We start from the raw sequence: 144,179 nt of genomic DNA, 5'->3' as shown, positions 1-144,179 counted from the left end.
TTTGTGTCAGGAGGAATTTCTTTTCTGGTCCAGTCTATTTGGAGTTCTGTAGGCTTCTTGTATGTTCATGGGCATCTCTTTCTTTAAGTTAGGGAAGTTTTCTTCTATAATTTTGTTGAAGATATTTACTGGCACTTTAAGTTGAAAGTCTTCATTCTCATCTATACCTCTTATCCTTAGGTTTGGTCTTCTCATTGTGCCCTGGATTTCCTGGATGTTTTGAGTTAGGATCTTTTTGCATTTTGCATTTTCTTTGATTGTTGTGTCCGTGTTTTCTATGGAACTTTCTGCACCTGATATTCTCTCTTCCATCTCTTGTATGCTGTTGGTGAGGCTTGAATCTTGGCTCCTTATTTCTTTCCTAGGACTTCTATCTCTAGACTTGTCTCCTTTTGGGTTTTCTTTATTGTTTCTACTTCCATTTTTAGATTTTGGATGATCTTGGTTTCTGTTAGTAAGATACTTTTGTTGGCCTTCTGCTATCTGGTAATCTCTGGTGTTAGATGTTCTAGCTGTCTCTGGCTGGAGCTTGTTCTTCCTGTGATTCTGTTAGCCTCTGTCAGCACTCCTGGTAGCCCAACTCTCTCCTGATTCCTAGTGGTCAGAGAACTCTCTGCAGGCAAGCTTTCCTCTGACAGGGAAGGTGCACAGAGGTCTGGCAGGTAAGGTGGACAGAGGTTTGGAGCTCAGCTCTGCCATCTGGCTGAAGATGAAGGCCTGAAGGGACCCTGTCCAAGAAGCTCTGTTGCTTCTGTGACCCATGCCTTCTCTTGTGCAGACTGATCTCTGAGAGATCTGGGATATAAGATGGGGATCTCACCTGAGTCCTGGTGTCAGGCAAGAATTTTAAAAGCAGTACTTCACTTTATTGTTATTAAGTGTTCTTTTTTTTTTTCAGAATCTATTAAGTTGTCCCTATAGTACTTTAATTTTAAATTTAGTATTATTGAAATGGAAAACATATATGATTCTTGTCTCTGTGTTTTCTGTGCTAGTAATACAAGATCCTAGACTGGGTATATTTGAAAGTAGAGAGGATTATTTTAGCTCACCTTCAGATGGTCCAAGGTCGAGGGGCTCTCTGTAGTGATGGCTGTTTGCTGCAGAGTCTTAAGGCAGAACAGAGTATCACAAGACAGAGATCAGGTGCTTGTGTATTTGTGTGTATCTTTTTGTCTTTCTCACTCTTCTTATAAAGCCACTTGTTTTCAGTCCTGACAGCTCCATCCCAATGACCTTACATCATTCTGCTTTGCAGAGAGCACACCTTGCAACCCCATAGTCACAATAAATTTCCATTCACTCAACAATACTTTTTGCCTGTTTCACTATTCTGTATTTTGCTTTAAGTTTCTATGTAATTTAGGGTTGTTGTATTAGTGGACAATACAAGATAGACAGTCAAATTTGAGTCTCACAGTTTTCAGTATGTCTCACAAGCATTAGTCCTGCAAGAATTGTATATAAAACTCAGTGGGAAATGAGCACTGCTCACAGTATTACTGACTGTTACCTCAGCCCCTAAGACAGCAAAGAAGACATTGTGAGTTAAGACAAGCCTGGCCTATATAATGAGATCCTGTCTCAGGGAAAACAATACAAACGTGCACACACAAAGAGTAATTAAAAAGAAAGTTCACTCAAATAATAGTTGATTTTACTTATTGATATTCTGGCCTTTTTCTTATTAAAACTTATTCTTAACTATACCATCTTATCCCACTCCCATTCATAAGAAACACAAATATGATTTCACTACCAAATAAATTAATTCCACCCCATTACTAATGTGCCAAGCAAGTCCCACACTGTGAAAAACATTTACAGGGTAGACAACCAGGAGTGGAATGCTAATTTGTAGGCATTCTGGGAGGGCCTTTTCAAAACAACTAAATTGTTCTCCAGAGCAGAAGCAAGTGAATGTCCTGTGGTCTGCAGAAAGTTTTACTCTTGTCAAAACTTCTTCCCCCTCCGCCCCCCCCCCCAAAAATAACAACAACAACAAACAAATAACTAAAGCTTTGCCTGGCATAAACACATAATTCCAGAATCTCTTGACTGCTGGAGGCCGTCTCACTTCAGCACACATGCTCGTCACTGGTCGCCAGTAATGCTTAGAATAATTTTTGTACTTGTTGATCATAGGTCATTCCCAGTAAACTGCTAGTTCAGTCCTTGATTTTCTTCTGGGCTGCCTGCCTACTAGTATACTGTGTTTATGATAATCAGGTGTCACCTGATCTGAGGAATCTTTCCATTTGGTTTCTATGGAGATTTCTTAAAGCACAAGTAATTATGGTCAAATATTTGAAAAACAATATTTACCTTTTACAACTTGCTTAAATAAATGTATGAGTCTAGTTTGCTTTTCTTTGTAATGACAACCAAAAGCAACTTGGGAGGAAAGGATATATATACATTTTTTAATTGACTAGTGCATTTATTAAACTTTTTATCGATTATTTGTGAATTTCCCATGCTATACTTCAATCCTACTCACCTCCCTGTCCCTTCATATCTGCCTTCATACCTGCTCTCTGCTTTTGCAACCTCCCCCAAAGAAAACATCGTCATCATCATCATCATCACCACCATCATCATCACCACCACCACCACCACCAACAACAATCTTGTTGTGGAAGCTGCAGTTTGTCATAGTGTGTCATATAGTATACCCTCCTTTTTTTTAAAAAGCTAGATATTTTCTTTATTTACATTTCAGATGCTATCCTAAAACTTCCCTATACTCTCCTCCCACCCTGCTCCCCTACCCACCCTCTCCCACTTTTTGGCCCTGGCATTCCCTTGTACTGGGGCATATAAAGTTTGCAAGACCTAGGGGCCTCTCTTCCCAATGATGGGACATAGTACTACCGGAAGGTCCAGCAATACCTCTCCTGGGCATATACCCAGAAGATGTTCCAACTGGTAATAAGGACACATGATCCACTATGTTCATAGCAGCCTTATTTATAATAGCCAGAAGCTGGAAAGAACCCAGATGTCTCTCAACAGAGGAATGGATATAGAAAATGTGGTACATTTACTCAATGGAGTACTACTCAGCTATTAAAAACAATGAATTTATGAAATTCTTGAGCAAATGGATGTATCTGGAGGATATCATCCTGAGTGAGGTAATTCACTCACAGAAGAACACACTTGGTATGCACTCACTGATAAGTGGATATTAGTCCAGAAATGATATCTTTCATCTTATGCCTTACAGTCTGTCACAGTGGGAACTCGGGGCAGTAACTACAGCAGGGACCCTGGAAGACCACTGCTTACAAGCTGTTCTCCATGGCTTGTTCAGTTTGTTTTCCTATATAAACCATGATCACCTGCTCAGGGGTGGTACCACCTGTACCACCCACAATGGCTAGCCTTCCACATCAACCATTAATCAGGAAAATACACACACAGCCTGCATAGTCTGGTAACAAGGCATATTTCTGTGTGCTTACTTCTACATCAGTGATTTTGGTCTGGTTTAATTACTGCTAACCTATATGGCAAATGCCTGAATGACTATGAGGACCTAAAAGGCTCCGAATGCTTGATGAGAGAGTCAACGGCAATGTGAAACTGCCAACAAAGTGGCCAGTCTCTGTGGTAAGCTCTTAGATTTGGGTTGTGGGGCAGTACCTGGAACCAGAGTCCTCCATGTCCTTAAAGTCCTCAGGCCTTCAAGAAAAGACCTAAGGCTAGCCAAGGAAAATTGATCCAGGTAAAGCCTTAAAAGCATCATTTTTCTATTTTACCGAGTATTTGAGTAAGTAAGACTCTTGAGTTACTTAGCCTATAATCTCACAAGAGATTTACAGTTTGAATTATATTAATATTTTTAACTCTCATGAATATCTGTCTTCCCAGAATGTATCATGCTTGAAAATGAAAGGTTTATTTTTGATATGGACTGAACCCAGGGTCTTGTGAATGCTAAGCCAGCGCTCTGTGCTCACTCACAGCTTAACATAGTGCATTTTAGTTGTTAACATTTTATAGACTTTCATATTTTCTGGTTATAATTTTCTTGATAGTATCATTTTCTAATAGCATTGTCTGAATCTGTAGATCAGGAAGTATCCAGGGAATTCAGTACTTTAGAGATTTTAATGATGAAGTTTTAATTTTGAATTTTAATTATGAATGAAGTTTGCATGGAAACTGTCAGATTTTGTTACTCTGCTAGGGAAAAATATTTTTACTTGGTCTCTTTGGATTTTTAACCTCGGAGTGAATTTCTTTTGTAAAGATCTTAACTGGCACGTTTACAATCTCAAGACTGAAATCACGTGTGTTTGCTTGTGTGAGAGGGGTGGGGTGCGATGCAGGTACCACATGAGGACAAAGGGCAGTTTTCAGGAGTCTATGCTCTTCTGTCACGTGGGTACTAGGAATAAAATTCAGCTTTCCATGCTCCGCAGACAGGACCTCTACCCTCTGGCTCAAAATCTCAAGTGTTTAGCAGAGAAACATAGATGGCAGATGTTCTGCGCATGTCAGGCAGAGAAACTGTGAAACACATGAAAGGCTAAGCCTGCTGCAGACTGGAAGGCTAAGCCTGCTGCAGACTGGAAGGCTAAGCCTGCTGCAGAGGTGAGGCCTTCCAATCGGGGAATGTGACCCCAGACCCTGGAAAGGCGAGAAGCCCTCTCCCTTCTCAAAAGAAAAGAGGGGTTTCCAGAGAGGAGCCGCAGGAGCCTTCTTGTGCCTCTTCAGGACTTTTGACACCACAGCTAATCAGCCTACTGCAGCCAGAAAGCAAGTCCCAGGGCACCCTCAGAGAAAATCATTTATTTATGTTGAATCATTGTGGGACGACTTAAAAATCATGGTAATTGTTATACAGTGTAGTCAAATTTGAAAACTTTATGCTGCTCACCTTTAATGTATTTAATTTTTATCAGATAATGAAATATTTTAAAACAAGAAGAAAATAAATGTAATTTGGACTAGTCCAAGTTAGACTCATTCGTTTCAGAGAGCTTTCCGACAGACAAGCTTCTGATTATGTCTGCCATGTCTATGCTTTTTTTAGTTTTTGGTATTTTTTTCCAGACAGTATGTATTTGGGATCATACATGCCAGGGCACATGTGTGGAAGTCAGATGGCAGACCGTGGAAGTTGGTTTTATATTTCTAACCTGTGAGTCCTAGGGATTGAACTCAGGTCATCAGGCTTGGCAGCAAGCACCTTCACCTGTTTAGCCCTCTCGCTGGCCTTGCCTTTTTATTCTTTGGTTTTACTTTTTCTATTCTAATAACTTCTCTTATATTTATTGGTTTCCTTCTCTGAGGTTATTTGGAAGGGTTATTTCTCCTATTTTTTTTTCCAGTGTTTATTTTGCCTGCCTTGTAAATTGTACTTATCACCTATCTTTAATATTTTTATTATATTTTCTCCTTTTTATTAGTGTATACTACTTCAAAATAATGGGCTTTGTTGTAACATTTTGACATGTGTATAAAGTACTTGAGGAGCTTTCATCTTCTCTCCTCATTTGCATTCTTCCCTCATTTGCATCCCCTTCATTAGCATTCCTGGTTCTTATTTGCATTCTCCCCACTCATGCTAGCTGGTCCTTTTATCTTCCAAAAGCTGCCATTTCTACTTTCTTTAAAACCCAGGACTTGCTGAAATAGCTGTCTCCTGAGAGGCTCTGCCAGTGCCTGACAAATACAGAAGTGCATGCTCATAGCCATCCATTGGACTGAGCACAGGGTCCCCAATGGAGGAGCTAGAGAAGGACCCAAGGAGCTGAAGAGGTTTGCAGTCCCATAGGAGGAACAACAATATAAGCTAACCAGTACTCCCAGAGTTCCCAGGGACTAAACCACCAACCAAAGAGTACACAAGGAGGGACTCAAGGCTCCAGCCGCATGTGTAGCAGAGGATGGCCTTGTGAGACATCAATGGGAGGAGAGGCCCTTGGTCCTGTGAAGGTTCAATGTCCCAGTGTAAGGGAATTCCAGGACAGGGAAGTGGGAGTTGACGGGTTAGTGAGCAGGGAGAGGGGGAATGGGATGGGGGCAAATGAGGAAAGGGGTTAAAATTTGAAATGCAAATAAAGAAAATATCTAATTAAAACAAAACAAAACAACTCAGGGCATGGAGAGAAGGCTAAGCAGCTAAGAATTGCTGTTACATACATAGGACCTGGGTTTTCGGTCTAGCACCTTGTCTTAGTTAGGGTTTTACTGCCATGAAGAGACACCACGACCAAGGCAACCCAAAAAAAGGACACATTTAATTGGGGCTGGCTTACAGGTTCAGAGGTTCAGTTCATTATCATCAAAATGAAACTTGGCAGTGTCCAGACAGACAAGGGGCTGGAGGAGCTAGAATTCCACATCTTATTCTAAAGGCAGCTAGAAGACTGCAATCTAGGCAGCTAGGATGAGGCTCTTAAAGCCCATGCCCACAGTGAGACACTTCCTCCAACAAGGCCACATCTCCAAATAGTGCCACTCCCTGAGCCAAGCATATTCCAACCACCACACATCTACATGATTGCTCATAACCATCTCTAACACCAGTCCCAAGAAATCTGAAGCCTTCTTTTAGCCTCTGTAGGCACTGTATAAACACACATAGTACATGTAACTAGGCACAGCCAGAAACCACTAAACAAAGCCACTCAATGAGAGAAAGGCAGTTTATTAAAAGCAAAACAAACAAACAAACCTCTGCCTAGTATTGGACAGTGACAGCCGTGTCCTTGGCTAGTGTAGAACAGTGATCCCTGCAGAGCTTGCTAGGTGTTGTATGGATGTATGGGATGGGGTTGGGAGAGCTTGAAAGCGGAAATAGCCAGGTGGTTAGTAAGGGGCTCTTAGATGGGCGGGGTGGGGTACTGCCCTTTATGCTTAGGACTGCTCAGCCAGCCTTTATCAGCTTTTGAGAAACACCTTCACTTTCTTCTTTCTAGCAAACCACAGCCCAGGTACGACCCTCTTTGTAACCTAATACATGCAGGCAAAATACTGTCCACAGCAAAATAACAGTAAATGTAGCATTTGTCCTTCAGGTTATGGTGTCTCTGGTCTAAAGTGATGATCTACAATTCCAGCCATTTTCCTGCGAATGCTTTAGTTTCACTTTTCTCTGTAGCACACTTGCTGTGATTTCTTCTCTCCACCCATCTGTCAATGGGTAGCTAGAGCAGATGTCTGTTACATGTTCACATGGACTCTGTCTGATATATGCCCAGGAGAGATAGAGCTGCTGGCCCACATTCTACTCCTATTTTTAGTGTTTTGTTGTTGTTTTATGGGTTGGATTTTGCTTTGAAACTCCCACACTGAGTTTCATGGTGACTGGACAATTTTACATTCCCAACTACGGTGTACAAGAGTAATTTTTCCATGTGTCCTAACAGCATGTGTTGTTTGTTCTCTTGAGGATATGCATTATAGTAAGGATATGATATAATCTCCATTGACTGATATGTAAGTAAGATGGCAAGCACTTCGTTTCTTGCATTTATGGGCCATTTGAACATTTTCCCCCATTAATTTATTTGTCTATTCACTTTACATCCTGGCACGGCATCCCCCTCCTCCCAGTGCCCCCCCACATGGCTCCTCCCTCCACCCCCTTCCCTTCACCTCTGAGAATGGGAGGTTCCCCCTGAGTACCAACCCACCGAGCACCTCAAGTTACTGTTGGACTAGGCACATCCTCTCCTACTGAGACCAGACAGGTGGCATTTGCATTTCTTTTCAGAAATATCTGTTTAATCCATTGGTTGGTTCAATTATTTGTTCATTGATGTTCAGTGTTTTTGTTTAGAATCTGAAACAAATAGATTTGACTAGCACACTCTCATATACCTGCATCAGTGCACACCGCTTGCACTATATCTGCATCAGTGCACACCGCTTGCACTCAGTCTTGCACTGCTCTTTGTCCCTTCCTGTCCCCATGGTACCATTCCTCCACAGAAAAAGACCATGTATCTCTGTGTCAGCTATCTGCACATATATTGGAATATTAGTTATGTAGCTGAGAAAATAGGTGATATTTGCCTTCTTTGTACATTCTTCTTCCTCCATCCCTCGTCCTGTAGAGCCTGTTAAACTTTCATTTCTATTGCTGTGATAAAGTACTCTAACAAAAAAGTGACTTAGGCTTGGCTATAATGTACCTGTATGATGTTTCCCTTAATGTATATAACAGGCCTACTGAACAGAGATTGTAGGTTTAACATTGCATCTTGCACAATTTTCAAGGATTCCAAGAGTTTATTTGATTGGCTGACTGAAGTATTCACAATCAAAGGATGACCAACTAAGAGTGACCTGGAAATGCCTGGTAACCCTTGGCTTGTCTTTAATGAAGGGATTCCAAGGCTGAGGGAAATTGGAATGTTCCAGTGGGTTTACTGTTTAAAATGTAATCCTCCATGTTGAGAGGACCCAGAACACATTCCCCTATAAGACACACATTTTTGAAGAGCTTTGTAATGGCCTCCTCTTCCTCATGCCAGACCTTCTAGTGAGAGAAGCAGTTGTTAACTGCATGGATTAAATGTGTTGCACCTAATTAGATCCAGGAGTAGCAGGGACCAAGGGTCACTAATATACTTAAATTACGGCACGGGTAAAGCAATGTCTGTAATGACCTGAATCTTGCAAAGCTTTAGCTCTGCCTTCCTGAGCATGGTGTTCCCAGGGGTGCCATAAATGCTAAGTTACTAGGTTCTTGCTTGATGCTATAATAATATGTTTTTTAAACTACTGATCAATTAAAAGAAAGGATACCTCAAACCACAGTAACAGACAATTACAGCTTATCAGTCAGATTCTAGATTTACAGGTCTAGAGCCCTTGAATGAAGAAAGCCATGCCTCTTGAAGATGAACCTGGTTGCAATATGAAAAAATTTTAGTATTAATCCTTCTTCCATCCTTCCCCCCAAAAGGGTGTGTATAGCCTCTTCCTAGCACAACTATATATAGGGGGAAATGAAATAGATCTGCTGTGACCTACTAGATACCGGCTCTAAATTGGTAAAGATAAAGCATTGTTGTCCTCTAATTAAATTATAGGCTGGTAATGGACAGCATTTTAGCCAAAGTTCAATTCATGATGGGTAGAGTGGACCTCCAAACTCATGTTCTCCTTATTTCTCTAGTTTCAGAAAGCAAAAGTTGGCCACATTCTCATACTGGTCCTCTGACCTGTGGAGTGAGACCTAAACTGGTTGGAGAGGCAAAATCAAAATCCATTAGAGTTGTGTCCACCAAAAAAAAAAATAGGGAATCAAAACCAATATTATACTCCTTTTGTATTCTGTAATTGGATTACAGATTTTTGTGCCACTAATAAGGACTTCAAAATTACAAGGGTGCAGTTCCCATAATATCTCATTTCATCTCTTCTATTTGGCCTGTGCAGGAAACAGATGAATCACAGATAATGGAAGCTGATTACTTAATGAAATAATTACTCTAACTGCTGCTTCTGTACCAGATGTGCTGTCTCATTTGAGCAGAGTAAGGGTTCTCCTACAATGTGATACACAGCTATTGATTGTGCAAGGCTTTTAGCTTCATACCCGTCCATGAGGACCACCAAAAGAGGTTGGCTTTCAGCTGGCAAAGCCAACAGTATACATTTACTGTTATGCTTCAAAGGTCTGTTAGTGCTCCAGCCCTATACAATTACATGCTGCTTCAGGGGCTGGGACCAGTGATTTGGCTAGTTTATCAGGAACTGGGAAGGAGATGGTGGAGTAACAGGTGAAAAAAGCATTGAGGGAGAGATAGTTTGATATCTGGGCCCCACATGGAGAACATGATCATTGACTCCCCCACAAGTTTGTACCCTGACCTCCACATGCTCATAGCAGCATGCATGCACATGCATACACACACACACACACACTACAAAATGTTTAAGTGTGTTAGTGTAATCTTCATGTATCTGTGTAGTTTCTGTAGTTTCAATTGTTACTGATTTCTAATTTTTCCCACTATGATTTAAGATACAAGAAGTCATTTTTATATTTTTATTTGCTAAGAAATGATTTATTACTTTAAGTATGATCTATTTTGGAAAAAGTTCAGTGGATTGCTGAGAAGAACATGCCTTGAATTTTTGACATATGCCTATTTGACATACAGTTCTCTTTATTCATCTTTGTGGTTTAAAATGTTGGGTTCTTTCCTGTGCCCCACTGGTTTCCTTTCCCATGAGATTTACTCTTTCCCAAGTTCTCACATCTCTGCAGATACTTCTTTCTTTTCTCTGCATTGAACTCCTTCAAGTATTTTTACAACGATTGCCTGGTGCTCATTAATTGTTTTAGTTTCTGATTGCCATGCCTGTTGACTTTCTTCAACCTGTGCAGATCTTGTCTACTGGATCTGGGATCTGAGGACCTGAACGTATTGGGTGGTCTACAGTCTGAGGCTGCAGTGTGTTTTTATACACAAATGTAACAAAGAGAGCAATAATCCAAGGAAGGTTGTCTGAGTTCAGAAAAACATGGTGTGGAAAATATGTAAATAAATGCCTCTAAGTTCATACTAAATATTAACAGAGCAGCACTTTTCCACTGTCTCATGACAGACCAATTTAAATACAATTGCCCTGCAAATACTATAGATCATATCTGGGAAAGCATAAAAGCAAAGCAGAAGTTCATATCCAGATTCAAGGTACACTGACCAGATTAGATGCTATATCCATGATATGACATTCAGCGAGAATCGGCATACCTTAGCAACTGAGTCTAAATTCTTGTCACAGGAGGCACAAAATCACATCCAAGAACAATCGAGGGAACACAATACACCTGAGGGAAAAGACGCTCTGCATTTTTTCCTGGAACTTCTCACACAGTTCCCCAGGGCATTGTTTTTACCATGTAGTGACACATGCATAGTCTTTTATTTCTCTTTTTATTTTAAAGGATAAAATAGTGGATGCAGGAATGAAAATTACTTTATTTCATAACTTTAAATATATTATCTCAGTCAGGCATGGTGGCACACACCTTTGATCTCAGCAGCAGGGAGACAGGCAGGCAGATCTCTGAGTTAGAGGCCAAGCCTGGTCTGCACAGCAAGGACCTCCAGGCCTACACAAATAAACCGTCTCAAATAAATTGAATGAATGAATGAATGAATGAATGAATGAATAAGTTTACATTTTCCTGAAGTTGGTGATTTTGCTAAGATAGCTCCTGTAACAGTTATGGGTTTCATTATGGCATTTTCATAAATATGCACCATCCTATCTTTGTTATTCATCTTTGTCTTCCCCCCTTCTCCATTATTTCCACTGGGCTCCTCTTGCTGATCCCCTCACATCTCTCAGATATCCCCTTCTCTCTTGTTTTCTCCCTCTCCACTCTATAAGATCCCTTCCTCTATTCTCAGAATTTCTTCTCCACATTTGAAAACCACACACACACACAGACACACATACATGTACACATGCATGCACACACATATTAGAGTATGCACATAAGAGAAAATATGTTATCCATCTGAGTGTGTTTCATTTCAGTCAATGTTGCATTCTTCTAATGCCATGATTTCGTTCTTTTTCACCACTTGGTGAAGTCTCATTGCACTACATGTACCATTTCTTTCTTCATTACTCAGTTGCTGATTATGTAAGGCTAGTTCTACTTCCTAGCTCTTGTGAACAGCAGCACTGTGTGGCACTAAGCATGAGTGTGCAAGGGTTCCTCCAGTGTGCTGACTGAGTTAAGTAACATTGTCACATGGTAGCTGCATTTTCAGGTTTCTGAGGAACTTCCACAGTAGTTATATTACATTTCTCTTCCCCGAGCTGTAAGTCAGGGAATCTCTTCCTCCAGGTCCTCACCAGTATCTGTTGTCATTTGTTTCCTTGACAACGGTCACTCTGACCTGAGTAAGGAGGAGTAAGAAGCCTCTTTAATCTGAATCCACATGCTGTTAACGATACTGGTTGTTTTCAGAGATATGTATAGATCATTTCTGGCTTTCTTCCATACTGCTTATTCTGCTCAGTAGCTTCTTTATGGATTGCATGCTGGTGGCAGTGTTTAAAATTCTCCTTTCTTCATATAAATCAAATACCAATCCCCTGTCTACAACATAGTTGGTGTGATGATTTGTATATTCTTGGACCAGGGAGTGGCACCATCTGGAGGTGTGGCCTTGATGGAATAGGTGTGACCTAGTTGGAATAGGTGTGTCACTGTGGGTGTGGGCTTAAAACTCTCACCCCAGTTGCCTGGAAGTCAGTCTTCCACTAGCAGCCTTTATATGAAGACGTAGAACTCTCAGCTCTGCCTGAGCCATGACAGCCTGGATGCTGCCATGCTCCCACCTTGATGATAATGGACTGAACCTCTGAACCTGTAAGCTAGCCCCAATTAAATGTTGTTTTTTATAAGACTTGCCTTGGTCATGGTGTCTGTTCACAGCAGTAAAACCTTGACTAATACAGTTGGTAAAGCTTGTTTCCCTCCCCATGGGCTGTTACAGTGTCTTTTGTTGTGCAGCCTTTTAATAAATACAAGCCCAACTGTCAAGTCCTGGAATTACTTCTTGTGCTATCGTTGGGGTGTTTTTGTTTTCAGAAAGTTCTTGCCTAGATATACTGTGTTGGTTTGAAGATGCTTAGCCCCTGGAAAGTAGGGGTGTGGTCTTTGTGAAATAGATGTGTCCTTGTTGGAGGGAGTGTGTCACTGTGTAGGTGGGACTTGAGAACTCCTAGTGCTCATGCTCTACCCAGTGTGGAAGGGAGAGTCTCCTGACTGCCTGTGGAAGACTTCCTCTAGATGCAGAACTCTCAGCTCCTTCTCTGGCACCATGTCTACCTGGATTCTACCATGTTTCCCACCATTATGATAATGGACTGAACCTCTAAAACTGTAAGCCAGTCCCAATTAAATGTTTTCCTTTATAAGACTTGCCTTGGCCATGGTGTCTCTTCACAGCAAGACTTCTGAATTCTTTGCTATTTCAAACATTTTAAACATTTGGGTTCCAATTATTGAAAACCTGAGAACATTTAGATAAGTTGTATTGCTTTGCTTCTCATATTTCTTTTGTTTCTAAGTTTCAATTTGGGCAACTGTTGAGATGAATAGCATTTCCAGTTTTACTCTCAGTGTCTTATTGTTGAGCAACCTTCTCTTAAAGATTCAATCCCAAGGGCCACTCAGAAAGGAGAAAACAAATTACCACATTATGGCTAAAGCAAGCCAGACATAGAAACACAATTACAGCCAAGTACTACCAACAGCTGTAGAAAAGAAAATTGCAAAGTAATAATGTAGAAAAAAGCACCTACTGGTTAACATTTAATGTAGGAACAATAATAGATGAATAAATAAAAAAGTAGGGGAGGGAAAGGAGGAGAAAGGATCAGCAATAAATGAAAGAAAATAAAAAGGATGGAAGAAGTGATGGAGAGGAAGAGAACGAGCAATAACCAGGAGATGATGATGGCTTCTGTGCCTTCTGCAGAGGGTCTGAGACAGGAGCCTGGGCTGTGTCCTGCCTGCCCTCAGAAGCTTTCTTTCTGTTGTTTTTAAAGCTGAGCTGCCCCTCGCATAGTCCCTCAGGCCATCCTTATCTTCACAGCAGAGTTGCCCCATCTTTTCTACCCAGGGCTCATGCAGGTCTCTGTGCTCATAGACCTACACTATGTGAGACTGGAATAGTAAATACTCAGGGCTGTTCCTTCAAGGGAAAGAATGCAATGCCTGTTATCTCCCCAGAAGGCTAGCAAACAGTGGATGAGGTCTGCTGCCAAAGATAACAGAGAAGTCACCATGTCATTAACCATATCTACTGCCAGCCTTTTGAGCAGGGGAACTGGTATTCTATTTTCTCCCCTGAGGACTTGCCTCTGTGTGTTTAACAGTCCTTGTTCCTAGTGTGCTGTGGGTGTGAGGACAGTTATGCCCTAAACACTTTGCTTCTCAGAGAGATTTATGCATGCTTTCCTGTGCATGAGGTATGGAGTCAGTCATCATGAGAGCAGTGTTCACCAATTGTGCTGTGCTCAAATATGCCTGGAAGAAACCATTCAGCATCAAGTTTGAACCATCACAGGCTACCTAGTCTTACTGAGCCCAACTGCTTCCTCTAACCCATCCCCACCCCCACAGATCGTTTCTCTGCTGTCTCCAAAGGTCCAAGAGATGCCCTGAACTTCAGCTTTCTAATATTTGTTTTTAAGGCTCTATTTTTTTTTGAATCCCATTTAGCCCTTATTTTGACTTATGTTTGGTTGAAAGGATTCCTTTCATAATAAGCAAATCAGTTATTTTTATAATGCAATGAGCTTCAGAATTATTGCAATATAGGCCCAGCTGCAATTATTCTTCAAGCAAATTCCTTCCACATGTTCTTACTTTAAGCTCATGTAAATAGGCAGATATCTAGATATCTGTATTCTGACGTCGTAGCCAGCTTGTATCTAGACATTACCAGAGTGTTGGAGATGTGGACAGTGACGATGGCTTGGTTTTTCTCCCCCACCCCCTCAAATGAAGCTTTACAAATATGGCAAATTGGCAAGAAGTCTTAGCATGGAAGACACACTGTATATGTATTTCTATACTTACTCCAGTTTTTTACATGTCTCTAGCCCTGTTCTGTGGCTCAGAACATGACATCTTTTGTATTTGGCCATTATTTAAGGCAGAGTGACAGAGGATAAATGTTGTCTGTTTCTGCTATAACATAAAGGGTATCACCCACAAATGGCTTTATCCAGTTGTCTAGGGAGCACTATTGGTAAGTTCTGAGTTGTTTACTAACTTATGTAATGTATCCACCCAATTTTTTGGTTTGTTTAATAACTAACTCTAAGCAACAAGTATTCCACCCTCCTTCTATTCTTATTCTGATTCTTTTATTTTTATTCTAGTTCGCTTATTCCCCTCCTCCTCCTCCTCCTCCTCCTCCTCCTCCTCCTCCTCCTCCTCCTCCTCCTCCTCCTCCTCCTCCTCCTCCTTCTTCTTCTTCTTCTTCTTCTTCTTCTTCTTCTTCTTCTTCTTCTTCTTCTTCTTCTTCTTCTTCGACAGAGTCTCCCTGTGTAGCCCAGGAAGGCCTCAAACTATGATCCAAGTACTATGATCAAAACATATGATGTATGTCCAACAACAATTGTTTCTTTTTAGCATATTAGTCTTTCACAGACTGAGATCACACTGTTTAATTTTGACTTTAAACTGATATCGGTTTTTAATATTTAATCTATTGATGTAATGATGATATTTCTCACTGTCATTAGTTTTGATCCAGACATCCGATTCACCTTCTCAGTCCCTTATTATTTAGTGTGTAGTGATGTTATAGCAGGCTGAAAAAAGAGAGTCATTGGTCTCATTAGCCTAATGGTTCTTGCTCTTTGAATTTTTCTGAAGCTGTGTTATTAAGCTATGGTTGCTACAGCCTGCTAGGCTTAAAGGAAGATGTATTTTCCAGAAACTGTGAGACCCATTGCTGGCATTTTTACAATGCACTGGAAGATCCTGTAGACCTATGAACACAGGAGGTGAGGGTATAGATCAGCCAAAAGGTTAAAATTTTAAATTGGGAGCAAAAAATAGAGAATGGATGTTTGAGCAGAGGCTGAACCTGCCTGAGCAGATCTCATATCTTAAATACCACAGTTCTTGATAATACCCACCAGAACTGAGGCATGCTCTTAGCTCTCTTGTTAGTTTTTCTGCACTTATTGATGCTGTTTACTGGATGTCATGCATATTTAGCATACCATCCTTATTACGAATACTGCTGTTCAACTATGTGAAGATGTTTCAGCATCTCATTGCTTGCCTCTGCTTAGTTTGTAGTGCCAATTAGTTAGACATAGGTGCTAGCTTGGAAAACTGAACCCAGGAAAATTGCTAAGTATTAGTGGTGGCTGCAGTGCATTCATTGGGGAACAGCTGCAATGTGTCTAGAGCTTTCTATTGTCCATTTTTCCCCACATCCTGATAAATTCCCTTGACATGTCACAGTTGATTATTTTCTACACCCACTTATCCTTTCTATGAAAATTTCACTGGTTCACATAATTTCTTTTAAAATCTATGTTTTTGTTTTATATGTATAGATGTTTTGTCTGAGTACCACATGCATGCTGTGCTCATGGTGGCCAGAAGAGGGTATCAGGTCCCCTGAGATTGGATTTATAAGTGGTTGTTAGCTACCATGTAGGTACTGCAAATTGAACCCCAGTCCTCTGAAAGAGAAGCTAGTTCTCTTAACCACTGACCCACCTCTCCAGCCCTATCCACAGAATTTGTCATGACTGTTTGCCTATGATGAATTGTTCCTATATGGTCTTCCTCTCTTATAGCACAGTTATAAACTTGAAACAAATTTTGTTAAGGATTCCATCAATTCTTTCAGTAAATAATCAGTGTAGGTTTTTCTCACTGGTAGAAATAATTTATACTTAAACATTATTGGATATTTTCTGGATACTTTATCAGGCCACATAGAAATTAGCTAGACACTGCTTGTGTAGGACCCCAAATCTAGGGACCCCCACTCTAGTCCAGGGACAGGAAGCACCCACGAACACAAGAATCCTCTCTTGTTGCAAGACGCACGAGGCTTTATTGGCAGAGCTCTGGGTCGACACGTACCTCACACAGGAGGCAGGGGAGTCGACGCTGAGGCTTGGGAGCTAGGGGTTTTAAAGAAGCAAAGGGTTAGGAATACAAAGAATTTTGACAAAGGCATGGGATTGATTCATTAACAGAAAGATTACATGTCAGCAAAAGGGGTATCAGAGCTTTGTTCCGGTGGGCTTGGGGCTTATCTTTGTACCCGGTGCCAAGGGGTAATAGACAGAAGGGAGGTTCCGGCCAGATGGTGTGGACTTAGATAAGATGACCCTGCCTGTCTTCGGATTGAGGGGAGATTCCGGCCAGATGGTGTTAGCTTAGATAATGTAGCCCCATTTGTCCTTGAATACCTTTTCATCTTTATGGCCAAGATGTTCTTAGGAATGCCTTAACAACAGCCCTGCCCTGGCATGCCTGGGGGCTGTTCTGCTTTGTTCTCAGTCCCAGATCAGGGCTGTGGGCTCCTAAACAAGTTACAATATTTCATCTTCCTTCACTTGGAAGTCTTATGGATAGACACCAGTTGTCATTATCATTTGATTCAACAAGAAGATTATTCTCGTTAAACAAAAAGTATGATCTCATCTATAATGTGACATGCATTTCCGTAAGTCAGCTTTTGCTTTATATACTTCCCAAGTGTCCTTCTGGTGCTATCTATCTATTTTGTAACTATCTATATCTATATCTACATCTATATAGATAGTTAGATAGTAGATAGATATTATGCAAAAGTTTGTGTGTGTGTGTGTATATATGCGTGTGTGTGCATTTATGCAAAGAGCTGCAGTTTGTTCTTAATGTTGCAGTAGAGTTTCTTTTAAAATAATGTTATTCTTTTCATCAGGGTGATAGTGCACACGACTTTAATCCCAGCACTGGGGAGACAGAGGCAGGCAGGTCTACACTGGTCAAGACCAGCCTGGTCTTGAAAGAAAGATGAAATTTCAAAACCTGTAAGACATATAAAGTACTCAGAAATTGCTGGTTGTTTGTGAGCCTAGAGGTTGCCTGGGGCTGAGAAAAAGGAAAAACAAACCTGGATATGCCCCGTAGTTAAAACATTCCTGGGAACAGCTTGACCATAAGATAAAGAGGAATGTGAAGACATAACGGGGCTATCTAAACTGAGTCAACAACTCACAGAACTCTGACGCCCTGCACGTACATGTAATTTTTCTGCTGATGTTTGAATAAGCCAGTAGTGTGTCGCTATGCTGAATTCCACACCCCTAAGCCCCTTACCTTATAAAAACCCCAAGCTTTTGAGCCTTGTGGTCGACATCCATTATCTCCTGTGTGGGATGCATGTTGGTCCAGAGCTCTGTAATTAAATAACCTCATGTAATTACAAGATGGTCCTTCGTGATTTTTTGGGTGCACGCTGAATCCGGAATTGAGTGGGGGTTTCCGCATTAGGTTCTAACAGTCTGCAGAGCTAGTTCCAGGACAGCTAAGGTTAAACAGAGAAACTGTCTAGGGAATAAAAGGACATAAAGACAGAAAATATTATTCTCATGTTCTACTGGGTTATCACACCTGCTCATCAGATTTTTTTGGTTTCCCGATAATCACTGCTGTGTTTTGTTTCTTCCTGCCTGTGTTGAATTGGGGAACTTTAATTCTTCTTCCATTTTATTCTGTTATAAATCTTTAAACTTAGATTTTTTTAAAAATAGGGGTTGTAGTGGTCTGAATGGGAAATGTGTCCCACAGTCTTGAGCATCTGAACATGTGATCTGCAGTTGAGGATGCTGTGTGGGGAAGTGTAGGAAGTCCAGCCCTGCTAGGGGAACTATGTCACTGGGGGGTGAAAAAGCCTCTCTTCTTCTAGTCTCTTCTCTGTTTTTTCATGCTTACAGTTAAGATGTGAGCATTCAGCTTCCTGTTCTGGCTGCCTCCTTGCCTGCTGAAAAGCCTCAATGCCATGAAGGATCCTTACTCATCTGGAACCTCAAGCCAAAACAAACTTCTCCTTCTTTAAGTTGCTTTGTGCATGGTGCTTTCTCACCATAATAGGAAAGAAACTAATATGGTGGTTAGACTCACATTCATTCTAATTTGGCGAATAGTATCTCACTGTGTAGCCCTGGCTTACCTGATACTATGGACTTCGTTTTTGGGTTGGCCTTAAACTCTTGGCAATCCTCCTGCTTCAATTTCCGGAAAGCTGGAATTACAGGTGTGAGCCACCACCCCTGGCTTTCTGATATATTCACATTATTAACAGATGCATTTAATGTATACCCTTCTAGCAGCATCGGACATAACGTATGCCCTTTAAATCATTCTTTAATATGAGATAAGCCAAGCAGGATGTGAATCCCCTCATCCTTAGCACCTGGGAACTATACAGAGATAGTGAGATAATTATTGTCTGTTGTTCATACTATATGCCAGTCATTAACTTCAACCACAGATTTTGCTAGTATTTAAAAAGCATTAGTGAAAAAAATCTTACATTCATCCTGTTTTATATGGTCATTTTTAACTTGCTTAATTTGTCTCAATTCTTTCAGAAAAGAATGTGTAGACAAACCCTTCGAAATACTCTTTCTTGCTTCCTTTATCTACTTAATCTTTAGTTGTAGTTACTCTTAACCAGACATGATCCAAATTAGAATTCCTCTGCCTATGCTTGGGGCTAAATCTGATGCCCATCAGTGTGGCTGCCCTGAGAAATTTCAACAGAAACCATTCGCTGACCACTGGCCATCACCACTGTGCTTCTGAGCATCTCCGGCAGCAGGAGTTGGTTTCACTGGTTCCTCCTCCTGCTCTGAGCAGCAGGGGCTGCCAGCTATAGAGAACATGGCATCCACTGGTCATGTCTCCATCAGATAAGCTCAGCAGTGTCATGGGTAGCTACATAGTAGATGCAGGCACTGCAGTGATGTAGCAAGACAGAATGAGGCCTTTCAAAGATGTCCTAAGCACTTGAGAATGTGTGAAGAAACGGGGGCTTATGTGAAGCACTCTAGTGAGTTCAAGTGGCATGGTCTGAACCCAGAGCATCACTATTGATGGAGAAAGGCGCCATTTGTACTCTACTAGTTCCTTCTTTGCTGGGGCAGCTTATGGTCATTTCAGTGTCATAAGACAACACAAGGGGATTAATGTACAATCTGAAAATCAGAACTCTGAAATGGAGCCAATGGCTCCCCACCCCACCGCCCACCCCCAGATCTGGGTCTCTTTTCGACACTGTAGAGGAGAATTGGTTTCTTTGCTTTTTCTAGTTTCTAGAAGCTTCCTACATCCTTTGACATATGACATTGTTTTGTTCCCTGGAATACTATGATATATCATCCATGCTCCCAACACATTTTAGATTAGTATATTATAGAGGGAGGAGTTCCCCCAATGCTCTTTAATTCTTCTATCTCTCTTTTTCTTTTCAAAAAGTGAACGGAAAGTGTGTTTGATCTAGCTAGGATTTTACTCAGATGTTCACAGAAGCCTAAGATAGCCCCTTAAGCAAGTCCCTTAACTTGTGGAATAGTTTGAATGTAATTGGCTCCCATAGACCAATAGGGAATGATGCTATTAGGAGATGTGGTCTTGTTGGAGGGAGTATGCCATTGTGGAAGGGAGCCTTGAGGTCTCATACATGCTCAAGTTAGACCCAGTGGCATAGTCTCCTTTTGTTGCCTGTGGATCAAGATGCTACTCTCTGTTGCTCCAACACCATGTTTGCCTAGATACTGCCATGCTTCCCACCATAATGATAATAGACTAAACCTCTGAAACAATAAGCCAGCCACAATTAAATGTTTTCCTTTCTGAGAGTTTCCTTGGTCATGGTGTCTCTTCACAGCAATAAAACCCTAACTAAGACAGAAGGTCAACATTTTGTTGTTGTTATTACACAAAAAGGAATCTAGAAGTGAAATCTCAGGATATAAAAATATCTGCTCAGCTAGTGAACACATTCCAGAAAGCAGAAGGGAGCTAAGGCTGACAAGGCCAAAACCTCCTTGAGGTTTTAAAACACTTATATCTCACTAGCTATATACAGCTGAAATATTACTAAAATATTACTGTCTTACCCAGCAGAGTCCCCAGGTTCCTGATATTAAGCAATGAAGATGATTGGATAGATGGTTGTAAGACATTTGGTTTTCTGCATTTTTCATACTATTATTAAAAATATGAATATAATATCCCATAAAATCTTTTAAGTGGTGAACAATTCAAAGATCTAGAAAACTTGGCCCCTCCCATTACAGACACATATACTGTAATATAAGAGTTCATGGGAGGGGCCTGGGATAACTCAGTTGGTAAAGTACTTACTGTGTTCTAGCCCAGACCCCACAAATGACCACACCATACCAACCAGCCAGCCTACAGCCTAGCCTATGTGAGGAGCTCCAGGACACCCCGGCAAAAAAAAAAAAAAAAAAAAAAAGAAAAGAAAAGAAAAGAAAAGAAAAGAAAAGAAAAGAAAAGAAAAGAAGACAACGCCTGAGGACTGATACCTAAGGTTGTTCTCTGGCCTTCACATGCATGCACACACATGTGTACATGTATCCATGACTACCATGAACACACATGTACACAAACATGCAAGAATGAATAGAGAGCCACAGAGCAAAGATTCAGTCATGGCAGGGTATAGGTGGCAGATTTTCATCTGTTTAGTTGATTACCATGTGCTTAAAATGGAATTAGATCACTTTCCCTCCCTTTCCTCCCTCCAAGCTCACCCAGGGATCCTCCTTCCAATTCCCAGGCCTCTTCCAAAATTGATTCTCTCTCTCTTTCTCTCTCTCTCTCTCTCTCTCTCTCTCTCTCTCTCTCTCTCTCTCTGTATGTGTGTATGTGTGTGTATGCAGAAATAAATAAATACTACTTGCTGAGTCTGGTTTTGTTGCTTGTGTACGTATGCTGACCACTTTGTACTGGACAACCATTAAGAGGGCAGAGGATAAATTCCTCTCTCCCAGCTACCAAACATCCTCAAAGAAGCTTCTCTTTATGGCAAATGGAAACAATCACAGAACATCATGTGTTTAAGGCATGTGAATTGGCTCACATGAAATTAATAAATGGGGAAATGATACAATGTGATAATATCAACACAGTTTGAGTCCTATGCATGGGATGTCCCCAGTGCATCTCCCCCAAGTAATCAGTGACAACCTTTCTCCACAATTACAGAAAAGGTTTCACCAATACACGAGCTCATAAGAAAACCTTAAAGTGGTGCCTTCCTTTAGTGTTCGTGTATTCAAGAGTTGCTATGAGTCTCTTGATGGTTTTATGATTACTAAGGTGTGCTGACAGATAAGGTAGCTGCCAGGAAACAAGGAAAGGTCAGAGAGAAGGAGGGGTGGGGGGAAGAAGAGTCCCTCTTGATTTCAAAAAAAGGTGATAGTCCATTACTCAAGCTTTTAATTTTTATAAAGCTGGTCTGTTAAAATACACACCACACACACACACACACACACACACACACACACACACACACCTTAAAAATGTGGAGACAAGCCCCTGCCTTCAAAGCCATCTCAGAGTAAGACTGGGCAGGGGACATGCTCTTTTTTTTAATTTATTTAAGACATGCTTTTAAAATAGCTGCCTTGCTTTTGCTTGCTGCTTCTATTTGAGAACACGCTAAGCACTGTGTTCTGTCTTTCAGCCTGTGTATGCCATCTGCCATGTTGTTTATAGCATGTATTTTTGTAGAAAGCATTTTGTCAGACCCATGAGGTTTTATAAAGAAATTACAGTGAGAAAGCAAGAATAATCTCAAGGAAAACTAGACCTGGTGTAACATTCCCCTTTCACATCTTAACACCAGTTTCAGCCAAGGTTGGCTTTCTAGCCTGCTTCACTCCCTGCCTCCTTCCATGGCTTCATTTTATTTAATGTCTAGACTCAAATCTTTATAGAGGCAAAGCCTTAAGCATGTCTCTTTATAGTCTCTTTCTCAAGAAGCTGCTAGACAATGCATTGCCTACATGAGAGGGAAGGAAAGGCTTGGGACTCTCCAACTCAACACAGAGGGCCATGGGGGAAAACTCAGGATGATGCAGAACAAAGTCAAAGGCAGATGGCCATATGGCCTCCTATAGTGCACCTTGTCCATCTGCTCCAGGCACAGAGATAGCTGCCAGGAGGTGGATGGAGGTTAGAGCTAAGAACTGAGGGATCACAGCAGTTCCCCCTCATGTATAGGATACATTTCAGGACACTGTAATGCTTTAAAATTTAGGGCAGCACTAACCTCTTTATATACTATGCGTTTTCTATCCAAACAGGCCTATAACATAAATTATTTTATAAACTAGACATAGTGAGGGTAAGTAAGATGCTAATAATAGCATAGAGCAATCACCATTGACTGGAGGAGCAGTTAGGGAACAGCTGCTTCCCTATCCTGAACTATCTTTAGACTACTTGCCATCTCCCTGTGAAGCTGGGAGATGAGACAGTGTTGGCAAGCCCATCTTGAGTGCCAATGATGGAGGTTAGTAAGGAGCCAGGTAATTAAAGGTGATATGTGCAGCTGAGGGAAGATGTGACATAATTTATGCAGGGCTAGATCATATGCCCTTGCTCCTAAGGACATTTTATACATAATCACTGCAAAATGGCTTCTTTCCAGAATGAGTTATATAACCCATTAACATATAATGGGTTATATATAAAGAACTATATACCACTTGCATTTATTGCTTACTTATGGTTCCACAGACATTTAGTAGCAGCCATATCTAAACCTTTATCTTCCCCTTACAGTCTTTATTCCCTTCATTCCACATACCCCAGGCACCTTATTAGAACTGCCTACAGGAACAGTTCTTGAGCCCATCATCCACAGCAACACTATAGAGAAGAACAACATTTGACCAGTAATCAGGCTCTGCATCCTAAAGTATTATGGTTCACTTTAGGCTAGAGGAGATGCTGTGGTTGCCTTCTGGTCAGCCTGGGCAATAGGATCAGCAAACAAGAGACCTGTCACCATATCAGTACTGTAAAGGTACAAGCACAATCGTCAGACACAGGAAGGCACCTGACGTAGTCAACTTGTTAAGTATTAGGGGGTGCTTCTTGCCCATCTTCCAACTCGGCTTATTGCAGTCACTACTGTTTGGGGATTGCCTGGAAAACATAAAACATTGCTGAATGGTATTCCACATCGCTTCCTTCAGAAGACTCATTTTCCATTGAGCATTTATCTCTGCCATGGCCTTGCTCCCTGCATATCCTAGTTGCCAGTACAGCCATACAGCAGCCTCTTCTGCTCCTGGCCATTGTATCTACAGAATGCTGGCTAACCCACTGGCCTTACCATTCCCTCATACTCCTATGCTGAGTAAAGGTTTATGGCCGGTCACATGAAACACTGTCACAGACTCCTGTTTGTTTTCCTAGATGTCAAAAGACTTCGCACCTGGGGTGGCCCCACAATGAACATCCATCCTTTTTGTCTGAGGTATTTGCTTAGCCTCACCATCTACCATGGTTTGGTAGCTTGGGACTCTGGATTCTGAAAACAGCCCAAGGCAATCACATTGTGTTGTTATAATGAGGATACTGTGTTAACTTCTGATTCTCTGGCAGATGTGCAATCAGCAGCTGTGAGCCTGAGAGCTTCCCATGAATCACCTTCCCAAGGTGAAGACAAATTTTTCTCGACTCTCCAAGACCACGCCAATGGAGAGAAGAGCCTTTTCCAGGTCTGCCACATGGTGGTATCTAACCAAGGACAAGTCAGTTGATCTATCGAGTCCATGATGGTGGCACTACGGTACACATGAGTGAAGTTGCCTCTGTCAGTTCCTTTTAGCCCACAATCATTCTCCAGTTCCATTGACTTGTATAGTGGCCACTCCTGCAGTGTAAGGGGCCGTGCTGTCTGTGTTATTTTATCAGCTCCTTCTAATCGTTAAATAGTCTGAGCAATCTCTTCATGCTCCCTAGGTCGCTGATATCTGGGAGGCTGGCATTGTCCGTGGGTAGTGCTGTGGATGACCTCTGTCACTGGCTCTCAGCCTTTACTTACATTGTAAACTCACTGGCTGTCACTTGGAAGGTTGCCAGCACTCAGAAGATAGCCCCTCCCAGCATGTATTTAGCCACTAGAGACACATATTTTGTGTATGGCCAGGAAGTCTTGGTGATTTTGATTGTGGGGCCACCATAGTCATCTAAGTGTACAGTCAGCCTAGGAAAGAGAGCAAGGCTCCCATGAACTAAAATACAGTCATCTCCAGTCTTAATAAAGGCCAAACACTCTTCATACCTCGGTGGACAACTGAACACAAGGCCTTTGGTCTTCCAGAGTTCCCATAGTGTAGTACCTCAGTCATACCCTTAGCTCAAAGGACAAGGTAACCCAACTTAAGTAGTGGCAGAAAACCCTGGAGAAATAGCTTTCATATTTCTACTGGCCCAGACTTCATTTCCATGTCCTTAAGGAACCTCTAGAACCACAGGGGCGGGAAGAGCAGGGGCTTCAGCTGGTTCCACAACGCTAACAGCTCCTCCGTTAGCTGGTGATTTATCCCCCTTTTCTATCCCAGCTAGAATGAGTTCTACTCATATCTGTGCCCCTGACTTCTGCCTGGAGGCTGACTTAACCTGTGCTCTTCCCCCGTGGAGGCCATCTGAATAGCTCATAGTGCTCTGTCCCCATTTCTGGCCTTCTATATTGCCCAGGGCAACATAGTGTATACAGGTCATCATTGTATACACTGACCTACATAGTATTGCAGCCAAAGACACAAATGTGCTTCCAGAGTAGTAGCAAAACTCAAACCCCTCATTCTGATGGTAAAAATGCCTTGTATCAGGTCCCTGGGACTTCACGTCAAGCATAGCCCCTGCCATCCGTATAAAGACAGTTTACAAAGTCCGTTTATACATAGTCCCTGGCAACTTGTCCACATCAGATCATACCAGAGCAGTTCCAGCTGTTACCAAGCTTATTATCAAGTGTCCTCCCAGATTCTGTGCTCTCAAGACAAGCAAGCATTTCCTTAAAGATCTATGGGTGGAGATGGCGGTCAATTTCTCCAGCCCTCTGTGGTTCACTGCCTGCACCTGCCTTGCAGAGAGGCAGCAATCAGGCAGGGACTGGCTCCTCTGGACTCTGTCCTGCTGTCTAAGCTGCTGCAGTTCTGTGAGATTATAGGGAATGTAGATCATGTGTTTGTGACTGTCATGTGCCTTGGGCCTGACCACACTGACCCAGGGGCTACTCTGTCTTTGGCTTATTTGCCAGTGGAGCTTACAGTAGTAGGTGGGGGTATTTCTTCATACTCCGCCTTACCTTAGATGGTGGTTCCCTATGTAGCTAGAGTTCTAAATCACATTCTCAGGATCCCAGCTTCTCCCCAGAATCCCAGCTTCTCCCCAGCTCTTAGCACATTCACTGGCTTCCCACTGCAGGGCATTTTTATGACCAGGCAGCATATCTTTTCTGCTGCTATCTGATTTTCTTCTTCTTGTTGTTGTTGTTTTGTTGTTCTGTTTCTTGCCAGAGCATCTACCAGAATCCCCCAGAGCCTTTTCCCAGGAAGTGGAAGTCTGTGCACCTCATCCCAGCTTTCTGCTGGGAGTTCAGTAGGCAAGAAAAGCTACCTTAAGATATCAAATGCTGTCTTTGGGAACATCTCCTTCATGCCTCCTTCAACCACTGTTGAAGATGGTTCATTTATTTCTGGGGTCCTACACTACAATTCTATCTATACCAAATGCTGAGGCAGAGGTCAGGGGGTCAAGGAGTTGAGGATCATGAGGATCTGGGAGCTTAAAAAGACGTGTGAATGATGCTGCCAGCAGAGCCACTGGCAGGTGTGAGCATGCGCCATTTAGTAGCATTTGATAGAGACATTTTTAGAGAACCACACAAAAGTGGCATCTTGCCAGAGCTGGTTCCATAATAAGTTACATAATAACTTCGTTTCCTGATTCCTGTGGTTCCCTGGATATGCAGTAGCTGCCACGTGGATCCTCACACCAATCCCCTGCTGTCCCGGCTGGGATGAAATGAGAGGTGAAGTAAATGCTGCAGACATAGTGATTGTGCCTAGTCACTACTGTGGAAAGGTGACTGGCGCATGTGCTTTGCCGTATCTCATAGTCAGCCTGGTAGCCAACATGGCAAAAAGGACTAGTAGTTACGTGGCATGTGCAGTGTGGACACACTGGACCCAGGGCAAGTCATGTGTTGGATATGGCAGAATAGGATGAAGCAGACAGTATGAGATTTCATCTCGTACCCAAAAAAACAATCCAAAATTAGTGACTTACTTATGTCTAGAAATTTCTGTGAACATTTTTACTATTACTATCAGTAATAGTAAAATTGAAGGAACTGCACACCACAATAAAGGTGGGCACAATATATCTGGATAGTTTTGAATATAAGAAAAGTGACACCAACTTTTAGGTAGACACTGAGATAAATAATATGCAAGGACATGAACAGCTAGTTTTAATTTTACTTGCAAAACAAGAACAAAAGCAAAAACAAAACAAAAAACAGCTGAGGGCACTTGTATATCCTCACTATGTAGAATGGATTATGGGTCCCAGGATTGCTCTTGGGATTTAAATAATAAGAAAAATGTTCTGTGTATGTATGTGCAGAGTACATGTGTACATGTGTACATGCGCCCATCTGCACACACATGTATGTACAGACCAGAAGATAATCTTGGGTGTTATTCTTTCTCAGGAACCAACCACCTCATGATTTTGTTGTTGTTGTCTGTTTGTTTGTTTGCTTATGAGATGGGGTTTCTCATTGGTTGACCTAGAGTTTTCTAGTTAGGCTAGGCTAGCTGATAGGCGAATATCAGGCATTCTCCTGTTTCAACCTCACTAGTTCTGGGGTCCAAACTCATCTCTTTATGCTTTGCAAGCATTTTGACTCCAGTTCCCAGGCTTATAGTTAGAATAGGTTTATTTCTGCTAAACACAGAATACAATGTCAGTTTTATGTCAGTGACCTAGATGATCAATCTACCTTCCCAAAACATAGCTGGGACCCCATCTTTGTATTCTTTCCTAGAAGCACAGTGACAGCTCTGTTTGGGGTTCATCCACATTGCTCTTACTGGGAATGCTTATGGAGTCTCTGGCTTTAAATGCTGGTCGAACTCTTCAATCTCCCAGTACCTGGAATCCCATACAGCTCTTACTCCCAAGATATACTTGTTGATTCTTTAGGACTCTTACATAGATGTTCTGTGCATTGGACCAATTATGTGCACTGAGATGTAAGGCTTCTTCACATGGCCAGCTATCAGGAAGAGTTCAAAACCCTTTATGAGGAATAAGCTCCTTATATAAGAGCCGGAAGCACGGGGCCCTCTGGCTTCCATTTGTAGGCTTTGGTGGTCTTGAGTTACCTTTTCCTATAATCTGCCATCTTTATTGGCAACAAGGAAACCCAACTTAAGTTAAAGGCATAACAGTTAGATGTTGTCACTGCAAATGTTGCAAGGGAGGTGGCCATCTTCTTCTGGGACAACTACAGCATGTGACTGAACTTGAACAGGCAAAGAGAAGCGTCTCAATTTACCTTTTTTCCAAACACCATGACCACAGAAACCTTAAGGTCTGAAATGTTAGGAGTGAAAAAATAGTACAGACTTTGGGGCAGGGGAAGAAATATGGTTATTACAGACAGAAACCTTTTCAATTCCTCAGGCATTGCTCCAGGATCAAAGACAACAAAAAGCAGAGCCAATTCAGCTCTCGGGCGGTTCCCAGTCAGACGAATGGATGATTAATACTCAAGAGACAGTAGAGAAGAAAAGACCACTTCTGATAAAATGGAAAACTGTGTAAAGGCTAGAGCAAGAGCTAAAGGCTAAGATCCAATGCCTGGATAGGTGTAGTAGCTCAGTTTCCCACACGTAGGAAAATAAAAGAACTATGTGATTTTCTATAGGAATATGATTGGAAATCTTGTACTCCACTGGATGTGTAAATAAATGTGTGGCTGAGTCTGAGCATCTGGAACATCTGCTCTGAATAACTTGGAAATGAGCCTTTGGCACCTTTCCTAGGGGCATGTACAGTCACAGCTTTAGAGCAGAATCCTGGAGAGAGTTCCAAAATGAGAAGCAGAAAACGTTAGCACACTGGAGGAGTTCTGGCCATGTCCTAGGAAGGACCAATCAATAAATGATGGCACCAATGTCACCATGGCACATACCTGGCAAAGGACAGATGTGCTCAGGTTTGTTAATGACTTTATTCAGGTGTTCTTAAATAGTTAGTCCAGAGATTATTAAAATTTGAGCTGAGTATAAGTAGCCACCTAATATCGTAGTTTTCCTGTAAAAATTGTCCTCAACACTAGTGTGTTGCTTCCTCCTTACTAACATGCCAGTATCAAAGCTACTATAATATATCCTTGCACATTATTGATTGCTTCTTTTTATTTTCTGATACAGGAATCTTGTTTTAAGTGGGCTAATACATCTTAACCTTCCTCTTCCCATAAGTATCATTCGTGACAGCCAAGTAGACAAGATAGACTTTTGAGACAGTGACTGAGTCACCATCACCGCATGCAATGACTGACACTTCCTTTCTAGAGAAAGTCACAAGTTACTGTGACACTGCCTTAAACTTTTTAATATATATTTAGAAATATATTTTATAGAGGGAAGATATTTCAAAACTAAGTAAATTTTATTTTAGTTTCTAAGAAAAGCAGACACCAGACTAGAGGTATAGTTCAGTGATAAGGTGCTTGCCTCACATGTATGAGGCCTTTTCAGTCAGTCCCTGGCAGGAGGTAGGAGGGGCAGGGTACAAGGGGTGACAGAAGTTAATACATTACTTCTGAAGAGATTTTGATGAAAAGGTCTTGGGACTCAAGTGTTGTACAAATAAACTTATATTGTACAAATTGTGTTTAACATGCCTTCCACCGATTAACACTGTTTTTACCACCTCGAAGAGGTATGGGTTATGTGACTCTATAGTATAGCTAATGTTTCACAATGAAAACATATGCTATGATAGAACAACTTTAAAATTGCCTTGTAATGTTCAGTTTAGCCATGGGGAGTTAATAACTTACATAAGTATCATCTCTGCTACATCTATCTTTCAAATGATATTAAGGAATAATTATTCACTTTCATAAATACCTAGGCTTCGCACAAAGATTTATTCCACTGTTCTCTGTGTTGTTTGTTTGTTTGTTTATGTATTGAACCCACAGCCTCTCATGGTAGGTAAGTGCTCTACTACAGAGCAGCAGTACCAATCTTTAGTGTTCCTTTTAAATATGGTGCCACCTGTATGCATTTAGAGTGCCATGTAAAAGATAATGCAATGTAATTCTTTACAGAGCCATAGTCTCTTCTCCATGAGATTCTCTAGACTGTGCGGCAGCTGTAGTTGCCTGTGTTAAACGTGTACAAGATCTAATCAGTCATAATTCCAGAATGAATGTGGGAACCCCCCCCCCACTTTGCTAACTATTGGTAGTTGATGACTAGCTGTGGGGAAGGGGAGTCAATGTTCTCAAAGGAAGTTGCCTTGCTCAGGTGGGTGGCCCTGGACCCACGTACTTATGTTTGGGGATTTAACAGGTGGAACACACAGGTTCTACAATCTTAGTGCAGCATTCACACTGCTGTGAGCTCTGACTGCTGTGGCATCCCAGAGGTCTAGGTGTTCTGGAAGGGTGGAGTGTGAGATCCCGACTTAAAGCGTTTCTCCCTGAAAGGTAAAGCCCCTAAACGTTCCCCCAAGCTTGTTTTCCCTGATCTCTAAAAATAAAGCTCTTTGTCCTCTATAGCCAGCAAAAAGCCTTTTTGTTTCTATACCTTACAACCAGAGATGCGATAAGACCTAGCCAGGCGCTTGCCTGGCTCCCTGTACCAAGGACACGGAGATAAACTCCACAAAGAAGAGCTACAACTCACTCCCCACTCCTCATGCCTTGTAATTTTACCAAGGACACCCGCCAGAGAAGAGCTGTAGCCAAACTCCTCCCAACTCCTCCCAACTCTCCTCCCAACTTCTCCCAATTCCTCGCTTTTTCTTTTAAACCCCCCCCCCTACACTTACTGCTGGGGTCGAACTCCCTTTCCCTATGCAGCGAAAGGAGTTCGTCCTCAGCTAGCTGACAATAAAGCCTCTTGCAGTTTGCATCAGGTGTGGTTTTCTCTCGAGTTATTAGGGTGCCAGCCAGCTCATTCTGGGACTTGAGCAGAGATCTTCCCAGTTTCGGGGGTCTTACAGGAGAACTTGGGTAAAGGGCAAGGACAGAGTAGGACTGAAACCTGCTGGGAGTCCTCATCTCAACTGGCACTCCTGCTGCTGTCGCTGTGCAGTGTCTCATCACGCAGTGTCTCGTCATGCAGTGTCTCGTCCAATGGGTGGGCTCACTGGGTTATAAAAAACAGGAAGAGGACATGAAGTTAGCAGGGGGATCGGTGGGAGGAATCTGAGAGGAGTTGGAGGGTTTATAATCAAAATACATTGTATTCATGTATGAAATTCTCACAGAATAAATGAAAAGTGTAAAAATAAAACAGCATATTCCCCCACCCCCTGCCCAAGGCAGCTAGGAGATGTTTTAGGTGGTCAATTGTTTAACAAAATGTTTACAATCTTGCTGTTATAACTAGCGCTTTCAGGCTTGTGTGTTCTAGAACAAAGGCTGACCTAAGGACTTTCAGGAAGCTGCTTTGTCCTGTGGCTGAGACTTTTGCAAGAGGAAGTTACATCACTCAGAACATGTGACCTATGGGTGATCAACTCATGCTTTCTGGTAAAAGGAAACCTTCAGAGAGCAGCAATGCCAATTTTAGTAGCTCCACGCAGCTTGAACAGAGGAAATTCTCAGTTCTAAAGATTGATTTTTCTGATAATTACTTGCAGTTTTACTCCCTTCAAATAAATACCACTGTAGGCATAGCATGAGATACTAGGAAGATATTGCTGTACTGTAGGCATACCGTGAAACACCAAGGTGACTTTTAAAAGCAGCTATGTGCTTGGTTGGTCATGCTCTACCAGAATGGTAGCTAGAGTAATATACACTTACAGATTTATTTTTACATCAAGTTACTGAAAATCCTATCTGTAGCCAAACCGTGGTTGATACTGGATTTTGGGGGGAATCGCTTTAGGATCACTAGATGATTCCAAGGTAACCAGGGCTACCTCTTAGTTCCATTAATAAAATAATTGTAGGAGGCTACAGGGAAGGGCCAGTGGTTAAGAGAACTGACCACTCTTCCAGAAAATCTGAGTTCAATTCCTAGTAGCCACATCGCAGCTCATCACACAACTGTTTATAACTCTAGTGCCATCAAACCTGACACTCTCAAACAGACAAACACGCAGGCAAAACACCGATGCACATGGAATGGTAAGAATAAATAAAATGATAAAAGAGTTTTAAAATAGATTCAAGCAGAAGCTTGAGACAATTTTATTAGAATTCAAAAGAAAATATCACAGGGTAGGAGTTAGTTTCACAAGTCCTACCTACTTAATCTATCAGATCAAACTTGGTCATTAGTGTCTCCCTGCACCCCTCAGGCCCATCCTGTCACAAGGCCCTCCTGGATGATATACCCTACCCTAAACATTTCCAGCACAAGAGGCTGGGCTTCTCTGCCCCCCAGCTGCTCTCCCCTGTATAATCCAGCCAGTTTGGTTACCCCTCCTCTTTTGGGACTCATGGGTGCTGTACCTGGTCTCCCTCTCTTCCTTCCTCTCTCCCTTCTCACCTAGCTCGGGATGTCTATGCTGGACTCTCAGATGCCCCTGTCTCTGGCTATGTTCTCCCATGTAACTATCATAAACTTTCTCCTCCACCTACATAGGGACAGTCATTTTCTTTTTTTTTAATTATTATTTCTTTTTCCCCTGCATTTAGTCAGCTATAAGCCTCAAATGCTACTCAGAGGAGAGGAGTGGAAGAGGGAAGGAAATTACTCTGCTTCTTAGCTGGCATGGTATCAGTAATGTGGGACAGGCAGAGCCATGATGGAGATGGGGCGTTTTGAAGTCCAAACAGTGCTAGAGATAGAAGGAAGAAAAGAAAAAGCTACACTTTTCTGACTAATTCAGAAAAGCAGGCAGATTTAAGCAGCATGGCTATGCTCTGGGAGAGTTTGTGCTGGGGGTAGGAATTGAGGAAATTAAAAGTATATTAGCCCATTAAAGGAGAATGATTTTGTCTGTCTGTCTCCTTAGCATGACTTCAGGTAAACTACTTTCTTGGGAAGAGTCTATTCTTAAGTGGTGGCCCCTTGGCTAGGTGATTGACTCTCCGCCCAGTCCAAAGACTCTTGACCAAGGAGTGTTCCATTGATGGGTCTTCATTGGTACTCTAACATGATCATGTTTGAACCTGAAGTAATAATACTTTAATCTTACTATGTTTATATAAAGATTATCCAAATATGAGGGCCATGTATAGTAAATACCCTTAGCCTTTGAGCCACCTTTCCAGACATCTTTCAGGCACCTGTTAGTAAACTCACAACTATTAATGCACATCTGCCTTCAGATCTAATCAATCCTACCAACTGCCAATTGTCTTGCCCCTCTGTGTTCATTTCAGTGTACTCTACCTCAAATGTTTACCACTGTCAACAGCAGGCTTATATCAAAACCCTGGCAATTGGTTCCTTCCCTGTAATTAATCCAAACTTGACCAACCATGAAGACTTTCTAACTCCTTAAAGTTATTTAAATTTAGAATTTTCTACATGTCTATGCTCAGTAACTGAAACATAGCTATTGCTGGAGAGGTCTCCTGTACTAGTTCATCTTTCAGTTGCTATGTCAAAATACCTAAAGCTGGGCATTTAGAACTTTAATGAGCTCATAGCTTTGGAGACTGAAAGGCCAAAATATCAGATGGCCCCATCTGTTTAGGTTCTGGTGAGGATCTACGTGGCTGTGTCACAATTTAACCTAAATATAAAGAATTCCCCAGCTTCAGAAGAGGAAGACCACACGGGCAAGCAAGAAGCCAGAGCGTGATCATGAAATTTGGTCTTTTAGGTCAGCTAACTAATTCTACAAGCCGGGCATACATTTTTCCCCAGGAGAATGCCACTGATGGATGACCTTTAACTAGGCCCTGTCTGTTAAAGTTTCCAAATACCTCTTAATCCCACTATATTGGTGATCAGCAATGAACTTCTGGAGGCCAGGCCACCTGAAAGTCATAATGAAGGCTTGTCCTTGCCTGCAATCTGTCCTCCATGCATCAGCAGAAGCAGTGCTTTTAACGTGACTGTGTTCAGGAAGCATTTCCTATTGCCCAGCCCCATCTTAGCCATTGTCTTTTATCCTGGTGTTCTAAGCACAGTTGCCTTTCAGCTGCCTCGTGCATCAAGGTTCTGTTCACTAACTGCAAAGCTTTTCCAGTACGTCCCCTGCCCGTGCCACTTTCCCTCCATTAGTCGTTTGGCTAATTCCTATCCTTCAGGCTAAATGCTACATCTCCAAGGAGGCATTAGTGAACTTGTAGGCTAATATCAATTCCCTTCTAACATCATTTTGTATTGCCTGAAGTTTTCTTCTTTATCAAATGTCTATCAGAGCTTTGTATAGTTATTTTAGTTTTGTATTATTTTTATTCTTTAAAGCAGTGCTTTGAGGCATGTGTCAGAGCGCATGCCTTTAATCCCAGCACTCAGGAAGCAGGGACAGGTGGATTTCTGAGTTTGAGGTTAGTTCAATCTATTTGAAGCTAGCCTGGTCTACAGAGTGAATTACATAACAACGAGGAATATACAGAAAAGGCCTGCTTCAAAAAACCAACCAAACAAATAACAGTCTATTGTGTTTACAGGAAAACTGACCCTAATGGTATAGAGAGTTCACATATACTCCCTCTACTCTGAGCACAGCTTTTCATACGAAATGTACATTTATGCAGTAATTTAGTACAACTCATGAGTCAGGATGGATATAATATTAACTGAAAACCATAGTTTTCATCAGAACCCTCTGTGTGTTATACAGCATGTCTGCTCTGTCAACAATTCTCTCACACTGAGTGTTCCAGTAGTCAATTCAACTTTGATTCGGAGTGCTTCCAGTTCACAACAGACCCCAGCTAGGCAGAGATGTCCAATAAAATTGTGCTATCTTCCTTATGCTGTGCACACTTTCTAACTAGAGCACACATTTGAAAGTACTCACCGTCCCCGACCCAGGCTCAATGATTAGCTAAGAGATGACTCACCAAAGTCACCTGGAAGACCAGACTCTTGAGAGTAGTTTTATTATAGAGGAGACAGCTGGGCAGATGAAAAAGTACTAATGCTAAGATCTGGAGATCAAACTAGCAAAGGCCCTTACCCTCGTGGAACGGGCCTTCGTGTAGCGCTGCGTTCCCACTCAAGGCACCAGGAGCCGTCATAAAAATACATATATATTATATTATATTATTATATTATAAAAACAGATAACACAAATACATGCACACATGAATAAAACAGTGTTCTATCCTATGTTCTTTGACAAATGCTTAATAGCATGTATCTACTGTTATGGTATCACATAAAAAAGTCTACAGATCTTGGTAATTCACATTTCTCCATCTTTCTCAACCTCTTGGTGATCTCTGGTATTTTGGCTGTCTGTAATTTTGCTGTTTCTGGGACTGAGTATTGTTGGATCACACAGCATTGTAGTCATTTTAGGTTAGTTTCTAAAATGCATTTAAATATCTGTCTTTCAAATAAGAACTTACTAGGTAAGCCAGTCTGACCTTGAACGAACTTATAGTCCTCCTATACTTGTATTCTTAGTGGGGCATTGAAGCCACATATTGATATAGTGACCTTTCTCATGTCTTTTTGTGGCTTTATAGCTCATTAGGCATGTGTGTGTGTACATGTGTCTGTGTGTGCATGCATTTGCACATGTACACAGGAGTGCACACATGCACCTGTGTATGCAGCTGCACATTTGCACCCATGCATGGGAAGCTCAAAGGTCAACCATGGGTACCATATCCTTCCTCAGATACTGTCTGTAGGAAAACTCTGCTAATTACTTTCTAAGTCTCTGAGCTTGGTGCAGGTTTTCTCCAGTTCTGATCTTGTCCCCCACATTGGCCTCTATCTGAGGGAAGTCAAGTAGCATAAAACCCTGGAGTTCTCCATGCTAATCCGATATAGATAGGCCTTGTTCAGCTATTTCCCATTGGGGAAAAACATGAACTGAGGATCTCCATTACGGACTGTATCTGCTTACCCTGAGCAGCACTCGGGCAGCACTCCTGGGACTCTAGCGGTGAGCCAGACACACAGCCTGGCAACTGTCCACTCTGTTTTTTGAGGTAGTATCTCTTAATGTCTGGAACTCACTGACTAGGCTAAGGTGACAGGCCAGTAAACCTCCAGAACCCAGCTGTCTCTGCCACCCTAGTGCTGAGATTACAATCTTGTACCACCACCCCAAGTTTTCTTTTGATGTGAGTTCTGAGGCTGAGACTCGGGTCTTTGTGCTTACAAGGCAGCACTTTACCGATGGAACCCTTACCCAACTTTTTCTCTATCTCTTGAAGAACATCTTGTGACCAGCTTTGGTAATAATCAATAACTCTGATATAAATATTCATGGGCAGTTGTGTTGCAAACATAACTTTTCAGCTAAGTGCCCAGAAGCACAGCTAATGTTTCTTGAACATCATTCCTATGACAGAACCACAGTTAGATTTGTAAGGAAGTTCTACATTGCCGTCCAGTGGCTGGGCTCATGAGTGTCTCACCATTCTAGTTGGCAGTCGGTGTTACCAGTGCTTTGGATTTTAGCTTTCTGATAGATGTGGATTGTGGTCTCATTTTTAAATTTGCAGTCTCCTAGTTTTACAGGATTCTGAATTTCTTTTCAAATTGCTCTCCATCTGTATCTTTCAGAACTTTTGCCCTGTTTTTATTTATTTTCAAACAGGGTCTCTCTCTCTCTCTCTCTCTCTCTCTCTCTCTCTCTCTCTCTCTCACTCTCTGTGAGTGTCTGTGAGTGTTAGCTGTCCAGGATCTTACTTGTAGACCAGGTTGGCCTTGAAATCCTGCCTCTGCCTCCTGAGTGCTGAGATTAAAGGCTCATACTGCCACAGGCTGAAAGTGATTATTATAAATGCCCAAAGTCTGTATCTAGCTTTATTTTTATGAGAGGAAACCCACTTGTTAAGGACCTACCTATCCTCCACCCACTTCTCTCTCTTCCTCTTCCTATCTCCCTTCCCACATCCACTGCTTGCCCATAGCCAAGTAAAATGGCTGCCATTAGATTTGTTTCTTCTTCATCTTCTCCTTCATGATACAGAGGGGTCGAACTCACAGCTGTGTGACTTTGCTTCTTTGTTAAAGATCTATTCGGTGCATTTGTTGATTCTATTTCTCTGCTTCATTGCCTGTCATCTCTACTCTCCCTTGATTACTATGCTATACCATTAAAGGAGTTGTTTTTTTTTTTGATTTTTAATATTTTTATTACATATTTTCCTCAATTACATTTCCAATGCTATCCCAAAAGTCCCCCATAGCGCCCCCCACTTCCCTACCCACCCATTCCCATTCTTTTGGCCCTGGCATTCCCCTATATTGGGGCATATAAAGTTTGCAAGTCCAATGGGCCTCTCTTTCCATTGATGGCCGACTAGGCCATTAAAGGAGTTTTGTACTGAGTTACTGCTGTTATGAACAGAATTTTCGTGTCTCTAATTCCAATTCCTACAAGGAAGCCCACTCTGTAGTGTGATTCATGAACTCTGCCCTCTTCCCTTCCTCTTCCCCTCTTCTTTCCTCATCACCCTTGTTTTTCTCTCCTGTCTTTTAGATGCAATGAGAAGTTGGCTATCTGCACTTTAGGAGGTGGGTCCTTGTTAGATCCAAAGTCTTTAGCTAAACACAAGATATAACAGGTATTCCCTGTTCCCAAAATTGTGAGGGAAAAGTTTTTGTTGCTCCAACCACCTAGCCTTTGGTAATTTGTTCTTGTAGCCACAGTAAAACATCCTCAAGCTACATATTTTATCTTCTTCAGCATCCTTTATGATTAGTTTATTTATTGTTTGTGTGTGTGCCCATGTATATGTGTACAGCTCTCCTGCCACACAGCACAAACACGTGAAGTCAGAGGACAACATCTCCAGTTGTCTCTCTCTTTCCAAGTTGACAGTATTTTTTGTTTTTTTTTTGTTTGTTTTTCAGCAAATGCTTTTACTCCACTAAATCATCTTGCCCCTTGGTGTTTTCTTTTATTTATTTTTTTATTTATTTATTTTTTTTTTACAAACTGTGGAACCAGCTTGTTGATATCTATGACTTGATACGATTTTGACTGAGATTGGATGAAATCTATAGATGGTGGACATCTCCATAAAATGTTTCTTTGTATTTATAAAGGTGGGTGTCTCCCAGTTTACTCAGATCTTTCATTTTCTTTATAACTCCCTGTCAACACAAAGAAACCACAGCTCTCATCTTAAAGGGGATAAGAGATAGTTGATTTTGGAACCATTTTGAGTGACCATGGCCTGGGAACACAGATTTAGGTTACCTCAAATTCCATGTTCCAACAAGTAGCCTCAAGTAGCTCTCATAGTTTGGATTTTTTTGTTTGTTTTGTTTTGTTTTGTTTTGTTTTGAGACAGGGTTTCTCTGTGTAGCCCTGGCTGTCCTGGAACTCACTCTGTAGACCAGGCTGGCCTCGAACTCAGAAATCTGCCTGCCTCTGCCTCCCAAGTGCTGGGATTAAAGGCTTAAGCCATTTTACAGAACAGAGGAGGTCATCAGTCAAGGCAAGTTTACAATATGTAGGCAGGACATGGCAGTGGGGGTGAGGTTCAGGAAACCTTTCTGTAAGACGCAAGGTGTTTTCTGGCGACATTCTAAGCATTTGGATTGGTAGAAGCTAGTTGCCTGCTAATCCCATAGATTCTAAAGACCTGCTATCTATTGTCACAAGATGTTAGTTTAGACACAGGGGAACAAGGAATGGCTGTTCTGGAGGGCCAGGATTTAGCCCAAGATAAGGTGATCTTCCTCTGGACTTTGGACATTCCAACCTATTTATTTCCACAGCATGAAATTCTAATTAGGAGTTTTCCTTCACACAGATATACATTCAACTAGGCTTGTAGCTAAGTATTTTATCTTAATATATTTTTAATATTCAATTCAAATTGCTCATTTCATGCAGATAGGAAAGTAATTGACTCCTGTATATTAACCCTGTATCGTAGCAACCTTGCTGTAGCTGCTTATTCTGCTGATTGGTGTTTATTTTGTCTTTGTTTACACAGATAATCTTGCCAGCTGTGAATAGAATTGTATTTCTTCCTTTTCCATCCCGTATCTGGTTTTACAAGTTGTTCATCAGTTAAGCCATAAACTCCCTGGAGCGTCACATTTTCATTCCTCTTGTCATGTAATGCTTATTGTTTTACCAGAGATAAAATTTCAAATGACTGTGATGATGAATAATTTAGATAAACAATTGCTTGCATGCCAATGATGTCATATACTGTTACTAGGAAATGGCCTCAGCCATGGACTGGTGTAGATATTGTCAGTTTCACATATTCATGTACACCCCAAACATCTGGGTTCCCCTATCAGCACCATCAACTCCCAGAAAGCACATAGTTCGTGTTTTTAAGACTAGAATGTGGGTTTTATTTATTTCGGGGTGTGTGTGTGTGTGTGTTCAACACCGAGAGTAACAGTCAGCAGCCAATGAGCATTCGTTCTGGGAACAAAGGGTAGTAAAAGGCGGCGGGGGCTGCCAGGGAAACGAGGCTGGAGCCGGGTCTTGGGAGGATTTCGTAAAGGGAGGGTGGGCTGGAGGTCGCGCCGGCTGTGCCGCGTTGTCATGGGGACGGCGCGTGCGCCTGCGCGGCGGAAGGCGGGGGCGGTGATGACGCGCAGGGCGGGCCCCGAGGTTCGGTTGTGTGGAGCTGGAGCGGGCAGCAGGAGCGGCGCGGTCCTCGGGGCAGGTGAGTGGCCGCGGGGGTCCCGGGCCCCGGCAGGTCTCGGAGCTGGTCCGGCGCTCTGCTAGGGGCACCGGGTGGGTCTGGCCGGGTCCTCGCCCGCACTCGGTCGCGTCCTCAGCGGTTTCCGGACGGCTGGCAGGGCGCGACGGACCGGAGGTGACTACGGTTAGCTGCGGAGCCGCTGCTCTTGAAGGGGGCAGGGAGGGCCAGGGCTTGCAGCGGGGTGTGTGCACCAGGAACGGTCCCCAAGGTCTGGTGACTCAGATCTCCTTGGAGGATTTCCTTCTAATACCGGGCGGAGGGAGGCGTACAGACGTGGAAAGTTTCCAGTTTCAGAAGTGCAGTTATGGAGCCGTGGAGTGTGTGGGATCATTTGTTGTATTCGTCCTATCTTCGACACATAGCTTTTTTTTTTTTTTTTCCTGTTTTGTTTTGTTTTCCATTAGGTAAATTACTTAGAAAGTGTAGAGTTTTAAATTCTTAACACGCACGCTTTATACCGAGAACAAATGTTTAAGAACGAAAGTTACATTGAAAACAGCTGCTGCCCTGGTCAATTGTCTTACTTTTGAAATGTCAAGGTGATACAGTTCAGCAGATTTGTACTCTCATTTTCCCGAAGTGAGGACAGGACAAACCAGAAAATATGCCTTTCCATCCTGTTAACAACTTAGTTCCTTAAACTTGCAGGTCTTAAGTGGTACATAAGTATTACTGACCAGATGATGTGCACCAGGAAATAAGGAAATGGAATGACGAGAAGGCTCAGTAAACAATTACTCCATTATAGCCAGACTCACTTAACTTTGGAAGCAGATTTTAGCTGTGCTGGATCTATTAAAGAGGATTTAAAAATCATGAACAAGAAGGGGCGGATTAAGATTTTGATGCACTTTTTAATTAAGCAGCCCTTTAAAATGAGCACGACTCACCAATTTCCCCCCATTTTTGCCACTTTCTCTTAGGTAGTAAACATCCAGAGACTGTAAAAGACAACCACACACTTTAAAATACTTATACATTTAATAATAGTTCTCTTTGTATTTACTAATTGCCAAATGTTGCAACACTTACTGAAAATTTTAGCTTTTAAGGGTGTAATTAGTAAACATATGGCTCAAAATTTTAAGCAAATAAAATGTAGAGCATACAGTATAAAACCTCCCCTGTGCTTGGCATAGGCTTTGGTTGTGCCCACCAGCCAGCCATGTTTTCTCTGGCAGGCCAGTTCTTTTAAGGTCTTAGGTACTGGTTCAGATAGTGTCTCTATGGACAGACATGTAAATATGTTTCCCTCAGTTTAACACTGAGGAAGGCATGATTTTCTGCTGTATGTGTCTGTTTTTCCAGTTAGCAATAATATTTTGGATTATAACTTTCAGTTATGGTTAAGTTTGGCTGTGTTTTGGTCAGTGTCACTGTGACCAAGCTAGTAGGTATGATTGTCACCCTTTGCAAGTACATGTCAACTAAAGACATGAAGCGGTGTTACTGTGTCTGGAGTTATAATTGGAGCAAATGTCTAAATTGTAGGAGTTACTCTTCTTATATTTAACTTTCTTAAAGTTGTAAAAGGCTTTGAACAACTATATTTAAAAAACGACAGTTTCTTTCTGCTAGCTTTTTAAAAAATGGTGTGTGTGTGTGTGTGTGCTTGTGTGTACATAGTGGGAGTTGGATGGGGAGTGCAGGGAGTGGAGAGGCTAGAGTCAGCACGCCTGTGGGGTTGAGTTAGTGGTTTTGTCAACTGCCCAAAGAATGGGTGCTGGGAACTGAACAGCACATACTCCTTGGAGCTCCTGCATACAGAACTGCCAGAAACCTAGGCCCCTGGGGCCCAGACTCACAACAACTCTACAGTTTTAACTTTGTCGCCTTCTTAGTGTGTGCCCTTCTAGTGTACATGATCTGAACCTTCCTGGGCCCCACTCCTAATGGAGAGTAAGCAGAAACTCCTTCCACGTTTCCGAGGTGAAGGCTCTTTCCCCCTGCAAGACTCCTGTCCCATCACAACAGATCACAACATCTCCAGCTCCTCTTACAGCTGTTATGAAGGGTAACAGCTTCCCCTCTATAGACCCTATACTATCTTTCATTAATCTGTGACACATATGGGCGCAGTTCTCAGTGGCTGATCATTAGAATCCCCTGGGATATTTGGTTAAGAGAACAGTTCTCAAGTCCTCATGGACTCTATCAATCTGGGGAACTTGGGAACTTTTTTTTTTTTTTACTTTTATTTATTTATTTATTTACAATCCAGTCGTTGTCCCCCTCCTGGGAACTTTTTAATTTTTTAAATTTTTTTTATGCCTGAGGTAGTTTTTATCTGAAGATTAGCTAAAGTCAAATACTTCTCTTGGGACCTGACCTAAGTGAGTTCTCTTTCACTGTGTGTGTGTGTTCATTCCATGTGGTCACAGAATTTCTGTTAGGACTGATTCAGGTATGTTCTTTGACACATTACATGAACTACAAGGATTGTCTTTTGTTCCTCTGGACAATCAAGGTCCTTATTGTTTTATTTGAATTCAACACAACACTTTTTCTTATTTATGCTTTTAAATTATTTGTATTTAGTTGTCTAAAGTGAGAAGTTCCACAGTGGAGCATAACCTGAAATTTTAAGAGTGATTTCAATGAGGGAAAACTAAGCCATTCCAAAGTATTTGGGTTTGATTATACATAGTTGAAATGGGCCACATATTTGACTTGCGCTAATTTTCCCAATTACAATATGTGGTCCTACCTTTTAACCATTGTGAAGATTTCAACTATTATCTTTGTCCCAGCACATCATTGCTTTTGGTTTTTCTTGTATTTGGGTCATTAAAACACAATACTAATTCCAGATCGCAACGATCAATGAGTTATGTCAATACTGTTCGTTAATTTTTTTTTTTTTATTTCTGTGGGCAAATACAGTATCTTTAATAACTTGAGTGGCTTAGGATTATGGTGAGGGAGTACCCAATATTGTTCTTTGTTTAAAGACAATTTTCATTTAGGCTTATAAACATTAAATAGAATAATTGGTGCAGTTGATTTTTAAAAGTGCCTACATTACTAGTTCCTTCTGGTCATCTCTCTTATTTATCTGCAGTTGGCCTCTACAAATGATGCACAGGAAATTTGGAATACAAATAAAAGTTGTTAAAAAAAAAAACTGTACCATCTTAGTGAGAGAGGATGGATGAGGCTTTTCTGGAAATACTGCAGGACAGAGTTCTTCCTGTTGACTAAGGGATTTTGTTTCTCCAACTAAAAGAAGTATGTTGTTTACTCACTGATTCTCAGGTTTGAAGAATCCATCTAAAACCTCCCGGTGTATATGATCGGGTTCTTCATGTTAGACCTAGAATTCACCAGCTGGTCTCACATGCACCACCTTTCTCCTTAGCTTTCTTCTCTGTAGCTGTGGCTGAAAGAGCAGAATTTTGGCTTTCTTATTAGACTCAGCAGCAGAAGCAACAACCAAATCCTAGTTCTTCCAAAATATCACTTCCCTTATTTCAATTGTTGTGTGGGCCTAAGCGACATACCTTGCTCTGAGGGTGTTGGGGGACAGATAGAAAGTCCTTACTAATCTAGCAGTTACTTCATTAGACGCTTGATTTTTCCAAACCATGTCTACAGGGGTAATAGCATTGGTCTGAACAACAGCAGAGCCATTGGTAGTGATACAGCATCACTCTCAGGTTTTCCCACCTAAAGTAACCGTCCTTTCTAGAAGGCACCACATCTGGAGATAATATTTTTTGTAGTCTTTTTTTGTTATTGTTGTTGTCTTTGTGTTTTGAGGAGACTCTGGTATTGCCCAAATAATTAGGAGAAAAAATAATCTTCTTAACAGAAAGTCTTTGGGGAGTTATTTTCTAAGGCCTTACTGGTTCCATGGGTTCAGGGTTCTTCATCTGACATGACAGAGTATTATGGTTTCAACCAGCATGGGGCAGGCCACACATGCCTGAAGGGCTGATTGTTGAAAGGACGGGTTCTTTCCAAGGAATAAGATGAGCACAGAGCAGAAGGTTGCAGGCAGACCCCACAGATGCCAAGGACTTCTGGGGCTGCTTTGATTTCAGGAGCACTGGGTGATGCATCATGCCATCACTCCTGAATAGAAGACCTGGAAGCAGAATTCTGTGCTTTAATAGGAGTCCTAAAGGGTTAAAATGAGAACTCTTCCCTGGTGTTATCTTGTAATTGGCTTTGGTTATTATAAAGAGTCAAGAGTAGTCATAGTTCTGCAAAAAAGAGCTAAATACTTCTGACACTTGGAATTAGATCAAAGACTTAGAGCAGGGGCTTCCTCTCAGCCTTGTGACTGGGGAGGGTGGAAAGCCAGGCAACAGTTTATGGCAAAGGATGCAGTAATTTATAGGATGCAGTACAGGCTGCTTAGGGTGGTTTTATAATTGATTGCTCTGGAAATAGTAACTAAATGACCCACTTCAACTTGAAAAGGACCTGTTTGTTTTTCCAGTTACTGTATGAAAGATAAACACCTCTGGTTTCATCCCCTGTAATGATAAACAATGAGATTGTGTGATTTTGTTGGAGTTTTGGAGCACTATTTCTTATGCAAAAGTTAAAAACTGGAGGGTGCAGAGAGGCTGGAGCGAGTCTTTATCATGCAAAAGGAGGTCATTGAAGGCCCAGTTCTCTCTAGGAGCCTCCTGCCTGTGTCCACTCCTGCTCTTGTCAATTGTGAGGGGAATTTTATGTGGTTCTGGGAATCTGGGGCTGCTTGGGGAGAGTGCATAGGTGGCTGTGTAGAAGACTAGGATTGCTGAGGGAAGATGGGATGTTAGCTCTCCTGTGCTCTCTTCTAGACTGTCGAGTTAAAGGTGACTTTATTCTAAAGGAAAATTGCTAGAGCAATTGCTATGTATGAGATCTGTGACATCTCATTTGGTCTAGGTCAAAAAAGACTGACTGGATTTTTAGGCAGAGGAGAAACAAGGTGAGAACAGCATGGAGAGCCAGCATGGGGGAATGTAGCAGACTCAGCCAGTTCTTAGAGGGAAGGAAGGGGCCAGAAAGAAGGGCTAACCCTTGGCTCCAGCTGATAAGTAGAGCAAAGTGCAGAGGCTTGAGGGAAGGAGCAGTGTTAGCAGAGGTTGGAAAACTTTTGTTCATCTAGAAGGAAGCTATTCAATTAATTGCTTATATAGAAAAAAGAAACAAAACACAGCTGGAGGCTGTGATTGGCCTAAAACGAGAGCATCTGGTCCTAATGCAGAGGGGCTTGTTTGCAGTGTTGGGAGGGAAGAACACAGGGATGGAAGAGTGTTTCCCATAGTGGCTTGTGGGATCGGCTAGCCACTCCTGCTCTGAGTCCCTTTCTCCTATCTGCTGCATCTCTTTTCCATTTGTATGCTCTATCATAAACTGGAAATAAGTCGTGTTTTACTGAGATTCGAGTAGTTCTGTCAAATTATTGAAGCACTTGATTTGTAGCCATCATGCTGATAGAGAAGTTGTTAATCCCACTGTGGGAGAATAACACTACTACCACAACTTTTGAGCCAAATTTGAAGCAAGCTTTATTCAATGCTAGACAGAATGATGGCCACTGGCCAGGTCTGGACCTGAGATTTCTAGAAAATGTCTGTGTGTTACATTAGTCAGGTCCTTAAAGAGGCAAACTCCATAAGGCTATATACTTCCCACCTTCAATAGAGGCAGGCATACATCCTGATATACTTCCTGCTTATGTGTGGTCAAACATATCCTGCACAGTTGGGGCAGCCAACCTTGTTTACAGCAGTGGAAACACTTGGCTTGTTTGTTATGCTGTGAACAACCCCCATCATTCCAGGAAGTTTTCTGTCCTTGGGCAAGTGGGGCTTACACTTAGAGGCATTTTTGTTTTATATATCGTAATGTAAATATTTCATATGCAGGATACCTGATATGTGACTCCTCTGAAAGGATCATGCAGCCTCCAATGGGTTGAGTCTTGACACACAGGTTGAGAAACTGCTCTAAGTCCTTTACCTTCTATCTGCTCTGCTCTCCGCATGGACCATAACCCTTCCCTTCTGACCTCTTCCTCTAAGTTCACTAATTTGACAGAAGTGCTTAAACTTTAGCAAAATACCACTTATCCTTCCCAGGTTATTAAATGTGTTACTATTATATGATAGGTTGAGCCTGTTTCCTGAGGTGACATAGGACCAGTGGTTCTAAACCTGTGGGTCGTTACCCTTTAGAGTTGAACAACCCTTTCACAGAGGTAGCCTAAGACCATTGAAAAACACAGTGATTCACAACAGTAGCAAAATTACAGTTATGAAGTAGCAACAAACTTTTTTGGTTTGGGGAGGTCACCCCAACATGAGGAACTGAATAAAAGGGACACAGCATTAGGAAGGTTGAGAACCACTGGCTTAGGACACTAAAACAAAGGTGTGGACCTACTCAGTAGGTAAACAGCTATCTGCCTGCCTGCCTGCCCACCCGGATGACCTCAGATCCTTAAAATACATAGAGTAAATTAGGACAAAGGAGAAACAGGTAATAGCATAATAGATTTCCTTATCAGAGCTCTGAGAGTGGAGAGGATAGCTAAATGGAGCATTAGCAAGCGGTGGAGGGCTTGAGTAGTAGTACTGTAGACCAAATGGACCGAAAGCCATCAACAGGACATCCCATCCATTTCACAGAAGACATTTTCTTCTCAAGTATGTGTGCAGGTCATTTCGTCTTAACAATTTTAAAAATACTGAACTAGGAAGCATCTTTTTGATGACAGTAAAAGGAGAAATCAAGGGCTGGAGAGATGACTCAGCGGTTAGGAGCACTGACTGCTCTTCCATAAGTCCTGAGTTCAATTCCCAGCAACCACATGGTGGCTCACAACCATCTGTAATGGGATCTGATGCCCTCTTCTGGTGTGTGTCTAAAGACAGCAACAGTGTACTCACATACATAAAATAAATAAATCTTTTTTTTTTTTAAGTAGAAATCAAAATACACTCTTGATCACTTTTGTAGGGTAAAAGAAGTCAAAGGGGAAACTAGAAAATATCAGAGACAAAAATAAAATAGAATATATTTAAACTTGTGGAGCAGTTACCGGCAGTTACAAATGTCCAACATTGGTGCTGGACACTGAACTTCGATCCTCTGCAGGAGCAGTGCGTGCTCTTAAGCACTCAGCTATCTCTCTAGCCCCTCGATCTAAGTATATGCTTATAAGTGCCCAATTCTATACTTACAATTTGTTAAAAAGTCAGGAGGGGGGGAGAGTAACTAGATTCTAAAATTCACAGTAAACTGAAATGTATATATAGAGAGTGAATAACAATTAGAATCTTAAAAAAGAGTGGCGTGAGAAAGTTCATACTCAAAGCTTAATGCAGAGGTCCAGCAATGACTAGGGCGGCAGGTGGGAAGGAAGCGGTGGCAGAGGTCAGAAGTGACGACACAGTAACCACCAGCTGATTTTCAGCTAGGCCGCCAAAGCAATTCTTCTCAGAGTCGAGCTCTATTCTTTCCGAAATCTATTCTTTTAAAGAAACAGTGCTAGAACAACATCTTGACATATAGGTACAAAGAATTAAATTGCATCAGTGCTTCATCTGTGGTTTAAAAACAAAAACAAAAACAAAAAAACCCCCAAGATTCAAACTAGATCAAAGATCCAAATATAATAGCTAAATCTGTAAAATCCATAGACCAAAGCAGTGTTTTAATGACCATGAGTTAGTTCCTGTATGTTGTCTTTAATGTACAACTAGCCAGGGGAAACACATTTAACTTTATCAAATAAAAGACTTTTGTGCTACAAAGAACACTCAAAATCAAAGGCAGTCTAAGGAATGAAAGGAAAATGTTTGAAAATCTATCAGATAGGAGTATGTGATATGTCTGAACGTATACCCACCTTCAAAAGTCATTGTTTAAGTTCTGCAAACTTGAAGGTGAGAGTGAGTTTTGGGGAGTGAGATTGGGTGGGCTTTGCTCTTAGAACTAGAGCTAGAGCCCTTACAGTAGAGACACCACAGAACTGCCTTGGCCCTTCCTTCTGCCTTGTGAAGGCCCAATGAAAAGCTACTGTCTGTGGCACAGGACAGGATACTTCTCCCTGTTCTTGAGCCTTCTACTGTGCAGAACTTTGAGAATTAAATTTGTATTTATAAACTAGCCAGTTCCATTGATTTTTGAAACCTGAATGAATTTAGAACCTGATACCTAGAATTTAAGCAGAACCGTTACCATTCAAAACAAATCCAGTTAAATAAACAGGCGGGGTTTTAAGTAGGCATTTCTTCGTTGATGGAGGATGTAGGTGTAATAAGGTCTGCAAGTGGCCCAGTACACGAAAGGATGCCAGTGTCATTATTTGTTAGGAAGATGGAGTTCTGACCACATTGAGATGCTATTTCACGTCTAGCGTGGCTGTTAGCCGAACCAGACTATAGCAGTAAGGAAATGGAGAAATAAGAATTCTGAGAGTATAAAAATAGTGTTATCCTTTTAGAAACAGTTTGATCATTTACAAAAACGTTAAATGTATTGATTTAGAAGTCATGTTTTTAGTTATATATCAAAAGTATAAAAGGCATATATCTTATGCAAAAATTTCTGAAGCAAGCCGGGCGTGGTGGCGCACGCCTTTAATCCCAGCACTCGGGAGGCAGAGGCAGGCGGATTTCTGAGTTCGAGGCCAGCCTGGTCTACAGAGTGAGTTCCAGGACAGCCAGGGCTACACAGAGAAACCCTGTCTAGAAAAACCAAAAAGGAAAAAAAAAAAATTTTCTGAAGCATATATATTAACTACCAAGAACATTATTCATTATGGCCCTAAGGTCCAGATGAGAGTGAATAAACATAAAGTGGTATAGAAGCAATCTAATATATTCAGCTTAAAAGGATAAAATGCTGATAGATGAATGCCACAGCATCAATGACCTTTAGCATACCATATGGTAGGAAGGAAGCCGACAAAAGGCCGTACATTCCATTGATCTCAGTTAAATTGTCCACAGATGTAAATCCAGAGGCAAGCGGCCTACATGGCTGAAGCCGGAGTGTGGATGGCAGGGGAAGGGGCGAGGAGTCATTTGAGTGCATAATAATATTCCAGATATTAGAAGTGGAATGATTGAACAGCTCATGTTGATATGAAAAATAAATTCTTAAAAAGGATTTGAGTTTTTCTGTATGACAATTATTGCCCACCCGAGACATAGAACTCTAATGATTTTTAATAAAATGTAATGTACAGTATTAGTACCTATAGCATGATTAAATACATGGTGATTGGTTAGTAAACAGGAATCCATTTATTTTACTTTTGTTGTTTGAGACAGGTTCTTTCTCTGTAGTCCTGGAACTTGCTGTGTAGATCTGGCTGGTATGGAACTCATGATATGCTTTCTGCTTCTCCACATCTCCAGCTTTTTATTTTTGAGACTATTAAGTAATTACAACATTTCTCCCTTTCCTTTCCTCCCTCTAAGCCCTCCAATGTACCCTCCCTGCCATCTTTCAAATTCAGGACATCCTTTTTCATCTTATCATATGCATGTATGTATATGTCTTTATATTTATATTCCTAAATATAACCTGCACAGTCTGTATGTATACTTTCCAGGGCTGACCACTTGAAATTGAATAACTAATTAGTATGTTCTTCCCTGGGGAAGAACCCCCACTCCCCAGCATCTTTAATTGTCTGTATTTCTTTGTGTGGGTTGAGGCCTGTGTTCTTTCCCTGTCTGCATTGGCATGTATGTTATTGTCCATATTCAGCTCATGGATAGGCAGTTGTGTTGGTGAGACGTTTATGGATGTATTTTTAACATTACTAGGATAAATAGTCTTGCAGCAGCTCCCTGATTTCTGACACCTACGAGCTTTTTCACCCCTCTTCTGAAGTGTTTCTGAGCCTCGGGTACAGGAGGGTTTTGTAGATGGATCCACTGGGACTGGGCCTCACAACTCTGCATTTTTATTGGTTGTGGTTTTCTGTATTGGTTTCTATCTGTTGCAAAGAGAAGCTTTCTTTTTTTGTTTTTCGTTTTTCGAAGTTTTCTTGATGAGGGGTGAAACTATACTTTCTGAGGACAGATATTTAGAATGGAGTTAAGAATTATGCTAGTTTAGTAAAGTCGTGGTTGTATGTTCTTCCAGTATCCACAACCGCATTAGCGCTGAGTAGTTAGCTAGACTTAGGAAATGTATGGTGTCTTCACCATTCATCTCTGGGGCAGTAGCCATAGGGTGTATGTTTTGGGAGTCTCTTAAGACAACCCTGGCCAATAACTCATGTCTTTCGTTGGGGTGTTGTTTTAGTAAGTAACCATTACTGGGACTGAGAACGTGCACAGAGGGACAGATTGCCTGCTGATGGTTTCGTTCTGGGGCTTGTGAGATGCTTCTTAGGAGACATGGTGGGACTTAGAGTGAGTTTCCACTTTAGCATGTCACATTTTACTACCAATCCATAGGAAAGCGTTTCTGGGTGAACTGTTCCTTCGGAGAGAGCTTGATGGCTTTCTCCTGCTTTTCTGCTCATTATAGCATGGCTAACCTCGTTGAATCATCTCCCTGTGGTGGAAACTGCTAGAGAAGCAGGTTCTGTAGGAGCCTGGTTGGAGAGTGTGCTGGCTCCAGCATGGCTGAGAGGCTGGCTGCCCTTGCCAAGTGCTCAGCAGCCTCCTCCTCTCAGCAGTGCAGGCAGGATTGCAAAGGTTCAGCTCTGGGTTTGGAGAGCAGGAAATAAAGAATAGATTTGAAAGTGGGAGGTGATGGAGCAGGCTCAGTAATTTGCTAAGCCTATTAGTAATTAGAATACATTGTTTTATTTGGCTAAGTGGAAGACTCAGGTATTTACCTCAGAATAGCTAAACAAAACTTAAAATATGTGTCTGTAATATTTCAGATAATTTTATTTTAAATTGCTATGAAAAGCAATTTATGTAGCTTAACAAACATTGAACTGTTTATAGAAATGTTAACAATGAAAGGCAATAGTTTCCTTTTTTACATCCCTTTCCTCTAGATAAAACCATTGCTAAAAATATAGATGGCATATGCTAAGTTTTTCCATATACTATGAGTATCTTCCCAGTGCGGTTTGCGTGCATACTATTTTCTGTTGGCACTGTTGGTAGAAGGTACTATGTCTGTCCACGCCCAAGAGTGTCTTGTGAAAGGCTCTTTCCTGACCCTGGTTTAGCTGAGGAGCACTGTGTCAGCTGAGGGTAAGCCACATGCTTTTCTTCTTTGATTTTCACAACTTGTGAAATGAAGGGAGCTTTTCTTGACGTTTAAAATCCAAGATGAATGTAGTTTGGTAGCTGTGGGAACAGAGAGACAGTTTAGTAACAACTGTTAAATGTCTACTAACTATGATATGCCTTAAATAGTCCCATTATTTTTGTTGTTGTTTTATTTTTATTTTGTTTTTTTGAGCTTTTTTATTGTATTAAACATTTGTTAAATGTTTATATCCATATTGTTGGCTGTACATACTGTGTGATACTTTTTTTTTCCATTTTTTAGAAAATATCTGCAGAAATGTCTCTTTATCCATCTCTTGAAGATTTGAAGGTAGACAAAGTAATTCAGGTATGTTTGCTTTTCATTTAAAAACTGTTTCATAATGTTTTCTTTGTTAAATGAAACAGGAAGTATGCATTAGTTGGTATATTCCTAAGTCTGTTTAGGTCTCTTGTAGACTAAAACATTGATTAGAAATTCATTTTTATTTCTCTGTATCTATTAGCCCTAGGGTAAAATTTCTTTCTTAGATAAACAGAAGTTAAGTTGTATATGTGTGTGTGTGTGTTTGTATACATATTAAGTCATCTCTCCAGCCCTAGAGAGAGAGTATTTCCTTAAATTTGTTTTACAATTTTCAAAGATAGCTTACTTTTCTTAGTACAGTTTAAATTACAGAAGACACATGTAAGTTGTTGGAGTGTATACTATGCATGCCAGCCCTTTAGATAGTGGTAGTTTTGTTGGAGCATTTTTGTTTGTTTGTTGGGTTGGTTTTTGAGGTCTTTAGGAGGTGTGACGGACGAGTCTAGAATAAATATGCCTCCTCCCTGAGGATAAAGTGTACAGAAGCAATGAGGTAAGCGCTGCTGTTAGAGCAGGAGGGAGAGCTCGAGGGTAGACTGGAAAGTACGTCAGCTGACCTCTCTAAGAGAAGCAGAGTTCCCTCACAGGCCCTATGATGTTCCAGCAGAGAGCTAGCTGCTGGGAGATGGAGTGGGCAGGGGCAGGAAGTGGGGTGGCTCTTCTGTCCCTGCTATATTTTAAAATATTCCTGGTCCAGCCACTCAGGCTAAGAGGTTCTGATCCACGGATGGATGACACGTGTGGTTTTGATCTTGAGATGCCCTGTCAAGAAGTTACAGAAGAGTATAACATTCCTTGTATGGCCCATCTCACCACAGCAGCGAACTGGCAGTTGATGTTTTGTAAATTATTTTGCAGTAGCCATTATGATCGCTACTTATGATTGCTACTTATGATCGCTACTTATGATTGCGTTCAGCACCACATTATTGTAGAGCGTCTTCCAGTTCCAGAATCTTAACAGCCTGTGCTTGTCTGTGTGAATGAAGCCCTGGATCCGCCCATCCCCAGCACTAACTAAGCTGAGCATAGTGACATATGCCTCTCTCTCATCTAGTACTGGGGAGCTGGAGGCAAGGGCGTCAAGAGTTGATGGGAATGTCACACTCAGCTAAGTGATGAGTTTGAGGCTGGCTTCAAATACCAAGAAAGAAAAGAACATGCAGTTGATGTGTCTGCAGGCACACTGTTAGGCACTGACTGTGAGATGTGGAATGTGGTATCATTCAGTTTTTAAGGTATTCCACAATTTTTTAATTTACAGGTTTCCTTTGGGTGAAAATGATTTCTGAACTGTTTAAACTGTTTGAAGTAAAACTTCAGTTGTTAGTTTGTTTTGTAAAGTACTAGATTTGACATGTAAATAATATAAGAAAGATGTAGATATTTTTGTTATTTGCTAAAATTTTCTTTTCTTTTCCAGGCTCAAACTGCCTATTCTGCCAATCCCGCCAACCAAGCATTTGTTCTGGTGGATGCTTCTGCTGCTCTCCCTCCAGATGGAAGTAGGGTTATACTTTGCTCTTGGTGGGGTGGAGGGGCAGCGATGAATATAAAGGCCTTCTTCTCCCCTGAAATTCAGAATCTGGGATTTTGTTTTGACATGTTATTTTTTTGTTTGTTTGTTTTTTATTTATTTATTATATGTAAGTACACTGTAGCTGTCTTCAGACACTCTAGAAGAGGGAGTCAGATCTCGTTATGGATGGTTGTGAGCCACCATGTGGTTGCTGGGATTTGAACTCCAGACCTTTGGAAGAGCAGTCGGGTGCTCTTACCCACTGAGCCATCTCACCAGCCCCCCCCCCTTTTTTTTTTTAAAGAAATACTTGTTTAATTAAGAGTGATCTTTGAGTATGAAGATGAGTCTTAGGGCATAATAAACTTCTTAGTTTGATTCATAATCTTTAACATAGTCTGTTCATTAGTGGGAAACACACTCTTCCATGGGACTACAGTTTTCTCAACTGCCGCTCTCTCATGCATCCATCCTGAACTGCCTCTTTCTTACTTGGCCGGGGAACTTAGGACGTTTCCAACTGTCTACTTTCTGGGATATTTTTCAAAACTAAGAGTTGCTGTTCAGACGGGATAAACTGTAGTCTGTCCTCCTTCCACCCTGAATCAGGGCTTCAGGATGGAGCCTCTCTGTAAGACATGAAGATCCTAAGGAAATAATTAACTTACATCTTCTGATGCCATCTCTTTATTCTTTGTAATGAATCTACTCTGAAATCAAAGTAGATCATAGAAAAAGATTTTGGAAGAAGCTCACTTCAAAAAAAGTTAACTATTGTTAATGTTTAAACCGTCTGTTTGTCTCATTTTACTAGAATAAGCCTGTCAATCTTAAAGTGGTAGGACAGAGTCCATCACAGGCTTTGACATTGCCTCCTATTACTTGAGAGGAACCATCCCATCCTGTCCCATCGCTGTGTGTGGAGTGAGTTAAGTGGCTGAGGCACTAAACACTTCGGGGATTCTGAACTGAAGACTTCGTGCCATAATCCCCCAAATTTCTAATGTTGTAGGATTATGTTAAAAAGGGGGGGGGCAAGGTCATTTATTTGGAAAATTATTTTTACCTTTGAGTAGTTACCTCTCTGTGTCTTTCTATTTCTGCATTTTATATTTGCACTGGGAACTTTTTTGCTATTTTCTTAAGAGAAACAGCAGCTCTCCGTGTTGAGTAGTGTTGTGTGGGATGAATCTCCAGCAGGGTCGAAAGGAGACAGGATGACTCGCTCGCACAGGTCTACTGATGGCTAGATGACGACCTTCAGCTCCTAAGGTCTTCTTATCTAACCTTGGCTGGTCTCAGATTGTGGTAATTCTCTTGCTTCTGCCTCATAACTGGAGTCTGGGCTTAAACCCATGTTGCCACCATGGCCAGCTTTAGACCATTTTAAATGAGGACTTGGACACCTGCACACAGTGGTCTGTGGTGGGTCCTGAAGTGCACCATGGCCACAGACGGGTGACTCACTGGGTTAGAAAGCTAAGACTGCTTCAGATGGATTTAAGAGTTTACGACTTTGGCATTAAAGTGGTTATGGATTTTTTTTTCATTCTAATTGTGTCAGAGATGGGAAGATATCCTTCCATTTTACGCATCTAAATCTTTGTGCCTTATTTTGTTTTGTAAATTAAACACAGCAAGTCCATACTAAGTTGTTATTTTGAATATCCTGCCAATGCCCTTTTCTTTGTTTACTTTAGATCTGTATCCTAAACTGTATCCAGAGCTCTCTCAATACATGGGACTGTCTTTAAATGAAGCTGAAATATGTGAGAGCATGCCCATGGTCTCTGGAGCACCAGCACAAGGGGTATGTACAGTCTGACCTTAAGTCCCATAAAATGTTCTTTATACGTAGGTGTAAACCCATTTATAGGACACTCACATGCTTATAACTTTAGGGTTGAGCTGTCCTAAGCTTATAGAATTCTTTGTAGATGTATTTCTGAGCATTGTCATCCACTGGTGAATTGATTAGGTCTTTGTCTTCTGCGTTTTATCCTTCTCTAAGTGGGGTACGGCCCCTGCCGAGTTTCCAAGTTAGTTTTATCCTTTCTAGCTGTGTAACTGCACTGAGGTTTGGAATTCTGACATAGAGTTACTAAGTAGCACAATTATTTCTTAACATGTTTCACAGCAAGTCTTGTTCCAGACATAATTTCTTTCTGGATCGATTCGTCACTTGAAGTATATAACTGACATATTATTTTGCTCACATTCTTAATATTCCTCCTCTTGTAATTAGAAGCCATTTTTATTTCTATTTTTTTGTAATTAGACTGAGATTCTAGGTTTGAATGCAGTACATAGCTCTTGCAGTAATTATAGGTACAAGCTTTATGACTGAATCCACTTCTATCCTCTTGCTACCGCTTATACGGTCCCTGGCTTTTATATGTTGAAACTTCAATATTTATTGAAAGCTTACTTGCATTACTTATGGTCTTGACTGGTAAATTCGTTAATCTGCTTTGGCTCCTGGCAGGTCATGCTTCAGCTACATGCCAGAGCTGTCTAGATTCTCGAATGAAAGACACACACACACACACACATACACACACACAGAGAGAGAGAGAGAGAGAGAGAGAGAGAGAGCAGACAGACAGCGCATTATTTTTAATATGTCTAACTTGCTCAGTGGGTGGACACTTTCAAACCTCCCCGCGGTTAGGGCTAGCACATTCTCTCTTCTAACATTCCTGAATCAACTTGCTAAATGAGTATTTCATCTCTGCTACCCAAGACCGAATTGAGAGAGCAGCGCTTGGACCACTTTCCCCCTTACATGCTGGTCACTTTCTCTCCTGTAGCTCTTAGTCTGATCTCTCTGCTTCCCCATCATGGCAATTCTCCTCTCCTTACCCTCTCGCTCTACCTTCTCTCTCAGTCTCTTGCTTGCACACAATCTTCTAATCTAAATGTCCCGCCTCCATTTCTCTGTCCGGCCATTGGTTATTATCAGTGGAAGCCAGCTGGGGGGCCTGGACCTCAGGTCTCGGAGCGTGACTTTGGGAGCCAAAATAAGACAAAATATTAGAACTGATTCCCAACAATTATCCAGTTGAGAAAACAGTATTTCAACTGAAGCGATTTAAGAAATTAGATAAATGGTCAAAGATTTTCAAAGGAAAAAGTAGAACCCAGATAGAAGTAGTAAAAGCCACCTGCTGCCCTAGGATGGAGTGGATCAGTGCTGGGACCAGAACGCTTAGGGATGCAGCTTAGACCTAGGGGAGGGGTTCTAATCGTTGCAGCCTCTGAGCGGTTAGGCAAGTTGTAAGACGTGGCTCAGTGGTTACAGTGCTTGCTGCTATTCCAGAAGACAGCCCCAGAGGATATGACATCTTCAGGCATCCACAGAAGTGGCAAATACAGACATATAGATGAATTATATAAAAATAAATTTAAAGTAAAAAATGTAAAGTCAACCAACAGTAAAGTAAAAAGAGGCATGGAGAAAACAAAAATATTAATTGCTATGTTTATAGAAAATTTATCTTCTAACAAAGAAAAAAAAGCCAATTATAGCTATTATTTTAGTGTATCTGACTTCCTTTGTCCAGGTCTGTATACTTTGATCCCTTTATGTGAGCAGCATACCAGTGTCCCCTCCCCATTTGTACATTTCTTGCTTTGAAGGTAATCTGAAGTTACTTTAGAAGTATCTGCATTTATAAGGCTCTGTGGTATACTCTGTTCTTACTCTATCGTTTTGTTTACTTAATTTGTTCTGCAGATTTCTCTTAGCATATATTTCACTTAGTACATAATTCACTTCACATACCATGTAGTTTTTGTTTTTGTGTTCCACTTAGTTTTTCCCCCCAGCTTTATTGCTATATACAGAAGGTATACTGTAGCAGTGAGTTTGGGCTACACTGCTTTGTGCTCTTGGTGGGTTGAATGCTTCCAGCCACACACCCAGGAACTCTTTGGATTCACGGATGGAAGATACACACACAGTTAATTTTAAAATATCTTGGCTACGTTAAAGGCTGGGTACCCCTAAACCTTCCCCTAGACCTTTCCCTGCCACCCCAAGCCCGATTGGGGAAGTGGCCACTTATCACCCGAATTCTCACATGTCTGGTTGGCTCTTTCTCTTGTAGTTCTTGAGTCCCATCCTTCTACTCATGGTGATGTCTCTCCTCTTCTTTGCATCCTAGCCCGAGCAACTTTTAAGAGTCCCACCCCATCTCCCTTTGTCCAGCATTGGCTACTGGTATCTTTATTGATTAAACACCAATTGGGGACAAGGACCTTTAATGTTTGGACAAGCAGATTCCCAATTGAATCAAAGCATTAGAACCAGTCTCTAACAGTATACAGCATATTATATGTGTGTGCATTGTGAAATATTTCTACAATCAAGTGAACTAATACATCTTTCGCCTGCTAGAGTTACACATGTTTTAGTGTGCGGTTATAACCCTAGCAAACTTGAGTTAACAATATTAGCTGTCATGGTTACTGTGCTGCTCCGTAGAAGCACACACTTATTTTTATTATTGAAAGTTGTGTACTTTGTCCAGCTTCCTGTTTTTCCTCCGCTTATTACTGGCCCTGTCAAGTTCTTTCTCTGCCTAGCTTTTACAAACCCTGACAAAGGTCTTCTGCATCCTACTGTTGAGAATATAGAGACTTTACATAGGAAGATCACACTGTACTGTCTTTTTGTCTCTGACATGTTTCCTCTAGAATAATGTCTTCATATTATACCATATATACATGTTACACAGGGTCATTCATGTTGTCCACATGCCATTGTTTCTATGGCTTTAGTAGTAAGCCACTGTGTATATATAGACAGCATTTTCTTTAGTCTGTGTTGACAGCCACTTGTTTGTAAGCTTTGACCACTGTGACTAATGCTACTGTGAACTTGGGGATGCAGGCATCACTGGGATCTCAGGATTTTATTTCCCTTTTGATATAAGCCCAGAAGGGAGATTGTTCAATTGTATGGCAAGTGTGTTTTTCACATGAGGCTCCTGCATACTGTTTCATAATCGTTATTCCAAGTATGATCAGTGTCTTGACAGTACAGAAGTGTTTATCGGCACTTTTGTCTTTTTGATAGATAATACTTGCTGAGGGGTCTGTTTAAATCCAACATAAATTCAATTTGACTCAAGCACCAGGTTAATGTAGGTGACAAAATTTATTGCAATCAAGCCACTCCTGATTGAGTAGCCTGAAAGGATGTTGTAGGGCATATTTAAAGGAAGAAAGCATAAAGCAGGAGTAGTGCGGTGGGCTGTACCATTGTTCAATCATATTTTGACATAAAGGCTTAGCAAGGGAGTTTTTACCAATTGGAGGAGGTTCTTGGGTCTGTGAACATGAACTTAGTTTGACCCCACCAGCAACATGGAGCAGTTGTCCTTGAGATATCTGGACTCATTCAGCTGTTTCCTTTTCATAGAGGCTTTTCAGCTATTGGGAAGTCCCCAGCTCTCCTAGGGTCTGGGAGCTTGAATTTTGTTTTTCCCTAAGATTAAAGATTAAATGGAGTCTGAAAATGAAGTGGTAGTACTTAGAGTCAGTCTTGTGCTTGTTCCCAGCACACTGACACACGAGGTGGTGATGTCATTTTTCTGGCTTTGATTTTCTAATGATAAATGATCTGTCACACACCCACCCACTTGTTATCTTTGGGAAAAGCTTGTATGTAGGCATTTTGCCCATTTTTAAATTGAGTGTGCTGTTTTTGCTGTTGAGTTTTGAGTTATTTATGCATTTGGATATTTGCCACTTGCTACATGATGATTTTCAAATAACTTCTCCCATTCCATGGGCTGCTTTCCATTTGGTGAATGCTGCTTTTGTTGTGAAGAACTGTTTTGTTTGTTTTGAGGCTGTTCTCAAACTTGATCCACCCACCTCTGGGCCCCACCCCAGCTGTGAAGGATCTCATTAAGTTTGATGTAGCTCTATTTACACACAAAGATCATTGAGAGATTTGTCTTGTGTTTTCTCCTGGTTTTCTGTGCAGATCTCCACAGTTATGGCTTTGGAGTCCATTTGGAGCTGTCTTACCTTCTGTATGAGATCAGCCACAGTTCCACTGCCCTGCTCTTGGTGCCTCGGGTTTCCTAATCCCAATGTGTACACACGGAGATTTTGTCAAGAGCAGTTTAATATGTTTTTATGTTGTCTCTTTATTTCATTCCTGACTTAGAGCCTTGTTTATATTGAACTTATTTTTAAATTGATAATTTTATGATTATATCACAGAAAATCCCTGAAAAAAGAATGTTGCAAAATTCTAATGTGACGTTTAAGTTCTAGGAAAATATGTTTGAAATCAAGGCAAACTACAGTGTAGTTGCTGGCGACAGAATATCTTCTGAGAAATGATTCATGCTTGCTTTCACTGTTGCACCAACTTCATGGAAGTGCACTTACCCAGTCTAAGGTCGCATGGCCTCGTTGGGCAATGCAGTCTTTTGAGACAGCTGATGTCACTTATGTGGTTGTTAGCTGAGGCAGTTCAGCAGCAGATCCCATACACAGGGGTGCCAGTTGACTTAAGTAACAAGTCACTGAGTTTTCTCTATCCAAGGATAATGGGGGAAAGAAAACCACTGGCATTATTGTGGAAATCAGACTTCACCGGAGGGAATTTCTTAATGGAACAATATTTATAAGAACTATAACTGAGTGTGTTCCAGTTAATTGCTGTTTCTAAATACTGTCAAATTTTGTATTTTTCTTAGCAGTTGGTAGCAAGACCATCCAGTGTGAACTATATGGTAGCACCTGTGACAGGTAACGATGCTGGAATTCGGAGAGCAGAAATTAAGCAAGGGATTCGTGAAGTTATTTTGTGTAAGGATCAAGATGGAAAAATTGGGCTCAGACTTAAGTCAATAGATAATGTAAGTATATTTTTGAATTTATCTAAATAGATCACAGAATATTAGTGTCAGATCATTAAAATGAAAATAGTTTGGCTTAGCTGTAATAACCCATCTACAGTGGGGAATAGTGTGAATCCAGAGTTTTCACTTGGAGACACCCGCTTGAAGAAGCCATGCTGGAACTTGCAAGCAGATGCCAAGCTTCTCTTTTGATACTCCTTACTGAAATGAGGCCATTTGGTTTATATAACCATGTGAAAGAGTGTGTGTGATCAAATTCGGGCCTTCACATGGGCCAGCATATGGGAAAGTAAAGGGAAAATGGACCAGTGAGAATTGGGTGTACATTTTTAAACTAAGTGATAGTTATTTATGAGATGGTTCTGCAAGTTATTTCTGTCCATAAAATTTGAACTTAAATTATGAACAGGTCTTAGTAATTGAGTCTGTGAATCCCTTGTCACACTAAAGACATGAAACTAGTTCCTCAGATACATTTTAAAAGGTTAAGGACGTGGTGGGTCTTTACCTCAATTTATGATTTTCTTTTCTCTCCTTTTCTTTTTCTTCCTCCTCCTCTTCTTCCTCCTTCTCCTCTTCTTCACCATTATCTTACTGGATTCTCTTTCAGTCTAATAAATGTTCCTTAGCTCAGTGATTCCAGCTTTCCACATAGAAAATAAGTCTATTACATTATTTAACTGAATGAGGCTGACGAAGGCAGGGAAAGCCAACACTCCCTTTCCACTCAAAAAGCTGAGGGCGTGATTGTGTGTGGCCCTTTATACATGTTGAAGACACATTATAAAGTCCTGACCTCACTGACACTCGAGTGCAGTGTATTTCTGCAGAGATGCCTTGGAGTCCGTTAGCACCATTGTAGTTTACCTGCTTGGCAGAAGTCAGTGGGATGCTGCCTGTTCACAGTGCTTCATGTCTGGTCTACCATAGACTGTAGGATGGGTTTCCCTAGCCTTCCTCTTTTCTGTTTGTGCTTGGTTCAACACCTGATTGAATTTACATAAATGTGAATATCCTGTGAGTTTATTGTTACAGGTACCTTTTGTTTGTTTGTTTATTTAACCCCAGTTTCATTGGTTAAGAGGTGAATAAAGTTGTCTTTGAGTTAAAAAATTATGGAATTGTTACCCCAAACTATCACTTAAGTGTTTTTATAATTTATTTGTTTCTGTTGAGTGTTGGCTTGCGTATACATCTGTGTAGCACATGCATGCCTGATATCCTTAGAGGTCAGAAAATGATGCCAAATCCCCAGGAACCGGAGTTACCCACAGCACTGATGAACGATGTTATTTTCTTGTTCTCTAGGGTATATTTGTTCAACTCGTCCAGGCTAATTCCCCTGCCTCCTTGGTTGGACTGAGATTTGGGGATCAGGTGCTCCAGATCAACGCTGAAAACTGTGCCGGCTGGAGCTCTGATAAGGCACACAAGGTGCTCAAGCAGGCGTTTGGAGAGAAGATCACCATGACCATCCGTGACAGGTGAGCTGCTACCACCAGTCACACCTCAGTTTCCTGCTCTTTCAGGGTTCTGTAAATACAGTTGCTACTTCTCAATTATTCGGGGGGGGGGTGGAGTTTGCTGGAAATAAATAAATTTTCCTTTATTACAACATGATACAGATTTTCCTATTTGTTTACTTTTTTATTTAGTTTTGACATTTTAAAATAGTTACACCATTTTGAAACTTCCCTTTCCTGGTAAAAATCTGAGTGTGTGCCCATCCACATTCTCCTTCAAATTCATGGCATCTTTTTTCATTGGCAATCACCATATGCTTATATTTATCATAATGTTACATGAGTTAAAAGTTTTATATTTTACTAATTGTTTATTATATACCTATCTAAAATAATAATTTATGAAATATGCAATATTTATTTATAATTATAACCATTTAGTCCACATAATGTTTCTTTTTTGTATCTTATATTTGTTTTTAATTGTATTTTTTTTGATTTTTCAAATATCCTTTTTTTTTAATTTAATTTTACTTGTAATTCATTTTTTTTACACTCCATATTCCATTCCCCTCCCCTCCCCTCCCACCCTCCAACTGCTCCACCTCCCACACCTCCTCCCCACCACACCCTGTCTCCACTTGGATGCCCCCACCCTCTACCCCATCTGACCTCTAAACTCCCTGGGGCCTCCAGTCTCTTAAGGGTTAGGTGCATCATCTCTGAATGAACACAGACCTGGAAGTCCTCTACTTTATGTGTGTTAGGGGCCTCATATCAGCTTGTGTATGCTGTCTGTTTGGTGGTGGTCCAGTGTTTGAAAGACCTTGGGGGTCCAGATAGTTTAATACTGCTGGTCCTCCTATAGAATCACCCTTCTCCTCAGCTTCTTTCAGCCTTCTCTAATTCAACAACAGGCGTCAGCTGCTTCTGTCCATTGCATCTACTTTTCATTTGTTAAAGGAAAATGTTGATTTATTACAGTCTTGTATTTATGTGTTTTTCTATGTAGTTAGATTCTTTTCATAGAATTCTAGTTTTGGATATACATTTTACCATTCTTTCTGTGGATGTGTCCTCTAAGCAAGGGTTTTCCTGTCTATCTCTCTGGAAAGGTTTTATATGCTAGAGAAGTAAGTGATGTAGTAAGACAGCTGTGGGTTCAACTCTGCAGCCTATTGCTTAAGCATCCAGTGCCAGGGCCCCTGTCATGAGGACTGAATGTCACAGAGTTCCTAAGGAATCAGTTTTGAAACCAAGTCTGGTCTCTTAGGTGGTTGTGCGACTAAGTGAAAGTGAATAATCCTCCTGCACGGCAGGTGGGCTACTTTGCCCTTGGCTACTGTGCACAAAAGTGATGTGCCTCCTTCCTTCCAAGCCCCCACAAGTGTTAGACCAGTATCACACTGGGAGAGTAAACCTGGAGAGGGGGAGTTTCTTGAACTAAAAATGACATTGATCAAGAAATGTTTATTAAATTCCTAAATATAATGAAACATGAAAACGTCTATAATTTTTTTTTTACTTTAATGTGTAAAGCAGAATTTCGTAAAAGTTGGACCGGGTCTGGCAAGATGTCTTTTGTTAAGAGTACACATTCTTCTTCCAGATGACCCAAGTTTGGTTCCCACCCCAAGTAGGGCAGGTCACATCTGCCTTAATTTGAGCTCCAGGGCCCCAGTGTCTGTTTCTTTCTTCATAGGCACCTGCACTCACATGTGCAGGACCCACCTGCATCATTTATTTAAAAAACAGTAACATTGCAAGTAAAAGGGCATCACATGCTGAAATTAACCAGATCCAAAGACTGTAACTCTCAGTAAATCTCTGTACAGATAGTGTAGCTACTTGGAACAGAAGCTGTCGAGCTTCATGGTGGATTTTATATTTTCACTATAGAATATATCTTTTGAGTTATTCACCACTATAGGCAAATTCATGAGAGAAAATGAAATGATTTCATTATCTTTTATAACTCACATTGACTTCCTACATTTAGTCCTTGGTCCTTTGCCGTAATATTTACCGTTCCTTTTTCTTTTTCATGTTGTATCATGTGTACCTTTGTGTATATGCATGCACTGTTGGCTAGGTTCCGAATAAGAGGAAAGTGCTTGTTTCCTAAGATTTTGTGACTCTGTGTAGTACTATGCATTCTCAGCCCATCCATTTTTTTGTGCAAATTTTATGAATGTATTTTTCTTTAGAGCTGAATAATATGCTAAAATATGTATAATTTTTATTATCTGTACATTGAGGTTAATTCCAGTGCAGGACTAAGTGTAGGGGCACACATATCTCTGTAGCAGGGTGTGGAGTTCTCTGCGTGTACTGTATGACTAGGGGTGAAGTAGGAAGGTATTGTGTTAATTCTAGTTTTTAGTGTTCTTTTGAGAAACCTCCACAGTGGCTTTTTTCATTTTTACCCTTGTTTTTTGGTAATAGACATTTTGATGAGTGTGTGTGGGGGGTAGTATCTCAGAATAGTTTTATTTTGCATTTTCTTGATGGCTAGTGATATTGAACATGTTTTTGTGGTCTGAGGGGTTTAGACAGTTTCTCTGGGTGGCCCTGGTGTTCTGGAACTCACTCTGTAGACCGTGCTGTCCCTGATCTTAGAGATCTGCCTGCCTCTGCCTCCCACGGGCAGGGATTAAAGGGTAGATTCAAAGGCATGTGCCAGCCCTCCCAGCTGCCCTTTTTAAAATGGTTCCTGGACATTTTAAGTTATTTTGAAAAAAAAATTATTAGTTCATTTGGCCATCTGTCGATTGGTGGTTTTATTTCCTTAGTATTTAACTTCTGCGATTATTTATAAATCTGCATATTAGCTGCTTGTCTGAAGTGTGGTGAAGGCTGTCCATGCTGTGGCCTTTTGCTTTGCTGATTGGTTCCTCTGGTGTACAGAAATACTTTGCTTCCATGTGGTCCCAGCTGCTGATGCCTGGGCTTCCTTCCTTCCTTCCTTTACTCGGACCCCAGCTGCTTGATGGGTATCCCTATGGCTTCCTCTACAACTCGGAGCCATCTAGGTTTTAGAATTCTGGTCCCTTTTTATTTTATTTTTGTACCAAGTTCATCTAATTTCCCTCATCCACAGTAGAAACTCAGTTTTGCCAGTGTTATTTTTTGAATTGATTTTTCCCCCTTGTTATATGATTTGCCTTCATTGCCAAAAATTCTGTGGCCACAGCATTACCATCTGTCCAGCTCTCTGCGCTGTTGCAGTGATCCTGTCTTTATGGCCACTCCAGGCTTTGTTCAGGACTGCAGCAGTGGCTACCCTGCTGCACTTGTGAAGCCCAGCAGTGCTTGCTCCTCCTTAGCATGGCTTTCGCTGTGTGCCCTCTTTTAAGGTTCCAAAGGATTCTTGGTTTGTTTTTTCTAACCTGTAAAATCCAATATTAAAATTTTGATAGGTATTGCGTTAAATCTATAAATTAATTTTGTTGTATGTAGTATAGGTATTTTTATAATAATTCTGCCAATCCAGTTGCATGGACTTTCCATCATCAACTATCTTCTGTGATTTCCTTTCCCAGTATCTTTTGCATTGGGAGAGTCTGTCACTGTATAGACAGCTCTTTCACATCCTTGACTGGATATATTCTTAAATAATTTAAAAGGTTATTTTGAATGAATTTTTTTGGTAATTTTTTTTTTCAAAAGAGTTGGGCCAATAGGAAGATACAGCTACAGAATTTCATACTGTAAACAGAACAGATGGCCTTAAAATCTTACAGTAACACCATGGCAGGATTTTAGAAAGTCAGTGAGTGTTAAGTGGCATGACAGCTTCTGAGGCAGACCCTTGAGGCCTTTTTAAGGAGCTTGTGCCTTCCTGTCCAGTCAGGCTTGGGGAACGCCCTGCTGACTGCTTCTCTGGTGGGTCTTTCAAACTAGAGCAAGGTTTTGCCTGTAATCCCAGCAACCTGGGCTGGGTCCCTGAGCTCACATGGTGGAGAGAGCTTACTCCTGCAACTTACACTTTGTGCATGTGTATACATAATCAATAAATGAAACAAGTGAAAATTCATTCACATTTCAAAATTGAGATGTGACAAATACAGTGAAGGTTTGGTTTTTTTGTTTGTTTGTTTGGTTGGTTGGTTGGTTTTGTTTTGTTTTGTTTTGAGATTTTTGAGACAGGGTTTCTCTGAGTTTCCCTGGCTGCCCTGGAACTCACTCTGTAGACCAGGCTGGCCTCGAACACAGAAATCCACCTACCTCCAGTGAAGTTTTAAGATTTCAGTGTCTTAAGATGAGAAGTGCTGAAGGGACTCAGTGGTTTAGTGGAAAGCCATCTATCTCACTGTTACTGTAAGGTGTGCTGGACGATAGAGGAAATGTGTGTCAGTAACTCCACAGAGCACTATGCTCTTTTCTCATTCATAACGGGCGGAGGTCTTGGGAGTGAGTCAGTCAAATCATGTGACTGATAAAGGCTACTAAGGTGTTCCATATGTGTAGCAGAATCTTCCCCCAATTAATTTAATAGTAATACAAGAAGAAGCCTGTGATTGGACAAGGAGAAGGGAGGCTGAGATAAGAGTTTCAGAGACAGGGACAGAAAGAGAAGAGAGAAGGAAGGAAAGGAAGAAAGGAAGGAAGATGGAGGAAGAGAAAGACGATCCAGATTCTGCGTGGCTTTAATTAGCCATGGGTAGCTATGAATATCTTATAAGGGATGGATAATTACAGGACAGTTTGTCTTATCTTGGTGGGCAGTTTATATAAATATCAATTGGCTCTGTGTTCATTGAGTGGGTGTTTTGTGGGGTGAGAATTTACTGATATAAATCTGACATATATTACAAGCCTCAGGAATTTTGATTTTACTGGGTTACTGGGATTTGGGACCGCTGACCACAGGGGGTAGATGGGCAGAATCTGCGTCAAGAGCACCATGAGATGGGCCATCTCTGCTTGGGGCTAGCCATGGAGGCAGCGGGGTCACTGGGCGTGAGAGTAGCCAGTGATAGGCAGGTTGGTGCCATTTTTTATTATTTCCTGCAACAAGTGGCAAATCAATGTGTTGGGCAAGAATCCACTAGAAATTTAAGATTATTAGCCTGAGAGCTAGAATTTTTTTCTTTTAGATTTTTTTTATTAGATAATTTCTTCATTTACATTTCAAATGCTATCCCAAAAGTCCCCCATATGCTCCCCCTGCCCTGCTCCCCAACCCACCCACTCCCGCTTCCTGGCCCTGTACAGGAGAATTTTATTTTCTAAGTGGGAGAAAGGTGGCGCTAGGATGAGTCATGTGGACTCAAGCACGGGAACCTTGAAACAGAGAAAGGGGCTCTGAGGTCCCTTGCTGTGGAAAGACACAAGATGGCTGCTCTGAGTCAGAGAGTTGGAGAATGGAAGCTGCCTACATCTCATTATTTGCCTTTAGGATAGATTTATATACAGATTTTGTCCAAATCAGGTGGGGAATTTCACCCCGAAGTTCCGAACTAGGATGGGGAAAATTAGTCACTGACTCCAAGTAGAGAGAGCAGTGATAATTACCTGCTATTAACAAGTATTAATTAAGAATGTATGTGGCTCCAGGTAGAGAGCCCAGCAGATGGTAAGAGGACGGCTGCTCTAGGCAGAGCCCTTCACAAGTAACAACTACCTTCTTCCGATAGGCAGGTATTAGTGAAAGTCTGAATTAATGGCTTTAAAGGTGGTATAAAGATATATCGCTCTAGTAAGTCTTACGGGAGACTCAAATTCTGTCTAACGTAGGCTCCATGGGAATTTTGGGTTTATTTCCTGGCTTGACTAGCTGCCTGCTTATAAGCAGGTGTTGATAGAAGTGTGAATCAATTGTTTTAAAGATGGTATAATAAGGTCTGCAGGATAACTAACTCATATTCTCTATAATGTGGGTTCCACGGGAATTTTGGATTATCCTACATGGCAAAATAGAAAAAGCCTAAGAATAGGCACGTAGAACATTTTAGTTTACTTCATTTGTTGTGGATTATTTTAATTTCACATGGGTGTGAGTTTGAATTTTATGGTATTATTACTCCTCTGGGAGAAAGGTCAATATAAAGGGTTTCTGGTCAGTGGCTCAAGGATACGCTGATTTGGGAGAAAGGGTTTGTCTTTGCATTTTTAGAAAAGTGATTAGTGTCTGTCCACCTTCCAGAGGAATATGGATCAGGATAGCTATAATAAATTGTTAGAAACACTTATCACTTTCTGTATCAACATATCCCACGTGGCAGAGTTTGTAGGTATGTCATGTCTATTGAAATATGAAATTGAAGTCTCAGTCTAACCCTTATGCTTCAGGCCCTTTGAACGGACAGTTACTATGCATAAGGACAGCAGTGGGCATGTTGGCTTTATCTTTAAAAGTGGAAAAATCACATCCATAGTAAAAGATAGTTCTGCTGCCAGAAACGGCCTCCTCACTGATCACCACATCTGTGAGATCAACGGGCAGAACGTCATCGGCTTGAAGGTAAGGGACTCACATCACCCTGATTTCGGTACCTTTTTTTTTTTTTTGTAGAAAACATCATTTAGGTGGCAGGATTTTTGTGTTAACCCCCCCTCCCTCCTGGAATCCCTTGAGCTAGCATTCTGTAGAGATATGGGCAGGGATATATTTAGACATTCTAAATGGATGCATGTCCAGTTTTTTCAGACCAGAAATATAGAAAAGGAATAAGTCTTGGAATATCATAATACTTTGTTTTTAATAGACTTTGATTAAAATTTAGTCCATAAATTCTAGAATACAGTTAACTGTCTATGGGGCAAGCCATTCCCAAGTAAGGACTTTTGGTCAGTACCTTCAACTTTGTTACTAGCTTAAGAAAATTATATCTGTAAGATTAAAATTAAAATTCAGACATACCAGGGACTGAGACGCCAGAGATATCAGCAAGACAACATCAAAATATAGTGCGTTTGTTACCTAAGAGTAACAGTTTTGTTTATGAAATAAGGCCTAGTGAAATGTAATTCTATTATGTTTCGTCAGGATGCTCAGATTGCAGATATACTGTCAACAGCTGGAACTGTGGTTACCATCACAATCATGCCTGCTTTTATCTTCGAACACATTATTAAACGGTAAGTGGATAGCTCTTCAAATTTATGATCTCCAGCACCTGATATAAATGTAAACAGTGCTTTGAGCTTGCAGGTCTTCTGCATATTAGAAATGTAGTCATGGTGGTTCCTGACGGATGGCTTGCCTGTGAGGTATTAAGAGTGGCTGTTGCTATTCTTTCCCATGTTTCAGCAAGTAGAGAGGTACCTGGTGCTTGCTATCTATCTGTCGGAACTGAGGAGTGTAGAGTCCATGAGAGCTGATAAAGGCCAGCAAGGGCGATTCATTCCGGAGCCTTTCAGTTCCTGTGTTCCTTCATAGCTGTTACCATGCTACCTTGGAAACTTCTTCCAAAGTCCTGATATAGCACATGAAAGTGAGATTTGGAATAGACATAAACATAGCCTTTGTAATGCAATTTTTGTCTATATTTTTGGGTTTTGGGTAGAATGCAGCTAGCTACCCTCGGAGCAGGGAAAGGGGTTATTTTACAGTCTTTTGTTCTTTTAAATTACTGGTAGGTTCCTTATGCCCCTCCTTTCTGACTCGTCACAGCCTTGCTGCTTCAATGAAAGAGCCAGTCATAGTGTAAAGGATCCACACCTTCTCTAACAGATCCATCCCTGATGTAAATAGCTATTCTTTCTGGACAGTTTCTGACAACTTGGTTATCAGTTCCTTAGATCTGAGATCCATCGATGACAATAGGATAGGGCTAAGCTGGAATTGGGGTTGTCTTAAATTAACACAGCCTTCTTGAAATTAAGACATGAGTTACATGATGTGTTGCTCTCTTGTAGGATGGCTCCCAGCATTATGAAAAGCCTGATGGATCACACCATTCCTGAAGTTTAAACCTTGTACAGTGCATCACGGCTGAATGTTTCCAGTTTTCCTCTTCGGCAACTTGTCTATTTCGCACATGAAGCTTTCCCGGAGCCAGGGAGAATATGCTGCATGGAGACCTTTCTATCTTCTCTCATAGCTGGGAACCCACTCTATCTGATACTGGCTTCAGATTTTAAGATGGGTGTAGCCTTAGCCTGGTTTTACAGATGTGAGACTCTCAAAAGATTTACAGACTTTCCTAGACTGGGTTCTTTACTGGGAACCTGATGTTTTTATATAAGCCATTGTGATTAGGATGACTGGTATAGGCTTAGCTGTGTCTGAGACCTGGTCAGCTTTCTCCTAGAACAAAGCACAGTGCTAGTCATGTGCTTCAATTCTGTGGCATACTTGGACTTTAGTACGTCAGCATAGTACATTTAGAATGATTGCCTTTGATAGTTATTTTTTTAAGTTTTCTCTGTGTGAGTGTATAAAATTCCAGTTAATCAACACTGTTTTCATTCCACAAAAGCATTACACAGTTGTGTGTAGGTTGCAAGAGACTGTAATGATTGTCACTAATCTTAACTACCTTCACTTAATATGCTTCAATTGTCGCCTTAACTACAGTAAGCATTTAGAATAAAAGCCAAAATAGAATTATTGCTGCCTTCTGAAACCTGAGATGTTAGCTCTCTATTAAGCTGTTCTGTGCTAGCCCTGAGCAGCTCACTGGTAAAGCAGAGCTGCCTACTTGTATCAAGATTTTCTAGTCACTGCATAAAGGAATCGCCTAAGAGTTGCCGTATTGCTTTCTGAGAACAAATTGCTATATATTTCATGTAAAAGTTGTTATACTAAATAGAATAATTTTTGGAGTCTCTTTTTCACTTATAGATTAAGTGGGTAATATGTAATTTGGCATTTGAGTCCTAACATTATGTAACTTTAGCTAGGTTGGGTGGTTTTAGAATGTTTTCCTAGTCATCTTAATTTGTTCCATTTTCTGACTCTGTCCTATAAACAAAAATGGCAATGACACTTTATGATTTTTTCTTTCTTAGTTTGTGCCTATCCTATTATTTTATGTGATATTATTAAATGTATAAAAATGTTAAATTTTCGTCTGTCTGTGACTGCATCAGTCCTTACTGTGAGGCTAACACTCAGGTTCTTTAAGAACAGCTTTAGCTGAGACTGCCTGGAAATAAACTTGCTGGGCTTCCTTCTTGGCCAGCCTGTGGCCACCTTCACCCTGCGCACTTGACATCAGTGAAGGAACCTGGAAAGGCTGCTGTGTCTCTAGTGAAACCCGAGACCATCCACATGTATTAGTGACACTTAAAACTAACTCAAGGTTCTACTACTTTAGTCTGGTTCCTTTTCTCTATAACATGTTTATATCATGTTTCCTTTTCTCTATAACATGCTTCAGAAAATTTGTAATCTTGTAGTTGCTGTTCAGAGACTGAATGTAAAAGAAAATCATTGCAGTTTCTATATAGGCTACCTTGTTGGACATTTATAATTCTCAGTTTGATTATCCCCCTTGCTTTCTGGGCTTGGTTCTGAATATAGGTCCAAAAGAAATGAAATTGTGTTTGTTTCATTAAGTATGGTTTTGTAGAAGGAATAATACTTGTGATTCTTAAATTATTTAAATAAGACAAGAGTGCTTTCATTACAGAAAAATATTTTTAATGTAGAAAAGATGAACATTTAGTAGCATAATGAAATATAAACCATTGCTATACACAGTAACAGACTTACTGTTATTAAGAATCTGGGCACACAGCACTGCAGAAAGGAACCAGTCCATGAAAGCACATTAAAGAACCATGTTACCATCAGAACCTGGGCAGCTTGAATACAGAGTCTCCTCTTGGGGATTGAGCTGGCCAGTGCTGTCCAATGTTCCTCAGTCCAACTGGGTTTATCCTGAACACCCAGTAGTCTTCAAACGGTTGTCATGTTTGCTAGTTCTCTGTCCTTTCCCCTAACACTGCCATGTTATATCTGCTTAATGGATGACAACAAATGGCTCTGAATGAAGTCACCATGATTTAGGAAGTTGAAACCACAAATTCTTCATGTGGTAAAACTTGTAAGTACTATCATTGCACATTCACCAGTTTAAAGTCTGGTTGTACTTGATGGAGAGGAAAAGGCACTTAATACTGCAATTTCCAGAACATAATTTGTCTGTCTTCCCCTCCTGTGATGATACTGCTACACTGTTCGTTCATCCATATGCATGTCACAGCACCTGAAAGAAATTTCTGTTAGCAGTTCAACCAAGTGCAGATGTGGTGCCTGCCATAGGAAGTAATCAGCATACCTTGTGTTCCTATTATAAACTATGTAAAGGTTTGCTTTCGTTTTGTCAATACATGGTTTTATTGTTTTTCCTTTTTTTAATTAGGTATTTTCTTCATTTACATTTCCAATGCTATCCCAAAAGCCCCCCCCCCACCCCCCCACACACACACTTCTTGGCCCTGGCATTCCCCTGTACTGAGGCATATAAAGTTTACATGTCCAATGGGCCTCTCTTTCCATTGATGGCTGACCAGGCCATCTTTTGATACATATGCAGCTAGAGACATGAGCTCCAGGGTACTGGTTAGTTCATCATGTTGTTCCACCTATAGGGTTGCAGATCCCTTTAGCCCCTTGGGTACTTTCTCTAGCTCCTCCATTGGGGGCCCTATGTTCCATCCAATAGCTGACTGTAAGCATCCACTTCTGTGTTTGCCAGGCCCAAGAATAGCCTCACAAGAGAAAAACTTGCTTCTACAAAGAACTTACAAGGAGTGAACTATCTCACTATGAATCTAAAAACAAAATGATTGATGGAAACATACTCCTTGGCGAACGGTAAAAGACACATAGAGAAATGTATGGAAAGGGAATTGGGCAGCCTGTAGCCAGCCATGTGATTTTATGTCTTTTTCATTGAAAGGCTCACATAAAAATTGTAGCTGTTAAGAAACCAACTAAAGGAAGTGGGGGTGGGGGTATGGGGGACTTTTGGGATAGCATTGGAAATGTAAATGAAGAAAATACCTAATAAAAAAAAAAGAAAAAAAAAACCTACTAAACTGAGGGGGAGAACATAGCTACATAATTTTAAGATAGAGGTTTAAGAAATAGAGCATATGGAAATTGTATGTGTAAGAGTGAGAGAGGTAAGGTAGGCAGGTAAGTCTCACCTCTGCAGGGTGAGGGGAGCAAGAAGTGGATCTCCAGCAGTGTGCAAGGGCGAAGGCAAAGGCAGCAGACGAGCTTCACACGATGCTGTGCATACTGTGTAGCTCTATGCACACGGTGCTTTCAGTAAGATCCATATGGGACTCACTGCCAAACTGCCACTCAAGCCTGGGATGTAGGAGTTGCAGCCTGACACTAGTAGGCAGGAGACCTTAGTTTCCATGGTACTTTACTTTTGCATTGTCTTGGTGACTGCATTATTTTAAAAAGTCTGTTACTCAGCTTTGCCATAGTTTGCAATTTTCTATGTGAAAGTAAAGACTTCTTTCAGAGGCCAAAACAAATATTAACCTTAAAGAAACCAAAGGACATAACCACTGGCCAATCAGAATGTGCAAGGGAAATGTTAGCACAGAGAACACATTGGGTGGTGGCTGCCCAAGAGAGTCCTCCCTATTAGAAATGAGGACCTGTGTCAAAAGTCAACAGATGAAGATAGCTAGACTCCACTCACCAGTGTGGCCCTGAATCCGCTCACTGACTTTTGCTCCAAGGAGGTCCCAAACAAGCAGCTCACCAGACCGACTTCCAGATAAGACAGAATTTCCATCCCAGACAAAGCACCTGCAAGAGCATGATCAGGAGACAGTCCGTCATAAAAAGTATGTGACCCTGGCCAAGTGTGACCAAACGATCACAAATATATTGTAAATGTTATCATGGCCACTTGGCAACTGTACCTCTGCGGCTCCTCTGAGGCCATGGAGGAGATGAGCATGCCCGTCTGCACATCAATCACATTGAGACATCCATCTACACCCGTGCTGAGGATGTGGCGACTATCTGCCAGAAAGACACACATGGAGCTGCTTCAGAAAGTGCCTTTATTTCTGAATCTACTCCCTGTTTCATTTTCCTTGAGCTTGTATTCTTGAAATGGTTTGTTTTGTTTTCAGTTTCTTAGACCCTATAATGAGATGACCCTTGAAAAGGATAACACGTACCTGGGCTAAAAGCAGCATCACATACTGTCCCTGAATGGCATGAAGTCTGGTGTAATAAAGTGGCTGTAGTGAGGTCCCAAATATTCACCATGCCTTCTTTGGTGCCAGAAACTAACAGTGTGCTCACAGCATTTAAATTGATAGTATTGACCTAAGGAGAAATAGTGATAAATAATTGAATCAGATTACTCATTAGCTATGTATCCCAGGCTCATTAAACTGTCCACCCACAATGATAAAAATTAAACTACTATGCAATGTGCTGGTACAGCTAATGTGACTTATAACATTTTAGTAGCATTTTATCAAATGGATATTTGTTTTAAAATGAAGTAAAGGTCTAAGGATGCTAGAAAAAAAATACAAGTATATGAAACAATTCAGGGAGTTTTAGTGCTGTTCTCAAATGGCCTAAAATAATCTAAAAAAAAGAAGTCTGTGGGAATGTAGAGATGGTTCAGTGGTTAATAACATGCACTGCTCCTAGTAAGAGGGAGCTTCTGAGCGCCCAAATCAAGTGCTTCACAACGCCGGCAGCTCCAATCACCAGCAGATCTAATGCCCGATTGTCCTCCAGGAATGCTTGCACTCAGCTGTGCTCTCTCTCTCTCTCTCACACACACACGCACACACACACATGCGCACACGCACACACACAATCTTTAAAAAGTTAACTTCTTCCCTCCAACCTGCTGTCTGCAAATTCACCATCCCAATTGTAGACTTGAAGCAATGACTTGAAGCGATGAGTTCACCTGTGACCCCCTTTTCCTGGCCTACATCTAGAGCTGTGGTTTGGAAGCATTCTTTTCTTGGTCCAATTAAACAGCTGCTCCAGCTTTACTTGGCCTAGGTCAGGTGATACATCTCCTGCATTGGCCCAGTCTAAAGAAGGCCAGACTAACACACCAGACACACCCAAGAAGTCCACAAGCTGAGGTCAAATCAAAAAAATGAACAACGAAAGACCACAGCACCATGTCTTCTCACTCACTAACCCTATAGAAGTGTTCTCTACTCAGAACTCCCTAGATGAACCTTAGGGTACAATTTAAAAGAACAATCACATTTTTATCTAACAATTCATTTAGGAATTTAATGAGACATAAATACTTCACTTAAGTCTAACATGAGCATAACAAACACCTGAGAGATATCCAAGAACTTCAATAAAGATAATTTAAGATTTCAAAACTGAATTTAATAAAGAGATGGAAACACAAGCCAAGATGAATCGAAAAAATAACCCAATGAGAAAATTCAGGGGAAAAATCTTCTAAGCAGAAGACAGAATATCAGGACTTGAAGATAGAGGATGTATATTAAATAAGCAAAGAAAATGAAACTTTCTAAGACACATGAAAGGATTTTACAGGAAATATAGGACATCATCAAAAGACCAAATCTTCAAATTATAGGCATAATGAAGAAAGACTCCCAAGAGAGTAGCACAGACCAGATCATGGAAGGAAAACTTCCTCAAACTAAGGAAAGACATGCCCATACAAGAAGGCATGGGCACAAGAAGCACAGAGAACCTCAACTAAGCAAGACCCAAAAAGACAAACCTCACAGTGTATCACAATGAAACACTAAATGTACGGAATAGAGAAATCTGCAAAAGAAAAAAAAAGTCACATGCAGAGGAAAACAAATCAGAACAATTCCTAATTTTGCAAAGGAAACTCTGAAAGCTTGAAGAGCTTCGAACAATGCAGTCCACGTTCGGAAAGACCAATTGCCAACTTTTTACCATATCCAGCAAAAGTGTCTGCCATAATTGCAGGAGAAAGAAAATCTTTCCATGGTCTAAATATCCTGAAAAACAAAAATGTTCTAGTTAAAGAACAAAACCAAACCACTAAACAATGCTAGAAGCAAAACTCTGACTGGAGGAGAGGAGGGACACAAAGTACAGCATTTCTTTTCTAGAAAGAAAAGAAATGAAGCCTAATTTAAACAAACAAACAAACAAACAAACAAAACAACTAAACACAAACCAGAAAAAATCAAACTGACTGCAGTCTACACATACCTTTCAATAATAACTTTAAATATTAGTGGATTAAAAATCAAAATCCATTATATGTTGTCTATAGAAAACCTCAGCTTTAAAAATAGGTTCCACACATGGAAAGAATGGAAAAAGTATTCCAAGTAAGTAGAATAAAGAAGAAAAGAGGCTTGGCATTCTAACATAAGAAAGAACAGATTTCAAATGGAAACTAATCAAAGATACTATGAAAAGTACTTCATTTTAATCAAGACATTAATTAGTCAGAAATGTATGACAATATTAGACATGTATACACCAAACTCTGATGTGCCCAAGTTAGTTACAAACATACTAATGTAATTAAGGACAGATTAACACAGTCACAATCATAGTATAATTTTTAACAACCCACCTTCTCCAGTAGATAAGTCATCTGGACAAACAAGAGAAAACAAACAAAAACAAAAAAAAAAACAGAGAAACTTCAGGATGTTATCTTACCTCACATGGTCCTAACATATCTATAGAATGTTCTACCAAAAATACCAATTAATAAACATTCTCTCAGCAGCACATAAGAGCTTCTCTAAAATATGCTGGCACACAAAGCAAACCTTTGAACTAATCCACTGTATCCTTTGCAACCATTATGTAATAAAACAAAACAGCAAACAAAACTCTAATAAGTACACAAACTCATGGAGATTTAACAACTCATTATTCCATGATGTATGGGTCAAAAAATAAAAGAAAGTATTCTTGAGAATAAGTGAGAATGAAAGCATAGCCTGTGGGGCACACTGAAAGCAGGCCCACGTGGGGAGTTTATATGTAAGTGTCTACATTAGAAAGTCAGAAGGTAGCTGGGCAGTGGTGGTGCACGCCTTCAATCCCGGCACTCTGGAGATAGAGGGAGGTACATCTCTGTGAGTCCGGTCTACGTCTAGGACAGCCAAAGCTACACAGAAAAACTCTGTCTTAAAAAACAAAAGTGAAAAAATCAGAAATCATAGATAAATAACTTAATAATGCTATTCAAGAATTTAGAAAATCAAGAGGAGACCAAGTGGTTTGTAAGATAAAATAAAAATCAAGACAGAAATTAATGACACAGAAACAAAACAGTACAAAGAATCAATGAGTCTAAGAGCTGGATCTTTGAGAAAACTGACAAACCCTTGGCCCAATTAACCAAAAGAGATGACTCATATTAAGAGAATCAAGAATATGAAGGAAAAATTACAATAGACAATCAAAATACAGAACATTATAAGTCAATAATTTAAAAGTCCATTCTCCATTAAGTTGGAAAATCTTAAAAAACAAAATAAGGATGAATTTCTTGACTCATCTAAACTATCAAAGTTAAACCAAGAGGAGAGCAACAACCTAAACAGACATAGAAACAGGAGTAAATTGAAATGGTAATAAAAAGCCATCATTCTGACTGAAAATGTCCAGGCTCAGTGGATTCACAGCAGAACTACTAGATTTACAAAACCACAGCCAATCCTCTTTTCTTCATAAAAATAAAGGATCTCTCCTAAACGCTTTTCTGTGAAACCAATATTACTCTACTACCCAAATCACATAAAGACACAACAAAAACCAAAACTACATACCAATATCCCCTTTGAACATAAAATAAAGAATCCTCAATAGCATACTGGTAAACTGAATACAAGCACATACCCAAGAGATCAAGTTGGTGTTGGTGTTGGATCCTGGCAATGTAGCTAGTTCAACACACTTAAGTAAATAAACAGAATATGTCATACAAATGGACGAAAACACAAGAAGCACATAATCTCAATGGCCACAGAAAAATCCTTTGTCAAAATCCACCGTGCACTCAGGATACAAGTCCTAGCAGAGTAGGGCTGATGGGAACTGGTGGGGAACTGGCTGGAACACACCTCAACATAATAAAGGCGATATATGATCAGCTTGCAGTCAGCATCCTAAATGGAGAAAATTGAAAGCAATCTCCTAGTCAGGAAGAAGACAGGGCTGTCCACTACCGCAGGCCTTCTAAATATAGTGCTAGAAGCACTAGCTGATGCAATAAGGTAAGAGAAGAAAATGTAAAGGAAATAAATAGGAAAGGATGTTAAATATCCCTATTTGCCAGTGGTTTGGTACTGTACATAAAAGATCTCAAATATTCTACCATAAAACTTGGAGAAACAACAGTTTCAGCGAAGTGGCAGCATGCACTATCAAGTTACAAAAATCAGTACCTTTCTACACATCAACACACACACACACACACACACACACACACACACACAGAGAGAGAGAGAGAGAGAGAGAGAGAGAGAGAGAGAGAGAGAGAGAGAGAGATCATGGGTATGTGTACTTACAGTAGCATCAAACATAATAAAATATCTTTGAATAAACCTAACCAAGGAGGTAAAAGACTTCTACAATGAAAACTTTAAATCACTGAAGAAAACTTGAGAAAGACATTAGAAAATGTAAAGACATCCCATGTTCATGATCAATTTATGAAAAGGAGCATCTTGCCAAAGCAATTTACATATTCAATTCAATCCCAACCAACATATCCACAACAACATCCTTCAAAGAAAAAAAAAAAAGAATTGAAAACAAAAAAAACAAAATAAAATTCAAGAGGAACCAGAAAAGACCCCAGATAGCTAAAACAATCCTGAACAAAAAGCAGAATCAAGGAGAGACTGTTATTCCAGACTTGTAATAAAACTTGGTACTGGCACAAAAACAGACATGTTAGACCAAAGGAATAAAGGAGAAGACACAAATATAAATATATTAGTACTCGTAAGCACTGTCATCCGATTACTTGACAAAAGGCAAGAAACGTTTTCCTACAGAAAGACAGCATCTTCTTTAGTGTTGCTGGCAAAACTAGATGTCTACCCATGAAATTATACTATATCTATCCTGTTGCACAAAAATTAGATTCAAGTGGATCAAAGACCTCAATTTTAAATCTGAAATGCTAAAACTTCTAGAAAACATAGGCAAGTACCCTAGAAGATACAGGTATCAGAATTTTCTGAACATGACTCCATTAGCCAAGGAATTAAGGCCAGCAACTGAAATGCAGGACTACATAAAATTTAAAAGCTTCCATACAGCTAAGGAAACAGTCAACTTGAAAAATTAATATTCAGATTAATATTTGGATTAATATTCAAAATATAAAAGGAACTAAAAAAAAAACCCGAGTCAAGGAAACAAATGACTTAATTGGCTAAGGATCTAAACAGAGAAGGAAGAAATAAAAATGGCTAAAAATACTTCAAAAAGTATACGTTATCCTTGACAATTAGAGAAATGAAAATTTAAAACAACTTTGAGAATTCATCTCACCACGATCTCAATGGCTGAGACAACAAGGCAACTGACAAAGGAACCTGCATTCACCATTGGTGGGAATGCAGACTGGTGCAGCTACTCTGAAAATCAGTACTGAAAACTCATCAACTAAATGACCAAGCTCTTTGGCATATGCCCAAAAGAGACCCACATCCTGTGCCATAGACAGTTGCTCAGCCATGCCCGTTAGTGCCCTATTCACAGTAGTTAGGAAATGTAAACAGTGTACATGTCCTTTAGCAGATAATGGGATAATGAAAACATGCTACTTATGTGATAGTTACGTAATGGAATACTACTCAGCTGTAAAGGAATATGACTCTGCAGGTAAAACAATGGACCTAGAAAAGATTGTATTGAGTGAGGAAACCAAGACTCAGAAAGACAGATGGCGCGTGTTCTTTCTCATCTGCAGTTCCTAGCTCGAAATCTTCAGATGTGAGTCTATAAAACAGAAACCAGGGAAATGTAAAGGAACCGTAGGTGTGTGGGAGGGATAGCAGGTATAGGTGGAATGCGAAATAGAATATGAAGAAGTGGCTCCAGCTCAGGGAGGTCAATAGGGAAGTAGAGACGAGGGGCAAATACCAAGGTGGTTTGATAAAGGAATAATATTACACTATATTGAGATAAAATTATACACAATATTATACACAATACGAAAGCATACGTATCCACACACACACACACACAAACACACACACTAAGCCACCTGGACTGACAGTACTCCCCACAGAATCATAGCCTAACAAATACTCTAGTCCAGGCAGGCAGAATTGCCTTTTGAATGGTTACGGTAGTCCAAGTGACTGTTCAAATAATACAGATTATTGATATAGCTCTTGGGTGCCTCTCAGGGGTTGAGGGTGGACTCTTATTCCTGAAGACTCCACACCTCCACACTGTAGGTAAGACACATAACTCAGATGACTTGAGCTGGATCTGATCTGAAAACTCCTTTCTTGTGGCCTTGCTTCCACAGTTCAAGAAATTACTATACAAGCTGCCAAGGGAGGGAAGCCATTGAATAGTCCTACCCAGCTGCAGTGCCTGGGAACCAAGACAATTACGGCATGGTAAGATATGAGCGAGCACAGTAAGTGGCACTCCCATATCAGTGCCAACCAACAGCTATCTCATTCGACTTAAGGCCTTCTTAACAGGGGGAAGCACTGCTCGGACAGTCCTAAAGTAGGGGACTAGTGAGGTCATGACTTGGTAACTTGTTCCTACATTCTAAACTTATCCTAATACCCAAAGATAAGTACAATTACCACCCCTCTCTTACAATACAGCACATGGGGACCATCACAGAAAATAGAGTGTAAGAAACCCAGCCCCAGTGGATACATTTATATCCCAGCTCCTGAATCTATGGCTCAAGGAAAAATCAGGGAACATAGGGCAGAGAGCGTAAGAGCCAAGATACCAGGAAGTTGCCTGTGAAATCGTCTCTTTGAGAAAATGGCTGCATAAACAAGGTTGGAACAGTGGCACTAGCCATGGACATGCTAATGTGCAGAAGGGAAATTAAACAGGGTCTCATGACTAGACGAAGAACTACAAGCAACTGAGGACTGCTGGAGAGGGAGAACTAGCCTCTCCCACAGATGAGCCTTGTGTGGCTGGTGCTCAATGCAGAGCAGTCAGCCTTGAAACCATCTACACTCCACCAACACAACACACTCAGCGGGATGAATTTATATATTTTTGTACATACACATATACCTATGAGTATTAACAATTTTTAAAAAGAGGCTATCAACTTGAAAGGGGGAACTTGATAGGGACTTAAGGGAGGTTAGATGAGAGGGATTAAAGGGAGGAAAGGGGGGTAGAAAATGATGTGATTCTGTTTCAATTAAAAACATCTTAAAAAGTTATCTCTGAGTAATAAGTCATACAGAGGTGCCAAACTGCTTGCAGTGGGACTGACCCGTGATTGAAGGCTTTATGGAACAAAGAATCTCTCCATTTGAATCCCATCTTGAATTGAATACTAAGTATCTTTAACCTCGTATCTGGAGACTGAAAACTTAGCATCAATCCATGGCTGCTGAACAAAGCAGTACTGTACATTATAGCCCAGGAAACAGCAGAATGACTCCAAAACAAACGAACAAACAAACAGAAAACCACCACCAACAACAAACAAACCAGGAACAAGCTTTAGTTTGGCTCTGCTACAAGTCTGTGCACTGTTGGCCATCCCAGACAGCTTGTCACTGTTTTTAGCTTTGGGTATTGTGTCTCCTGAACAGATGGTCCCTTCACATTCTAGGTCAGAAAACATGAAGATACTACGTCCCACCTTAGAACTGACAGTTTGAAAATTAATTAGGAACAGAAGCTAATTCTCAGGGGAATGTACAAAGGAACAAATTAGAGAGGGAAAGGAAGGCAGAATCAAATACCTAGCAGGTCTTCCAAAGAGTTTGCCTATAGTCTCTAATATGAAAAAGGGAGGGGGAAAACCACACACAAAGCCAGGTACTTCCGCCCCACCCCGCTCTGGACCTAGAGCTCTGCTGCTGGACTCACGCTGACATCATGTTCAAGCTCAGCCAGTAAGTCAAACTGGTGTCTTTTTGTTCCTGGCATTTCTGCAGGAACACCGGACCACACCTAGGACAGAGCACATTGCAGAAGGGGTTTTTAAACCTTAATACAAAATTCTCAACACATTTGAAAAAACCTCCCATCCAGCCTGCCTGCCAGTAGATGCTGGGCCAGGTCCAGCTTTGCCCTTTGGGCCTCTTCCCCGCTAGCACACACCCGCCTCTGTCCATGCCCAGCCCCTGAATGTGCTGCTCTGTGCAGCTGAAGCACTGTGTGAATCAAGGGAATGTGAACACGGAAGTGTGGTGGTGTCTAATAATGTTTCAAGAACATTAACCTGAACCTCCAAGTTACTAAAATTGTATACAGGAAACACATCTATAAGGCTGGAGAAAAAATTCTGACAAACTTTGCAAAGAACATAAGAGTTTTTGTTTCCTTCTTCTTTCTTTTTTTTTTCTTGTACACAGAATCAAACTAGAAACCTAAGGAGCACTGGAGTGGCTTGCATGGGAAGACCATATAAGAGAAGAAAAGGCCTGTGGCATCCTGGAGCACAGAAACAGTGAATGTTACACGGATGCTTGCTCCACATCTAAACGCACTGATCTTTCAGTGATTCTTCAACTTTACTTGCACTGATAGGATTAACTGATCAACTAGTAGTTCCAGTCATCAAACAAGATTCTGTTCAGATTCTGTTTCTGAACAACATGCCTGTCAACACCGAGGTGAACACACTGCACAAAAATGCATAGTAAAACCCTATTTTTATTGAAGACACAACACACTTGTATTGAAGGATATAGGAAATCAAGTTGGAAACGACCTAGAAATTTCTTCTTTGCTGGCTAGCTTTTAGTGTCAGTCACTGGACCCTGTGTGCTATTAGACTGACCTTCCAGTCAAAGTGTGCCTACTTTGTACAACAATGGTTTTCCGACTGGATCTGAAGCCTACTCTAGAGGGAGGAATTCATGTCTTGTCCTATTAACCTGGTCAAAAGCCCACAGCTGGGGAAGTCCAGGGTCTTAGGTGAAAGCCTAATATTGCTGTTTTGCTGAAGATCCAAGTTGCCAATCTGCCTTCTAAATATATGTTTAGACCCATTGGTAGGTGCTGCCCTCAACCTGGGTCAGAGAAGATGTTCCCTGAAGTACACAAAGGCCCTAACCATCTGGAGGATGGGCAGGAGTGTTATGAAATGTTGTCTTCTTGATGTGACGGGGCTATGGCTCTCATGAACTCACAACAGCTGTGGTTACCTGCATTCGACTTCCACAATATCCCATCATGAACAAGATGGGTCCCCATGACGTTCTATTCTTAGCTAAGAAACTATTGGCAACTTGTTGGGTGGGGGTGCCATTTTCCTTCCCAGGTATGGCATCTGATGGGTTACTCAAGCTCTTGTGGATGGCCTACATCCATTTTCCATGCAGAAAACACTAATTGGAGTCTGGGTTTAATAGAAGAGGAGGAGGAGTTGAAGATGGGAGGGGGAAGTACTGGGAGAGTCCAGGGTAAAAAGGAAAGGAGATTTGTGTTGGATATGATCGAGATACATTATCTGCATGTATCAAACTATCAAAAATAAAACAATATATTTAAGAAGAAGCAATAGTAATATATCTTTATATATTATTTACACAGTTTCTGAAAAAGTGAAGTGATTGACTATTTTGATAGGAAGCTGAATGGCTCGCAATAGTTTATGATCCAACATTTTCAGTTACTAAGTGTATATAAACCTTCACAGTAGAGTCCCAAGATCCAGAGTACAGCCTGTCGTTATGCCAACAGATCTTACTGACAGCATCATCATGTCCCATCAGTGTATCTTGGCGTCTTCCAAATGCTATGGAATAAAAATAGCTAAAAGATAACAACAACTATTAAAATAATATCCAAGCTTAATTTTAAGATTCTTAAACATGCATTTAAGTAACAAATATTGTTTCTTAAATTCTATACTGCTGAAGCATACTGGAATTACAAATTTCTTGTTCTTGTATTATTAAGTAAAAAAAATTCAAAATTTGAATTTGAAATTAGATTATTTCTCAACTGTCTTAGCTATATTTCACCTGAGTTTAAAAGTTAGAAAAATAGATTCTAACTGGAGAAATTCTTACACTAAAACAATGGCATTTGAATCCAGTAATACTGTCCTCATCTCCAGTGTGTGTCTCCTCGTGAAAGGCCTTTTATCCCTCTTATCCACATGGGAGACAGCCATGAAGTATGCAGAATTAATCACAAAGAAGCAGGCACGGATACATACACGTTGTTATCCCAAGAAGAACTTATGACAGTGGTGTCTCCCGGCAAAAGTAAACAAGATGATAAAGCCTGAAATATAAAAGAGTTGATATCAATCATTTGTAATAATTAGTAGATCCTTCACTAGTATGATAAGATTGATATCAAATTCTTTCTATAGTGGCTTTCCTCAAAACTACCCAGGGCCCAGAGCTGGCTAAGTCTAGATGTAGGGCTTTCTCCCAAATGCTCAAATTTGCCAGAAATACACTGACCCATCTTGATGCCTCTCGTGCTCCCACAGGGCTGGAGTAATGTGGCTAATCTGGAATAGATTCATAAGAATGAAATACCCCTCTCTGTTTTGCAGACATGTGGCTATGCAAATTATACACTGTTCCTAATGAAAGTTCAAAATCTCCTGGAGAATTGACCTTAAAAATAAGGCACATTCTTTAATAACTTGTTTTATAGCACTGAACCTAAAGTATTTAAGTAGTACAGAAATATTTCTTTTCGAATAGCTAAAAGAAAAGATAGACTTATTAAGGAGAATTCTACTGAGTATTCAAGATTTTTGGTTAAAATGAAATCACTCTAGTATTAGAAAGAAGCACATAGAAACAAGCCCTCCCTCCTTCCTACCTCCCTCCCTTCCCTTCCTTATGCCAAGCCTCCCTCCACATCCAAGACTCACTCAGGCAAGGCCTTGCACATTCTAGGCAAATGCTCAAATCCTCAATGAACTTCTACCATAACACTGATAAATGAACTTACCATATTGGAAAATGATATACTTCTTTGTAGCATTTTGGATTCCTTAGAAAACATCTTCAAAGTGGAATCTAAGAGTCAGAACATAGACATGAAAGATTTCCTAAGATGCCAAAGGATAGTGGCCTTACTAACTGTTAGAGGGCAGCATCAGTGACATTTCACCGAGAACTAAGTATATATATTGAATAGTCTGAGACCTTGCCAACAGTAAGATTCTAGTAGGTATAATAACTTCATGATCAGCTGAAACCCCACAACTGCAGCACAGATATAGTATAGTAGGACATTTCTAAAGGCCTTCTTGAGACTCAGGGAAGCCCCACACATAAGTGAGTGCAAAGTTACAGAAGAGGGTTGGCAGAAACCTTAATATCAAAACAAAGCTTAAGAAAGATTTACAGGTTTGTGTGTGTGTGTGTTGTTTTTGCATGCATGTATGTGTATAATACATGTGTGCCCGCTGTGTGTGAGGCCAAAAGAGTGTTGGCTTCCCTAGAACTGGAGTTCTAGATGGTTACACAGACTAGGATGTGTGTGCAGGGAACCACACCCATGTTCTCTAAAGAGTAGCAAGTATTTTAAACTACTGAGCCATCTCTGCAGGTCCAATTTTTATTTTAAGAAAACAAAGATTTTGGCAATAGAAGTAGTTTTTAAAAATGAATGGCCTAATTATAGAGTGACATTCTTGTTCCAAATTACTTACAGATGAGAAGTATTTTTATTTTTATTTATTTTTCCTTTACTGAGGAAGAGAAATGATTTGTTGTATAGGGAACAGTGCCTAACGCAGGTACTGAAAATCCTGAGCTTAGCCCAACACACCCCTGTTTTATAAAGCTACCAGATGGAGGTGAAAAGAAAGGTAAGGTTGAAGATAAACCTGGAAGGGATCAGGGGTGCAGACACAATAAGAGCTGTAAATGTGCCTGTCAAATGCTTTCAGGCCCCGTGGCAGCTCAGATGCCAATCAAGTGCATACACTGGCTGGGAGAACGACTAACTTATAAAAGAATTGTAGTAATAATTAATAATGCAGGAATTAAGATACCCAAATGTTGAGCCAGGTGTGGTGGCGCACGCCTTTAATCCCAGCACTGGGGAGACAGAGGCAGGCAGATTTCTGAGTTCAAGGCCAGCCTGGTCTACAGAGTGAGTTCCAGGACAGCCAGGGCTATACAGAGAAACCCTGCCTTGAAAAAAAAAATAACATAAGCTACCCAAATGTCTAATGTCCTTGACTAAGAGATCCTGTGCAAATTCACCAACACAAACTCTTATGAACCCAGAAGAGAGGCTCAATGACAGAGCAGTCACCTATCATGGGGGCAAAAGTCTCAGAGATAACCTTTAGTTCTACAAATAAAACCCAAGACTTACAACTTACTTGAATGTTGATACAGATATTCCATCATGCATAACCTACTTTCTAGATAGCCAACATGGTACACTGTTAGAACGAACTTTGAATAAATTTCTTCTCTACAATAAAACTTCATATTTCAACCTAATCTTTGCAACTGAATTCATGAAAATATATAAACCTGAAACCTCAGGAAGACTTTCCTGGTCACTAACTTGAGAACAAACACAGAAGATAAAACACAACAGCATGGGACCTTTTCTTGAGAGATGGCATTAATCTTGGGACACCTTTCCAATTTGCTTTTGATTCTTTTAGGCAGGTCTGAGCGCTCACCACAAAATCTACTGAAGACAATTTGATCATTTTTCAAAACCAAAAGCAGCCACAACACTTTTCTCAAAACCAAGGATGCTCTCCTACTTAGAAGTTGCCAGGTTAAAGACAACATAAGTGCTAATCTCATAGGTGGTGGTGTCCCATGAATGTTCACAAAACCTAAGCCTACCGTGCATCTGAGGAAGAAATCGTAACCTTGAGGCAAATATCAGTAAGTATATAAGCCAGAAATATGAATCCTGAAAATTAAAACTTCAGGAATCGAAACAAAAACACAATTTTGACTTGTACAAAAATGCATCCTTTTTATTTAGCAAATCCACAAAGCAGTGGTAGTGTTTACTAAGCTGGGGAAGACCTGAAGCCTGATGGCCATAAATATAAAGCTCATGGTTCACAAGGCCACATGGGTACAGATGTCTGAAAAATTTGACAAGCGATGTCAGAGAAACTCTGCTAACCACTAGTTTTCAGCCTTCCTAACGCTGTGACCCTTTAATACAGTTCCTCATGTGGTGGTGACCCCAACCATCACATTATTTTGCTGCTACTTCATAACTATAATTTTGCTACTGTTATGACTTGTACTGTAAATATCTGCTATTCAGGATATCTGGTATATGACCCTTGTGGAAAGATCATTTGACCCCCAAAAGGGGTCACAAGTTTGAGAACCACATCACTAGAGCCTTTGTTAAAGGACATAACTGTCTGTTGGCTGCTTAATGGTCAACACAGTGCTGAAAATCTTCAAAACCCAGCTGTCCTCCTCCTTCCAGAGTGGCACTGTTGGTTCCCTGATGTGTTCAATGTGGCATCCTATACATTCATTCTGTATACCTTGTGCAGAGTTCTGTTTTACAGACTCCCAGGAGGTATGTGAAGAGAATGAAATGCCACAGATGACACAGCACAGTAACAGAATGTGGTAGCGGGGACTCATCTACTGGATGTGCTTAGCTGTACAGTATCATTTCTAAACATCATGTGTGGAAACTACAGTTTCCTGTGGGAATCTAGGACTGAAGAAGAGGAAACAATCACTAGCTCTGTTAGAACTGGCTGTCCTGATGCTAAAGCTCAGCAACTATATTCCCTTTCCACTGGGACACACTTCAATTAATGATGTTGACACACCTCCAGGAAAACACACGTGCTGTATGAGATGAATACTGCTAATGTTTTCATAGATCAGGGTAACCAAAGTCTAATGTATCATTAAGATATAGTTTTAAGTCTTATTAATAAGGCACAGGTAAATTATCAATATTAGTATTCAATGTCATATTATATCCTACAAAAAAAATAGAGCTATATGCTGAATATCAAGGTAAAACTAGCAGCAAACCTGCACTCCACAAGCTAACATGCACCACCACAACAGCCCAGGTCAGCCTCCGCCCTGGCTACTACTCCACACCATTCTGAGTTCTGTAGGCCACCAACAGACCTGGAACCTCTTGCAGTAAGGTAGTCAGAAGTAAGCCAGACCATAGCAAGAGACAATTCTTGCCTGTGACTTCATCCAGGCAACCATGTCAGCGTCAGGAAGCTTTCCCTTTTCTGGCAAACTACAACAAACATTTTCTAGTCTATTTTCTATGGAAGCAGCACATGCCAGTACAGCTCGGCTCCGATTCTGTGCTCGCAGCTAACGAGCTTTTCAGGCAGGAAGACAAACATACCTTGGGAGGTGGTAAAGACTGAAGAGCCATTGCAAGACACTGCTATCCCTGTAACCGCCCTGTTGAGAAGCAAAGTTTCAAGGATTACCGCCGGCTGTGTGTGAGGACACTTTTTCTAGGCTTCCTTCATTTTGTCTGTGTAGCTTCTTCACTTGGACTGTTTTCCACATGTCCCTGCCACTACAAGCCAATCCTTAGCAATGGCCACTTTTGCCCTGCTACTATAAAACATTCCCCCTCTTTGCTCTCCAAGCTGCAGCAGACAATGCTGAACAATGCCTGGCAAGTGGAAACTGTTTCTCCTACAATCCTGCCTTACCTGACCATCCCCAAGGTGGTGACACTAACTCTTTACCTTTGCTGGCTTCTTTCCATCGGAACACACTGTCTCTAATGTCTGCCAATGTGTATCTATGTGGGTCTAGTAGCCCCCTTTAAAGAACATCTGAGGTCAATCACTGTTACTTGTATAAGCACTAGAGGTTTATTCACACCTTCACTGCATTGTCTTGGACTACATGGTCGCTTCCTAGATGCCTTTGGGGGGGCAGTTAAGAGAAGCTAGCATGTATCTTTGGGGGTGTGTGCATGTGGAGTCCCACAGTTGATGTCAGATGTCTCCCTTGATGGCTCTCCACTCACTTTATTGAGGCAGGGTCTCTCCTTGACTCTCCAGCTAGCCAGCTTGCCTAGGGACCCTCTGGCTCTGTTTCTTGAGTTCTGAGATTACAGATGGCCACCCTACCAGCCTGGCTCTCACTTGGCCTCTAGGAACCTAAATTCCCACCTCAACAACTGCATGGCCATGCTGGCCTTGTTATTAATATGTTTTTAAGATGTACCTTTTCCTACACTATCAGTAAGTTCAAAGCTTGATGACAAACGTGCTTGTTCCATAATTTCCCACTTCTTAAGATTTGAGGGGTGGTATGTACAGCTTAGAGGTACAACACTACAGGCTGTGTGCAGCTAACCTCATCCCAGAACACCATATGACAGCAGTGATAGGACGGGAGAGCATGGCGACCCAAACTCATTTTCCTATGCTACCTTGACTTCACAAATCTGCATAGACATTTTGAAGGCCAGAACCAATGAAGGAAACATTAGATGGACACTTTCCCATGTGACTGTCTTTTACAGTTCATTCCCATGCCAAACTCCCAGCTTTTAAACAGACTAGGTGGTCTCAACTTTCTTAACGCTATGACCCCTTAACACAGTTCACCAAGTGTTGGTGGCCGCCACTATAGCATTATTTTATTATTTTTATTACTTTATTGCCATTTCTTAAGTGTACTTTTGGTATTGTTACGAACTGTACTGTAAATCTCGGAGCTGCGGGAGGACTGCAGGATGAGAAGCTGTTCGAGGCACTCTTACTCTTTGTGGATCTTGTACTGCTCATGTAGCTGCAGCTTGGTGATATTACTCCAGGCCAGAGTTTTGCTTTCCTCAGTCAGGTCTTCAAAGGACTCCTCCCCTGGAGAAACTACATGAAACAGGTGCTAAGCGAATCAGGAAACTATAGAATGGCAACTGTTTCAGATCCACAGGATACTCTATCAATGTTAAGGAAAATACACTTTCAAGGCACTTATCATACAGCCCAATACTAGCCAAGGAAACAATTTTACATCAACCATTGCCTTGAGAGCTCCAGGCTTCCTAGTGTTTGCAAAGTCCTGACTTGACCAGTTGCTTAGGCATCACAGGAAATAAAAGTCTGAGTGGCCACTTCCTTCTCAGCCCCTTCCTTTGGACAACCCAACAGTTGCTTAGGAACCCTGATGCTTTATTTTGGTTTTGAGAAGGAGAAAGAAAATGAGAACTCAAGGATGGGTTCTTGTTCCTCAAGGGGAGAAGTAGCACTCTCACTTCTGCAGGAAGACAAGCTGGAACATTTACCCTGTCCCAGGGGTCACACGATGGTGGTTAGGGTTGGTGAATAAGGGAAGATGACAGTCACCTGACCACCCTGCATGTCTTCACATGGCACTTTAGGCTGCCCTTCTCAAGCCCTCACAGGACGGGGTTGGAGGTGGGGCTTAGCTATTCTTGTAGCAGCATGCCTGAAAGGCTCAGCATGCCTGGGTGTCATGAGACAAAACTGGAAGGAAAGAAAATGCTTTGCTGATGAGAGGCTGTGGGACATCACGTGGCTCCTCCTGGGAGGCTCTGTGAGATAAGAAATGTGGTTATGTGGATGGAGGTGCATGACCCCTCCTTTCTTAAAGTTTATCTTAGCAGCCACGGGGCCTGGAGAGAGGAGATTATATACACTTGCCACATGTTAACAGAAAATTGTTAAAAGACAGAGAGACAGACAAAGGGAGGAGAGGAGAGGAGAGGAGAGGAGAGGAGAGGAGAGGAGAGGAGAGGAGAGGAGAGGAGAGGAGAGGAGAGGAGAGGAGAGATCCAAGTTAAAAAGCAAAGCAGTTTGAGCTGAATTCAAGACCTGTATGTGGCTTTGGCAGAGTCAAGGCCAGGGCAGGTCTTTTCTAGAAAAGTATGGTGTAGGTGACTGTTAAAGCATGCACATCTGGGAGTATATATCTGCCAGTATTGCACAGCATGGGGCAGTAGCTTTAAAACCACAGAAAAGGAAGGATCCAGGGAAATCATAGTCATAATAAATGACCAGAAAAGAAGTGACTTCATTCCTTTCAACAAACAACCTAGAACAGAAACAGGAGTAGAACAAACATGTGTATTTGTTTGTTTGTTTGTTTTGTGGTGCTTGGGGCTGAGCCCAAGGCTGGGCATGTACTACAGGGTAGGCCTCTGCCACTGAAGCAGCCAATACCTCCTACAAAGGCAGACATCTCTGAGCAACTCAGGAGTCCATGTTTAATCTCTGCTTCAAAACTCTTCAGAAACATGTTAATCACAAAGACAGAAAAAAGGCCGCTCTACATTCACTCTTTACAAGGCTCACCTGGGGAGTCTGTCAGAGAAGCGTTGTAGCTGGAGGCTTGGGACAAACTTTTAAACTTGGGGGTGATCCTTCGAGGATGTGGTGTCACAAACAGCTGTTTTGGTGTCTGCCCAAATTCCAAAATTTGGGTCAGCATGGCTACTTTTTCATCAGGATCCTCAATGCTTTAGGGAGAATTATAGAAGATTATATAAAGCACAAGGTTCGGGTTCAAACAATGCAGATCAGCTGGAAGACAAAACCTCACAAAGCCACTACAGGCAAGGACTAAACTTCATACACCTTTCTGTAGTACGTTCTTTCTTAAATGATTTATTACTATTATTTTTATTTATTTGTGAATGTGTGTGAGGGAGGGCCACACATGTATGGGTACCTGACTAGGCCAGAAATGAGCACCAGGTTCCTCAGAGCTGGAGTTCCTCATAGCTCTGAGTTGCCAAACATGGGTGCTAGGAATCAAACTCAAATCCTTCCAACAGCAGTGAGTTAACAGTGCTGTTAACTGCTGAGTTATCTCTCTGGCCCCCACTTTCTGTGTTTTAGCACCTTGAAAGCAAGACATAAATAATTTCATAATTTAACTTCTCAATACATATATTAATAATTCAGATAGAACTGTTTTATAGTGAAACAAAAACCCTTGTAAACTTTTACATACCTGTTCAAGTCTACACCGCCTTCATAGGTCAGGGGATGAAACACTGAAGGAGAGATAGAAACACTATTGAAAAAAGTGTACATTTAGTTATATATACTCTGTCCAGAATGTAAGCAACTTAAACCTGTGTTCAAAGAAATTATTTTCATCTGTGAAACAGACTAATGTTCAAACTGAGTAAATGTTAATGTGTTGTTATGTTGTGCGCAAAGCTGTACTGGAAGCCATGCTGGGCTGTTATTTTGTACCTTCGTTGGTTAGCATTACCTTCTCCCTTAGAGAAGCATGAGTCACAGTACTGGAGTGGCTGCACCTCACTTGGGTCAGTCAAGTACCTCGTTCCTGATGGAGAAACTGAGGCAGTAAGCACTGAGGCCAGTGAGGCAGACTGCTTTGGCCTTCACAGGCATCGCTGGCACTCTTCTATCACAGAGTCTACTTGGTTTGCAGAGTCTGGACACAGCCCAGACTGGTTCTGAGCCCATGTTCTCCCTTCCTCAGCCTTCTGAGGTCTGGGACTCTAGCCTGTGTGCCCACATTCTCACAAGACACTAAGTGAAATGTCAGCCAATATCACATACCGTTATGGGCCCCTATGGCCTCATTCCCTTTTTGCTTATAGCCAAATATCAGATCAATCCACTCATGAAGGTGCTCAGACACGTAACCGCTTTCCAACGCATCCTTGTTCTTCTGCAGGAAGTCTTGGGGACCTGTCAGAGGAGACATCACCAGAATTTTAGGCCATCTTTGTTGTATTTTTTTTCATTTCTTATACTTATCCATGTGTGTATAAAACTTGGAAAGACATGCATGCTTCTATGTTTTTTCCTTTTAAAGATATACATACTTCTAATGACTTTTATTCTTCATCTTACATATTTTTTTTTCTAAAAAGAGTGGCAGGAACCATTTTTACAACATTTAGACCTGTCAAATATATATCAATCTCCTTGCAATGTAGACTCAGCACACTTCTGACTGGGATAGACAGAGTCTAGTTAAATTAGGTAGGTATATTTAAAACTCACAAACAATACCCTACAACAAAGAATAGCACAACTGCACTGCACTTGGGACAGCATGCTCAGGAGGCACTCACTTGAGGCCCAGGCTGGAAGTTCCACATCATCAACCATCTGCCCGCCTTGTCTCTTTCCCAGATCCAGCTTCAGACTATTGACCAAAAAGCTGACGTCTTCATCATAGAATTCTGGAATCAACTGCAAGGTGCAGGTTGGGGATATACAAACGTATTTTAAAGCATTCAGAAACCAAAACCCTATAGATCACCAGCTTCCGAGGCTACTCACCTCTTTAAAATCCGTTGCACCATCCAAACAGTTTTTCCAGGTTTCTGCAATACTAGACATGAAGAAAGTATTGTGCTGATAAACCCGAGCTATGGAGACGGCAGCAGCAGCAGGCTCTGCTCTACACCCTTCCACTGACCCCTACAGTTCCAGGTCTGCTCTGCATCCTTCCACTGACCCCTACTATTCCAGGCTCTGCTGCTCTAGCTTTCTCATGGACACAACTTTTAACATCCATGTGACCAAAAAGAAAAATATGTCCCAGTGGGTTGGTGGCACTTCACTAGACCACAGAAGAGTGAACCAAGCCCACCCCACAGGACCATAAGCACTCTGCCATGGGAACTACACTCGCTAGCCCCTAGGGGACACCATTCACACCACCACATGCACACTGCCGTAGAAGGCGCACATCCTAGATGATACCATAGATAGCAACTGCTTTGTGACGCCAGAAAAGATCAGACCACAGTCATGGTGAGACACAAAGGGATTTTGTTCACTTTTTGTATTCTGATAGGGAAATGTTAATCATATAAATGTGAAGCCAATTTTAACACTTTCACCATAGCAGAATTATTAAGAATAATAAAAATTGGGGAGACAAATCTAATTGCTCAATAGAGAATAATAGTTTAAGTAAATTAGGGTATAGTTTAAAACATGACATAGTGATTTTTAAAAGCATTATTTCAAAATAGTATGGGAAAAAAACTGCTCAGCCTGCGCAGGACAGGAGAAAAAAACATCTACATTTAAAACTTTGTTCTTTAACCTCACATAGTGGCACATGTCAGCAATTGGGTGACAGAGGCAGGTAAAGCTCAGAATTGGAAGCCACCCTGGTCTAAGGTAGATTGAGTTCCAAAACAATCAGGGCTACACAGAGAAATTGTCTCAAAACAAAACAAGACAAATAAACATCTGTTCTAGGGCTTTAGAGATGGCTCAGTGGCTACGAGCACTTGCTACTCCTCTAGAAGATGTGGGCTGGATTCCTAGCACCTACATCGTGGCTCACAACTGTCTGTAAATCCAGTTCCAGAAAAATCTTCTGGCTCCTGCGGGCACAGCATACACATGGTGGTCATGCAGACAATGTAGGCAAGCACTCATATGCATAAAATACAATTAGAATAATTAAAAATGTGTATTTTCCTATATCCACACACATTATGAAAAGTTTGAAAGAAACAACTTGTTTTTAAGAGAGGTCTTACTAGGTTGCCCTAGCTGTCATAGAACTCTGTATGTAGACCAGGTGGGCCTAGAACTCACAAAGATCTGACCGACTATGTCTCTTGAGACTTAAAGGAATATGGCTCCAGACCTTTCAGGTTTTGTATTTCTTACTTTTGTTTATACATACAATTTTTAAAAAGCATACTGTACATATATAATCAGAAAGTTTTAAAAATGGTGAAATGTTTTATCAAACCTGTTAAACATCCTATCTGCATTATCAAATCTTCCATTTTGTAGACACAGCATATACTCTGGTGCTAGAGGGGGAAAAATCAGGGTTAAGTCAGACTGTAGAGTTATCTGAGAACTAACATTGAACAGTGCACTGGGGCTTTAGGGATGGCCACTGATGCCCGAGCCTTACCGATCCTAACGAGGTAAAAGAGCACATAGCCTGGAGAAGAGTAGTGACTCCCATACATGAATCTCGGCTCAGGCATTTCCTGGTATCGAGTCTACAACAAAAGAATAAACAGCCCCGTGTTGACTCTGAGACAGGAACTGCCCGAGGCGTCAACCCTTAGCAGAGATCGGGATACACTGTTCCCCGTTCCTGCCTTAGGAACAGCAGAGGGACAATGAGAAGGCGGACTCTGCTTTTCTAGGTTTTGATGGTGCTGACATCCAACAAAACAGATGTAATTTTGTGTGTAGGAGAGGGTCTGATGCAAAGGTCCTGTTCCCCAATTGGTTCTTGATCTGTCAGTAACGAAAGTCATGGGTCAACTGCTGGGCAGAAGTGACAAGCAGGACTTCCGGGTCCCTGGAGCTAGGAATGGGATGCAAGGCAGGAGATAGAGTTCACCTTGCTTTGGAGAGAGGAAAACCAGGCAACCATGTGAGATCTCAAACCGGAGTGGCCAGACAGACTACTCCTACTGGTGGGTGGTCAGGGGAGTTTAGCAACTGATGTTTAGGGCAGGTGAGAGACAGAGATGAGAAATTAGTAAGGGCATGCTCTTCCCGGTAAGAGACAGTAGCACCCAACAACTGTTCTAGGAATGCAAGTTGTAAAGAAAAAACTGTGTGTGTGTCTTTTATCTTTGGATTCAAGGGAAGGTGGGAGGAGACTGGTAGTGCAGTCACTTCTCAGAGCTAAAGGCAAGTAGAATATGAAAATACACACTACATTTGTGCATTGCTTTTGCAATTTATCAAACAAGATCTGCATGAAAATAATTCAAGTAGGTTATCCTCCCACTTCCCAATTTAAAGCAAAGCACACAGGAACAGTGGGCACAGCAGCAAAAGGGTGAGGATGTCCTGCCCCAGCACACCTAAGTCTAGGGACTGGGCTTCATTTACTGAGTAAGCACAGGCCATGACCTGCAATGCTGCTTAGAAGCAAAGAGCCCCACACAGTACCAGCAGTCTCTCCAGTCGCTCCGGATTTAGGGCTCCCACTGGCTTACTAAGATCTCGGAAGGTTGCAGGATTTGACAAATCTGTGAATATGAACACAGTAGCATTATACTATTACTCTCCTGAAATGAGCCAAGCTCACACTTGCTTCTATAAAATAGTTCTGAAACCTGAGATAAATCCACAAGTAGTAAGCACCTGTATTATTTATAGAGCTGCAAAACCAAACAAGTAAACAAACAAAAATAATAAAACATATAAACAAACAAAAACCCAAACCCAAACCCAAAACAAAGACAAAAAAATCCAGAAACAAAACTACATTTACTTGAAAGTAACATTTGTAAATATGAGATACCCAGAATATAGGGTTTTGGGGTTTTTTTGTTTTGCAACAGGTCAAATGAATCTGTGGTTAAAGACACCTGCCATGGAGCCTGACAACCAGAGTTCAATCCCTAGACCCACATGGTAGAAGGCGTGGGCTGACTCCCACAAAAGTGTCCTCTGAACCCCACATGGGTTCTCCGTGGCATGAGGAGGTTGCATACTAATGAATGGACTGATCCTTTAGTTCATCCCTAATAAGATGTCATTGTTCGAAAGCAGTGAAAAGTAGGAGGCGGGGCCTTTGGAGAAGGTGGCTAGGGACCTGGCTTCCAGGCTGTGTCTTTCCTAGCCCTCTGCCATATTCTCTTTCTCTGCCTCCTGGCTGCCAGGCCTCCTGGCTGGCATGCCTCCTGACTCTGCTTAATACCTCCTTGGTATGATCACTGCACCCTTTGAAAGCATGGGCTGAAATCAACCTTCCTTCCGGTAACTTGGGTTTCTCAGGTATTTCCTGCCTGAGTGCAGTCACCTCTCGTAATGACTATGGATGACTTCCATTTCCCCCTGTGATTAAATGTTCCATAGTACATGACTGATTATTAGTTTTCTATTTTTGGTATTTAAAATTTCAATGTAAATTTAAAATAATGAACTAACTTAAAATTTTTAGTGAGAAACTTAAATATTTTAAAACTTGTCACTTACAACACATAATAACAGGAAGACTGAATTAAAATTATGCACTTATTTTTTATGTATGACCTTCGCAAATGTGTAAATACACATAAAACACTATATAACATTTGTCTAATATTTTGAAATAGAAATTGGCAGTCTTTGTTGAGAAAACTGAAATGAGCCCAAGTTTGTTCTATAATAAAATATGATATAAAAGGAATCACACCTGTGATGGTGTATATATGCTCGGCCCAGGGAGTGTCACTATTAGAAGGTATGGCCCTGTTGGAATAGGTGTGTCACTGTGGACATGGGCTTCAAGACCCTCGTCCTAGCTGCCTGGAAGTCAGTCTTCCACTAGCAGCCTTCAGATGAAGATGTAGAACTCTCAGCTCCTCCTGCACCATGCCTGCCTGGATACTGCCATGCTCCTACCTTGATGATAATGGGCTGAACCTCTGAACCTGTAAGCCAGCCCCAATTAAATGTTGTCCTTTATAAGACTTGCCTTGGTCATGGTGTCTGTTCACAGCAGTAAATCCTAACTAACACAACATGCTTCCCTTTGGAAGCAGCTCCTCGTTGGAACCCATGCATGGCTGCACTCACCTAGCTCTGGGCTGGAGTAATCACTTATTATCCATGGAAACACAGGGTACTGGGACAGGTCATTGCAGCTGCGGTCGGCCAGGTTGTTGAGGTGGAGCAGGTACTGGTAGTTGGAAAGGTGCCCTCGCTGCCACTGCAGCATGTAGCTCTCCGCAGTGTGTTCTGCAACGTGGTGTTCTGAGGGGAGAGGGGCCTTGGCAGTCACTGCCCTTCGCAGGGCACTGGCTAGCTTTGACTTAATGTGTCGGAACAAGCCTACTGAGTGTGGCTCCTTCTACGAGCTTCTCAATTGTTCATTTGTTCTCAAACAGATCCAGGAAAAGAAGTTATCAAGTATATTGAACTTCTACCAAGCCACTCCCAGACATTACATAACTTTACAACTACTGAGAATATGCCATGAATACACAAGTATTGTGTGATAACAGATGACAAGTCCACAGTGAGTAGCACAGAGTTCTACAGAACGTGCTGGGTTTGGACAGTTTTAAGAAAGATGGCCAGCCAGGCGTAGTGGCACACGCCTTTAATCCCAACACTCGGGACGGATTTCTGAGTTTGAGGCCAGCCTGGTCTAAAAAGTGAGTTCCAGGACAGCCAGGGCTATACATAGAAACCCTGTCTCAAAAAACCAAAAAAAAAAAAAAAAAAAAAAAAAAAAAAGAAAAGGAAAAAAGAAACATGGCCACTTGCACACACTGCCCCCACATTTTTTATGAAGCCATAACAAAACCACCTGGGCTTAATCAAGCTTTCTGTAGATTCTGAAGAGGTGGGCCGCTGCCAGTTTGCCTACTACATGTTCGCTATGAACTCCAGAAAAACAAAACTCCAAAGAAAAAGGGGGGATTTTGCAACAGGACTAAGTGTCAAACCAGAACAAACAGGAAGGAAAAATGGCCTGTTAGTGAGAATTTTGGATTTAGAAAGGCTGGGATGACTCAACTTTCCCACAAATGAGTGGGTTTGCCATTTTGTTTAGAAAACTCTGCTTTTCTGCATCTAACCTCTTCCCGGGATATATCAAACGACTTAGCTCCTACCTATGCTGTTTGGCTATTTCTGTATTCTCACTTACTTTTTACCAAGTTTCTAATTAACTACCAGGAAAGGCTTGAAAACATGAAACATTTCTTTATTCTAGCTCTGGGCCCTTTGGGCAAAGCTTGAACAAACTTAGAAGTGAGTTCAGACAGAAGGAGTGGCGGCTGGAGAGCAGAGGAGCGAGCGGCTTTGGTGGTAACCTCCCTCGGCATTCACCTACACAAACATCCTCTCCCACCTTAGAACACCCTCTGGTCTGGTATTCACAAATTAAATCATGACGTGACCGGACATAAAAACACTTGAGTAGACTCTTTGTAACTCACTCAAGTTGGAGGTCATTAAAATGGGGACTTATTTAAACACATTCATCCAGAGCTTTAAAAACACACAAATGAACTATTACCAGAATAAATTCACATTTCTCTTGTTTTTAAAATATTATGTCAGAGAACAAACAAGTGTAACTATGGCAAAGTGGTGTCTGTTCTCTTATTTGCTGTCCCAGCTTCTTAGGTGCTTAACTATCTTTAATAAATAGACACAAAGAGACCAGCAAACCTAGGTATGTGGCGATATAAAAATAGAGGTCATCTCTGTCTTGAGGCTCATAGAACTTTAGGTATATGTCGGAACACAGGTCGTCATCTGTGCAAAACACTTCCAAGCCCTAAAAATTCAGAAAAAAAAATAAACAAATAGTACCATGTTCATCCTGAAATCACATATGTACATAATCTTAAAAGTCAGGTAAGCATCTATACGCTTGAGTTTTCGACCTTGTTTATATTTATAATTTGATTCAAGGATATGTGTCCCTATATTCATCTTTGTGGTCTTAAAACTCCTTAAGATGAAGAGATATACCTTAGGCAAACAATGCAATTCTCTTTGGTAGCAAACACTGCTACTGACAGTAGTTTCTATGAGTTTACAACTCTGAAATTTAAAATTAGATGGCCAATTATCCCACATTTCTTTCCTGGATATAAATGTTTAGCTTTCTTGTATATATTAAATAACCATGAAACATAACAAAATAATAATCAAATAGCCCATTCAATTATGGTTATTTAAAAAAACCTATGAGCAGAATGTGTTCTCAGCACTCAGGAGGCTGATGCAGGAGAGCATGAGTTCTGGGCCACCTGGTCAGTACAGTAAGGCCAAGTCTTGAGAGAAAAGAAAGTGGTAAGCTTTCTGGGCACCATGCTGGCAAAGTAAGATGGGAAAGGACAACCAGGAGAGCCCAGATGGGTCCCAGGCTCTGCCTCCTGGCATTAGTTAGCGAAGCGAGGGAGTGAATCCTGGATTCACAGCTGCTTTCTGTGTCTGTACAGCAGCTGTGCCTCCGGCCGGCAGCCAGAGAGCCGAACCAATGGGAATCTCGTTGCTCTGCTGACAGTGCTGGCCTATAGCAAGAGCACAGCTTTCTAATCAGATCTGTTTTCCTTGCTTTTCTCCCAACATTACAAACGGACAGAAAATAGGTAGCAAAGTGCTTGAATTTTACAACCTAAAAGTACAAAACCAAACTACTTATAGTCTGCAAGAGAAAATGAATTTATATTGACGTCAGTTCAGAACACCGAGGCCTCATCTCCTCCATGGTGATTAACTTCTAAGATGCCTATGAGAGACCAAGGTAAGTGTGCTGTGTGCACAGTGAGGGACGTGGTGGGAAGAGGCAGCCGAATGCCTTAATGGTTGTCTTCCCCATTTCTCTTTCATTGAGCTCAAGGGCTACGCTGTGGCTGGTTGTCTGTTCGCTCTCACTGTACTAAAGGACTTTGAGGGTCCTCCCAGTCTCACTCTGAGACCCAGCTACAGTGGGTACAAGGTGGGAGGCACACTGGACTGCTCTGCAAACACTGGTCTAGCCTCAGGCCAGAAGCTCTGAAAACTCACAAGGAAGAAGCTGGAGAACTCTCCAGTGTTTTGCTCTTTGAACAAAAAAATATTTTCTGCAATAGAACCTCTTATTTCCAGAAACGTTATTCCTGTATCAATTTCTAGCTTCCACATGCTCACAGACTGCACATGTGTGCTTCTAGGCCTGTGCAGTGGCCTATAAGTCATTCAGCCGCTACACTGCAGATGTGACAATCCCCCTCAGGCAACTGAACTCACCAAAGGCATGAGGCCGTGCCTCCTTTTGTAAATGCGCCGGACATCCTGCAGTGTTATCTGGACCACAGGTTTCTTTAAAAAGCACAAAGACAGTGTCAAGTGTCACAACTGTAGCTCAGTTAGAAATTGTTTGGTTGATTCTTGGGAAGAGAACTCCATCCTTGCCTTCCCAGTGCGCTGCAGGTAAACACCTAGGCGAGATCTTGAACAAATCATACCTGGTTTCACATTTAGCTTGGACACATTTCTAACCCTGGTCAGTAATCTCAGATGAAAATGGTACCTTCATCTTTCAGGTATCACAAGGGTTAGTGTATAGTGTGGAACATTCAGGAATAAGCATAAATAGCTATTCAAAAAGTCTGTTCTTTTAGAAAATTATTTGTCTGTCTGTCTGGTTGTCGGTATACCTTAGAGTGTCTGCAGGCACCTAAGTATGTAGGGCTACATGTATCTTCACTCATATGTGAAGACCAGGAGGACTCATCAGGTGCCTCTTGCTCTCTCTCTCTCTCTCCACTTATCTGTTGGGGCAGGGTCTCTCTCTGAACCTGTCTCCACTCTGCGGAGAGGTTGCTGGTATGCGTGGGATGCCATGTGCTGTGGGTGCCAAGGTTCTAGCTCTGGTCCTGATGGCTGGCAGCACATGCTCTTAACTACTGAACCATTATTGCTCCAGCCCTGAGTTTCTCTAGGGCTTGCTTTTCCCTATCATCTTTTTTATTTTAAAGAATTATGTTTTTCATCTCCTTAATATTATAGAGTATTAAAGCTCATAAATTAAAACATAATTAAAGCTGTTACCTTTTTAAAGGAAAAAATTTTGATTCTCTGGAACTTGTAATAAGAGAGAGTCAAAATTAGAAAATATTGTATGCTTAGGTAAAGGGCAGAGCTCCAACATTCCTGCTCGCAGGTGACAGGAAAGCCAGGCTATACAACAGTGAGGAAGCCTGGCCAGGGGTTAGTAATAAACACATGTGCACTGTGTCCCCCGAGGCTGTGGTGCCATACATTTTTTGCAAGTTTTTGACCAAAAATAGTAACAGTAGCAGCCAGTATCAGAGAACACAAAGCCAGCCAGCCATGTGCTATGTCACTGGAAACTTTGCCCAGTATGTGCCGCCATCTAGTGAACAAAACTGTTATGACACCATGTCTGAGGTGTTTAGAGCCAATGAAGCCTAGACAATTTCCAGGGCATACTCTTCTTCCACAGAAAACGCCCATCCCCTGTGGTTAAGGTTCCCTGCAAACGAGAGACGGGACCTGTCCTGCTATCATGGCCCACACAGAAAAGGCCCATCTCTGGATACGCAGTGAGTCTCTACTAGTGTTGGTGTAGAGATCTGAGTTTGTGTTCACTTCCTGGCATAGTTTTAGGTCTAGTGTTCTTCTCAAAGAGAAGATGGTTTCCTAGATGGTGGGAGGGGAGGGGTCCTACAGCTCCTGAGTGTGGCATCGTACATGATGCCACACTAGCTGTGAGAACCTTACACCACCACTCACGGAAGCCAGAGACCCACTGTCTGCAGTGAAAGAGAAGCAAGCAGTCCCCCTCTCCCCATCAGCTTCTCGTTCACCACAGCCTTTCCTGATTGTCTTACCCTGAGCTTCCCAGCAGAAGGAGAAGTCTCATCCATAGTCAGGAGGGGCGGACTTTCTTTGCACACTACTGGGTACAAGGTCCTTCAGAATGGCTGAAATCCAGGGGAGTGTGCACCTACTCCAACTAGACAGGGCACTAGGAAGTCACACTGCTATACAGGGTTGTCAAGTGACTTTGACCTTCCCCAAGATGTGAGGGCATAGTAATTATAATGTCAGGTTCCTGGAAAATTTAGCTCAAAGACAGAAGCAAGCACTGTACATGGCCCCGAGATCTACGTACCGGGTACCCATTGAGAGGCTGGAAATACAGGCTGGTGTCTGTAATGCACACATGCCCAGGGTTCGTCACTAGAGGCGTTACCATCTCTGCTTTGCACTCCATGTGCAGCTTTTCAGAAACACTTTGGAACCTGCAAAGATGTTTCCAGAAAAAGTAAGAAAAGTTAGGAACCAATCCACTGCCTAGGCTTAACCTCAGTGTGAGTGAGCTTGCTTATCTGTCGAAACACTACAGTCATCAAGTGACTGCTTAAATAAGCTTGACATGCTTTCAAATGGCACAATGGAGGCCTGGCTTCTTAATTAATTGAAGAGCTTACATATCACAGAAACAAATGTCTCCTAAATGGTCAGTCCTGAAGCTCTTCCTACATCATGTGACTTCCTACTTTTATATTGGTAAGACCTACTTTTAGAGCCGACTTAGAGAGCAGCGGTGCTACCTTTTATGCCAGCACTAGGGGGAAGCTGAGACAGGAGCTTGGGCCACATAGAAAGACCTCACCCTTAGCACACTTACTTTATCAGGGTTAGAACACATAATTACAATTGCTTTTAGGTCAGTTACATAAAACCACTCAAAGATGCCTTTTCTACTCCTAAAATGCTTAACTAAAAAATAACTCCATTTCTGATTTGTGAATTTAAAAAAGTAGTGTGGAAACAACTAAATTATCAATATTCTTGGGTGATTACTTTGTTAAATAACTGGATTAACAGTAAATCTCAGGGGCCTAGAAGTGCAGCTCAGTGCTAGAGCAGCGCTGACCATGCAGGAGCCTGGCTCAGTCCTGGCACCGTGATAACTAAGGAAAGAATCTCGTTTCCACGGCACAAACTTTCCTCTAACTGAGTATGTGAGAATTCGAAGGGACCCCTGAAGTTCTCGCCTAATGATCGAAATCAACTGGCAAGTGGATCAGTCCTCATGAGTCCTTAGACCCAATCAGAAACCCAAGAGAGCAAACGTATTTAAATGACCTTGACTGCAAGAGGGAAGGAACAGACCAACAGGTCAGAGGCAGGAGGAGGGTGGCTTCACAGGGATGAGACAGTCTCTAGGCTTGGACAGCTCCAGTAATTCTACAATTGTCGCTGTCAGCTTTAGTGTGTCTCTCCAGCAAATGACAAATGGATCAAGCAAGGACCACAATGGTCTGCACCCTTGGAAGGACCCTCAGCCAACTGAAAGGGAACTGTACTGCAGAAAGGGACTCAAGAACTGTATAAGGTTCCTACCAGGAACCAGGAAATATTCACCAAGAGCGACCATGCATTGGACTATGAGACAAATTCAAACACCAGAGGAGTGAAATACAAAACATGTTTTCTGATCAATTATTAATAACCAGCAACAGAAAGATAGCTATAAAATCCTCAGCTGTGTGAAAACTAAGCAACATACTTCTAACCACCTATGGGCAAAGGAAGAACTGGCAGCATTAATTACAAAATGGGTGACTGAAACGGGTCTGAAGCAGTTCTAAGTCCTTCTAAGTGGGGACCTTCTAAGATGAAGTGCTACTGTAACAAGAGAAAGTCTGATGCCTGCTCCTACAGCCTTGCTACTCGCAGCTACAGGAAGCCTCCTTTGCTCTCTATAAGCTGGAGAAAGAAATCAGAAAAGCAGACATAAGCTTTAAATAAAATGGAGGAGCAGAGCAGTGGCATGAATGTGCCAAGGAGCACGGCAAGATCCAAAGGGAACTGGAAATGCATTAACAAACATACAACTCATAAGTCATAGGATATCTGTGTTCATTAGATTATCCTTTAAGGTTGTCAGAATTTGAAACTTTTCAACATAAAAAGTAGGGAAAATATAGCCCTATTTCTTCAATAAGAGGCATTTCTTCAAAAATATAATGAAAGCTTATGTTTGCAAGTTTACTTTCCTTTTTTTTAGAAATGCACATCCTAAAAATTTTATACATTTCTAGTTATGCACATAATTAGAATATCTCATTTTATAACTACAAAAATTCCTCTCTAAATCCCTCAGTATAACATTTTGGGTTCAGGATAAGTAAATTAAAACTTTCAAAGTGAACCACTTTTTAATTTTTTTTAAGATTCACTTATTCCCTGTAGTGTTCATGAATCTTGCCCTCATATATATCTGTGTACTGCACGTGTGTACCTGATACCCTAGGAGTTCAGGTCCCCTAGAAGTGGAGTTATAGACAGTTTTGCCACCAGGCATCAATAGTTATTATAAAGATAAAATACAGAAGAGTATGACATAAAAATATAGGCAAGTAGCCCACATCTAATTAATATAAGGCAAGAAATGAAATATATCCCAAGACTGGAATAATAAAAAAGCACAATTATTTTCAGAAAATGTATTGCATGCTTAATAAAGCTAAGAAAATCAATGTGAAAACCATTAGAACAGTAAGTGCACTTTTTTGGCCCTGTGGGGAATGATAGGAAAGTACTCTAGGCAATTCTGAGGGCCAAAGAAAGATTCTCCTGAAGAACTGACAGCTAAGCTAAAATCAGAAAGCCCAGTTATCCAGGAGCAAGAGGCAGGTACACGTCCTAATCATGAGAAACAAGGGGCTAAGATGAGGGAGCAGAGGAAAGAGAATGTGAGGGAACAGAGAACAAGAAGTCTGTGACCAGCAGGATCTGCTCGGTTGCAAGCAACCAAAGTCCAGAAACTCACAAGAGCAAACATCTGTCTGGAGCTGTGAGCAGCGAGCAAGCACCACCACGGGAGAGGCTGAGACCATGCCAGGATTATACAAGACCATGTACAATCTTGTACATTGTAAGTTCCAATAGTCAAGTGATACATGTGTTCTTTACACAGGGCAAAACAGTATGTCATTGGGTTCAGGGATGATGAGGAGCTGAGGAGGAAGCCGAGCACTGAGAAGATGGACTGAGGGTTGCTATGATGCACTGGGCCAATCATAGTGGAGAAGACAAGTGGACAGGCTAGAGAGATGGCCACAGTGGGGATGCATGGGCTTTATAATGGCAGAGGTCGGGAAGGAGAAGGGCAGAGGAAGCTCTGAGGTCTCTCATTCATAGGCTGAACCATTCCCTAAGAGGAGCAGGTTTGGTGTAAGATGACGATGAAGGCAGCTCTGTCTGTGTTGCTAGAACCAGCACTCAGAGCCTCACTTGTTCCTCTCTCACAGCCCAGCCTGTTCACTGCATTCTAATCAGAAAACAAAATATGGAAATCTTACCTGTTTTTGTCAAATGATGTCCTAGCCAGACGTGACTGCAAGATAGCTGTTATCTATGAGAAAACCATTTTTAAAATATGGATGTGAATCTAAGTGAGATAAACAAAAGTTAATTCCTAACCGAACATAGCAATTGCTCAGGACACTCACCATGGCCATTTGGTCACCAAGTTTATCAAGGCAGGATGCTCTGTGCAGCTACAATGTTACAAACACACCGTTAGTTTTCCTTGAAGATAGTTACAAGTATTTGTTTAGAAGCACTGGGAAAATACTGACTACTCTGACAGGAACAATGAAGATTCTGATATGTCCAGCTTTTCCTTCTTAAATTTTCAAATTCAACAAATTCAAGTAAATCTGCAGCATGGATAGCAAAGTGACGATTATTTGTGCACTATGAAATACACGGTTTCTTGAGCATGCCTTTAGTCCCAGTACAAGGGAGGGGGAGGCAGGAGGAAGGCCAGGCTCAGCCACCTGAGCTCTCCTGCCTCAAAAACCAAAAGTGAAAACTAAACTAAAGGTTTCCGACTCAGGCTGCTCTGTGTTCTGCGGGTGCTAGTGTGGAAGGCTGGCTTACCTGTAGCAATGTCTCCACAACATCTTCCACCTTCCCAGAAACTTCCAGTTCAAAGACATACTCCATTTTTCCCTAGCAGGACAGAAGCAGCAGCTTGTCAGCCTGATGCTGTAAGAGCATCTACACAGCAACTGCCAATCTCCCTCCCCATTTCTTGTGGCCCAATCACGTCAACATGCGAAGTCAGTCACAAAAATGCAAGCATATTGTTTGTGTATGTCTGTGAAAGAGTATCTGAGTGGAATTCACACCCAAATCACTAGACTCAGTCAAACAGATTAACCTCTTCCATGTAAGTGAGTCTTGTCTGTCAAGGGCCAAGGAGAAGAAAAGACCAAAATCTCCCCCTTTGTGACTGTCTCCATGCTGGACACCGGCTTCCCTTCCCTTCAGACACACTGTTGGCTCTCCAGAGGCTGGATGTCCTCCTCACCTCACATGCTAATTCCTTGTAATAAATTCCTTCTATCACTCTCTGTCTTAATTTCCCTCCTGCACTATGTGTACACAGACATGCACAAGAACTCATGTGCACAAACATACACGCGTACACATACACACACATGCTCATACATACATAAATGCAATACCCTGATAATATGTGTTCTTAGAGAACCCTCCTATGAACCAATAGCTATATGGCTAGCAGTTGTAATACAGCTCTGTACTTTGGATAGTCTCCGCAAAGCTACCTAGTGAAGGGTACCCAGGTATGCTTTCGACTTGAAAGGAGGGTAGTCTATTGCTCATAGGGGTTTTTGTCAAAGAGTAGAGGCAGCGTCACAACAAGAGAACAGTCACAAGGTGAGACACACTTAGCAGGTAGGAAGGGACAGTTACACATAGTGGATGTGAACTGCACTACATGTTCTCTTGTCTATAAACTGCATAAGCACTTTATGTTTCATATGCTACTGGAGAAGATACAACAGGCTGGTCTGCAAATGGAGCTGACTGAGCACGTGAGGCTGGGTTTGCACAGACAACGTGGCTTTTCTAGTTCACAGACGTGTCATTATAAGGAGCTAGCTGCACCTGGCCCTTAGTGCTGTACTATCTCCTTTAGTAGGACACAGTCCCGCTGCAGTGTACTGAGTGCAAAGGATACCAACAGGAAGGAGAGCCCACCAAGTGCCTATGCATCCCTGAAAACAAATCCTTAGAATGTCTACCAAGTTAAGGCTAACAAATCAAAGACTGTGATCAAATATAGGGCACATCGAAAACTGTAAATATTTCTTGAATACTCTTAAAAATAAATTTTCAGTAATGTTAAGCAAAAAAATTTCAGCAACACATAGTAAATATGCTTACAAATTTACACGTTGAAGCTTCAGTTTCTTTCTGTTTAAAAAAGATGTGTGTGTTTTTATTGTGTGCATATGGATACTTTGCTTGCACACATGTGTATCATGTGTGTGCAGTGCCTTCAGAGGCCAGAAGAGGGCAGGAGAGCCACAGGTACCGGATTACAAATGGTTTTTAGATGCCAGGTAGGTAAGAAACCCTTGTCCTCTGGAAGAGCAGCCAGTGCCTAACCCTGAGCCTTCTCTCCATTTTTTTCCCTTCTAACACCATCTCTAAGCTTTTGCTATTAGGACTAAAGCCTGTGGAGTGCAGGGGTACTTTTGCAATAACTGTTAATGAACTTTGTTTTTTGTTTGTTAATGAACTTTGAAATACTCAGTATTACCATATTTGATTAAAGATGTTAACAAAATCATAAAAATCTTATTCATCAAAATCACTACATAAACCTCAATAACACATGAGAAACTTTACTTACCCGCTCTATCTTATACGGTGCCACAATATTGTGCTCTTTAATAAAATATATCTGAGAAAGACAAGTCAACATTGAAACAATAATCAAAAGCTTTCACTAAAAGGATTCCTATAAAGATTCTATGAACTCGAGGTTTAAATTGTTGTCACACAATCTCTATTTGCAGAGGTACCCATATTTATATTAGTATGGTTTTAAAGTCCTGACATTGAAATCACAAATGTTATATTAAAAAGTGAATCACCAATAAGTGGATACAATATGTCTTGTAAAGGTTATTATTTGTACCAAGTAGCCAATCACATAAGGCTAGGAAGTTGACAATCCAGGAGACAGTTCTCTAACAAATGGAAAAAGCAAAGGCATGGAGGTATGGCACATTCAAAGACATCAAGAAGTGATGTCTCCTCCCTCAAGGAGAGTAGCCTCATGGTGTCTGCATGAGGCCACCACTCCACCTGCATCCTAAAACAGTATAGAATCAATACCACCATCTCCAGAGTGCATCATACCTGGACTTATTTCCTGCCTTTCCCCTCACGATGTAGCTCCTCCCCTCTCCACTGCTCCTGAATCTCAAGGACAGTTGTTCTAGCAGTGTTCAGAATGCAGACACTGCTCTGTTCCTGTGTGTTCACTAAGCGCTCTGAGGAGAGCTATAATGGCACCGTCTTCCATTTCAAACAGGTAGCCGCACTGACAGGATCACACCATCCTCTGGCCATTTGTCTGACCGCCGCTGTGTAGCAAGACTCTTTGCCAGAGCTATTTGTAACTTCTTTGGGCCGTTTATCCCACTAAACTACTGAAGCCACTCCTCTGAGACCTCCAGGTCACCAAACCTCATAATCAATTGTCTAGCCTCTGTGGCTGCCATGGGAAGTTCTACCCTGCCCCAGAACTTAAAGTTCACTGGAAACCCCAACTCTTCTTTTATCTTTCTGGCTTCAGTCTCATGAAACCTAGACAAGAACACCCTGGTGTCTGCTCCAAGTCTCGGGGAGGTCTACAGACACCCCATTCATCAAATCTCCAGCAAGCTTTTCCTCCCATGTGCCCCAGCCCTGGCCTTTTATTTCAGTAAAGGGTAGCCCGATCCAGCTGGTTGGAAGTCTTTCTGGGTGCACTGCCACGCTTTTCTGCAGAATATATCCAGACAGACTAACTCTCACCATCCTGACATAAAAAAGCACCAGGGTTTCTGAGTGCCCCGAGAATCTCATCGCTCCACTCTGGACCATCACCAGAAAGATTGCAAACACATACAGATCAGGTCTGAGTCTTTGTCTTCCAGCTCCCAGTGGTTTTCTTATTTGCTCTGACTCTACAGCCTTCCACAGGTTCAGAGGTCACCACAGCAGTGTCCCTGCTCCTACCCCAGTCTTCCTGTAGTACTCGCTCTGCTTTGAATCTTCTCACTTTGACCAACTCCTATGTCTCCTAGCCACTTATCTAAAACAGCACCGCAGCAGTCCCTAACCTGCCCCACTCCCGCCCTGCTTCCACTTCCTCTGTAACATTCATCCGAAGTAGAAAAAGGACCCTTTCCTTCCCAGCTATGGAAGACCTGCAATAAGCTCAGGATGTACTAAGAAATACAAACTGTGCACACAGAGCCAGGGTTAATAACAGCGCTCCCTCCACAAAGCACCAGATGGCAGGAGCTGATTGCACCTGGAGCATTAAATATGAAGTTGAAGATAGTTCATGAATCTTTTCTTTTCTTAAAATTGGAATTCCAAAAGGCACTAACAGAAAGTTATTTAAACCAAAATCTAGCAGATTTCCTAAGATAAATGTCAACAAATGTTTAACAGTGTTCTAGGAACAAAGGGTTCAGTGATTCAGACAGCTGGGGTCACTCTTGCTACCTTTCCCTCTACTCCCAAGATGCTCCAGGCACTGTGCTGTGCAAATCTCTGGACCAAGTGCTCAAGAGCAGTCATGTCCCCACAGATTTCCTGCACCCAATTGATCACAGAATGATGAATGATGATTTGGACACTTTAGAAGTGCCCAGAACTTAACCCAGCTAACAAAGTATGTGAAGTTGCAAGTCAAAGGAACTATGAAAGACCTCTGCCCTTTCTTTACTTAGTATTTTCAGTCTACAAACTAACTAATGATATGCCAACAGAAAACTACATTTTAATTTCTAACGTGATGCCAATACTGGTTTGAGTTCAACTGTGGATGCATAAGTATGCTGAATACGGCATGCATCCGGAATGAACAAAAACCAATCCTGTAGTCATTCCAGAGAGGAGGGACTCCCCTTCCTGAGGCATGCTGGGCTGTCATGTAAGCCTGAGGTCACTTAGGCAGCCCGGCCCTGGCTTCCCACCTTTACACTGGAGGCCACAGAAGGAACTGCTGTGCTCTCATTCCAAACCTCCTGCGCTGGGCTCCTGAGGACAAACTGCAATTCTTATACTTAGTAAAAAGTACAGAGGGTTTTGCTGAAAGGACCTAGATATAGCTGTCTCTTGTGAGACAATGCCGGGGCCTAGCAAACACAGAAGTGGATGCTCACAGTCAGCTATTGGATGGATCAAAGAGGCCCCCAATGGAGGAGCTAGAGAAAGTACCCAAGGAGCTAAAGGGATCTGCAACCCTATAGGTGGAAGAACATTATGAACTAACCAGTACCCCAGAGCTCGTGTCTCTAGCTGCATATGTATCAAAAGATGGCCTAGTCGGCCATCACTGGGAAGAGAGGCCCATTGGACTTGCAAACTTTATATGCCCCAGTACAGGGGAATGCCAGGGCCAAAAAGTGGGAGTGGGTGGGTAGGGGAGTGGGGGGGGATGTATTGGGGACTTTTTGGATAGCATTGGAAACGTAAATGAGGAAAATACCTAATAAAAAAATAAAAAATAAAAACAAAAACCAAAAAACAAGCAAACAAACAAACAAAGTACAGAGGGTACTGTGAGAAAAACCTTAGTTTTTAAAAAGTTTATTTCTCAATGATTAAATTCTCTAGGCATTTAAACATCTATTGCAAGTGTTTTCAGTTGAGATTTATATAAATGAATAATTTCATCATGCAAAAAAATTACACACATTAACACCAAAATCTTCACACAAGTTTGAAAAAATACATACTAACATTTTAATAAGTATTTTTACTAAATGCTTTCTTACCTGACTGAAAATGAGCGAAATACCCCATGATTTTGCCCTGAAATGAAGATAAAAATCATCAGACATAAAACATCTTTTGTTGAAATAAACTTAAAAGTGAAAAATGACCTACTTTGCAAAGTGTTTATTGGCTCCATTTTCTCCGTGTTTTCCTATTTTTAAACAGTCTCTCAAAGGAATCTGGATAAAATTGAGAGAGATTATTATAAAAAAAAAAAGTAAAGATGAAAGTACACAGACAGTTAGACAGACACACACACACAATTAGGAATGTTTCTGCTCACATTCCAAACACCTTTACCTTAAGGATGGGCTGAGATATTGCATCTGGTTCAAAAATCACTGATTTTGAACATATCTTTAAGGAGCCTCTGATTTTCCTGGAGCCAGGGGAGAAGAGACAGATTATCTGATGAACACCAAGACAACCTCAAACGTTATTTATTTTAACTAGAACATGGATTGCTAAGGTGCCAGCTAATCAAAGCTCGGAAGTGAGAGAAAGGCCGTGGCAGAGCAGTGACCACGTTGGCCACCCTTTATCGAACGCCACTCTCGGGAGGCTGGAGAAATACGCACAGGCTGAAGTGCAACCTCGTGAACCCATTGATTACTAACAATTATCAGCTTTATCATCATTGTTATTTTGAATCTTCACAACTGCTCTGCACATAACCACAGGTGTGTTAGTAAACAGGAAGATACTAGACGGTTGCAAACTAATACTACACCACTTCATAAGGACCTGAGCATTCAAGGACTTGTGCATGTATGAGAATCTAAGGAAAAATCTCTGAGTCTCTATCTGTATATAACTTAGAAGATATATCTAAAGTGTCAAAAACCAAAAAACAAAAAAAATCCCACTAAAACTATGGTCGTTTAGTCTGAGGACATCCTCTCAACTTCCAGCGCAACACTCTCTGCTCTTGTGTGGAGGACGTTTGCTGGAACCTCCTGGTTACCTTCTCTACTCAATACACCACTGAACGGATGAACAGGGCTAACAAACAGGGGTCCACAGTTCAGCTTACAACTCTGCTTTCTCAAAGAGTTTTGAAATTTTACATTTTTCATGTTATTACGTCCATTTGCTTTTAATATGCAAACATACCCAAGAGTAAAACTTTTTAATAGTATAAAATTTCTAAGTATATGCAAATAAAATAGAAAATGCCCACCCATATACTAATCATGGAATTTTAGCAATTGTCAATATGTGGTTATTTTTGCTTCTTGCATGAACCCCTCCTTAGCCCTGCTGGTCTACATACAGGCCTATAACCAGAGACACTTCCATATAAGTCTTTAAGAAACACTTCTTCCTTCCTTTCTTCTTTCCTTCTCTTCTCTTCTCTTCTCTTCTCTTCTCTTCTTTGTTTTATAACATAATATTTTTATCCATTATTTAGGAAATTCCACATCACGAACCCTAAGCACACTCATTTCCCAGTCCCCCCAGGACTGCCCACCACCGCTACACAATGATCTCCTCTTCCCTCAAAAAAGGAGGAAAAATACCCAAATAAATCCAATTTCTGTTGCCCATATCCTACTGGAGAATGCTCAAGACTCTGGTGGCCAGACACTTAGAGAAAACTGAGTCCTTGCCTGCCAGTACCACTGTTAGAAGCCATCAAATGTGGAGAGCTATACCTCAGTATCCTTAGCACAATTTTAAGAGTTCTCTTCAGTTCTTCAATGGCTTTCTGTCTGGACTGTTACTTTTGTTTGTTTGTTTGTTGGTTGGTTGGTTTTTTGTTTGTTTAGACTGGGTTTCTCTCCCTGGCTGTTCTGGAACTAACTCTGTAGACCAGGCTAGCGCTGAACTTACAGAGATCTGCCTGCCTCTGCCTGGGGTTAAAGGTGTGCACCACCACTCCTAGCTTACTTTTTACATTTGTTAGTTTAAAATAATTTCCCCACATCATGATCATCGTTGTGCTTTTTGCAATACTAGGACAGAACCCAGATTCTCTGGAAAATTCTAGACAAGGGCCCTCCCACTGTAGCAGTAACTTCATGTCCCAGCCCCATAAATGTTGCTTCCTACATCTGTGTGATATTCCTCTGCCTCATCCTTCTTTACAGTATCTATGAGCTAGATCAGATTCTGTTCCCTAATCCATCAATGCCTCAAGGCATGGACACACAGTGTCTACAGCAGACACAAGGGACTTGAGATGAGATTAATCTTAACGTGCCCCCTACAAAAACTCTTGGTAACCTCTCCCCTAATGGTTTTAGCAGTCCTTGGAGATTATGATGCACCATAATTATGGTACAGTCTCTATGAAGAGCCAGACAAAGGTATCTTTATAGATCGTACAGACACGGGGTGGTCAAACATGGGTCACACAGGAACAAATGGCAGTGGCTGTTCCAAAACAACCAATAAAATTGGATGGTCACTCATGGGTCCAAAGACTCTACGTGGTCTGCTGGCCCCTCGTGCAGACCCATGGCTTCATCAGGGGTTTAAATGGTTCTACTCCATTATATTTACTAGCTAGAATATTTCAGCTAGGAATAAGTTCATATTAATCAGCAATGTAGTGACACTGAAGTACAATTTGTACAAGGGAAACAAGAATTCAAAGACAAAAACAGGCTTTGATGCACAGCTTTTAAAAATTGAATCAAAGCGCTGGATGGGTCTTTACAGGAGCAATTAGAAGTCATGGAGAAAGCAGACTTGCCGCAGTTCACACTGTAGTATTATTATTACTTCATACTGAAGAGGGTGACGTTTCTCACTGCTCCATGGTTTATGAGCAGTACTTGACTGTAACCCAGTGACTATGAGCAGGGGGCACCGCGTGACAAAGAGACACAGGAAGAGAGTGATGTGCTAGCCCACGGGCCTGCTCAGCAGCTTCATGGGAGCCAGAACCATTGTAAGCTGTGTCCCCATCTCACTGCCGAACTACAAGCAGGGAAGAGCGGCCGCTATGCAGCCCCGAGTTTAGTGTAAAGACGTCAGGCCTCAGAGTCCTGTGACCAGAGTTATCTGAGCTCACTCACCTTTCTTCCTGGCTGCCCTGGTGCTGGACATGGAACGCTGTGTGCTGCTCAAAGTAGTACTCCTCCAAGTTGAGAAGCAGTAAGGAAAACCTAAGCATGGAAGAGGAAGACAGCTTAGTGCATCTAGTATACAGAAAGCATTAAAGGCTTTACACATAAAATGCCTGCTCCCAAATCCCCAGTCAGCACTCCCCTCTGAAGTCCATGCTCCTCTTGCCCGTGCCCAGACGGAGCCCTTCTCAAGTTAACTGCACTCTCCTTAAACCAGTCCCCAACTGCGTGAAATTGTTTCTAAAGACCAGACTCTCTCCTCACCCCCAGGAAAATTTCATGTCCGTGTCCCCTCACGCCACAAGTCAAGCTTTCCTGCCATACCCCAACACCATGTCCCACACAGACTTCAGTTTCTGTGACTCCTGAGAACCAATGAGTTCTACGAGACAGGCGTGAAGATGGTTATAACCAACCTGATGTTTTAGATACCACAAGTATTTAATAAGCAAGACAAATCGACTGAGTTGAATAGTTCCTTGAGTTTTAAGGGCTTTGAACTTTAAAAGGAAGACAGGACAGAGACGTAAAGTGGGCAGGCAGTTCCTGGTCCAGCCTGATGACCTGCCCACTGACCTCTACACTCCTATCATGGCGCATACTCATGCATACACAACTAAAAAATATAATCAGTTGAACTGCTACAGAAATAAGTATAAGGCCAAAAGCATGTCACTGGCTGCAGAGTATGGGCAGGGAACACTGACAGCATCTGGAGTCCCCAGAAAGCTTTCAGGCAGGGTCAGACTTTAGATGGACCTAGACGCTCTGCTATCCCGGAGGGAGATATCTAGATTAAATGTGAACCACACAGAATATTGTTTACTTTGCCTCTTCCTGGAACAATACTAAGGCGTGAATAAAATATTTTAAAGTGATAAAACCCAAAGACATCAGCAAACTAGAGAAAGATTAAAGCCAGGAAGAGATGTGAGCCAATCTGCAGGAGGCAGAAAGCAGATGGGAGAATTAGCCGCACAGAAATCATTGTCTGTTTCCGAAGATGGAGTCACTCATCAGAAAACCAATGACAGAGCAGGACTTCCCCAAACGCGGACCCTGCAGGGTCACTGTGCAGAAGTCACTCCCACACAGGCGGCTTCTAATATGAAAACACAAGCCTCAAACAAGCATAAACGTACAGTACCAGAGAACTGTAAGTACCAGAGACAATGCGGGGTCAGAAGGAAAGGCCACAGACAAAAGGGGCAGAGTGACAACCAAACTCATAATGTCCTGCACTCAAAAAACACCCTGCCCCAAAGGACTGACTCACAAGATTAAAATTAATGAATACAGGAACCAGTTTTACCATCTAAGTTTTATTGACCTGTCCTCCAGTTTAAAATTTCTGAACAAAAATTAGTCATAAATTCGAATTAGTCTCCAGTTTATTTAAAAAAAAAATTAGTCATAAGCTAAACTTGCCAGCCCATGGCCTGAAATGTTCCCCAGTCCATCTGAATTGAGTAGTCACCAGACTGAGGAGTGTGGAGGCATTTCCTTTGATGTGTCAGGTAAGGTCCAGGAAGGCACCAGTCAGGAACGTCCTCACTACCTGCTGTCTATTTTGGGCACTACTGACCGCCTGCCCACTCCTAGCTCCGGCTGCACCCAGTGGGCTGCTGTGCACTCCTTCCCTGCTGCCCTGCCCCCATAGCTTCCACAGAAAGGGGAAACAAAGGGTCTTCAACAAGGCACAAGCATTGAAGACTTGCATCTTACGGCCAGCAAATACAGAGCACCTTCCCAAACTAGTGTTCTTCCACATAGTAACTAAGATATATGTATAGCTACTTCTTAGCATCATATCTATCAGAAATTTTGTTTATCATTACTTACGTTTGACAAGAAATGCAAACCTACAGAGAAGGACTCTGACCAAATCTTAACCAGTAACATTAACGGTGTAAGCAGCTGTTTAGCTTGTTTACACTCAAGTGTTTACTGGTATGCTTTAAATATTTTCTATGTAAAAAACATTTCAATTAACTTTTAACAATAATTTCCAAACAATATTCTATGGGGTAAAAAACCTAATGCTTGAGAAATCTTAAAGTCACTGTTATGCAGTTTCATACTTTTGTGCTCTCATGCACTAGTATTACAGCAAAGCAGGAATTACTTCCTTAGGAGACTTGTGTGACCCACTTTTATAGAGCATGGTCATTTTCTAGGTACAGTCTCTCATTTAGGAAGGCATCATATTAACCACGTTGTTCTAGCTTCACGTCACCTGAAACTTAAAGCATTCTAATATGCTTAACACCTGACCTGGCTCCACTGGGGCCAGCCAGAAGGATAACCCTACATGCTCAGAGACTCAGTTATTCCCAATCATGCCGACAGTAGGTCTACAGTAGGCCACTCCCAACTCTCCTGTAACAAAGGCAAGCACACAAGGGAAAAGCTCAACAAATTTATTTAATCAAAGTTTTGCATGACAGGAGAGCCTTCCAAAGACCCAGGGGAACCTCCTTCCTTTTAGGCTTAAGTCCCTGAGACACAAAGTAGACAGCTGTGCAGAAACTTGAAGCACAGAGGGGCTATGTGGGCAGGGATCCCAATAGCAGTTCTGTTCAGAGTCCTCCACCTCCAGGGTGTGCTCAGGACCCCTCACAGTGAAGGAGTTCATGAGAGGAACAGAAATTGACCTTTCTAGTTTCTGTGGCTGCTTAATGGAGACGGGCTTAGTTCTATGACGCAGTATGTGGAAGTCGAGTTCTGGATTCATGACTCACTTTAGAAGGGTGTAGAGGCAAGAGGTCAGACTTTCCGAAGCCTTCTCAGCTCTTTAGTTCAAAGTACTCAGCATGCTAAGAGCAGGCTCTGCAGTACTCCCTTCAGACTCTCCACCAGTCGCTTAGATTCCATCTAACTGTATGCACGTCCGCCTCCCATCTTTATTCTCTGCCCAAGTGAAGATGACTGATATTTACTACATGTTTTACCTACCAATCAGAACTCCATCAACAGAGACCAGCACACCAGGGTGGGACTTCACTGGTAATTCACAATGGTAAATGGTGACAACTTCCTCCTTCCTTCTCCATGGTCTCTGAACCATCTGTCTATCTAGATCTGCCAGCAGCTAGCGCATGCTTGCTCTTGCAGTGACTCTCAAAGTTCCTACATCACTAGACAACGGCAATTCTACTTGGAAGCTCCCTGCATTTTTATGTCGGCAGATACCTGCGTCCTCTGCATCTTACAAAATGAAATTCTCTTTTAGAGGAAGGTCCCTGCCATGAGAAGACTACAAAGGAAGAGACCTTCTCTTTGTCCTATATCCACGTGGTCCTGCTGAGGAGCTATGTGCAACCTCATTTCAAACACAACTTTAAAAAATTGTTTTGTCTTTTTTTTTTTTTTTTAATCTACAGCCTTTTTCAAAGCCTCCTTTCAGGGAAGGCTCCGACTTTCTTGAAGCCAGTTATAACTTCTAGACTCGGATCTGGAAAAGTTGTGTGTGTGTGTGTGTGTGTGTGTGTAGCACTAGTATATAGCCATTCTGTATAATGTTTGCTTGTCTTCCTTTCTGCAGCTCTTCAGGAAAAGGAGCTTGGACTAGAAATTCTGAATTATATTTTTGATGATGTACACAGTTCTTGAATGAAAAGGTTTTCCAGAACGTGTATGTATGTATGTGTATGTGTGTGTGTGTGTGTGTGTGGACATATATACATATATATGTATGGTGGGGGTTTTTGTGGTTGTCTTTTTTTTTTTTCCTTACTTGAAACTTTCAATTCTGCTTTCTTAAAAAATCTAGGTTTCAGGTAAGGCTGCAGCCTCGGTCCCTTGACTCAAATGGGTTACCCTGGCTAACTGCAGCTTCTGAAGGGTTCCCCTGCTCTTTGCTTCACTAGTTTCTCTTTAATGTTCAGAATTCAGTAAACTGGCCCAGTTCTCTGCATTAGGATAAATATACAGTGTCAGAAGGGAAGTGAGGGGCTGTCAGTAGCTCCACTAAGCTTCTCTACCCTTGTCACGATTACCACTTCCTGTTTCCTGGTCTACCCCAGGTACACATCTGTCACCATTTCCAGGCCACTGACAGGGCCTGCAATGAATGAATACAAGTACCTGATCTCTGTTTCTCTTTCCCAAGGTTCCTCAAGGGGGGGTCCCGCCCACTGTGGTCCTGAATTCCACACTCAGGAATGGTGCATCTTCTCCCTCCCCTGGCAGGTTGATACCTTCGCCCAAGTCTGTAGCTTTTCAGCACTGGATTTTACTCTCAACTCCCATCTCCTCAAGCTTCAGTGACCTCTAAACACCCATTACCCCTTGTTCCAATTGGCTTCTTGCTGCTGTGATAAACACCATGACAGAAAACAACCTAGGGAGAAAAGACTTTATGTATGCATACAGGTTATAGGTCTCATTTAGAGACATGGTTCTCAACCTGTGGGTCACAAACAACCTTTTCACAAAGGTCACCTAAGACCATCGAAGACAGACATTTACATTATGACTCATAACAGTAGCAAAATTGCAGTTATAAAGTAGCAACAAAAAAATAAGTTTTCGCTGGCTGTCACCACAACATGAGGAGCTGTATTAAAGGGTCACAGCATTAGGGAGGTTGAGAACCACTGATCTTGAGAAACCTGAAGGCAGGAACTCAGGATTCCTCCCAGGTTCATGCAAAACTACCTTTCTCCTACAGGGGACGCCAGGGACAAGAAGTAGAAATGGGTGGGTAGGGGAGCAAGGTGGGGGGAGGGTATAGGGAACTTTCGGGATAGCATTTGAAATGTAAATAAAATATCTAATAATAATAATAAAAACCTACCTTTCTTGAACAACCCAGAACCACCTGTTCAGGGTGCCATTGCCCATATTGGGCAGGCGCTCCCCCATCAATTAGCAATCAAGAAAGTGCCCCCACAGACAGCTCACAGGCCAATCTGATGGAGGCAGTTCCTCAACGGAGGCTCCCTCTCCTCAGGTGGCTCTAATTAGTGTCAAGTTATCCATATGCTACAAATTTGCATAGAAATGTCTGAGTGATTAAAGAGTGTTTCTAGTTCTGGTATTCTTTGGCTCATATAAATTACTGGTTCCTCTTCCTCTGCAAAAGCTGTGGGTCCCTAGCAAAACCAAGTTCACTACTTCTGCTGACTTGTGTAGTCCTTCCCCTCCACAGCAAGTCTACCGTGCCATTACTTAGCCCGACTCTTAAGAAATTACACTGTCTTCTCAATGGGGAGTGAGAAAATTACATCCTTACCGAGATCAGCTAACAAAACCCTTCCACCAACACAACCCATAAAGCCTGGTGCTTCTAATTTCAAGTCTCCACAACCTATGAGGATAAAGGGAGAAACACTGCCAATGCTCTTAAAAGTCTTTGGGCTTCCTTACTCATCCAGGCCACTGGCCAGTGTGCTGGGTGATAAAGCTGTGTGGGGGAGTGCTTACCCAGCACCTTCGGGGCCCTGCAGACAATCTGCAGTACACACACAAAGCCTGGGGAGCGTTGGGGACCTGACAGATGTAAAGAAGTGGTTGGAAAGAACAAGCAAACAACAGAAAGCCTGGACACCTGATTGACAGAACCACGAGCTTCTCCCACCCTCGGGTGCTCACAATCACAATCATTTAGAAATCAGAGTACAGCTGGAGTCTGATGTGGAGCTGGCCTGCAAGCTCCGGGCATGCTCATTCTGCTACCTGCAGGATACAGAGAGGCTACGATTCCACTGCCATATAAACTAGGCTTCTATCACTGCAGACTAAACTTCAGAGACCATAACAGTAAGTACTGTCCTACAGTTCAGATACTTTGTGCTTAAAACAGAATCAGTAAGTCACAGTGGGACAAAGGCTGAACTTGGGCCCAAGACCTCGGTGCTAGTGCCAGCTCCTGCTCAATCACGGTGTGTTTTGTCTTTGTAGCTCAGAGTGCATAGGTTTTATTATCTCCTGGTAGGGAGGCGTCGGCTGCAGTTAGCATCAATGTCCTTGCACATTTCCTTCCTTCCTTCTTTCAACCCATAATGGACATTCACATTCTGGGTATGCCTTGTTCTCTGTTGACCTTCTCTGGAAATGTCCACAGAAACATTTAAAGGTGTGTCCACAGGTGCTTCCCAATGCAATCCAGGTGACACAATCAACCATCACACATGGCTAAGCTAAGTGACCTTGTCAAACATTTACTTAATTACTTAAGTTCAACTCCAAAATGCAGTGGAGATACTGAATAGGCGAGCTTATTTAGAAAACAGACCAAATAAACCCGAGTCTAAGGAAATCAGCAGGGCTGGATAAATGGCAGCAAACACCACAGAGAGGAGGCCTCCAAAGCTTCCAGAGAAGACAGTCTACTTATAAATAGTTCAATAGCAGCAGTGCTGGTCTGTTACAGATGAAAACGTGGTATCCTGCAAAGCAGCCCAGAATCCAGCTCTGTCTTTGTGTTTAAGGTCATTAGTTCTGGTTGTCCACAGGCGTAAACCTTACTAGCCCCCCAGTGATGCCAGGGAATCAACTACAGACAGGGGTACCTCAAGTCCTGCCAGATCTTATAGATTTCGCCAGTCCCTCCTCAGGCCAGTGAGGGTAAGGCAAGGCAAAGCCTGGTCATGCTGCAGGGTTCAAGTTTCTCCCTATCTTAAGTGGCGAAGTTGAGTAGCTCAGTGCTGTTGAGAGTAGAGCAGGGCACACCAGTGACTGACCATCTCTCTACTAGTATTATCATGACCTATATTGCTTCTCCATCGAGTCCTCGGCTCTCCCCTGGCCATCTGCCTTTGTTTAGAAATGTTAAATGATAAATGCCAGCAAGACTATTCTCAAAGCAAGGGCAAAAGAAGGATATGTGTAGGCACGCAGAAATATGGCCGCTTCCTATCATCAGACCCTGCTCGGAGGAACATTTATAGGATATTATTACTAAGGCAGAAAATTTTCATTAGGAAGACATGACATGCAAGAAGGAAAACCCATCAAAGACTATAGCAAGTATGCCCATAAAACTATGCAATTATTAATCAGGCAATCCTAATTTAACAACTACAGTGGACTATAATTTAGTATGGGACAACAGGAGGAGTTGTTCCAGGGCCTGTGCACTGATTGAGAGGAAGCTAGGGAGAATGATTAGTAAATTACATACTAAATGTCAACTTATAAGCATCAAAGCAAAGAAAAAGTTAGAATATAGAACCCCATACATGGCGGGAAAATAGAAAGAACACATAGGGATTTCACTTAATCCAAAGGAAAAGGGACTAGGGGGATATAGTCAAAGAATATAGAAGAAATAACTCTGTCATAATAATAAATAAACTTTGTCTAAGACAAAGACTCAAAATGACCTGCTAACAAGGCCAACAACAAGGGGCTGGCAAACAGCTCAGTATTTGCTTCCATGCCTGATACCCTGTTTGATCTCTTGGGTCCACATGGTACAAGCAGAAAACTGACTCCTGCAGCTGACCTCCACTCACACATGCATACACATGCACACATACACACATGCACACATACACGCATGCATATATGCACAATATGAATGAAAAAATGTAATGGCTTTAAGTTTAAAATTTAGATAATTCATTATTCACAAGAAACATATACAAAACAAGGTTACAGAAATAATTAAGGGTGGAAAATTTTGTATAACAAAAATCACCTAAAACTCGCAGTATAGCTATATTAATATCAGACCAAAATTATTACTAGAAACAGTGAGGTTGTTATATGTTCCTAAAAGATTCACTTAAGAAAAAGATAACAATTCAAAGTTTCTCATAAAATATAAATTAAGCCGGGCAGTGGTGGCGCACGCCTTTGATCCCAGCACTTGGGAGGCAAAGACAGGTAGATTTCTGGGTTCGAGGCCAGCCTGGTCTACAGAGTGAGTTCCAGCACAGCCAAGGCTACACAGAGAAACCCTGTCTCTTAAAACCTCTTTATACAGTAAGTAATGGGGCTGGCTAGAACATTGCCTACCATCTGAAAGTCACTGTTCTCAATCCTCGGCACTCGGGAAAAAAGAAACAAAACCAAACACTCATTGTCAAAATCTTTTGAGTTAAAATGCTAGGCAAATTCTAAAAATCTGGTGATAAAAATTGAGACTGCAGTGGTATTTAGAAGAAACCAGGCCAAAGATATAACTCAGACTTAAAGTGTTTATCTACTATGCATGAGGCCCTGAGTTCGAACCCCAGTGTATCAAGAACAGCAAAAAAGGAAAATATTGTACCATGGTTTATACAATCTTAGGTATGATGCATGCTCGTAATCACAGCTCTTGGGAAGTATGGGCTCATAAAAAAAGGAAGGAAGAATGAGGGTGGGGGAGGGATGGAGGGAAGAAACTATAATTAAGTACTGAATCCTTAATGCCTTTTGCTATTTATACCACACTTAAAAGACAGAGATAATGCAAATCATACAGCAAAAAAAAGCCTCAAATTCTATTTATGAGTAGATTCTTGTTTGGGAATAACTTAATTTGAGATAATAATGGAATAAGGAGATGGGCTACTAAGCATTTTTGATGAAGCCGATGTAAATTCTAAGTTAGCCAAATATTTGCAATATTTATTTTCTCACTCAAAGATTTATATGTTAAAAAAAAAAGAATGAGCCAATTTCTTTAAAGGCACAATTTTATGATCCAAAAGCACTCCTGATTGACTGAGCCCTGATTCTGCAATCTATCTCTGTTTCTAATGCCTAGCATAACCTACAACGGAGAATAAAAAACTGGAATATTCCACATTAGAAATGGAAAGTTACACAGGAGAATAATAAATCACTTAGTATTCTAAAAACGTATTATAAATAAATGCAAACTAAATTGATAAGCAAATATGCTGAGTAAAAGAAATTTAATATCAGCATAACTAAGGAACTGCACATCCATGGACTATTTAGAGCAAAGTGGAAGTTTGTGAAATGACTGTGACATACAGGCATAACAGAAACTTCATAATCAGTAATGCTTGAGCTGAAACAACGGCTTACAAACCAACAGAATACATCTCTCCCTCTCCTCCCTCTCTCTCTCTCCCTCTCTCCCTCTCTCCCTCTCTCTCTCCCTCTCTCCTCTCTCCTCTCTCTCCCTCTCTCCTCTCTCTCCCTCTCTCTCTCCCTCTCTCCTCTCTCTCCTCTCTCTCCTCTTTTCCCCTCTCCCCTCTCTCTCTGAAGGCTCGGGCATCTCAGCCATCTAAACCTCTACATCACCTAAGATGAGAAGAGTTGGGACGACAAAACTTAAACAGAGATATTCCTAAGTGGAGATATCTCCCGTGGCAGTTTGTAGAGCATCCTCATTTGCTTACCCACAGAGCATTTCCGCAATGCCCAAGTATTTCAGAGAATATATTAGAACTGTCTCTTGACTTTTCATTTGCCTTTATTGGCATCTAATCGTGGCCTTTTGAAATAACCAGTAAAGTCAATACGGCTCCTGACATAATTGTAGGGATACAAGAATATTTTATTGAACTATTTCCTTTCTAGTCCTAAAACTTAAGCTTCCCCCCCACCATAAACGTCATCAAACAGCACCAGTGCACGATTATTTGAAATCTAAGTCAGAGTGCAAGGTTGTGCTGTTTAGCAAATAACAGTACAGGATGTCCAGATGGAAGTGGAGTTTTAGATAAACAATATATTTAGTCTGTACTGTGGTTTTAGTATAAATATGTCCCCAAATCTACATGTGACATATGCTAAAAAATTATCTAAAATTAATATTTAACCGAGTCTCATATCGTACCTAACAACTCCAGCCGGTTTCCTTCTCCAGCCCTTCTAAATGCCATATACAATACCAGTGCTGTTCATCTCTATCTCATTAAACATCTGGAATATACCGACTTTTCTCCATTCCTCTGTCATCACTGCGGCAGAATCTCCCAGCCAGGAGCTTCTACTTATGTGGAAAATGTACCCTATTCTAACTGCAGCCGAATCAGCAGTCAGAGAAACACAAGCTAACTTCAGTTTCTCTTTCTTGGGTTCACAGTTTGGTAGCTGTAGAAATCTAAACCCAGACTCAGTATGAGAAGAGTCTGCGAGTACACCCAGCAGAGAGGCCTCTGGTTATCTTTGAAGATAGCCTCAAGCTCCGGGAAAGAACAGTTCTCTGAGATAGCGAAAACCTGAGATAGCTGAAACCGGACACCTTTACCACGTTGCCCATTTGAGGCCAATGTTGCCAATTGATAAGCCAAGAAACGCGTGGGCAGAGATGGTAGATCTGGGACTCGGTAAGGTTGGTTTTCCAAAGTTAACTTTTAAAAGTTCCCCTTTTTAAAAACTAATTCTATGATTTATAAAGAATCTGCTTGGTTTACGTTCAAAATAAAAATTTGGGGTGATCAGGAAGTAGAATTCAGCTGCTGGTGCTGAGTGTAGGGAACAGTTGATGCTGGCAGCTAGCTGATAAATGTTTGGGATGGGAGCACTCCTACCTTGGAGTTCTGTGAGCCTAATATGTAAACAAACCAGCATTTGCTGGAAATAACCGGGGCAGCAAGTTCCCCTAACATTACAGAGTAGTGTAAGACGATTAAAATAAGTCAGAATCTATGACAAAACACCCCCTGTCCGATTTCGCTGTTTATCACAGGATTGTTACAAATGACTAAGTCCTAGAAACATGACAGGCCACGCGTTTAAAACATTTCAAACGTTAATATGAATGCTCTTCAATGTAATACAGAGCACCAACAAGTCTTAACAAATCGTCGGGTGCCAGACAAAGAAATTCCATTTAAATTCCGGAGGTGAAAAGGCAATTTCAGCACGGACCACCCTGGCAGCCCACTACATCTTAGAGCGATGCAGGGCTTGGGGAAGAGGGCTGGTTGAGTAATAGCTACAGGTGAAGCCTCCGCAGAGCCACCCAGAATAAAAGCTGCACCTGCATTTCCTGGCATAGCCTGCTTCGCTGAATCCACTCAGCAACAACGTGACCGTCGGATCCCAGCTCCCACAGACAAACCCCGCAGCTCAAAACAAACAATCAAAAATGTAGCCCGCGTTCCCGTTGGAACCACAGCTGGGTCACAAAACCGCCCCGGGAGGGACCCACGGGGCGGAAGTGCCCTTTCCTGTGCGGGGACGGGATCTGAGGGAGGCCGAAGCTCTACCCACGTCCTCCCTGGGCCGCGGCTGACCGCGGCCGCCCCGCCGCGCGCGCTTCCCCAACAGCCTCCCATGCAGGGCGCGGAGGGCCGGTGGGGAGACGCCGGCCTGGGACGACGGACGGCGGGCGGGCGGGCGCGGGGACCGCCCTGCCTTCGCGTCCCGAGGCGCCCCCGCCAGCCGGGCCCACCCGCGCGCGGCTCTGCGGCCCGGGAGGCGGCCGCGGCCTGCAGGAGAGTCCCCGGCTGCCGCCCGGCCCGGCCTCCCGCCCCGCGCACCTCTCCTTGGAGTAGAGCTGTAGCTGCTGCTCGCGCTGCCTCTTCCGGGTGAACGCCATGGAGGCCCAGGGCTCGCAGGCCGCCGACTGTCCCGAGCAGTCCCGAGCGGCCGCACCGGGCGGGCAGGCGGGAGCCCCACGCTGCGCCCCAGGGCCCGCGGCGTCCGGACGGCGCTCACCGCAGCATCCTCGCGAGGGGACTCGGGCGACGCCGTGACTCAGGCCCGGAGGAGGGGCGCGCAGTGACCTGAGGCCGCGGGAGCCGCGTCCTACACTGCCCCGGCTAACCTCTGCAGCGCTGCTGCGGCGAGGATACCTCACACGTGAGCGTGGGACCTGCCCGGGAGCCCCCCAGTTCGTTGGCGGCGGGGATTTGAAATAACAATGTTTTTGGATGTTTAGTCCCAAATTTCAGTCTTTGAAATAAATAATCGATGGGATTTTATTTTATTTTTTTCGCCCGTGTATGGTGTAGCAGTTCTTAGTAATATTCATATTTAGGTTGCAACTATTGTCACAGTGATGGGATATTTTTACCATCTCAAAAAGAAACCTTTACCTTTTAGCAATCACTACTCCTAGCTGCATCTCCACAAACCTTTGCCCCAGAAAACAGTACTTAACTTTCTGTCTCTGTGAATTTGCCTAGCCTGGACATCTAGAATAAAAACATCCATACAATATGTGGTCTTTGTGTCTGATTTCTTTCATTTAGCACAATGCTTCCAAGGTTCGTCTGAGGTATAGCACAAGTCAACATTCTATTCCTTTTTATCACGGAAGTGTATTCCATTGTATCACACACTGCATTTCTGTTAATATATTCAACAGTTGCCAGGCACGGCAGTGTTCCCACCTTTTGGCTATAAGCATTCATGTACCCGTATATGTGTGTAAATGCTTTCATTTCTGTTGAGTGAAGTCGAAATCAAAGAGTGGAGTTGCTAGACTGTTTTAATAAGTCCATCTGTGAACTCTGAAAGTCTGCTACTGTGCTTTCAAAGTATCCCTTTAACTCCCACTAGCAGTAAAGAAAGGTTCTTACCTTCAACAGTACTTATTATCTTTTATATTAAGTCTGTCCTACCTGCCAACTATGACTCGTATTTCATTGGGGTTATGATTTCTCAATACCCTGAGAATACGCTGGATATTGCTTACCTTTAAGGGACTCTCAGATAACAAGCCTCTAAGTTGTGTGTGTTGAAACACTCCTAGTGTTGGCTTAAGAATCAGGTTCTGCAGGGTTGAAAAAAAGCACAACAATGGCAGAGGAAGTATCAGTGCTTCTGAGCTGTGTTTCATCAATGGCAGAATGTGGGGGAAGATAGGAGGTCATAACTGAAGAGACCTGAGTACCCTGTGTCAGAGAATCTCTTCCTTGTATCCAACTGCTGCACAGACACTACCTATGGCAATGGTCCTTGGGAACGTGCTTGTGTGCAGATGTGCACAATGACATAACATTATGAGAATGGCTAAGATACCATCTGAACATTTTCTGTGTGACAAATAGTATAGTAGATGCTATGGACTCAAAGGAGAGAAATTAATTTGGCTGGAATAAAGTAATTAAAAAATAGACCAGAATCTAAGTTTTCTTTTCATTACACATTGAGGAAAGATGTGGTCCTGGTAGGTTGAGAGTGACAGAGTCTCTCCTTGGCCAAATTCTATCCAGGTCCTGAGTTCTCTTAAGTCGGCTTTAATCTTAGCTTACAAATAACGGTGGACTTCCATCTCGTTCTCTCTCCATATTAAGAACCTTAAAGCTCTGGCATCATTTCTAAGGGTTCCTCCCGATGGCCCTCAGCCCCTTTTAGTACCTGTTCAAAGCTGCCAAGAGAGCTTGTTGCTGTCCTGACTACTGTCTACATAGGCTGGAACTCGTGTGGGGCTGGGGAGATAGCTGCCAGCAAAGTATCTGCCACATATGGGCGGAGATCTGAATATGCATCCGGGCATCCATGTGAGAAAAAAATTAAAATAATGAAGCATATCAGGTCCAGCCTGTATCCCCAGCACACTGGGGAGTCTGGGGCAGTAACTAACTGGCTAGCATGGCCAGTGAGTGCTGGGTTCTGTGATAAGCCCTGGCTTTGATGCCTGGTCTCCCAAGGACACACAGCCCAGGAGCACACAACCATGAATACACTTCCGCACCTATACCACACACACACCACCAACAAAGCACTCCCAAGCTGCTTACATTTGCCAATCACTCCTCTGTTCCTTTGGTATGTTTATGTATTGCCTGCAGCTCAGAAGTATCTCTTTCAAGGTCCTGAGAGCCATTCTTTTGAAATGGGCGTGGGGAGACAAAATCTAACTTTTATAATTGCTGCTAGCAGACAAGCTGCCTGACCAGCCTTTTGTAGTCTTCTGTTTTCCTAATTCTCCTGAGCCACTGAGCCCTTCCTGAGCTGTCCCTTCAGAGTATTTACTCACTTTTCCACACATCAGAGCTCAGTGCAGCTCCCACACCTATTGTAACAGCCCACTTCTGATTATAAGTGATCCTTCCCACTTTCAGCGTTTCTTGGACAAAAAGAAGAGGGAAATATTTTTCAAAGGGTCTTTCTTTAACATTAGCCCAGAAGAGAGAGATTTCTGCTATAATAGTTTGTTAGGGACAAGAATTTAAGAGAACTGAGAGCTGGCAGTCTCTCACTTTCCTGACACTTAATCTCTACCTCACTGGCCTCTCTTCTCTTGTATTCTGTGTGTGTGTGTGTGTGTGTGTGTGTGTGTGTGTGTGTGTGTGTGTGTATAAAAGATATTCTTGTTTCTATCAAAGTTTCTTCCCAGCAATCAAGAATCTGAAATTATGCTTTCTTCTGTTATTCTCTTAGTTGATCTATCTTCTCTCAGTATTTGATTTTTCCCATCTGAATAGTAATGTTTTTTTTCATTTTGCTAAAATATATTATTTTTTTCATACAGTGTATTCTGATTAAAGTTTTCCCTCCCTCCACTCCTCCAGGTTCCCCTCCACCTCCCTATCCCCTCCCAATCCATTCCCTTTCTGTCTCTCACTAGAAAAGAACAAGCTACTAAGAGATAACAGCCAAACAGGACAAAATAAAATATAACATGAAGCAAAAATTATCATTTCAAAGTTGGACATAACCACCCAACAGGAGGAAATAAGTCCCAAGGACAGGCACAAAAGTCAGAGATGCTTCTGTTCTCAGAGTCAAGAGGCCTAGAAAAATACCAAGCTTATAGCTACAATATATACACAGAGGACCTGATTGCAAGCCCAGGTAGGCCCTGTGCTTGGAGCTGATATGGGCCTTGCTTAGTTGATTCAGAGGGTGTAGAGAGAATCTCTCATAGGCACCTGTCGATAAGAAAGCCTATGGCCAATGAGCTGAGGCAGGAAATAGGAAGTGGGACACTGACAGGAAGAGAGGATTCTGGGAAATAATAAGAGAATAAAAGGAGATGCAGGGAGTGATTCGAGGGAGAAACTGTGGGAGGTGCTCAGGAGACTGGAAGGAAGGAGCAAGCTGGGACTGAAGGAGTGGTAACTAACCATATGGAACAACCCCTCTGGTTCTTATTCTTCTTGTACTCTCTTCAGTGGGCTTCCCTGAGCTCTGGGTGGGAGTTTAACATATTTTTAAGACTGAAATAAGCTTTCCCTTATCTTGTACTTGCTTCCAGCATCTCATTCCTCACAGGACTCCTTGACATATTTATCTGCACATGCTGTCTCCATTTTTTCCTCTTTGCAATCAGTTCCATCCATTTCGATTGCACATCCATTACCACGCCTCCTCTACAATGCCTCCCTGTCAAATCTCCACATTCACTGGTCACTTTCAGCATACTAAAGCAGCATTTAGCATTGCTGCTGTCTGCAGTATTTTACCCAATTGCTTCCAAGTGTCCATGGTTCCCTTGCTTCTTCCTCCCTTACTCCCTGCTCCTGGGTCCCTTTGCCTGCCCCCGCCCTCACATTGGATTTCATAATGTTGACTGTCTAGTAACTTAACCAGTTTTGTAAGGAAGGAATTGAAGGGGTGTTGAAGATGGAAATTTCTGCTAGTCTGAAGCTGTTTGTTCTGACTTAGGGTAAACATCTCAAAGATTTGGGTAAGTCTATTTAAGAGTTAGGGTGTGTGTGTGTGTGCATGCATGCGTGTGCACATTTGTGCATGTCTGTTGTTTAAGAAACTAAACATCTTTTTCCAACAAGGCTACATCTACTCTAATAAGACCATACCTCCTAATTGTGCCATTCCCTATGGACCAAGCATTCACACACACACAAGTCAGTCCACTGGGCCAAACCTATTCAAGCCACCACATGGATTTTCATTTTTTTTTTGATGGGTAAGTATATAAGATATATTTAATAGTGAAAGTATCAAAACCAACCTGAATTGTCAGTTTTATAATAGCTCTTCTAACTATAGAAGTTCATTGAGATGTATAGTTTGGTTAAATTCAGTATGTAATTTAAATTTTTAATTTCCAAAGTTTAATTTATAATATGTTTAAAAACTTGCACTTGCAGCTAATGTTGCTTCTGAAATTCTCATTGCCCCTACCATCTCCCTTTTCCTCAGTCTCTCTCTTGAGATAGAGAGGAGATGTTCTGCTACGTTGCCCAGGTTAACCTCAAACTCATGAGCTCACGTGATCCCTACAGCCTCTCAACTGACAACATCCATTCCTGATTTTTAATGTGCAACTGTTAGAAATAAAATTGGGTACTCTATAAACCAGCGTTTTTCAGCCTGTGAGGCTCAACCCCTTTACAGGGGTTGCCTAAGACCTTTGAAAAACACAGAAATTTACGTTATGATTCACAATAGTAGCAAAACTACAGTTGTGAAGTGGAAATGAAAATCATTTTCTCGCTGGGGGTCACCACAGAATGAGGAACTATGTTAAAGGGAAAGTGGAGAACCACTGCTCTAAATCGATTTCACACAGCTCTCTCACTCCTTGAGTTCTGCATGGTTGTCAGAGGTGCCTATTATCTGTCATCTGTACAGCTTGTCTTCCTCACAGGAATAGACATCAGTGCGTTTTCTAGATTCGTACTTCATTTCTGATCTTCACCCTTGTACTTTATAAATCCAGAATATTTTTAAACAGCACATTGTCCATCAAAAATTAGCACAAGAAAAAAAAAATTAGCACAAGAAGGAAAATATAAATGAAACGGTGTAGGGCTGGAAAAATGATTCAGTGATTAAGAGCAGTTACTGCTATTGTAGAAGACCTGCATTGATTTCCAGTACCCATGTGGTAGTTTATAGCTATCTGTAACTCCAGTTCCAGGAATCTAATACCCTCTCCTGGCCTCCACTGGTACCAGGCATGCACATGGTGAACAGATTTATGTGCAGGCAAAATATCCATAAAATAATATTTAAATAAATGTATGTATGTTTTAGAGGTATATGGTTCTCTTTTCAAATACAGACATTTAGCATCAGTTAGATGGCTCAACCCTTGCCATGTAGACTGAAGACCCAACTTAGGTTCTTGGACACCACTGTGGAAGTTGTGAACAATCTCCCAACTTAATTAATTCAGTCTAGAATCTACCTCCCAGATATGCGCACAGATTTATCTCTTACATAACGTTAGATCCTGTCAAAGTGTTAATCAATGTAAAGTATCATGCCTACCAAAGTAATGTCTAGAAATATATTCTCTAAAATATATACTTATCATCAAGAATTATGAACTAAAGTATTCATTATCATTTTATTTTCAGTGTGTGAAAAATTAATAGTGATCTAGTATTAACAAAAGACCAATGATGATCTATTCAGTAGGATATTTGTTATATGTCCACTTAAAAGTCTGTTTCTAATGAAGATTTAATTACCTAAGCAAATAACTGCAATCTATTTGTAAAAAAAAATCATGAAATCGCTTATTTTATATAATACTACCAATCAACTTTAAAAATAAAAGAAAATACAGCAAATTTTTGTAATAGTTATCTTTGAATAGGAAGATTAAGATTTTGTTTTCTTCATTATACTTCTACATATTTTCAAAGAACAGTATATTTTTCTGAATTAGGAATTTACCGCTCATTCTGTTATTCAGAAAAATAGTAATTTTGTTGGTTATATCCCATGTGCTCTCCCTATTTCTCCTTAGTTAATTACCAGACACTGACTATGGTTCCAGATAAGTCTTCACACATGAGTTACTATTGGCTCAGGACCATTTCGCTAAGCTGCTTGTGTCTCTGCCTCTCCCTCTATGGTCTTTAGTGTTCAGTTTAGCTTGTGTAGTCTTGTGACTTCCAGAACACCCCATATCCCTTACAATTTGTTTCTTCAAGCTTGGCCATGTTCTTCTCTTTACCTATTTTCCCAACTCACATTGGTGCATGACATTTCTTTCTTTCTAGGGCTGAGACTTGAGATGTTCAAGAACACAGCACCTGCATCTGGCAATATGAGAAGTGTACCAAACCCATTCTTTTGTTTGTTTGTTTGTTTGTTTGTTTGTTTGTTTGTTTGTTTTCGAGACAGGGTTTCTCTGTATATCCCTGGTTGTCCTGGAACTCACTTTGTAGACCAGGCTGGCCTCGAACTCAGAAATACGCCTGCCTCTGCCTCCAAAGTGATTAAAGGCGTGCGCCACCACTGCCTAGCCAAACCCATTCTTTTATCAGCTACAAACCACACAAAACTGATCCACCCCTGTATAATCCACTCATGCTAACTCACTGTTGCTTTTAATGTGGCTGCAGTGGAAACTAAGATTCTAACAGAAGGTTTGGTGGGATCACTAATATCACGGTAGGAGGCAAACTGCAAATGCTGCTTGCAGTTTCTCTGAGTACACTTGTACTTGCAGTATAATGTGAGCTCTCTTGGGTTGATGCCAAGACTAGAGAGAAGAGGAGCTGTTCTCTTTAAGGCTTGGAAAAGAAGTTGTTCAAAACTGTGTGGGTTTGCTTTATTGTTACTGTTTTTCTGACAGGGACTTTTAGGCAAGGCTGGCCCAGAACTCACAATCTTCCTATTTCAGCCTCCTGTGTGCTAGGATCCTAGTATTGTTCTACTATGTTCAATTCCTTCTTGTGTATGTATAGATTTATTATATTATTATTATTATTAAAAACAAAAATACACATATAACCAAAGCTTTTGGAGAAAACACTTGTTCTTCCCTGCTTTGCACAGCTCCTCTACTTGACCTTGGCCCTGGTGGGGACAGAGTGACATGGTTCCTGCCCCAGACAGAGCACTGGTGTGAGCCTCCAGGAGATGCCAGGCCCAGTGTGTGTGTGGTCTTGGTGGGGAGAGAGTGACATGGTACTTGCCCCTGGGAAAAGGCACAGGGTATGCACTCAATGCTGTGGGTGTAAGGCTTGTTTGTGTATTAATGTACATATTTCACATTCCTTCTGAGGAATGTCCTCCCTGTTAGCATTTTTTTCTAGCAGGATCTGACTTGGTCAGAAGATCCAACAGTTTTTTTATAGGCGCTTTCCTGACTTTGGTCAGAGAAGGCATGAGTTATCCAGATAGCTTTTAGAATTTTTACTAGCAGAGAGAGCTGTCTCAACCAGAGAGTTTTTAGAATAGCAAGAAAAAGTTGTCTAGAGCAGAACCCACACACAGAGTGGGAGAGCCTGGAAAGTCACCTCAGCTTGGACCTAGGAATTGACTTCAATTCGTTCTTTTGTTTTGTTTTAATTTTTATTAGATATTTTCTTTATTTACGTTTCAAATGTTATCTATCCCCTTTCCTAGTTTTCCCTCTGAAAATCCCCTATCCCCTTCCCCACCCCACCCCCGCAACCCACCCACTCCCATTCCTGGTCCTGGCATTCCCTATACTGGGGCATAGAACTGTCACAGGCCCAAGGGCCTCTCCTCCCATTGATGACCGACTAGGCTGTCCTCTGCTACATATGCAGCTAGAGCCACAAATTCCACCATGTGTTTTCTTTGATTGGTGGTATAGATCCAAGGAGCTCTAGGGGTACTGGTTAGTTCATATTGATGTTCCTCCTATGGGACATGTGTGTTAAGGCCTCTATGGAAAAATACTACCCCCAATTAAAAACAAATAGCTATAAATCTTGTTAACAGGTACCTACCAACTCATTCTGTCCTGTTTCTTCTGCTAAACTTTTTACCTAGCCAATATCCTGCTTTTAAAAACAGGCGTGTTCTCCCAAAAACAAAGCAATTCTGCGTCATCCCCCTCCACATCCCCTGCTTCTGTGGGCATAAAACCTGCCTGAAAATAATAAAAATTTAACAGCTTAATCAATCAAACTTGCTGTCCATCCCTGTGTTTCTTGCCTCTCATTCTCTCCACAGGTGGTTCCTCAAACCCTGTTCAACTGTCCCGCGGGCCAACACACAGAATAGCTTTGTGTCCTGAGTTGTGCTGAGTAGTTTCCCAGATTTCATGAACTTGCCCATTTCAATAGCAAGCAGCAGGGACCCACAGAAGAATCTTACTTTTATGTGCAGGGCTGGAGTTCAAATCCAGGGCCTCATGGATGCTAGGCAAACACTGGCCACAGAGTTTTAGTCCTAGCTCCAAGGCAAGTAGATGTGATCTCAAGATTTGCTTTAGAGTTTCCTGGCACTTTATAAAACTGCAGCTCGTAGGTGGGCAGGGCAGTGTGCATCTGTGCATCTATAATCCTATTGTTTGGAGTAGAAGGAAGATGAGCTCTAAAGACAGTTACCAGAGCTAGCTATTCTAGTTTTCTTGGTTTGTTGGTATCTCTATGTGGCAAACAAGGGCTATAAAGAATGAAAATGTCCACCTGAGTGCACTGATGGGATCAAAGGTAGAGTGCAAAAGGATGTTGCAATTCCTACTCTGCCAGACTGAAGGGGAGAGGGCATGCCCATTCAATTCATCTCTGTGCTGTCTTCAGGAGGGTCATAATACAGTCTGCAAGTGATTGGGCTCTGGATCCAGATACAACTGGTTCTAGTTGTAACTCTTCCCTCATGAGACATATGACACTGTTTGGGGTTTTTTAGTTATAAGATGGAGATAACAGTAACCATATCACAGAATGGTTATAACTGGAAATGAGTTAAATCCTACAAGTCACCTGAAGTAGCCCCTAGAAATCTAGCCCATGCTGCTAGTGATACCAACAGTCATTATCCAGACCTGGCTGTACCCATGCTTGGAGCCCCAGAGGCTGCTATTATTTATCTAGTCAGTGACATTCTGCTATAGCAACATCATCAGAATAAGATCCTCTTTAAAGGGTTGTTGGTCCAAGGTTTAAAAATCTATGCATCTCTTTGCAGCTGCTTCATAATTGCTAATATCGGCACTACCAGAATTTACTCTGGACTTATGTTTTGGCAAACATTGATAACAGTTGTTTGCATTCATATCTTCCTCCTTTCATCCTGGTAGGAGAATGTTTTCCATAACTAAATATTCTCCATAACTAAACATCAACAGTTAACTCAGAGTCATTAAAATTCCAGGAGTCTCTGTCTTCCTCCTGCTCTGTTCCGTACCCCGCTTGCTCTTTCTATGGTCCCATCCCTATCCATAATGCCAGACATCCTCTCTCTTTCCTTCTTCCCCTTTCTCCCTCTCTCCCATCATCATTCTTTCTCTCCTGCCTTGTGTTTTAGGGTAGTGGAGATGAAAACTTCACCTTCCAGGGAACATTGGCTAGTATCCCAAGAACACACACAGTGCTTCTTCCCTAAGGTTATAGGGGTGTTTGGCAGCAGCGTCTCTGTAGATAAGGGCTTCTTAACCTTGGCATTTCTCAGGCATGACCAGATCAGGTGTATAGGATGTGCCTGGGTTCTGTTTTACCCTATGATACCTGAGTGTCTGGTTAATCTTAATTGTCAAGTTGATAGCATTTAGAATCACTGTGGAAACAACTCTCTGAGCATGTCTGTGAGAAGTTTCTAGATTGAAGTGATGGAAGCATACCCTACTCTAAATGTGGGCAGTACCATCCATGGTCTGGGGTCCTGGACTAAATAGTGGCAGGAAAGTAAGGTAAGCACCAGAAGTCCTCTCTTTGCTTCCCAGTGAAGAAACAATGAGACCAGCTGCTTCCAGCTCCTGCACAATGCCTTTCTGGGCGTGATGAACCGCTACGAAATAAATCCCTGCTTCCATAACTTGCTTTTCTCAGGCACTTTGTCATAGAAAACTAATACATTAAGGGGCCAGGGAAACTGACTTCCTGGTAAAGTTCTTCTTGGTGCCTGGTGGCCAGCAGCCACATACTGTCTAAATCCATTTAAGCCCACAGTCTCGCCAACCAACCAAACACCTGTCACCCGCTGCTCCTTACCAATGACTTGGCTTGTTGGCAAATCCTTCAGGTCACTTTGAGAGATCATTTTGTTATTTCCAGACATCAGAAGATACCCACTCGGGCTTTGTGAATTTAATAACAGGCATAGTTTGACTCAGTTAGTAAGTGGCAGGGATGTTATTTGATCCATGAGGATCTATTTTCCTACTGTTTACAGCAGCAATTTTGAGGTTACAAAGAATGTGATGGTAGTCAGAGTATATTGCTTGGAGTAAATCACTCAGGTGCCTCCTGCGGGAGGGTGTTCTATCTTTGTTTGTGCATTTGAGGGAGGTCTCAAAAACCTGTAGCTAAGGGATAAAAGTCGAACCCTTCTCAGTCATTTCAAATATTTTCTTGGAAACAGTGAATCCCAAAGAAAGGTTGAAGCCACAACAGAGGCTATAGTTTGTGATATTAATCTTAACATTTCCTCTTCTTGAGCTTCTCATAGTAGCCATTTAGAATAATTTGCACTTGCAAGTCCATTTTTAAATTTTATTTGTGCTTGGAGGCTTTGTCTGCACATATCTCTGTGCATCCTATGTGTCTGGTACCCAGAGTACCAGAAGAGGGTTCTGGATCCTCTAGGACTGGGGTTACAGAAAGTTGTGAGTTGTCATATGGGTGCTGGGGATTGGACTCTGGTTCTCTTCAGAGAGAACTGGATGGGTTTTGACAGATGTGTGCAGTCTTATAACTACCACAATTGTGATATGAAACATATTTTCTTGTGCTCTATAACAAGAAATCCTTGCCATCCCTTCTCTTCAGAAGCCACCCCAATCTGCTTTCAGTCACTATAGGTTTCTTTTTTCCAGATTTTCACACAATTGATATGTGGGGCACACGTGTGTTCATTTTAATTGCTGGAAATGACACTTGGAGTGTGATGTAGTTTAAGACTACCAAGAAAAGACCACCAGACTCAGTACAGATTGTAATTAGACAAATTTATTAAAACTGCTAGCAGGACTGCAATCTCTAAGCCAAATCAGACATATCATGCAGAAGCAGGTGGGGGTAGGGCTTTTAAAGGTGAAGACAGCAGTTACTTCAGTTTTGCAGAATTTGCAGCCACGTGAGGAACTGCTTCACTCCCCCTGCACACAGTGGTAAGTGAGTTTACAGAAGCCAGGGCAAGCAGTTAGTCACTTCACAACAGTGACTCCATTTTGGAGAGGAGACAGGTTGCCAGTTGCTCATCATCAGGAATTTAGTTCAGAGGCCAACATCTACTAAAAGGGTACCTGGTGCAAAATGGAGTTTCCTTAGCCATTACAAGAGCAGCTAAACCAAGTTTCTCCCTTCAACAGTTGATGGCTTTGAGTCTGTTGTTCTTAGGTATTATGAACAAAGCTGCTTCTAACACTGATGTAGATCTCAGTGGGATGGTTTGGATATACTTCTAACATTGATGTAGATCTCAGTGGGATGGTTTGGATATACTTCTAACATTGATGTAGATCTCAGTGGGATGGTTTGGATATACTTGGCCCAGGGAGTGAGTGGCACTATTAGGAGGTGTGACACTGTAGGAGTAGGTGTGTCACTGTGGGTGTGGGTTTAAGATCCTCATCCTAGCTGCCTGGGAGTATTCTGCTAGCCACCTTCAGATGAAGATATAGAATTCTCAACTCCTCCTGTACCATGCCTGCCTAGATGCTGCCATGCTATCATGCCTTGATGATAATGGCCTGAACCTTTGAACCTGTAAGCCAGCCCCAACTAAATGTTGTTTTTTATAAAAGTTGCTTTGGTCACAGTGTCTGTTCACAGAAGTAAAACCCTAACTAAGACACTCAGTTGGGATGTATGCTTCTCCACCTAATAGGAACCATTGCTTGGAGGATATCCTATGTTTACAGAAAACATTGCAACTATGTAGTATGGTATATGGTATAAGAGTTTCTCATGACCTAAAATTCCAGATTGTGAGAGGCAGTGTCAGAAGAATTATTATTATTTTGGAGCCATGTGAGGCTACAAAAGTGAATTTAAAGCCAATCTGAACTACAGCCCAAGATTCATTAGTAATTCTGTGATGGTAAGGACTAGAGATAGATGTGAACAGGACTCACAGAGTCTTAGTCCTTACATTTAAATGGCTGCATCCCATGACAAGAGCTCCAAAGACTAAGGGTTAAGATGGCCTGGGAAAAACATGCTCCCTGAGGTTGGCTTGTATACCCACCACCCCCAGGTTGATACCTTGAAGCCCTAACCCTCAGGGAAGCTATATCTGGAGATGCTTTATTTAGGACATTATTATAGCTAAATATAGCCATATGGGGAAACACTAATCTGATAGATCTGTGCCCTTATAGAAGAGAAAGAGAATAACTTCTTTTCTCTCACCCTGTGAAGATAGAAGTGATCATCAACAAAACAAAAAACAAGATTCTTCAGCTGACAGTACATGATCTGGTTCCCTAACCTTGGTCTTTCTTGTCCCTAGAACTATAAGAAAATAGTATAAAGCTACCAAGTCTATGGTATTTGATTATGGCAATCTGAGGGTAAGTGAGATCCATAGTTGGAGGTGAGAGTGTAACCAATCTGTTTTCTGGGATCCTGTTGCTCCACCTGGGTGACTACTCTGAGTGGGACCCGAGGGTGTGGGGTGCAGTTGAGTGAAACACATCCAGCATCTTTGGTAGCAAGAAGCAGCAGCAGACAAGCAGGGGCAACAGCAGGTGGTACCTGTCCTAGCTCTCAGGCAGGAGGCCTCAGATGGAAGGACCCTTATCCCTGCAATGTGTCATAGCTCTTATGTATCCTCAGATCTAGGACCCTTAGCTCTTCAAGGGTCAAGGTGTTGCGGGTGGCTCTGTGCTGCTTGTATTTTTATGTTAATTCTGCTTTCCAGAGAGGTTGTCTGGAATGAGGAATGAGGATGAATCATGTATTCAGGTGGCTTCTCGTGAACCAATCCCCTAATGAATAAAGGAGCCAATCACTAGGCGAGTAGGTAGGACTTCTGGGTTGGACAGAGGAAGTGAGGAAGCAGGAGAGAATTAGGTACTTTTGGAATGGGGACAGCATAAGGGTAAGACATAGCTGCTAGAGTTTCCTGATATCATGGCAGATCCACAAGGATTTGCTACTGGAGGAATCAGATTTTAATAAGGCTTACAAGATTAGGTTTTAGTTGTTGTGCTCAGAGATTGAGTTACCATTGTTTCTGAACTAAGTTTGTGTTGCGTTTTCCTTCACGTGGTGGCTCGTCTGGGTTCAAGAGAGAAAGGTATGGTGGCAAAGCATGGGTTTGCCTGTTGTGCACCACAAAGGCCATGGACTATTTAAAGCACTGGGGCTGGTGTGGCAATGACCTGCAGTAAGAACTTAGTGGACTGGGTGGAAAGTTTTTGGGAGCTCCAGGCCACAAGATAAAAACAGGTTGGCCATTGCCCACCAGTGCATGGCCATCCAGGCTGCCAGGGCAGGGTTGGTGGCACAAGCGCAGGAGTGAACAGCTTTTTTTTTTTATTTCAATATTTCACACAACATTAAGGCTCTTTGTGCAGGCTCAAGAAATTAATATTGCTTGGTGGAGCTTCCAGACCTAGGGCCCAGAGTCCACAGCTCTTGACAGAAGTTTTTGTTTTTGCTTTTGTTTTTATCAGCTTCTTAGCTTAGGTCCTTAGGACCCTTGGCCTTAAAGACAGCCATTACCACATTTTCTGTTGTCACTATTTCTCCTGTCATCATTGCCTCTCCTCTCTGCTGCCACTACTCCTCTTTCACTCCTGTTCTCTTGGTCTTGTAGCTCCTCCATTTTTACCCAAGGAATCAGTATTAACTAGACACCACAGGACTGGTAGACATGTGCACTCATAGAGATGGTGACAACACACACAAGACCTGCACTGGTTCAAGCCAGACAAAACCCAGCACTGAAAAGGAAAAGTGGGCACTAAGTCCCATGACTAACCAAGAAGCTATTTGCAAACGATGCTCTCTGAGAAAGGGAAAATAATTTTCTTCTGTGGAGTGTCACTGGCTATATCAACCACCCTCTGGGACAGGCCCTGTGCCCAGGAGTAGTGGCCCACATAAAACAAACCCCATGCTTTCCTTGGGCACCTCTTAGTGAGTCTTGTTATGTTTGCTTGGTGGGTTTTGCCTCATTCATTTACTTTCTCTCTCTCTCTCTCTCTCTCTCTCTCTCTCTCTCTCTCTCTCTCTCTCCTCTCTCTCTCTCTCTTTTTCCTGTTTTTACTTTTTGGGGAAGAGAGAGAGGGGGAAAGAGAGAGAACATGCTCTGGGAAAAGTTGAGGAGCATTAAATATGATCAAACCATATTTTAAAATATTAAAATTAAAATTAAAAAGAATTTAATTAAAAATATTTTGGAGAAAATGGTTAAAAAAGTAATTCACCAGAATGATAAGGAGTCTCAATGGCAAAACCTGATTCAAATGTCCATTGCAGTCTATTAATCCTCCTCCTCTTCTCTTAAATGGAAATCATTTAGCATTAATGTTTAAGTTGTCAATTAAACTATTCTAGGACCTCACAGTAAGCTAACAGATTTTAAATATTATTTTCTAGATTTATTCTTATTCCACAGATTGAGTGTGGTCAGTTCTCTCCTTCCACCTTGTGGGTGCCAAGCATGGAACTGGCTGTCAGGCTGGTAAGCAAGGACCTTCCCCTGCTGAGCCGTCCCAGATGGAGCTGGGCTTCAGAATTTCTCTTCAAGTGACTTCTCTTTCAAATAATGAGGAAACCCAAGAAATAAAGGATCGACATGGCCACTGACTAGAAATAAAAAGATGGCTTTCTAGTCCCAAGTGTTTTAATCTCTGTATTTTTTCAGCTTGTCCAGAATCCATCAGTGGCTGTTCAAGATTCCAGAGCATGTTCTGTGTACTATGACCTTAGCATTTCTTCTGCTCTCTACTGTGGAAATGCTGACATGGCCTAACCCTCAAGCAGTCCAAATGGAAGCCACTGAAACTGCCTACAGAGACTTTGCCTTCCAGCTCGAAACTCAATGAGCAAGAACCCAAAAGACACTTTCCAGAAATCTATAATTTAATTTTCTCGTTTACTTTGGTCACTCCTCTGGTCTGAAACCTTCTGAAAGTCCTTTCCTTCTTTATAATGACTGACATGTGGAAGTATATGTTTATTTTTCATGACTTACAACTTTGATTCATCTTTGCATTCTTTAAAAAATAATATTTTTAATGAATTGGCTCAACAGGTATGCTAGTTAATAGGTCTGAGAGTAAAATAGAAGTAGACATGGTTTTCAGAATAACAAAAGTATGTTCCTAAGGTATTATTACTAGCATTTAAATCAAGAACAATAATTAAAACTTTATACACAAAGAGCCTATAGATCACATTTATTTGATAATGTTTAGTTGTTAGGTAAAGTATTTTGAAAACTAACTGCATATATCCAAATTAAAGAACAGATGTGTTAAGTAAATCATTTTATATTGCAGGATTATGTAAACACTAAATGGACAATACATACATTTTTTTACTAAATGAACAATGAACAAAGAACAAAATAATATATACATATATATATAATTTATATATATTTAAATATATATTTAAATAAATATATGTATTTAAACTTTTCCAGTTAACAGAGGCTTAATTTTATAAGGAATAGTATATCTGCACATTAAGCTTTTATATGAACAAAATTCTAGCAACCATGAGCTGCATCCTTTCTCCAGAATGCAGAACCCCACAGGAATTTAGGTAATCTGTGAACAGTAGCAGTTCCTCCTGGATAGGGTAGATGCTGGAGTTTGCCAACTCAGAGCCTGTCAGGATCTAGACTTGACACAGGATCTAGGTTCTCATTTGGAAGCAGGGATATCTGGAAAGGTGCATAAGAAACACATACACATCACATGCACACACCCCATGCGTGTTCTCTCTCTCTCTCTCTCTCTCTCTCTCTCTCTCTCTCTCTCTCTCTCTCTCTCTCCTCACATTCTCTCCTTGTCTTTAACTTGCTCCAGTCTTTTATTATTACTCCAAAAGCAGGTAGAAAAAAAGTTATTGTATAATCTTTGCCAGATCAAATTCAAAAGAATGATTACATCTCACAAAGAATTAAGAATCACAGTTGTTCTCCAAAGTTTCAAGCTTCCACTATTCCCAGGCCCATGGCCAAAATAATCATTGTAAACTTATTGAAATTTTTGGCTTATTATACTTCAGAACTCAAGAGCTCTGAGGCCAACTACATGCATTTTTCTGTGAAGCTCTAATGATAAATAACATGGGCAAAGCTTCCTGGCAGTGGCCAGAAAGAACCAAGTTAACCCTTAACTTAGCAGTTCCACTAGCTTTCTGCTTCTGCACATTGCACACAATTACTCTCCTAAGAGTCCCAGTGTTTTGACTTAGTTTTCCTAGTATATAATTTTATGTATTCTATATTTTATTATCCATACATTTCCAAAGGAGAGCAGGAACCACTGTCAAATGTGTAAAACTTATTTCATAAATTCAATAGCTTTTATTTCTCGGGGTCATAATATTGGCTCTGCTTCATTTTCTTAATTTATTTCTAAACATAATTTCTTCAAACTTTCTTTGTTAGTCAAGCATTAATCTGGTACTACCATTGTGCAGTTATTGCATTGTTTCCGATAGAAGAAATCGGAAACCGCAGAGGCAGGTGGATTTCTGAGTTGGAGGCCAGCCTGGTCTACAGAGTGAGTTCCAGGACAGCCAGCAGGGCTATACAGAGAAACCCTGTCAAAAAAAAAAAAAAAAAAAAAGAATCAGTACATCAAGGAACATCACAGAATTCACCAGAGCAGAAGGAGAAGGAAATAGGAAAGTAAGATATAATAGAATAATTAAACACACCAAGGCTAAAATCTATACAGTCATTGTCCAGGGCTAAGGTTAGGACAAATGGGAACAACTTTTTTACAAATGAGCTTCCATGGGCTTTTGAGATCTCCCCACCAAGGCCTGCTGTGGGTAGTTCCTTATTTCTGATGGCAGGTCTGGAGGGATGTGTCTCCTTCTTCTCAGGGTCCCACAAGTCATCTATGTCATGGTATGCTGTCCTCAGCAAGAGTCCTGGATCTGGGCATAGGTGGAGTCTGAGTTGATCAGCCTGATAGCTCTGCTGTGCCCATACTACCAGGGTCAGCTCTATTATGCTGCCAAGGCGGGTAGTACGGTCTCACTCACCTGAGTGCTGTAGCTGTCAGGGTGCATACAGGGCCAATACTCCAAAGAGCTGTAGCCAGAGAGCTGAGGCTTTCCTGGCTTATTAAGCACTACGACTACTGTTAACACTTTTCTGGGGTTCCATTTTCATTAAGGACTTGACATCGGCTTCATATTTTCTTTTTTTCTACAATGTTTCTTTGAGCTTTGTTCCATGTTTCAGATCTCTGCATCAATGCTTTCTGATGCTACTCAAAAACTATACTTACAAAATGATTTCTTTAGGATTTCTGTGTTAGAAGCTGAAATAAGACATATGTAAAGCAATGTTTAACTCAGCTGAGGCTGTGTGTTGTTAATTCCCACCATGACAAAAAATGTGATTTAACAAGGTCACTACTCCCAAAGCTATTTGGTCTAAAATATCAACATATTCTCATAATTGTTAGATCCTATAATTCAATTTCTAGTTTTGTGTAAAATCTAAGTATTCACTGAATTGCCTATTAATTTCATCACAAAGTATAATTTAAAATCTGACTCTGGGCTCACAGGTCAGATGCTTCAAGCCAACTGCTTCTATGATCTTTTTAAACCCCGGAAATACATCTGAATTCAGGTACTTTAATTTCCCAAATGTTCTTAGAAAGAATTAACAGACACATTCTCTAATTTTTTGTTTTGTTGCTATTGTTGTTGTTTTTAGCACAATTCATCTGCTACAGCTAAGCCCTCCCCCTCTAGCAACACAGTTGCTCTCCACTTTGTGACTCAGGTGTGGTACCCTACTCTCAAAAGCATTCCCTCTTCACATGACAAGAATGAACAAGAACGGACAAGGGTCAACTCTCCTTGTTTAATTGATTCTTTGTTTGATGGACTGTATTATAAATACCTGATTTCAAGCTTACAGCAACAACAATCACTAGTTTTCTTAGTTGGGGTTTCCATTCTGTGAAGAGACCCCATGACCCAGGCAACTCTTATAAAGGACTTACAGGATCAGAGGTTCAGACCATTATCATCAAGGTGGGAAAATGGCAGCTTCCATGCAGGCAAAAGGAGCTGAGAGTTCTGCATCTAGATCTGTTTGCAGCCAGGAGAAAACTGACTGTTCTGAACTGGGTGGAGCTTCAGAGCTTACCCCCACAATGACTCACTTCATCCAACAAGGCCACACCTAACAGTACCAAGCATATTCAAACCACAGCAGTATTTATTCTAAAAGGGTAAATATATGTTCTGACCAGCAGATATTAATTTTCAACCTGTCCCTAGGAAGGACCTTGGCAGACACCATGCAGGAGGAACTGTACTGGGCAAGTGAGCTTCCTGGAGATGGGCCACCATTTTGCACAGCTGCAGTGGTGTATCATGGATAGGCAGGACATGAGAGTCTTCATCCCAGGATTGCTTATTACTGCTGCTGTGCCTTCTCATGTTTGTCATTGCTGTGCTTCTCGTACATCTAGCATGGTTGTCCACAGGGAGACCCTCACTGCCTCTATAGCCTGGTGTGATTATATCCTGGGTGATAGCCTGCTCTATTGGGAAATTTTCCTGCAGATCAATATGAAGATGAATTTTCATAAAATAATATTGTTTAGATAAACTAATGACTTCACAGAGTTCCTGATTTGACTTAAATAAAATTAGTTTTAGGAATTTAGGAAAACTAATAAATAAATAAATAAATAAATAATAAAAAATAAATAAAACCTGGGCGGTGGTGGCGCACACCTTTAATCCCAGCACTCGGGAGGCAGAGGCAGGCGGATTTCTGAGTTTGAGACCAGCCTGGTGTACAGAGTGAGTTCCAGGA

The 144,179-nt window shown here is 41.6% G+C and overlaps 2 protein-coding genes across 4 annotated transcripts; one reads left to right on the top strand and one right to left on the bottom strand.

The window, feature by feature from the left end:
* Positions 1-39,493: 39,493 nt before the first annotated feature.
* Positions 39,494-70,062, top strand: Sdcbp (syndecan binding protein). 2 transcript variants are annotated; one of them, XM_021160711.3, is made up of 9 exons: positions 39,494-39,578; positions 51,096-51,161; positions 52,603-52,684; positions 54,399-54,508; positions 59,421-59,579; positions 60,891-61,066; positions 67,340-67,511; positions 68,037-68,128; positions 68,909-70,062. In XM_021160711.3, exons 2-9 carry the CDS (start codon positions 51,111-51,113, stop codon positions 68,961-68,963), a joined length of 897 nt encoding a protein of 298 aa, XP_021016370.1. In that variant the 5' UTR covers positions 39,494-39,578; positions 51,096-51,110; the 3' UTR covers positions 68,964-70,062. The 2 variants fall into 2 exon arrangements, with proteins under 2 accessions (XP_021016370.1, XP_021016369.1); XM_021160710.2 differs by having other exon boundaries at positions 59,418-59,579.
* Positions 70,063-70,615: 553 nt separating this feature from the next.
* Positions 70,616-125,183, bottom strand: Nsmaf (neutral sphingomyelinase activation associated factor). Of its 2 annotated transcripts, XM_085839502.1 has the most exons (32): positions 124,885-125,183; positions 124,387-124,469; positions 113,442-113,531; positions 110,719-110,797; positions 110,530-110,597; positions 110,418-110,454; positions 107,270-107,320; positions 105,484-105,555; positions 105,051-105,098; positions 104,901-104,953; positions 101,699-101,828; positions 99,808-99,879; positions 98,239-98,347; positions 96,634-96,810; positions 95,020-95,099; positions 94,019-94,109; positions 93,848-93,911; positions 92,410-92,461; positions 92,199-92,319; positions 91,678-91,809; positions 91,097-91,139; positions 90,436-90,599; positions 88,881-88,989; positions 87,498-87,556; positions 84,111-84,178; positions 83,356-83,423; positions 82,823-82,946; positions 81,054-81,137; positions 73,154-73,304; positions 72,890-72,992; positions 72,664-72,773; positions 70,616-71,205 (listed from the first exon to the last, which is right to left on the bottom strand). In XM_085839502.1, exons 1-32 carry the CDS (start codon positions 124,945-124,947, stop codon positions 71,111-71,113), a joined length of 2,850 nt encoding a protein of 949 aa, XP_085695628.1. In that variant the 5' UTR covers positions 124,948-125,183; the 3' UTR covers positions 70,616-71,110. The 2 variants fall into 2 exon arrangements, with proteins under 2 accessions (XP_085695628.1, XP_021016368.1); XM_021160709.3 differs by lacking the exon at positions 124,387-124,469 and having other exon boundaries at positions 124,889-125,183.
* Between the last annotated feature and the right edge of the window lie 18,996 nt (positions 125,184-144,179).

Source organism: Mus caroli, unplaced genomic scaffold (genome assembly GCF_978045245.1).
Source record: "Mus caroli unplaced genomic scaffold, Mus_caroli_1 scaffold_6, whole genome shotgun sequence".
Classification (NCBI taxonomy): domain Eukaryota; kingdom Metazoa; phylum Chordata; class Mammalia; order Rodentia; family Muridae; genus Mus; species Mus caroli.
This window is presented reverse-complemented; position numbering and strand designations above follow the sequence as displayed.

Coding starts and splice junctions, on each gene's coding strand:
- Sdcbp (XM_021160710.2), top strand. CDS start 51,111: ATGTCTCTTTATCCATCTCTTGAAGATTTGAAGGTAGACAAAGTAATT. Junction 52,685..54,398: donor TGCTCTCCCTCCAGATGGAA/GTAGGGTTATAC, acceptor TGTTTACTTTAG/ATCTGTATCCTAAACTGTAT. Junction 59,580..60,890: donor GACTTAAGTCAATAGATAAT/GTAAGTATATTT, acceptor CTTGTTCTCTAG/GGTATATTTGTTCAACTCGT.
- Nsmaf (XM_085839502.1), bottom strand. CDS start 124,947: ATGGCGTTCACCCGGAAGAGGCAGCGCGAGCAGCAGCTACAGCTCTAC. Junction 124,470..124,884: donor TCTACTCCAAGGAGAGGTGC/GCGGGGCGGGAG, acceptor TTTTGAGCTGCG/GGGTTTGTCTGTGGGAGCTG. Junction 94,110..95,019: donor AGCGACTGGAGAGACTGCTG/GTACTGTGTGGG, acceptor CTTTTGTTGTAG/ACTCGATACCAGGAAATGCC.